This window comes from Oxyura jamaicensis, chromosome 23 (assembly GCF_011077185.1).
Source record: "Oxyura jamaicensis isolate SHBP4307 breed ruddy duck chromosome 23, BPBGC_Ojam_1.0, whole genome shotgun sequence".
Lineage (NCBI taxonomy): Eukaryota > Metazoa > Chordata > Aves > Anseriformes > Anatidae > Oxyura > Oxyura jamaicensis.
Window position 1 is genome coordinate 2,004,460 of NC_048915.1, and position 143,242 is coordinate 2,147,701.

General features: G+C 47.3%; 3 long non-coding RNA genes across 3 annotated transcripts; all 3 read left to right on the forward strand.

Annotated features, from left to right (window-relative positions):
* Positions 1–13,464: 13,464 nt before the first annotated feature.
* On the forward strand, positions 13,465–19,300 carry LOC118177718. The gene is made up of 3 exons (XR_004755901.1): positions 13,465–13,621; positions 17,017–17,124; positions 18,881–19,300. It is a non-coding gene; the product is annotated as an uncharacterized LOC118177718 (long non-coding RNA).
* A 14,387-nt stretch (positions 19,301–33,687) lies between these two features.
* LOC118177719 lies at positions 33,688–42,494 on the forward strand. Its single transcript, XR_004755902.1, has 3 exons — positions 33,688–34,183; positions 34,285–34,376; positions 42,429–42,494. It is a non-coding gene; the product is annotated as an uncharacterized LOC118177719 (long non-coding RNA).
* A 297-nt stretch (positions 42,495–42,791) lies between these two features.
* On the forward strand, positions 42,792–84,586 carry LOC118177717. Its single transcript, XR_004755900.1, has 4 exons — positions 42,792–42,928; positions 43,907–44,041; positions 48,898–49,009; positions 82,001–84,586. It is a non-coding gene; the product is annotated as an uncharacterized LOC118177717 (long non-coding RNA).
* Positions 84,587–143,242: the final 58,656 nt, after the last annotated feature.

Below are 143,242 nucleotides of genomic sequence, written 5' to 3' on the forward strand. Positions count from 1 at the left end.
CTGGCTCCAGGTGAAGTCCTCCCAGTATCTACGGGAGGGAACAGGAAGGGAATCAGGATCATCTTTTCTACATTTTGTCTACTAATCCATGCAGAATAGGGTTGCACTGACCCTTCCTTGCTGACCTTCCCCACTTCTGGGAGCATTGGATCCTTTTCTGCTCCGACCACAGTTGTGCCCAGGAAAGGGCTGAGCACGCTGCAGCTCGCGAGCACCATCACCCAGAGCACAGCCTGCAAAACAGCTCCATTAAAAAATAACCTGACTGATTCATCAGGAGGAAGCAGGGCAAAGTAGAGACCCCGCACGAGCCTTCCTCAGCTCGGTTTCACCCCCCATCCCGAGCCCAGATGGGTCCTGTTCGTTCCACCTCCCCGAGCTGGGAGCTCAGCTTGTGTTTCACGCAGCTCTTTCCCTCTCGACTACCGTGTTCCCAGGCACTCAGGTTTCTCCCTAACACACCGTGGGCAGTTTCTGTCTCCAGCCAGCCTCCTACCACCCATCGCCTTTTTTACCGTGGGCTACAGACTGCATGGGGGAGAAATACCCTTTGATGTGAGGAAGGGGTAGGACACCGTGGGCCAGGTGGAGCTTGCCCCAAATCCCCCCCTCCTCGGCAGTCCCGCCGTTGTTCTTGGTGCTGCTTTGAAGCTCAGTACCGGAGGCTTTTTTATCTGCCTCTGCTTTACCTTTCTTTGCTAATTCTTCAGGAAATGTTTTGCAGTTTTCTTGGATTTAACTCCGAGCGGTCTGGCAGGAAGTGATATGAAAGACAAATAGGAAGCCAGGTCACTGGGGATAAAAATGAAGCTCGTCCCCAGTTTGCTGTAGCTGCAGGTAGCTGGGGGAGTTTGCCGCCCCGGGCTGCCTCAAAGGTCAAGGGGAAGAAGGTGATGACTCCAGGGGGTTACTCAGGACACTTGCAGTGACATCCTCCTCTGAACTGCCTTCAGGAGAAGGGGCTGAGCTGGAGTGGGAAGTGCCTGCAGCGGGCTGAAGACCTGCGCAGATGCTGTGCTGCCCAGCAGGCTGCAAGGAGAAGCTGCTGTAAAATGTCTTGTGCTTGTGCTCATAGCTCTCGTGTCAAAGCAAGAGCTCCAAAACCCTCCATCTTTCCCCAGAAATGCAGGGACACCACCCTTGCTGCATCCCAGGTGTGCCCTGCGGTGGCAAAGATCTCAGGCTCAAACAAAATGCCTTTGGAGAGAAGCTCTTTTATTAACTGGCACACCTATTAAGTTACCTTTTCTTGAAGAACCCAAATCTGGGAATTCAGCTGAGGCTAATGAGACAGGAGGTGCCAGAAGAGGTGAGGGGGGGAGGGATGTGCCACCTCTGAGACAGCCCTCACCAGAGCCAGCGGGACCTGGCGGTGTCCAGTGCTGCCTCCCACCTCTTAATGCCCAATTTGGGTGGCAGGTGGGGTCTCGTCTGGCCTTCATCTGTGCTCTGCCTTCCTCACACCTGTCCAAGCCACACTGCATGCTGATGGGATGAAGACATTAGCCTTTCCTGCTGCTCTCCACGGGAGGCACAGCAGAAGCGTATGTTACGGTACCAAAGCAGCTCTGCGTGTGCGCTGGGGAGCTCGCACGTTTCTTCCCGGACGAGGCATCTGACAGCAGGGCAAGATGTTGTGGCGACGTGGAGCTGTCAGAAGAACTTATTGCAATATTGTGCACACACAGCCGGAGTGGCGGGAGCCATGCTGACCCGTTTAGTTTGCGGCGGTGCTGTGGCTCGGAGACAAGGGGCATCTTGCTGTTCCCAGGCTTTTCCAGCACGTCAGTCCTGAGAACCGGGCCAGCACATTGTTCAGAGGGACAGTTAATGTAGCTCTGCATAGGACTTCCCTGGCCCTACATGCTGCTGTCACCGTCTGCAGCCACGTTTGACTTTGTCACCTGAAGGGGATGAAGGGGATGAAGAAGATCCCTGCTCTGCTGCTGCTGGAACTGGGAGCAGGGGCATCGACAGCAAGCCCTGAGGACCAAGCATGAGGAAAGGAGAAAGCTGTGAGAAAAGGGGGGCTGAGAAAACAGTAGGCAAGGGAGGAAGAGCAGGGAAGACAAGCAGCAGCTACCAAGTCCACCAACCAAAATGTCAGGAGCTGAAGGCCACAGGCATCCAGCAAAGCCACACTAATCCTGCCCCAGTGAGGCAGCAGCGTGCAAGAGCTGTGCAGTACCCGCTGTTCTGCAACAGATGTTTTCTCCTTCAGAACCAGCAGATCACTTATGCAAACATGGTTTAATCCCTGCAATGCCCCACTGAGGCACTGTGAGATGATTTTAAGAGACAGTGGCCCAGTTGCCCCAGAATCAGGAATCCCACCAGTGCTGCACATCTGCTGTCGCACAGGGCTTGCTTGGCAGCTCCTGTCCACTATCAACATCAGCAGGCTGCTGTACTGCCCCATGGCTCATGATTTATTCATGCCCACAAGCTCCGTTGGTAAGAAGGGCTTTTCTGTCCTTTAGAGCCAACAGCACAATAGATTAGAGTGACAGGGAGGTTTCCGGGACCCCACACGCTCAAGGAGCAGTCAGAGGTATTTGCTTGTTGGCTCTGTGCTTGTGAGGGAAGTCATCTCCTCTAGAGCAACTTGACAGGTCACGTTCCAGCGTGCTTGGCACTAAGGTGAGCTCCCACCTTGGCTTGCTCCTAAAGCACAATAGGAAGAGCCACTTGTCTTACACCTTTCCCCTGTAGTTTAAAAATGAGCTGTTAGTAAAAGGGAGCTCTAACGGACTGTTGGAAGAGATCTGTAAATTGAAGGAGCATCTGCTTAGGAAATTGTTGGATCAGAGTCAGGCTCAGAAGCAGCCCTTCAGCACAGAGGCTGGGTTCACTGGATGAACCAGAACATGTGATTATAGGACAGCTGCCAATAATTACTTACCTGAACAAAGGGTCGAGGGACAGAAGAGTTCCCCATACACACACCCCAAAGATTTTTTATTTTTATTTATTTTCATAGAGAAAATCAAGCATTGCGAAGTGATCAGTCACAATTTGGAAGTATTTCCATTTTGAAAAAATGCTCAGCCACTTTCACAGAATTCAAAGACTGCTTGCCATAGTCCATCTTGGGTGTCCTGCCATGTTCTTTAAGGCTGAGTAGAGTACATGCCATTTAACTTCAGCTATCTAAAACCTGGATGTTCACGCTGCTCAATCCAGGCTGCCCTAGAGCTGAAGGAAAGAAAGAAACCAGAAGCAGCCACAGATGTTTTAATGCCTCTGCCTCGGTCAGCACAACAGCTGGGCCCCACACCCTTAAGTAAAAGTCCGTTCAGCCATCTCATAGCCTATTCAACGGGAAAGATGGAGTAGTAAATTCAGAAGTGTGTCAATTCATATATTTGGTGGATATAAGCAGTAGGTGAATGTGATATAGCTGATCTTAGAAGGGGCTAGATTCTGGTTAGAAATGCTTGCCCTTGAGTCTTCTGCTAGTAACAAAGTCATAAGCCTCTGTACCTTTTTAAACGCTGTAGGACTCAAAGACACATGCTGGCTTAACACGATTACCCCAACTTCCATTCCTCTTCTTTAATCGCTAGACTTCACTCCCAGGGGCTATTTGTAATTCGCAGTTGGAGTTTATGCACTTCCTTTTGAACAAAATTTGATTTTTTTTTTCTTTTAGTTTCCTCTTAAATTCTGACAGGTTAAAAAAAATGTTTTTCACGAGAAGCTGAAATTTCTCATGGACAAGGAGATGTTCGTGCCAAGCTGAACAGAATGACTATATGAAAACGGAAGGGAAAAAATGTTTGCTGTTCCTGTAATTATTGTTAATTCACTTTTGTTATTATCATCACTGTCCAAGACAGTGCTTCATTGCAGCAGACACTGTACAAATACAGAACATCGGCAAAAGTAAAATAATTCAGTGCAGCGTACTGCATTCAGAAGTAAAATTAGAAAAATATTTTTTTAACTGAAGCTCTTGAGCACGTAGCCACATTTCTATTTCAAGTCAAAAAACATTCAAAACTCAAAAAAAAAAATGTGTAAGACATCAGAAAAAAAGTCCTTTCTGCTTCTCCAAAGCTGCCAATTAAGTGTACTGAGTTGAAGTTAACTGTTTCTGAAGGCATTTAGTGAAAAATTCCTACCTCAGAATTAAAACTGTGACACAACCCAAATCACGAGGCTGGTTTTGCCAAAAAGTGCTCACCGCACTTTCCAAAGTACCGGTTCTGCTCTGGCCGAATTTCAGGCTCAGCTGGGTGACATTTCCGAAAAGTTAAAACGCTGTTGTCAAACAGGGCACATTTTTCAAGCTGCATTCCTTGTTTATTCCAGATTTGGATTTAATTCCACTTTGATTACACTGCTGATTTAAGGTGCTGGGAGGAAATTTCAGCTTTATTTCACCCAGAAGCGCCGAGTGAAGCATCTGGCCTACCTAAAGTACCTGTCCTAAGAGGAGATGGATTGCCCTCGGAGCCTCCCGATTCTCTGCATTGCTTGTATAGGTAGCCTAACTCCAACTTGGATTTAGATGACCAAATTAGAGCCAGTAAATCTCACCTTTAGCGATGCCAAGCCTACCCTTTGGCTGACGACCATTCTGCTCCACTTAGCCTTGCTACCAGGCTGGTGGGTGCCCTCGGGAAGCTCATTGCTTTTCCCTTCTGCTGCTCGTCTGCTCTGTCCCGGCCGCCTGCACCTCTGGGGGCCTTTGTTGGGTCTCATACTGCAGCCAGTTACAGCAAAAAATGTAAAAAAGACCCAGCTTGTTTGTTGTCAGTGTTCTCATCCTTAAGGACATAAAACTATTAGGGATTGTCCAAAGGAAGGCAACAAAGATGGTAAAGGGTCTGGAGGGAAAGATGTATGAGGAGTGGCTGAGGTCCCTTGGTTTGCTCAGCCCCGAGCAGAGCAGGCCGAGGGGAGGCCTCATGGCGGCCTGCAGCTCCCTCACCAGGGGAGCAGAGGGGCAGGCGCTGAGCTCTGCTCCCTGGGGACAGCGACAGGACCCGAGGGGACGGCATGGAGCTGGGACAGGGGAGGGTCAGGCTGGGGGTTAGGGAAAGGTTCTGCGCCCAGGGGTGGTCGGGCACTGGGACAGGCTGCCCAGGGACATTGGCACGGCCCTGAGCCTGCCAGAGCTCAAGGAGCGTTCGGACACCGCCGTCAGACATCGGGGCTGGCTTTGGGGTGGTGCTGTGTGGGGCCAGGATCTGGACTTGGTGACCCTTGTGGGTCCCTTCCAACCTGGGCTATTCTGTGATTCTGTAAAGGCTGTTGCAGAGCAGAAGTTCACACGTATGATGTGTTACTACCAAGGTTGTTTGCAATCCAGAGAGGAGGCTGGTGTTGTCTCACGGTGAGGCGAGGCCCCGCACGGCGCAGTACCACAGCCTCTGAATGAAATCTGGGTCGGGTGCAGTTTCAAAGCTGGTCTTGGAGTCTTGTTGGAGCATTGAGGTTAAGTTCTCTGCTCCTACAGGGAAAAATACTTTTAATTGCCATGTGGGATGAGGCTGCTTGGCCTTTGATGGCTTCTCTGAAAGATAAATTTCAGTGGCTCCAGTTACAGCAAAGAAAAACATATCTAAATACAAATGATACATTTCAATTTGTAATCGTGCATTAATTAAGGTAGCCAAGCAATGCCCACATTTTATCAGTGAGTAGAACATATAACAAGCCTCTCAGGTAATGAGTTTCACTCACATATACAGCAGTTCTCTGAAATAATGAGCTTTGGAAACAATCTGTAGGTCTGACTAGATATTGATGTTATGAACTCGATGACCCTGTTCCAGCACGTTGTGTTTTTCACACAGCATCTTCCCTTCAGGTACATGCTTCCTCTCATCAGGGTAGTAATTCAAACAGTGCAGTACACTGACACGATCGGAGACATCCTGCTTCGCTGCCATGCCGTACAGCCAGAACCAGAACCTCTCCCCAAGTCTTTAGCCTTTTGGGTGTTTTGCAGGAGAAATTACAACCTGGTTTTTAACCTGTGGGTTTTCATTGCTCAGATTAGACTCAATCACTTGTGCAGAGTCAGAATTTAGGGAGACCCCAGTTACATTGCAAGGTGGGATCATACTTCGGCACTTCTTTTGGTCAGTCAGATGTTGGTGGTTTATGTAAAAGGGAATCCAGCTCTCTGTAGCTCCTCTTCTCTCAGACTCATCCAATGCAGTGTGTGCCTGTTATGGAGGGATTTGTGCTTCATGTGTTGGTTCCTCAGTATCATCAGATCCTAAGGCTATATCACACCGAAGTCTTTTTCCTGCTTAACGGCATGCTGTCCAGGGGAAAGGCTGGAAAAGTCTCTTTTGCCCATATACCACCACATTTCAACAAGAGCAACTCTTCAGAGCCACCGCCAGAAACCTTTAGGAGGTGAAAACGTCCACTGGAATCACCAAGAGTGGTTTGATATTTTCCCCTGTGAGGAAATTCAGATCAAGATGCTTTAGAGTCAGACACATCACCTGCCTCACAGCTAAAATAGAATCAGCTGAAGAGCTTAGTAACCTGTGGGATCTGCGCCTGATTTGCTTTGATTTACTGCAAGTAGCTCCTGGCAGAAACGCAGGCTTTGCTACCATCTTCCCTGGAGTGAGCTGATGCATCTGTACACGTGCAAGAGAAAAAAAGCATTTAAGCACTGGCTTGCTTGACCTTGGGAGGATGGATGGCTCTTTGATCATTTCTGAGCCCAGTTTCACCCAGTGTCCTCCCTTCTCCCAGCAGACAGAGGGAGCATTTGAATGTGCTCAGTGTGGCTCAGTAAGCATAAAGCAAAGGAAAAGGTTGGAATGGGCAAGCAGAAGCTCCCCGGCATGGCGCTCAGCCTTGGCAAGCAAGAGGGGGCAATGAAAAATGTCAGAACAGCCAGCAGCAGGGCTCAAACCCAGGAATTCCTGTAAAGGGATTACACAAGGCAGATGGACTCTCCTGAAAAACAAAACCAAGCGACCAATGCTGCGTGTATGCGTGCTCCTGCAGAGAGGAGATGTGAGCAGAGGAGAGAGCAAGGGCTCTAATCTGATGTATCGAGGCGGTTGGAAAAAATTCAGGGCTCCTGACCCAGAGCCCAGCAGTGCACAAGCAATATTTTTAGAGGGGCCTCTCTAACTTGTTCCCACTCTGTGTGCACCAGAGATAAGAGGGAGAGAGACAGGGATCTGTTTATTTAGCTATGTAAACAACTCAGCTGACAGCTAAAATTACAAGCTGCTAGTGAAAGCGCTGGCTTATGTGTTGATCCACCATATACCCATCCCTATCTTGTTTCCTACTGTGCACATAGCAAAATTAAATAAAGCAAGAGCTAGAGTCCAGCCATCCTGAGTTACAAAGGCTTGTCTACACTACAGAGACAGGGCTTGATTATGAATACTCTGAAAAGATAACATATACTTTAATTAAAATGTTTTTTTTTTTTTATCTTTTCTGCACCACTCCTTAATCCACAGAGGTATCCTTTGCTTGAATAAGCTGCCTGTTGCTGTGTCTCTGTAGCACTCTCTTTTTTGCTCTCTCAGTAAGAAAAATCAGCCTTTTCCAGCAACATTGCAGAGGATAACATTAATATGGAGACGTGGGGACTGTATTCCCAGCTAGTGTAAGCAGAAATAACGCTGCTGCCATCAGTGTGGCAGAGGCAGTGTTGACCAGTTGAAGTCCCAGTTTGCAGGGCTGTGCAAGGCCAGCCTGCCAGGAACCCCCAGCCTCTGGTACGTCCAGCAGCTGGTGCTGCCCTGTCCGCTGGGCTTCACAGGAGCCTTTCCTGCCCCACAGGGCTCCCGTCAGGTGCACAGGAATAGATTAAGGTCTTTCGTGGTGAGAATCAGTTGTTCTGGTGTCTTTGTGGGTGTTTTTTTTTTTAGAGTATTCTTCTTGCACAGTGAAAAAACAAGCCCTTAAAAAGACACAGGGAATCACTCAGGTTAGGCAACATTACAGCTGAAAATGCAACACTTCCTTTGATTCCCCCCCAGTTTCCAGGTATATACTTATTTTTTTCAGCTTCTGTTGGTCTTTCCCAACCCTGCTATTCCGTGAAAATCTGCTTAAGACTTAGTCCACACCTTATCCCAGAGTAGTAACAGGTACATACGTTGCCACTTGCAACACAGAATTTCTTAACGTCTCTGTAAAGCCCATCAGGGATGGAAATTTTACCTTCCCCAGACTGCCTGCTCTGGTACCTTCATGTCCCTGCCGTTAACAAGTTGTTCATTTCTATCATGAATTTCAATCCACTTTTGTTTGTTTTGTCAAAGACAGACAAAGCAATTGTTTCCTCCTTCTGCAGAAGCCTATTTAGATGAAGCCAATCAAATTCAACTAATTCTGAATTTACATTTTTTGCCGGGGAGGGGTAGTCCCTTCTGTATTTGGATTCTTTAGAAAAAAAAAAAAAAAAAAAAAGAGATAATGCTTTTTGCCTAAACAATGAACTTTTTTGTCAGTTAGCGAGCATTTCCAAAAGGAAAACAAGGCACTTTCTGACAATGTCCCTGTCTTCATTCATCACAGTTGCCAATCTGAACGCTCTCAAAGAGCAGAACGCTTACTGGAGAACAAAAGGAGAGCCCTGTTTTACACAACACCGACCACAAGTTCCGATTCTCAAGCAGCGGGACTTCTGTTTGCATAAAGGTGGAAAATGAATGCGAGGCTTGTGGCACTGCCTGTGGTCTGGGCTGGGAGGCAGCCCTGACAGAAGCCCATTCTCCTCCTCCTGTGAACGGAGCTAACTAGGTCATGCCTCCAGCAGCCAGAAGTTCATCACCCAACAATGAAAGCAGCAAGCTGAAAGAGGGAACATAATGAGGAGAGAAGAAGGGTGGAAGGAGTTCAGATGAGCGAAGACAGACAGGAGCAGCTGGTGGGTTACAGATGTTTAAGAAAGTGCGTTTGCTATCTAAAAAAACTCAAAAGCCACGGATAGCTTTTGGACTGCAGTTTTATTTTTTGCAAAACTTAAAGTAAGCCAAAAAAAGATATATATATATTTTTTTAAAAAGCCTTCTTTTTCCGATTGGGCTCAAGCCAAGCAAGAGGGAGGAAAAAATGAGAAGGATATGCAAAGAACCAAAATGTTCAGTGATCAAAATTGGAGATATTTTAACCCAAACAACATCTTTCTGCTAAAATTCTCACTTCAGTTAAAAAGCTGCTCCAGGCTTAAATATACACAGAGTAGGAGAGAGAGAGGGATTTTAACTTAAACTATTTTAACTGGTTTGCTATGTTTTCTTTTCCTGGTGTCTTCCACTCTTCAAGAATATGGAGAAAGATAAAAAAAAAAGTGTGACTCCAGTGAAATGTGAAAGTCACATGAATTGGATATATCTGTCATGATATGCTTTTCTTGTGAAACATCAAGAAAAAATCCAGACTGAAAACCACCTGCACATATAACGATGCAAGGAGCTGACAGAGTATGGAGAGTCCTATTTATCTGTCTGTAATCCTAGTTAAAATCATTAGCGAGGTTTTAACTTGCCCTGCCACAGCTTGAAGTCTCCTAATCACATCAACCCCTGAGCTTTGCTAGCCATTTTGGAAAGATGATTTATCTTGGGATTAAACCGTTGTCGTCCTCCTTCTACTCTAATTTTTAAAAAGCACCTCCTATGAACTAATAACAAGAAGCCATTCTTACGGTTCAATTTCCCAGCCATTATTATATTAAGAAATATCATCTCAGTTCAAATGGCTTCAATTTTCTAATCCTGAATAACCTAAAGGATGAGGAGTGACCTTGCTTTATATCAAATAAAATGTAATGCAGTGGCAGAGTTTAAATCCCAGGCAGTTCATCAGCAAACTCCAACATCACCACGTTTCTTAGTGAAATGAATGTCTGAAGTTGTCCAGAATTCAGCAGAGGGGTGATGAAGAGAGTGTTACGCCTCTGTCGGCGGGGGCCTGGTGGCAGTACGGACGTGTCTGTTAGACATCGGTGTGTGCTGGCTGGAGTCCCCATGGAGCATCTGTCTGGTGCAGAGGGCACGGGGCAGGGTCCTTTGGCTGCTGTCAGACCCGGTGCTGGGGCAGGAAGGCATGCAGAGCGTTGTCACAGCTGCTTTTGCAAAGAGATTGTCTTCATCGTGGCACCCACTTCCACAGGGACGAGGACATGCTGTCTCTCTCAACCTTCTCAGGCCTATCGTTACCCGCATGTGACGTGCTGGAGAGCAGAGATATTCGCTGTAGGATTGAGCTCCGTAGCCACGAATCAATCCCGTAGGACTCAGTCCATGCACAGGGTTCAGCTCTGGGCCCTTCATTTAACAGTCACACCTCGGACTTCTCCCAGCCACTTTTTCCCAATGTGGCCATCTGCCCCAGAGCCAGCCTTACCTCTTCCCTTTGTCCAAAATGCCTTGCGGCACAAAAAGCACTTTTCTAAGAGTAGATTTATCAAAACATTCCCGCTTTTAAAACTTCTCTTCCTATCATAGGAAAAAATTGTTTCCCCAACAATTCCCTGCAAGCTCCACCTCGTTTCTTCCTAGATGCCCCTCCTGCCCCGTCCCACGACACCCAAGTTAGCTATGCATAGCCACTCTCTTATATTTTCCTTTCCAATTCTGATGAGAGCTATTTCAGCTAAAAAATAAAAAGAAAACCCAAACGTTTTTCCATCAAAAATATTGTATTTTGTTCAGGGCATTGCATTAGCCAGAAAAGGAGCAGAAATGGCAAAACACTATTATCAGCCTACAAAGAGTGATGAACTACCTATATTTGCTAGATGCTTGCTCAAATATGCCGGGGGTCTCAGACATTTGCTAGGTGTTTGTTCTCTCCGTATGCATTTCAGGCATCGTGCAGTGTTGTGCACACGTGAAGTGAGAGGCAAGGGCAAGACCTTACGGCTTACCGTAAAAATCATTTGGCTGGGAATTTGATTTCCTTCAATTTTCAGAATTCTTTTCCACTAGGGAGCAACAACCATATTGTAACTGAACTGACAATCACAGTGTCTTACTTAAAATGAAATTGTCAAAATATTGTGTCAGGAATCCTGTATAAAGTGATTTCTTAGGCTGTCACTCACAAGTGCCATCCTAAAGAGTCTGGTTACTATTAACAAAGATACTCCACACATAAATAATCTTAAAAAATAAATAAAGCTAAAGTTAGGAACACCCAGCAATGCTAACAGCAGCAGTCATCTAACCTTTGGGAAGATATTTAAGAAAAAAAAAAATAGCAAGAAAATCTAAATTTAAAAACAACTCCTTTGAAACATACAAAGTTTAATATTAACAGAGCTAGCAAATGCCATTAGCTCTGTCTTCCCATACCGTCTAATTATATGTTTGCACTGTGCCAATAACGATACCGATTCAATGGGCTCCACTTTATGCCCACTTCTATGGCGCTTAATATCCTCGCAGGAGTGGTGGCGTTTTAGCAAACGGAGATCTTCCATATCTGCTTAGAAACTGAGGAGCTGGAGCAATACCCATAACGCAGAACCGCAGTGAAGGAGATCCTCTGGTTTCTCATGGAAAAGTTCTCCATTTCTCAAGTTCTCCAGAACCTCTCTCTCAAAGCCTTAATCCCAGCAACAAGGAAGTTATGAGAAGGGATTTTGTGCATAAAGGTGCAAGCCCAGGAGCCCAGAGCCTTGGGCCGCGGTTTTGTTTTTGTAAGATACAACCTTGTGTGCCAAAGGCTTTGTTAAAAACCATCAGCAGCAGACGTTGCTCCATGCTGGGTGTTACTACACTGACTTGTGCCACTGCCAGTCTGGGTGGTGTAGGGGTGAAAACCCTGATCAGGGTGGAATTAGCCAATGCTCGGACATGTATAACTCCCTGGGACTGCTCTGAGCTGTGCGCTCCATGTCTGAAGGAGAAGCTTGGTTTTCTAGATGCAGCTATTGCAGCTAATGCTTCCAGGGCTTGCAGTCCCAGGATGGTGCCCCCCGTAGCTGCCAGGATGAGCCTTCACCCCCTGTACAGCAACAAAAAAAGATGTCAAAAGGCACGGAGAGGGGAGCCTCCACCCTCCCTGCATGCCAGGCCTTCCCAATTACTGTAACTACAACGTTGTCCTACAAACCGACAAGGTTTCCCCGTCAGCTGCCAAGCTGACCTTTTCTCGGTCACCTTTCACCTTGGCGGCCAGCGCGATTTTGCTGCCTTCCAGCCAAAGTGGTGTAATAATCGGGCAATGTGATTTAAGTAATAAAGAAATTGCTGTACATGCTGTTTGGTTTCTGGAGAGCTGGGAATAGCAAAGGCTCAAGTTGCAGACAAGTGCATTAATCTTTTCAGCTTTCCTGGAATGAAACATCAGAGGCTTTAACCTATTCTTTATTGCTATTCCAATGCCCAGGATGGTACTTTTAAAAATAAACTCCTGAAGAAGGCAGGAGGGGAAAGGAGGAAGGATCTTGAAAGCTGTTCATTAACATACTGTACAGCAAATCCTCAACCTCTGAAAAAATGGAGCTAATAAAAAATCAGTAATGCTATTTCTGATTATTTGATTAAGAGGCTGGCAATATTCAATATTCTTCTGGAAGCTCTGGCTCCCAGGGGTAAAAGAGATTTCAGCTTCTTATTTTAAAGAAAAGATAATGTTTTGGACTTGCGAGATTCAAGTCTGAAACCACGAAAGCAGTTCCTGAAGACCAAGGAACCCACTGGAAAGGCAGAAGTGAACCTCACTATTGATTTGTATTTACGTAATCTCACTATTTTTAAAGCACATTGCCCTTGTGAGCTGGGGCCTGCCCGAAGGTTTTTGAAGACTGGTGGTTCTGACAGTCCTTCCAGGACAGGAACCTCATACTGAATTTTCTCATTATTTTAGCTGTGTTTACCACTATTGCTCACCTTCTAGTACCAATGCAGATCATATAAAATATATTTCTAGGTGCATGAAGGGAAAAAGGATTTATCTATACAACTTAATGAACTTTGTGAGCTCCTGTCAATGGTCTGGTCACTAGTGGGACTAGAATTTAAGACTTTCTGCTATAAAATCCTTGGCCTGAGCCACGGCGTTAAAGGAGGGCGCCCAGCAGCCACGCGAATGTTGGTCCCTGAGATCCGTGGATTCAGCACGAGCCAGGGAAAGCAGCAGTTCAGTTCCTTGGGGTGGGCCACAAGGTCCATTCAGGTTATTTCTGGGGATTATAGGCATTTTTTTACCGTCTAAAAAGAAGGGCTTGCTCTTCTTTGGAGGTGGTGCCAAGCAGGTGAACGTTCAGAAGCTCGATTTGTTCTGCTTGCATTCACGTGCTGCTGCTGCGAGACCAGCAAAGCCTCGGGAAACGTGCTCAGGCAGGAGGGTTTTCGGAGACAGCCGACCTATCGCAGAAGTTGCAGCATCTCATTTTTTAGCAGAAAAGATGAAATTATGTGTGTTGGAGGGTAGCGAGGATGAATATTCCCGAGCTTGTTAAAATTCCAGCCCTCATCTTTCAAAGGCCTCCGTTACTGTTTCAGACATCCATCAGTTGCTCAGAATCGGGAGCTGTCGTAGCTGGCTGTAATTGCAGAGACGAGCTGCGGCAATTACGGCACCTGCTGCACCCTCATCCAAGCAGGTGGAAGAATTGATGAGGAGCGTTTTTGGTTTTCCAGCCTCCCGCAGGGGTTTCGCAGAGGTATGTTTCCAACAGGTCTACGGAACTGTGCTCTGTTGTGCCACACTGATATCTGAGAAGATCCTCAGTGGGATTATCTGCTCAGATCTGAATAAAATACTGCCTGGAGCTAAGTCCTTGTCTCAGGGGAGCATGGCAAGGATGGAAAGGGAGTTTGCAATAGAACTGGAGAGCAAAGCCCAGGTTTTCATCTGCTGTCCTCAGTAAAGGAAGCCAAGAGCAGAGAAACAAAGGGATGGATGGCACCATGAAATTTGTATTCCAGCTCTCCGCTGGAAGTTATTTCTCCATGGCTGAGATGGAGTAGCTGCCAGTGTTTGCTCCAAATCCATGGAAAGGCAAAGTAATCTCAGCATCCCATCCTCAGTGTACCCTCAGTCGCTTGAAGCCCGCAGGCTGTACCCTTCTGGAGGCTCACGAGGACAATCGAGTGTTGGGGAACCCCGCTCTTCTTGGCTCATCTCGGCAATAGGAGCCCAGAGAGCAGCCTGGGATCTGAGCTGAAGAAGCGCAGGAGACACAGTGTAGGAGGGCTGTGATAGTGTCAGAGACCTCCTCTGGCTCCTTCCCACACCATTGAAGTGAGAGGGCTTGGTTTACAGAAGGTGGCTTACCTGGTAAAGAGTGGGAGTCTGCCCTGAACAAGCCATAGTCCTTGTATGGCTCCTCCAGAGGTACAGAGAGCACCTTACCCTGTCCTAAATACAGCTTTTGAGTTAAGCAGGATAAACTACCTACCTTCTGGAGCCACCCCTTTCTCTACTGGACATTATAAAGTTTAGACAGCAAAGTCAGAGAGATTTAATTTTGAGGAGAGATGACTGTTTCCTTGTAGATCTGTCAGCAGCTCGTGCCCATGGGTGCAGCTCCTGCTGACTTCTTACAACAAAGCAAGAACTTTGAGTCTTTCTGCATTGGGCTGGAAAGAGTTTAATGAGTTAAATCTTTGCTTTCCCCATCTCCTATGCAAAGCCAAAGGTACCTTCGATGCCCGTTGTAATGGAGAGTGATTATGGGAAGTAAAATTTGCAATGGAATTACGGTAATTGTATCTTCTCTTCCAACAGGTATTTTGAGGAAGCCAGCATTTTAGATAATTAGTGTTATTTTGTGTAAATAGCGGAAAGAATACAGGAGGAAGCGAGGTGATTCTCTGCCAGGCATGTGGTAGCTAACAGTGTGGGTTTGACTGAACCTGCTGAAACGTTCCCCGCAAGAAGAAAGTGAACAAGCACATGGGAGCCTCTGCCAGGCAGGCAAGTGGAGGGTGTCTCCAGCACTTCAGGTGTTTGATTTAACCAACAGCTACTGCAGTGCACTTTTTTCTCCCCAAATTCGAAGCTTCTTGGTCTGACATTTTAGCTGCCTCAGGCCTTCTCCATCCCAGGCTCTTGTTCGTGTGTCAGCTGGAACAATTAAATACAATAGGAATGGCATTTCTACTGGTGTTTCTGCCCTGCCAGTGTCGAGAATAAATGAGACAGACAGAAAATAAAGGCAAAATAAAAGTAAAGTGTGATTTTCACCCTGAATCTCTAGTGAGGTTTGAATTGTGTTTTCAATAAGATTCCAGTCTGAACAATTCCTGCTCTTTCTGCTTGATGCCGACTGTCTCTGTAATATCATTTCACACTTCAATTCTGTAACCTTGATGTTGCAGAGGGTAAAAGTACCCATGTGAGCCACGTGGGTCAGGTAAGCCAATGGAAGCAAAGATGCAGCTTATCCAGGACAATTCATATGCAAAAAAAAGACCAAATTCAGCTTCATACAGAGAATAAATGAACTTTCGATAGACTCAAGCTGACACATCCCTGAAAACTGATGAGCCGTGACAGGTCAAGGCATTGCCTCTCACCAGCCGAGCTGCACAGGAGCTCTACCCCACCCTGAAAACTCTGGCTTAGCAACATTTCATGGAGCTAGCACTTTTTATTTGCAAGGGGAAAGAACAGCCAAACAGCTGCTCACCACATCAGCCAATGCCTTCCCGTACAGAGCGGGGAAAAAACAGTCCAGGAGCCATCCTTTGATAACTGCTGGAACTTCCCGTTGGGCAACACGAAGGTTTCTACAAACAGGAAAATGACGCAGTGACTACCTTCAGTGCAGGTAGAAGATAAATAAACGAGCAGGATGCACGTGGGAGACCCTGAACCATGCAATGTTTGGCATCAGAACAAGGCTTGCCGAGTTGAAGTCCTGTCATGTCTTTTTCACACACACATAGAAAAACAAAAAAGTCTCTCCCTCCAGTCTTCCAGATTTTGGAAGAATCCTGTTCCCAAGCATTGCTTTAATCTGGTGCAGGGAACCCGACCCTCTTGTGTAAGCACAGGGGAGCCCTGGAGCTACAGAACTGCCCTGCAGCTGGGAACCTGCCTCCTGTGTGCTCAGGCATAGCGGTGTGGCCCAGGAGCCCTCCTAGGGATGGTGGTTGCAGAATTTTCCCTTTTAAAATAATGTTTCCGAGCTTTCTGAGCAGCTTGGTCATTGAAGTCCTCCGGGGTGTCCATCTCCAGGGGTTCCATCATGCCCAGATGCAGGCATTTGAGTTTTCCTAAACCTGGGCTCTTTAGAAAAAACGAGCCTCCAGCCTCTGGAGGTAATCTCTCCACGTGCTCCTGGTGAGAAAGCCTCCTTTGCACACCTTGTTTCGATCTTGTAGCTAAATGTCTGAGGTTACATGGCGCAAATCTGGGCAGAACCCCAGCCCCTGAGAAGGAAGTCCTACCAATTTAAGAGAATTTCTTCATACTGTCCTGGAGAGAAGCCAGTTGAAAATGCCTGAAAATCCTGAGGACACGTGATGTCCTTGTGCTCTCTCGTCCTGCGTGCAGACAAAAGCAATAGGGGGTGAGCAGAGAGAAACCACAAGTATCTTAAAAATAAAGTGAAGACCTTAATTTCCCATGACAGCTTTTCATTCCCTGGCATGTACCGCTGCAGGTAACGGCACACCGATGGGCTGGAGCTCGCCAGAAGAGAAGTACATCTTTTAAGTCAAATATTTGTCATGCCTGTGAGAAATTAATTGCTAGTTTTGCATAATTAACTTCCTAGCAGGCTGCTTCTCTAAAAACAAAATGACCTGAGGGACAGTAGAAAATTCTAAAAAATTTAAGTAAGTAAGTGATTTCAGTTAAAGAGATCAATGAGATTAAATGATTCATTACGGGCCTCTTGCAGATTTTGAGGAACGCTTGCTGGAAAAACCTGAGCAATTAGTTGTGGGTTTGTGCGTGCGCATGTTTGGGGGTTTGGTTTTTTTGTTTGTTTTGTTTCATTCTGTTCAAATTTGGGAACCTCTCCCCATCGCTCCCCAGCAGACATGGGCCAAGGGGAAGAGGTTGGGGATCAGGAGAGACAACCAAGGTCTTTCGTACTCGCTGTAGGTGGCCTGGGGCATGCTACAAAGGGAAGGCTGAGCTACTGGGGGAAAAAGGCTCGGTCATGACAACGGCAGAGCTCTCCAACTGGCAAGTGAACTTCTCTCTCACAGTGTGAGTGTTGTAATCTTGTATGCCAGGGCGTCAGCAGAGGCTGGGGATTTATTATTTTAGACCATGGGAGTTCGAGGAGTAACTCCATTACCTGGCAGCGGCAGCGATGTCCTTGCGAGCCAGACGCGGCACAAGGCAGGGCACAGGGCTGTGTTTTGCAGCATCAGTAATACGAATCATTTGATGTGCTAAAATGTATTTGTAGAAGTATAACTGGAGCTTGTATGAAGCCGCTTTTACAGTCATAGAACCAGTTTCAGTAGACAGGAAAGCTTCAGATATGCTCATACAGTTTTCATGCTGATAAATGTGATTAATACTTCTCTAATTATCAATCCATGATAATTTGCTGTGCATGCACCGAGTAGCAACTCCCTGCCACTAATGCAGGCACACACCCATATATACGTATTTGCTCCTGTTTGCACACAAAGAGCTTGAAACATTCTGGCAGAGATCCCGACAGTGCGTACACATCGCATGGGAACGTTGTATTGCTGTCACCTCCCGCTGCACATCCTCCAGATGCAGCCATAGCTCTGCAAAGAAGCGCCGCGGCCGTGACGTGTCCATTCCCAGCAGGTCTTCTCCCTCTCTAGCTTTAAACCCCATCGCCTGACTTTAAAGGCAGTGTGGAGCCGAACCTAGCAGAGAGCTACTGCGTGGACATCCCACGGTGCTGCTGCCTAAATGCTGTGTGTCAAAGGAACTGTCGGAACCGGCCCAGTGACTTACGAACTAGGAATGTGAAATATTTTGGAAGTCTTACTTGCAGGACGCTGCCTGCTGGCAACGAAATCTAAGGTTTAAAAACAGAGCTTGGATTTTTTAGATCTCGTGACAGAGAATTTGTGGTCCTAGAAATTGGGGGAAAAAATATTCTGAGCTTAAAAAGGAGTGCTCAGCTCTGAAAACATGGGGAGTAAATTAATAGAGAACCCTGGGATGCCAAGTTTACGGTCACTTTTTGGCTGTGCGCCTAAATGTGAAAAAGATACGTTCTGTGAATATCTTCTAAGTAATTGCCTAAAGAGCTCAAAGCTACAAACAAAGGGAAAATCATTTTCTCGAAGCTTTGTAGCCATTCCTTTTATGGGTCCTGTTAAACAGCAACATCTGTTTGCAGAGCTGCAAGGCTTCCTCCCTCTCCCCAGCCATGGTCCCTTCTTCCTTTTCTCCCTCTTTTCTCGGGCAGTCCCTATTTCCAGCTAAGCTCCACCTGAACTCTGCCTCCTGTTTCCTGTGATCAGCTGGTAAAAGCGTGCTCCCAGGTGTAGTCTGGCCACAGAGCAAGTGGATTAATAACTGGGATGGAGATGTATCTCTGCTGCTTATGTAGTAAAGAAGGAAACAAAAACTAATGGTTATTTTCAGATAGCCTGACAGTGACTAATTGCTGTTCCAGCAGATGCTCCAAATAAAAAATGGTGTAGCTCCCTGATTTATACTGGGTGCAGAGCAATGAAGAGGAAAACACATTGCGAAGATGGGGAGGGGGGCAGTGCCTACCCCAGCCAACGTGCCAGGGGGATACCCCCCAGTATTGACATCAAAAACAAAGAGCCCACGGTGCCTCCCTGCTCTGTCACCCTCCGGGGAGGGGCAGAGGAGATGGCAAGAGGCTGCAGAAGAGGTAGAAAGCCTCAGTCCGATTGATGGCAACGTAAAAATGAAAGGGAGAGGTGAGGAAGGCGTGGGGAGCAGTTTATGATGGCATCACTTGTGTAATAACACTGTGGGATTTTTATGTTTGCAGATGGGAAGAGATAATGCCCTGGTTTATGAACGGGGAGAATCAGTCAGACATTGCCACGGTCGTACCAAGAATGCGGACCGTTTGTTTGATATAGTGTATGATTAAGGGACACGACAGGGATATCTAGAAACCATCATGTAGGCAGCTAACCATCCATCTTGCTGACTTGTGTGCGCAGCAAATTACAGAGCCCAGCTTGCGTGTGTTTGTGCGCTCACAGAAGCCTCGGAGCTGGGCGCATTCGGTTCTGAGGGCTGGTCTGAAAAGGTGCAGAAGGGGAGAACAACCCTGTGGGCAAGCTGTGCCAGAGCAGAATGTTCCTGGGGAAGTGGTGCCTCAGGGTCTTACACAGGGACATGCCCACGGGGCCCTTGATGTCCCCGGAGGAGCTGGTCTCAGCTGGCCAAGGGTGCCATCTGGAAGTGGACCCGATCCCACACTGGTGAGAGGTTTTCCAGGGGCCGCAGTCATCTCTGCGTGGATTCCTGCTAGACCAGAGAGAGACATGGAACAAATTTCCTGCTTTCCCCAAGGCATGTTTGCTTTTCTAACAGTCTGCTTTAAAATAAAGTCATCCAGATTGTCCTTTGCCTCCACTGCAGGTTTCTCATCATGGCAGGAGATAAACTACGGAGAACAAAATCCCTATTTGATCATAGGAGCATTCCTCGGCTCTTTCATGCACAAGTCTTTTTAAAAAATCTTTCTACCTTCAGAGCTATTCTCTGAGACTTGAAGAGAAAAATCCAAACCCTATAAATGTCTCACAAGCACGCTCAAGGTCCCTATTAACTTTTCTGCTTTTCCTACAATAATTGTTTCTGTCTGTTTTAATTTCGCCTTGGTGGAGACGAACTCGGAGGCTGCTTCAGATGGAGGCAGGTGTTGCCCCAGGCGCTCACGCAGACCGAAACGCGGAGCCCTTGCTGCTGTGGCTGCACCAGCCCGTAGGGGTGCCAGGGATGGAGCGTGCACAGTGCGACTCCCCCAGCATCATCCTAAAAGTTTATTTTAAAGGCTGAAAAGTCACTGGCAGAGCCTGGCTCTGAATCCAGCTGCCAAGGGTTCAGATGTTGGCTCCGTCATGACTTAACTGCGTTTGTAGCAATTTATTTTAGCAGTCAGTCTGTATGCACAGGGATTCTTGGGGAATCCAAAAACCCAGCCCCATTTATCCATCTGCACTCTAGGGCCTCGTCCTTGAGCAGTGGGACGCTGACCCAGCTGGGACACGCACCCCCTGCAGCACCCGTCATTATTCTTCTGGAGGTGCCCCAGCAAAACCTGCCAAGTGCTGACGTTGTGCAGAACTGAAAATTGCGCCGGTGCTGAGGGGGCTGCCTAATTACAGCACTATAATTAGACAGGCGGGTGGGCAGATTTCCTCTGGCCGCTGCCTGGCGGGTTGGGACCTTGCAGCCTTACACGTTCTCCCCTCCGGAGCCGGCTCGAGGCTGGCTGTGCTGCACGTGCCGGAGCTGCCACGAAGGAGGTCACCGTTTCTGTGCCCTCCCATGCTCTGCAGTCTGCGAGCGGGGCACGAAGCTCCCCTGCTGCCCCAAGGCTTGGCTCTGAGCTCCCTACTAACAATGCAAGGGTTTTTCCACCTCCTGCAGCCCATCTGTGCTGTAGGTAGGATCAGAAATCAACCGGAGGAAGTGCCAAGCTAAGAGGGCAATAAGCAGGGTTGTTCAGGGGATGGATGCCACCATGGAAAGGGGCAGGGAGGCCGGCAGCTTGGAAATGTAGGAGCGTGAGGCTGTGCCTGTGCTCCCTTGGCCTCGCTGCCCCTACTCCGTGTCAACAGGACAGAGGAGGTTGGGGCTCAGCTGGAGGACACCACAGCCTGTCTCTGGAACTTGGTGGCACTCTCAAAAGCCCAGGGACGGTGAGCCCTAGTGCAGAGATGTGTCTACAGACCCGACCTCAGCCTCCACGTCTGCCTTGAAATAATTTCTTCATTTACTGAAAACACAGAAGGGAGGAAAAAGTGCAGCTTCTCGGAGCTCTCTGCTGGAAGAGCCACAAACTATTCCTGTTCCATCTGCTTTAATGTCAGGTGCTCGCGCAGCAGCGGGTACTTCGCCGGCTCCTCTCTGATCACTCTCAGGCAGGGCAGGCTTCCATCAGAAGCTATTTGACAATTTGTCTTTAATGAAAGACCTGGCACATTACATTGCTATTTTGCTGTGAGCCTGTTATGTGGCAGCCTCAAATTCTAATTGCTCTGGCTCTTTTTAATGTAGACTCACAATGTAGGGCTTGTTCGTAGTACTAAAAAGGGACTCCCCTTTCCTGTAACTTGTGCTCTAGTTCTGTTTCAGGTTTCTCTTGTTGTCAGGATCTGGCATTTCTACCTTTTTTAAGGTCTACCTCTTTTAACTCTGATCTCTCCACTCCCCCCTCCAATGTACTTGCTGTTTTGAAAACAAAACAAAACAAAACAGAAAAAAAAAAAAAAAAAAAAGACAAAGACAGAAGTGATAAATTTAGTCGGGCGAATACATCCCTAAGTAGTTCACTCCTCTTCCCAAAATAGACCCTGTCCCGCACAGGCTGTCTGCTGCTCCCTGCCCAAGGGACGGTGCTTTCCTGCACCTGCAGTCCCTTCCTTGCACCTCCAGCAAAGTCACTGAGGTGCTAACTCCTTGATTCCTTCTTTCTATCTACTTGGTATCAAATGGCATGACAGTGGCAATAGAGAGCCAGAGCCCTCTGCCTGAGGGCAGGATTTCTGCTCCGCCGTGCTCGGTGCTGTACAAACAAACCCAGGGCAGGAAGATGCGCCCTGCTTCAGGCTCTGATTCGGCTCCCAGGGAAGCCCATTGCTGGCTCCAGCGTGGGCAAGAAAAACTTTGTGATAGGAAATTTCTTGAGGACTTCAGTGTGAGCTGACCTTCTTGTCTAGAAGTTTTCTAAACTGCGTTTTTTTAGTAGTGGGCATGAAAGGAAGGATGAAAGCAGGAAAGGTTAGATGAAAAATAGCAGTGCCCGCTATGTTATTTTATGATTGCAAGAGGCTCTTCTGTCTTCAGAAGAAATGGAAGGAAAAAAAGAAGGAAATAATAGCATGCCTTCGATGGCAGCCCAGCACAAAGGATGACGTTAGCCACAGTTCGGGTGCAGTGGACATAAGTCACGTTGGCCACCGCATGGCTGCTGGTGCCAAGCGCACACATGTGGGGAAGGTGCCAGACCTGGGCTCGGGGCTCCTGTGCCAAAAAAGCAACGTTTGCAAGAACTATTCACCTGTGCTTTGCCAGGAGACGAAGGAGAAAGGTTCCTCTTGCCTATGGTAGCACCGGCTGGGGTGACTTGTATTCGTGGGGCATGCAGTGGGGCTGCATGTCTTGGAGCCCTCGGCTGAGATCCTGGCATTTCTCTCCCGTGGTACCTAAGGAAAGAGAGCCAGAAGGGCAATAAACCAAGATCCATCAACCAATATGGGTTTTCCTGCCAGCAGCATCATGAAGGATTTTTTGTAACACTGAATTTCTGACGTCATGGAAGACATTTTTACTCCATGGTGAAAAATTGCATCAATCTTTTCCTCTCATCCTGCCAGCTCGGTAGGGGCACAGCAACCCCAACCATAATTAGAGGTGTGAGCACCGTGCACTCTTGGTTTCCATCCACAGACCAACAAAGCCAGCTGCTGACTGTCTGGTGCTAAAAAAAAGCAAAACACATTCAGGCTTTTATTTTCCAGCAACACTTTTGTTTTCCATCTGAAAAAGACAAAACAGAAAGGGTCCGTTTTATTAAGATACCATTCGCTGTTGAGAAAAGATATTAGGCAAATAAGCAAGCGGTGCCCAGCTTATGACCTTGTTGGCCACACGAAGACGGATGACCCAAACCTGCTCAATCCCTGATTATGCACCAGCTTCCACTGGAGAAATGTGTTTGTTCGCTTTCACTGGGTGGACGCAGAAAGGCAGATCACGAGACAGGCCAGCAGAGAGAGAGATGAAAAAGCGAGAGCAGCCCGCTTCCAGTAAATGCTCTCAGACTCACATTTTCATTAGTCCTAAATTCAATCACAGTTTAAAGGAAGCAAAAGATAAAGAGCAAGGGAACATTTAAAGGATTCTTCAGAGGGAGAGAGGCTTGCTTCACCATTAAAAACCTGACTAGAAGTTATTGTTATTATTCTCAGTGCCGCTGTGCCCAGAGGCCTCAGTCGAGATGAGCTTCCCATTGTGCATGCGTTCGAGGGGGGGCTGCACGCGTTGGCTGCTGCGTGGCACCACTGGAAGTGGGTGCTAGGAGAGCTGCTGCAGTCCTGCCGGGAGCTCAGCACCCAGCGAGGGGCTCTGCTCCCCAGTTTCTGCAAATTAAGTAGGTACAAGTGACAGAGGGGTTAAGTCAGTACAGTAATGGCATCAGCAATAGCGATGGCAACAATGCATTAATTATTATTATCATCGCTGTCTTTGCAAGAGAAAGATGCTGAGGAGATGCTGAGGAGTCTGGAGCATCCAGCTTCCCAGCACGGCTCTGCCAGGGGCCTCTGTGGGGATAGGGACGGGGCAGGTTGCTGCCTCTGTGGGGATGGGGATGGGCTGAAAAATCAACCAAAGAGCCCTGCCGAAGTCACTATAGCAGCTCTCAACTGCTTTCAAGTTTAGCCCCCAGGATTAAAAATGCAGCCCCTGAAACCTTTATCAGCATCAGACAGGAAATCGGTGGCAGAAAACAAACCCTGAGCTCCTTGTGTCCGGCTGCTTTGTCAGCCTTGGGCTTCAGAAGACATTTGATGAACCCTCCCAGTCTTTGGTCCCACCCCAGCACCAGTCTCAGGTGCACGTCGCCAGCATCGCAGCGGCTCAGCCACACTCCGAGGTGTCTTCACCAGCCCATACCTTACACATCCTCCATCATTCAGATTGTTAGAGAGTTAGTCTTGGAGTCCTAGCAACAGAGGGACATCCTAAAGCTTTCGGCATGTCCTGACAGCCCTACAAACCAACATGACCCTTGAGGTTGCAATGTAGCTGTCTGTTAGATCCAACTGACCACCAAAAGCTCTGGGATGGTCAAGCCCGTGCCCAATAGAGCAGTCCCACTGCCTGTTGGCATTTCTGTAGTTTCCAAGGAAACCTGGTGCTTGTGAGAGAGGACAGACAGATGGGTAGTGTTTGACAAAGGAATTCTGTGATGCTTAGCTTTTAAACGACTGTTGCTGCTACCTCCTCGGCCTTTGCCCCTTTGAATGTGAGCTGTTGCTGCTTTGCACAGATGCGGCTTTAATGGGAAAGAGTGGGAAAATCCCAAAGCTCTCACGTGCCCGTTGCCCTTCCTTCCCTGCTTTCCACAGATGAAACAAACAAAACAAAACAAAGAAGCCATGGTGGCTGGGGCTGCTTCTAATTTTAACGAGGTTTCACCTTCAAAGGAGCATCCGTCGCTGAGCAGCAAAGAGCAGCGTGCACCGTTCAGAAGCAGTTTTGCAGGGACGCACAAAGAATCCTGCCTCTGAACCTCTGACAGCTTTCACTGCACACAGCAGAGATCAGCTGGAAAGATTTATTAGCCAACTTCAAAGCCCGAATTGCTCAGGAAGCTTTTGCTCTTGCCTTATTACTGGAGAACTCTCCAGGTCAGAAACCTTTATTGGGGGAGAAGGGGTTTTTCTTTGGCTGTTTTGTTCTACTGCTTCTGGATGTGTGAATCTAATGACATGACTAATGTCTTCCAGCTTGATAGACATCAGTAAAAACAGATGGGAGAGGACTCAGGGATGTCTAGACTGAGATTTGTCTTGAAAATGAAGGCTGGACCTGGTCCCTAGATAGCAGAGTGCAGACCACACTGCGCTGGGCACAGAGTGCATTCCCCTCTCATTTCCTGCACAGAGAAGCGCAGGTCAGTCCCAGCAGCCGGCTTGCTGACTGCCAGCAAGGTGCTGATGATTCATTGCAGAGCAACAAGTTGCCAAGACGGAGGAAGTATCTGCAGTGACACCAGGAAAAAAGATAAATGGAATAGCATGGAATGACAAAGGTCCCTCAAACACATCCCAGTGGCTGCCGCAGAGCACAGGTCTGTCTGAGATGGCCTGCGGTCCAAGCAGGCTGGTGGTCAGTGCAGTACCCTGCCAGCTTGACCTTGTTTTCCTCAGAAAGGAAATGACATGAATATGAATCACACTTCAGCTTCCAATTTTCTGGTTTTTCTTTGTTCCTATTTTTCTTAAAATCAACGTTTTTCTGAAGTGACTTAGAAGCCCCTCTTCTGCCCATTTTCAGGGGAGTTGGGAAGATCAATGGCAAAGGAAAAGTTGCACATGACACCAGTTGCCTGCTTCTGTGGTCACAGAGATAATTGTGGTGTCAAGACCTTGGGAATCCAACCTTTGGACTCCCTTTGAGATGGGGACTTTGGCTCTTCAGTCATTTTGGACTTTCAACACCCTAAGTCTGTAAAGAGAAATATTCCATCGGAGTGTAAGCCGGCATCGTTAGGGTTTTATCTTTGTGCTTAGCATTTGTGACTGGACTCTGGCAGCATTTATTGGTCCCTCTTCGCATCCTCACTCTTTCTCATTGAGTAACATGGACAATAGTAAATGGAAATTCTTTCTGTAATCACTGTCCTGTTAGGCCTGAAGCCTTGGGGATCAGAGCAGGCTGTAATTACGGCTTTTAGGTGTGAATTACCACATGCTGAATTAGCAGATAACTGTAACAAGGTGGTGAGCAGGTCCTTAATGTCAGGGATCTGAGGAAAGCTGGTCCTCTTATCACAACAGCCCATTCAAGAGAGAGGCACTGCCCATCTCTTGCTTATCTGTTCCCTTTGGAGCTGGGGAGGATTAGAGAATGCCTCTCTGGAGATAGGTTTTTGTCAGATGGCTCTTGTAAATCAGCTAGGACTGATGGGCTTGCAATAAAAGCCTGATTGTGGGCATCACCACAGGAATCACCACTCCACCTAAGCCACTGCAGTATCTGATGCAGCCAAGGCCACGGGTCTCATAAGAGAGTGCAGAATCCCTTGAGCAGGCTCCGTTTGTGGGGCTCTCTGTCCGGTCCTGCTAGGTTTAGGGCTCTCTTTGCTCTGATAAGGAACAATCAATAGCTCCTTAATCCTTAAGGAGCCTTAATCCTTTCCGGGGCAGTGTGGATTTCCTTACCTATACAATGGGGAGGCTGCTATCCAACCCCACTCTCAGTGAAGGACCCTGGCAGGGAGTTCCACCCCTTACATTTCAGCTGCTTAAAATCCTTGCCCTATAAAACGGGGTAAAAGGGAAAGACAGAAGTGTGATCTGAACTCCAAAAGCTAGAAATGAACAAATTAATCTCCAGCGTCAAAGGAAGCCACAGAGTGCAGCTGATCAAAATCCATCACCAGCTTCACAGGCTTTTCTCCTTTCAAAACAACAAGGCCAGTTCCAAGTGCCTTGACCCTCAGACTAACTCTTAGGTCCCTGACCCTCCATGGATGTTGTGGCCACCCATGCTTCACTGTAACAGATTGCTCAACGTTTCCTTTTCCAAGGAGTTCTGTGGTGCTGCGTTGTTCTCCACAAGGTGCTGAGGTAACCTCCTTCCCCTCAGGAGAAGGTCTTCTTCCCAGCCCGCTTTTCATCCGCCAGAACAGGAGAACTGACACTTATTTCACTGTGGTTTGTGCTTCAGCCACCGTGGGCCTTCTGGCAGTTCCTCCATCTTCTCGCCAGTGTTGCTTTAGGGCCTGGAGGATGCAGCTCACCGAACGTGAGATGTGGCACCTCAGGGTGGCTTCCCAGCAGGCCAGGCCCTGTGACAGACATCGAGATGAGGCCTTTTGACTCCAGCAGCCTCCTGGTGACGTGTAATCCACCCCTGCCGTGTCCGCCAGCAGCTGCTGCGAGTTTCGCCAGCCAACATTAAGGAAATTTTGCCTCTTTACCTCCGTCCACATGGGATGTCGTAGCTCTGGAGGTCCCCTGTCAGCCCCCACAGGGCCAGCTAACGCTGCCTCGGTAGCAGCCTTTCCCTAGGACTGGAAATGTTGATTCAGTTCCACAGAGCGTGTGCATCTCTTGGGGGAGAGAGGCAGACACACACACCATGTCCTGACTTTAAATGCATGAGTAACTTATCAGAGGTGATAAATGGGGATTTGAATTCCGAGATGTAACTTATCTCTAAATACATATCTTCCTATTTAGCTGCGTTTACATCCGCCCGTATCTCACTGACTGCAATGTGCCTTATTATATAGCAGTGCTTCCTTTGATGTTCTGAAAGGCTGTTTGTGCTAGTGATGAGAAAAGCAAGGTAGAAGCAGGCTTTCCAGTGCTGGAGTTTTCTGTTGCATTCTCCTTTTGACTGTCTTTCATTTAATGCGTCTAATAAATGGTAGTTTACCGGAATCAAAGAATTCAAAGCTTCTGTTCTTGGTGATGAATACAAGGAATAAGAGGCTGTTATACCCTGTGAAATCTACAGACAGACTGAGATATGGGGACAGCTTTCCTATACATGTCTCGTAAGTGAGTGCTTATCCTGAGATAGATGCAGTGATCTCTGCAAGAAAATCAACATTTCCAAGCAAGCACGGTGCTGGCGCTAATGCTGAGAGGAAGTGGAATCTCAGCATCTCAGAGCCCATTGTGTGCTGACCTGAAAAGCTTTTCAGCGCAGTCAGGATGGGATTTTTCAGGTGTAATACAGATCCGACTGCTGTTTTTCATTGGTTATAGATGAGCGTTTAATTTAATGGGGTCTTGAAAGTCCACAGACATTCCCCCTTCACCCCCAGCCCTTGGCACGAACCCTGTTGAAGTGAGATATCTGAAGCTGAGGAGGAAAGGATCATCAGAGCTGCCTTGGGGAGCGTGGAGATCTGGAGTCTGAACCACCCTAGCATGGTGCAAGCTGTCCCAAGAAACAGCCACTAGTTCCAGTGCAGCGCTTCAGGGATTCAGCATCTATCTCCCCTAAGGCAGGGGGGGAGAAGTGGGTTCGGTCACCTCGTGTGGTTGTTTTGGAGTTTTCTGATTTCGTCCTGAAGGGTCTCAGGGGCTGGAACAGAGAGTGCCTGACCATGCGTGGTTAAAACCCACTGGAACCTCCCCGAGGCGGACGGAAGTTTGTGGCATCCCTGTATTTCTCATTCCTTACATAATTAACTTGGTTCATTTATCCTAAGTTTAATTTTACAACAGGAAAATAGTTGGGTTTCTCTATAGATAGATGAACGGCTGGATGGTGTTTTTTATGAACCTTCTCGGTGAAACATGCCTTATAAATTATTTCCTGGAGCAAGAGAATTTGCACATTTAAAACAAAAAGAAAGAGCTGAAGAATTAGTATTGGCTCCTTTGCAGCTCTTGTTTGTGTTCATGCGCTGAGGGCTTTGTCTCTCTGCCGTACTTTCCACTGACTCCAGATTACCGCCTCAAAGCACAAAAGCATTAACACGGCAAGACTCCTTCTTAATAACTCTGCAGAATTGTTCTGCAAATGAACAAAGATAATGTTGGCCTGACAGGTTGAGATTGGGTGGCTGATGAAGGCTGGGGCTGGGAAGAGAGATTTCTCCGATAAGCTCCAGCATCAATCGGAGAGAGCAGCTGGAAAAAAGAGTAATAAATATATTTTCTCCTTTTACATGTCACAAGTTATGAATATGAAGCTTCAGCCTCTTTCCATTACAGCATGAAGCGAGTCACTTATCCTGAAGCTATCTTGTTTCAAGCTTCCGCCTGCTGTAGTTATTCAGCGCAGGAGCATCACACCGCATTGCAAATGTCAGCCAGAGCCGACTCTTACAGCTCTCCGCCTTTCCCTGGGAAAGTTGCTACCCAGAGACTGCGAACACTCGGCTGAACCGCTCGTGGTGTTTTTGGTGGCCAGGATTCAAGGCGAGTTTTGACTTGGACAAACAGACTGTGCCACAAACTAAATGATCAAAACGGAAGGAACGGGAAGAGAAAACACACGCTTTTGAAGTACCTGGAGCAGCGGTCTGTTTTCTCAAGCCTAATGCTTTTCTTTACACTGGCAAAGAATCAGGGAAAAGGTTTGCTTGGCGTTACAGCAAAAACAGTGGCCAAACTCTCCATCCCCCAGCAGTGCAGACACAAGAGCTGCCTGAAACTCCAGGACATTCTTAAATATATACTTATATATATATATATATATTTGGTACACATCAAGAGCAGCAAGTTTTCACCGAGAGATGGCTGTAACAGAGGACAGCTGGTCTACTAAATCCCTCCATTTATTGAAAACTTCTCTATTCCCAGCTCACCTATGCCTGTAAGCATTTGCTGACCTGAAGAAAGAGATGAAAGGCATCTTCTACTGGGGCTGCGTGGCCCAGGGGAGCTGGCCAGGACCATGCAGATGGACCTTGTGAAACCTTTTCCTCCCCTCCCAGCAGGAAAACAGAGAAGGACCCTGGAATAATGCCTGCCAAAATGTGTTTGTTTTTTTTTAAACAGTGGAGTTCTGAGGATGTAAGGATCAGTGGAGAAAGTGCCCAGTTTTTTTCTTTAAAAATAGAAAAGAAAGCTCAAGACAAATTTTCTGACAGGAAGCAAGAAATCTACCAAAATAGTGACCGATGTGTTTTCTGTTTTATCAGATATTTGGTCTGAAGTCAGAGGTGCTGGGGATCTGTAATTCCCTCCACATCTGTGGGACGCTGGGTGAAATGCTCCTCAGCGTACTCTGCGTTACCCCATGGTCACAGCGAGTGCCTTGGTTTCCCCAGCTGGTCTGTGGCTGCCTTGTGGAGGAACGCATTTGTATCTTGTATTAGGTGAAGGTCATCAAAGAAGTAAGAAAGAAAAGAAGAAAAGAAAAAAAAAAAAAAAAGAAAAACTCTCTTGGAAGAGCGTAGGGGAGGCAGAGAAAACAAGCAGCGCTTCAGCCAAGTTCTGAAGGAAAAAATGATCATGCCTGAAAGATCCTCTTCACTCTGGAATGGGTATTTTATCCTGGAGAAAAGGAAATTAAAATATCAACTGGTTCTGGTGGTGGTCTGTGCCAGGCCCACACCTCTCTAGGAGGGAGACGTGAAAGCACAAGCTGTGGGGCGTGGAGAACCCAGCTGCTGGCTGCGGCTTTCTGCTAAATCTCACAATTGGTTTTTAAGTCTCATAGCATAAAGCCCTCGTTCCTGAAGGCGCCTGATTACAGGAGAATTTCTTCTCTCATTACACGGAAAAAAAAAAGCAATAAACTCAAAGCTTTCATGTATGGGTGTAGAAAAAAAGCTTGGCTACTTCATTCAAGTAGACTTATAAGGGTTTAGAAACCAAAGAAAACACAGAGAGCAGACAATATGTATTGTTCTAAAAACTTCATGATTTTCTGAAGTCCAATTCTTTCTTTTGGGCAATTCTCTGTTCTGCGAAACGGAGTCCATTTTGCTTGATTTCAGCCAATTAACCCCAACATACCTCTTGCATTTGGCCTGACTGCCCAGCACAAGTCCGTCCCTGGAGACTCGAGGCAAAGCAAAAGCGGTTTTGTTGCTTTTACCTTTTCTGTATAAAACAGAAGGTTTGAGCAACAGTTAAGACCAAGTAATTACAGACAGATATATAGCATTACAATTCAAACCTGCACTGTAATGGCTCCATAAAGTCACCTAGGTTTAGATATACATCAAACCATTTTTCACAGTGCAAATGAATGCTTTTTAAGAGCAATAACTTTCTGGGAGTTCATGAATTTCCTGGATTCATAGCGCTCTACTAGATGGAGGAAGGCACAAGAGAAACTGCAGTGCAGAAAGAAAAAGGAAGGAGAGCGGCAAAGGGAGCTGAAGCAGAGAAAAAAATAAATCCTCAGAGATGAGATTTCGAAAAGCTGCTTGAAAAAAAGCTGGATAATGTATGACATACCCTATAAATACCACTTCACGTTATCACCCCTCCTCTTTCCTAGCCCTGCCCAAAGATTCTGGGAGCCTGATCTGAAATATGAAGCCTTTAATGGCCAAGATCACACAGCTGTGTCCTCCACCGGTGCTGGAGTCCTTGTTGGGGATGTGAGTCGCTGGGTTTGCAGTTCCCAGGCTGTGCCCACACCTACGTGTGTTGGCCACGCTCTGTCTTGACCCTGAAACAAGGCAGGTGCTGAGCACCTGCACACTGACCTGAAGCATTTCATGGATCCTCCAGATCCAGATCGGCTGAGACAAGCGCCACAGTCCTTACATTATTTTTAAGAGTTTGAGGGACTGCAGAAGGGACGGCTAAATTAAAACATGGGTAATTTCCTCCTCCCTCCCTCTAGACCAGCTCTCGGTCTGTGCCACCCACCACATCCTCGTGTCCCTGTGACGTGGTGGCAGCAGAGCATGGTGCTGCTGAGCAGAGGGCCAACATTTCTTCCCTTCAGACCAGATGGGGAATGAAAGCAGGCTATTATTTCTGCATTTTTAAAGTGAAAGGGCACGGATACGCGTTGTCCATGCTGCAATCTCCTATCCCAAAAAGCATTTTCAACCAGGACAATTTCGGCAATTAGGGGAAACCTCAGAGAAGGACAAAACAGACATCTCCGTGCCCGAGGAAGCGCAGGGTGTGTGACTCATGTCGTACCGTCCCGCTGGAGTTGAGTCATTGTGTTGGCAATACTGCACAAGAGCAGCAAACTGTCTCAAAACTGAGCATGCTGTGTGCTACATATCAGTGGAAGTGCTTTTACTCCTTTCTAACATTCCCTTAAATTCTCCTCCACCCTGTTGGCTAAACCAGCAAATCCATCTTTTTCATGGAGCTAAATCAAGATTAAGGGGGCTTGATAGGTAATTATTTTTAATTATGATGTGCTTTTTTTTTTTTTCTTTCTGAGTTACAGACATTGGCTTGCTATTCTCACACAAGGCTGGGAACTGATTTCCTGCTGATCTCAGTGAGGAGCACAAGCCTTCGTGTCTGTAGGGAACAGAATCGTCTTCTCTTTACAGATACAGCTTGAACCATACCTGCTTTATGAAACCAGGACCTGGGGAAAACACATGCCTGGGAACCCTCGTGGGTGCTGCAGGGAGCCAGCAAGGGCTTTCATCTGCTGCTGCGAATTTTGATTTCTCTAAATTCTAATTTGCTTAACTGAGAAGAAAGTCTTTTACCTTCTTCTAGGGCCATAATTCGCTTCCTGGGGTTGGTAGTACTTTTTCGAACATAATGTGGGCTATTTCCTGTTGTCAATTGACAAACTAAGGAGACAGGCAGAGAAAAAGAATCCCGCAGAGGCATAAAACTAAGATAAACAGGTGTGAACAGGTAATGTATGCTGATATGGTGAATGCACTCGAATCTGTACATTTAACAGACCGTGGCAATAGGCATCTATCTTTCCCCCTACAGCTTTTTCTAAATGTGCCCCAGTGTCCCTGGAAGAACATTGCTTTTCATGGGAGGGCGTGTAATGAAATGCCCTCATCCTGTTTTAATCAGTTTTGAATGTGGAAAAGACAATCATGATCTGAGAACGGCAGTGTTTCCCTTGCATGTGAATTATGTGATACTGTAGCTTCATTAACATGCTTTACAGTCTTATCTTTATTCATACTGGCAAATTAAATTAGCACTGTCTTTCAAATCTCTGTCTATTTTTCCCCCTAGGCAACCACCAGCAGCACAAAATAAATGGCAGTAACGGGAGTGGATTGCTGTGCTCTTGACGCTAGTCCCTGGATTTTAAGCAAGCATCCCTCCAAGAAATCGCATTTGTTCTTGTTCCAAGAGTCGAGCTGCATTACGGCACACTTGGTGCAACTGCAGAGCTCCACATACTGGCACGGGACCTGGGCCAGCACACGGGGCACCAGGCTGGCCACGTGGAGCCCTGATGGTCCTTCCCTCTTCCATCTCCCCAAATTCAGGCTGTATTTTGAGATTTGGGCAGGTGCCCCCTTCGTGTGCCTGTCCCTCTGTTGGATCCTTTGAGGTCTTGATAGGAAAGCACAAAGCATGGTTATGGTAAGGATGGGAAGTCAGAAGCAGAGAAATTCTGGCAGCACAGGCTGGTTTTGCTGGGTGGGAGGTTTTTCTTCTGCTGATGCTGAAACGTGGATAGGAAGGTGTAGAAAGCCTGTTGCTAACCTAACCCCAGCTGTTTTGGGGGCTGTTTAGAGGAAGCGTCTTAGTGGGAAAGTGTAAAAGGTGGGAGGAGATGGAAAAGACTTTCCCCACCTCTGTCTTCAGCATGCAGCTACCTGAGCTGAGGCCTGGAGTGGATTTGTCAGCTCTGCAGTCAGGCATAAATGGAGCTTCATAACTTTGCAAGTGCAAAGCATTAGGAGTAAGTGATTTTACATTAAACACTAAATATTGCAGCTATTAAAGAACATTCATCATCCACACAAGGTGCCTGAACAGAAATGAGCTGTAGCATCTCCTGCAACATTGACTGTAAACGCATTAAAAACCATCCCGGTGCTGTCAGTCACTTGAGTTTCAGAGGGGAGACCTGGCTCTCCGGGGAACGGCAGCTCACCAGCGGTGTGAGGTGACCTCAGAGCCACGGTACTACCAAACCCTCTGCTCTTTAGCTCTGTCCCTGGCTGTGGTGTCCCAGAATGGAGCATCCCGTGATGCTGCCATCCCCACGGGAGCACGCGGTGGTGAAAGAGGAGGCTCCGAGATGCCACACGGTGCTTTGATCGCAGTAAATGACCACCTCGCTGTTGCTCCTAGCTGGCTTGTACCAAAAAGATATAAACCCCGGGCAATGCTGTGCAGTTCCTAGCGATGCAGATTATGGGGACACCGCAGCTTCCTCCTCCAGTCTCATGTGAATAAATCCAGGAGACTTTGCAATAATACCTCTGGGCCGTACGTTGTTAGCACCCATCCCGAGAGACAGCCCGAGCCTCCGAATTAACAAAGTTTTCATTTCCTTCTGCTTTCTGACCCCAGGTCAGCCAAGACCAGCCATGCATTGTGCTGGGGAGATTGCTCAGTCCAAGATTGTGCTTCAGATAAGAGTTTGGATGATTATGATTAATACGACTGCTGTATTTGTCTGACAGGTGGACTGATAAATAGATATTGTTGCTAGGACTACATTCCTTCCTGATATGATAAACACTACAGACAGCCTGAAACGCTGCTGTTTCTTGGAGATCCGTGAAACCAGAGGTCAGGGCAGCGTGTACCTTGCCCTTTGATTGTACTTGGATAAAGGACTTCAGTCCTTTAAGTGAACAGTGATGATTTCATCACGGCCTGACATGTCCCTAGTTTCCAGTAAGGAAAACAAACAAAACCTCACAGTTTGAGAACACAGCCCAGACATGCTGAATGCTCATAAAAGGGCAGAATCCACAGATCCAATAGAAAAAGTAGCTTAAAATGTCACCAGAAACCGTTATGATCTTTGGCGAGATTCTTTCCCCCCTTTATCTGATCTGCATTCATTGTTCTTTCTGTCTTTACCTTACAGGAACAGAAGAATTTTTGGACCTTCTCCGCAAGCACATACTGTGCCTGAAGCTGCCTGAACTCCCCCTGGCTGCTGCGCTTCCCATGCACCAGGTGAGCACGTTTCCTTGCTCTTCTGATCCTTCCGCAGCTCCCTTGGCCATCCCACAGCCAAGGGGACACCCACGGGCTCAGAGCAGGGAGCACACCACCAAGCTTCAGCCCTGAAAACCCTCTTGCTGCTCTCCGCATCCCTGCTCCATGCCACACATCCCTGCGTTACCAGGACTCGCCACCCTCCTCCCTGAAGCCCTGGCCGCTATTTTAGCCAGCCTCCCCCTTGCAAGGTTTATAAACCCTTTGCCAGCCCTGCTGCCTGTTCGCTGCTGGGCTGGCTGTGCATGGGGACCAGACGTTGGGAAGGTCTTTTTGCAGCTTCCTTCAGGAATACACGTAAGGGAATCTCACAGTGATTTCTAGAGCCTGCTAATCTGTGTAACTCAGACTTCAGAGAAGATGAGTGATGCTCATTATAGCTTGCCTATCTTATTGGAGCAGCTCATTCACTACAGGCTCCTGCAAAAGTGTCTGGGAGCCTCCCATTTCTTAATGAATTTTTCCTCCTGGTAGTGGAGGGAATGCTGATATTTCATTGCGCTGAGCAGGGGTTCCTGGAGATGGAGATGGATGGAGCTCTGTCTAAGGAGACAACTGAGCGAGGGAAACCTGGAAGTCTGTGGCAGAGCTTGGGAATCTAGCAAGACTAATGCGCCAACACAGGCACCGTTCTCCACTCAGGCCATGCATCATTGCCCGTTGTCAAAATGTGAGCTGATTTAGGTACTCTGTATGATGAGGAATAGGTCTTCTCAGCCATAATTAAGTTTTTTATTTATTTTTTTTCCTAAGGTTGATAGCATCAAGATGAGATCAGCTTTCACCTATTGTGTGTTCCTCTCTGTTGACCTCTAAAACTATCTAGGTGGCTGGGTCAGCTGTACAAACTGAGACTGGGATAAATTGGTGCCAGATGAAAACCCCCAGAGCACAGGTGGGATTTTTTTGGTCTGATGTGCATCTTACTCCATGCCTTGGGGCCAGCAGGAGTCTGAACAAGCTGCAGGCTTTTAGCTAAGTAGCTTTAGCCAAGTTCAGGCTCTTCAGTGCTGTCTGGCCACTAGAGACAAGAGACAGGTCCTCTCCTTTCTCTGATTAGTTAAGGGTGATAGTAACTTTGCTCTGAGGTTAAATAGCTTTTCAGCAGATGTTGGAAGAATGAAAGGTTCCTCTTTTTCTAGGAGCTCTGTTGAATACCGAGCACTCTCCAAAGGTGCTGCTTCTGCTTTTAAGAAAAGGAGAAAAAAAAATAATAAAATAAAAAATCTCAGGCACTGATGATTGCCCAAAGAACAAATTACTGTGCTTTTTGGGGTTAGACAAAGCTTGCCAGGGTCTGGCCTTTCTGGCCTGCCCACACCACCAGTTAGGCTTCCTGGAAGGGGTTGGGTGATGGGGAGAGGTGGGCAGGTTAACACCCTGTTACCGGCCTTGTTACCACCAGGTTTAGGATGAGCTTAGTTGCTTTTTGCTCTTTGAACAGCTGAATCTCCCCCTGTGATTTGGCTTTAAGGAGAGATTTTAGTGTTCAAAAGCATTATTTACATTTCAAAAACTGATCAGGACCTGATGTGAGATCAAAGTGGAAGTGGGGTTTAGATGTATTGATCAGATGCCCAGGATGCTGGGGCTTTCTGCCTTCCTGTACCTTGCAAAGGATCAAACAAGAGGTTGGAAATATAAGAACTGTCAGCATGAGTTTTCTTCTGTAGGTAGAAAGAGCTTGTAATCCCAGGTGTTTCAGTGCTTACCTCAAAAAGAAATAATTGAGCTAATTCCCAGGTTAATTAGCAACTGAACCTGACAGGGCCCTCATCCCTTCCTGCCCAAACCTCCTTGTTGAAATGCCGGTCATCTACCAGTCCTGGCAAGCAAATCTGGTTCACGGTGGGGTTCTCTTGTTCTGAGCTCACCTTTTACACCAGCACTGCCCTTAGGTTTAACTGGAGCTCAAGGCAGTGTCCTTCCCTAGCCCCAGGAGGCCAGCCTCCTAAATTTGGATGGGTAGGAGGCTGATGGCCAGGTGACTGCACTAAAATGAAGCCTCTCTGAGTGACCTGCAAGAGAGGGAGGTGTCCAGCAGTACACGAGCAGCCAGTTTTGAAAGTGTGCTTTCATCCTGGGCTTCATCCACCGTGCTGATACAGAGGAGAAAGACCAGGGCTCCTTTGGTGCCTATCAGACTGCTGATTTTGTGGCCCGAAAGCTTGGCAATGAGATACTGATGGGTGGCAGGTGACAACACCTGCATGGCCACCGACAGCAGGCAGCTTTCTGCCTTAGCCAGCCGTGCTGGAAGAAGCCAGCAAAGAGCCTTGCATTCCCTTCTGTTGTGGTAAGCAATAATGCACGTTTACTGGCGCGCTGCTGTTTCTCACGGATAAGCTGATGGCACCCAGGCTTCAGCCCCTGGGCTTAAAACAGCCACCAGTGCATGCTCCAGCCTTGCTTTGCAGCGTGCTGCCTTCCCTTTGCAGCGTGCTCAAACAGCAGCCGCGGGCATCTGGCAGCGGGAGGACTGCAGGAAAAGTCAGACAAAGCATTCAAGTCCTGCTCAGGAAACTGTTGGACTGAACGAGTGTGACTATTTTCCTCCCATGGTGAAATGACAAAGTCTTTTTCCTTTGTGCCAGGCTCCTTGTGGCTGTAACAAATTCCCATGCAGAAGCAGAGCGTGGCAGGGCAGCACCAGGGCGGGCTCAGCACCTCTCCCCAGGGCAGGAGATCTGTTGTGAGCTGTGTTAGCAGAGTCGCTTGGAGCACACGCATGGAGAGAATAGCAAAGGTAATTGCTTAAAATCCTGCAAAATAACGTGAACCTGAAAGCTGCTTTCTCTCCTGCTTGGCAATGAGTCAAAAGGCCTGTGTTACGGTGTGCGAGGAGAAGTTTTCTGGGTATAAAGCAGAAAATACAACTGCACAGACGCTGCTGTGATGCTGGGTGGGTGGCAAATGGTGGCAGCAATGCAGAGTGAAGGAGGGGATGGAGAATTTGGTATTACCTCTAAACAACAGCCACCAGAGGATGTTCTGGGAGAGAGGTACACCAGAGAAGCTCTCGATGCCATGCAGAAACAACACTGGTCAAAACTGGGATGGCTGCTACTCGTTAATGTGCTTTTACAGGAAGGTGTGAGAAAAGCGAGTACAAGGACTGACAAGCTTCAATCCTCCTAAAAAGCAGGAAGGTGTATCTGGTGTGGGGCTGGCTTGATTTGTTTTGGAGATGCTGGGAGGATGGCTCCTATTAGCTGTGCCCTGGGGGTTAATGCTCCCCGGGTCAGAGTCTCAGGTTGAGAGCCACAGTGGTCCGGTCTGCCTCGAAGAAAAGGCTGCCAATGTCACAGATAAATACAGCACTGCTGTGCTTGGGAAAAAAAAATATTTACTTCGAAAGGCAGCAGCAGAGAGTTTACCTCCTTCTGCAGAGTTTTCATTGTGGGAGTCCCCCCAGGGGATGTGAAATTAAACTGCTGCCTCCGTCTCTTGCTGGACGAGCATTGCCAGCGAGGCACGGAGGAGGACATCAGCTGTGCAGCGAAGGGCTCGCTCGCCGCTGCTCTCGTCTCCTGGGCTGCTTTCCTGCTGTGCAGCCGCTTCCACCAGCCATGGGCAAATGCTCCCATAAACCACAAGCTCAGAGCTGCAGCACCGTGGCTGTGATGGGCACAGGGACCGAGCAGTACAGGGACATGGGGCGGATGGCAGGGTCACAGCCAGCTCATCCCAGTATGCTGGCAGCATCATTTCTGCTGCTGGAGCCTGTTTAATTAAAGACCCATCAGTTCACACCGGGGGAGATCCCACCTCCCCAGTGGTGACTTATGAATGCCTCCTTATAAATAAGGAGCTTTATCCCCTTCTGCAAGACCCTGGTGTGTTTCAGGGGGTCTCATACTTGGAGGCTCTGGTGCTATGGGGTTAAGCAAGCACCAAGCCCTCGTCCTCCCCCTGCAACCACCCTGCCTCTGGTTTTGTGGTGGCCACCCGTGCCAGCCTGAGCTGTCCGCTGGGCTTGTGCTGCTTCCCGGAGGTGGTAAAGGGTTCCCAGCTCTCAGCTGTCTCCTGCGGAGCTGCTGAGTAACGCTCAGGCTTGTGGAATGGGCTCCTTGTATGACTGGTCACCTAATCGCATGGCACGGTTTGCTCCCTGGCTGGGTGATTGCCCAACAGCTACTCAGAACGCCAGGCACTCGCACTGCATAATCTCAAACCCTTGAGACGTGGGGATTTGCAAAAATAAATCTTTAGCTCTTGGAATGGTTTCTGTAACAATCACAGCATCGCAAAGCCTAAAACCAGCCTGGCCCTTCAGCCTCTAATTGCACGGATTTTGTCCCTGCTGTAACAGCCAGTAGGCAAGGACTTGCTGGTCACAGAAACAGGTAGGTGCCGTCTCACAACCACAATGAAATCAATCAAGCCATGCTGCAGGCAGCAAGCAAAGGTTTCAGTGTTTGAGCCCTGGAGCCTGAGCAGACACCTGCCCGGTGCTGAGCCTGCTCCCCTCGTGCTGCGCTCACCCTACAGAGCTGCTCCCCCAGCCCCCTGCCTTCCCCTGCAAGTGGCTTGTTTTTATGTAGATTATCGGGGACTTTGGGCTGTGGTTAAATAATTGATCAAACACATCCAGGCTTCGCAGATTTGAACACAACATTTTGCAAAGTTTCGTTCCCACACCGCACTTCAAAGTCGAGAGCCGTGCCGCACCCAGGCGTTTGGTGTCTGATCTTGCTGAGTCCTTAAGCTGTGCATCATTTTGTCAAATCTTGTTACGCTGGGCATGTTGCAATGACATGAATGCATTCAACAAGAGGTTTTCCCTTCTAAAAAAGGACTGCGTGCTTTAGTCCCTTTTCAAATGGGGAGGTATAGATGGGTCACGTATGTAGATGCATGTAATTGTTGAGGTCAGATATCTATAAATAATGCCTCCTGTAAAGCAAAGAAACACTAGGAAACCTAGGCGTGAGCAACCAGTGTATTTTGTGTGCATCACTGCATATGGCTATGTATTTAGGAGCCACAGATTTGCACACTTGGAGGCTTTTATACCTGCTGTGTAATTCAGGCAGGGTCAGGAGTTTCATCCGGGTTCTGCAATGGAGGAGCCTGTAGTGGGAAATTGAAAGTTGCCTTTATTCCCCGCGTCATCCTGGCGCCGTCCTGCAGCAGGCCAAAGTTGCTTGTCCTCCATGCCTGGATACAGGCAGGCATAAAGTGGCCGTGTGGTCAGTGAAGGACAGGTGATGTTCCCCTGGCTGCTGCCTGGGAGGCACACTGTAAAGGAGAAGAAACATCCTGGTTTTCCTTCTTACCTCCTACCCATCTTGCTTTTCCCCACCTACAGCCCCTGGTTAAGCGTTAGGCTTGGATCAGTGGTGACTTGTTGTTGCTCTTTAATTCATGCAAATGTTCTTTTTAACTAGCTTGGAGTCTTAAACAGCTCTCTGGGGAACCTTTTGTGTTTATGATTATTGAAACAAAAGTTTATTTCCTTTAAGCACAGAACAACTGGGGAATAAAGGGAAAGAACCTGTTCTTTTTTCCTGCCTATACTGTAAGTGTAAAGGTCCGGAACCAGCTGACATAGCAGTGGGCATCACTGCACTCTGAAGTCCCCAGAACAAAATAAAGAAATAAAACTATAAATGATTTTAAAATATATAATTAATATAATATAATGATGTATAATGTTATTATTACTATAAGACTTGGCTTCCCAGCCCTGCAGCAGCACAAGGTTTTGCCTGTCTGTATCTGGGGCTGTAAAGGGCTCATGGACCCGGTCCTGATTTTGTGTGTAGTCCCAGTCCTGCCACGTCGCTGCCTTCAGAGCATCTCCTGCTGCCTGCATGAAGCAGCCCTGCAGCACAGCGGTGTGCTGGGTCCCGAACAAGGATAACTCTTGTACCTGGCTACCTGGTGGTGTGACAGCTGGGAATGCTTGATCTTAAGGTACCGATGCTGGAGGGCCACACAAATACACCGTGTGAGGATCGTTCACCTTGAGAAATGGATCTGAATCCTTTACACCAAAGGTCTCAGTGGTTAAAAAGCCAACTTTCTTCCCCTTGCACACAGGAGTTGATGTGTTTGTGGGCTGACTGCCTGATCTCGGCTCCCATGGGGGCTCTGGGGAAGGCTGAGGGTTTTGGGGTCGCTCGTGTGGTGGCAGCATAGGCATTGCTGCTCGGTGAACTACCTCCGCTGGCCAGGTTAAATGTGCTTTCGGCCTCTGGATTTTTGCTTTAACTCAGCTAAGGTCAGTTTGGGCTGGCTCCGGCTCTCCTCCACCCGCCAGTGGCCAATAGATGGGAAATGCACAGTGCTGCCTGCCCTGAACATCCCCATGGCTACTAAACCACCACGACCTCTTGCTAAGGCCCACTCCAGGGGCTGCCATCTCCCGTTAGCTTTTCTAGGCCTGCAGCCGTGCAAATCTCCGGCTCCTACGCAGAGCTCCACATCGTAGTTTCATGAGAACAGCTTCCACTTGCTTTCAACCCTGCTGCCTGCTAATTTTAATTAGTGTCCCGTAATTCTCTTCTTACAGGCAGCAAATAACTCTTTGTCTTTACAGTCCGTGCCCGTTGGGTTTTCACAGATGACTTTTATTCCACCTCCCCACTTGTCTCCTCTCTAAGCTTCTGCCAGCACCAGAAGAAGCTGCATGGAGCCAATGTCTGAAACTTCCCAAGACAGCCACTGATAGGGTTGACAATCTTATTTTGCACCGAATTGACTGGGCTCAGCATCTTTCCCCGTCTTCTCAGTATGCCAAAGTCAAAGACAGAGGCCCTTTGCTCACAGACCATCTGTGTAATAGATCACTCTGACACCAATTCACTTGTTCTTTGTGTAATACGTTATAATCTAGCCATTCAGACAGACATGTAAAAAAGAAAACTAACATGGCCTCTAAAATCAATGAGCCAGTAAATAGAGGGCTATAAATAATCAGGAGAGAGGATTTAATTAGCAGCAAAACTCACTTGCAGCACACTGGATGCGGATGGCAGCCTCTAGTCTGAAACCGCTTCATGTGCTCTGACTTCTGGCAGTTGCTGGCGTGGGCTCAGCCGATGTCCATAAAGACATGCCCTAAATTGTGATTTGGGAGCGTTTTGCTCCCCAGCACTGCGCTGCCTGACAGCTGTCCTGCAGCTCTCCGTGCTGCTGCTGCTGAGAGCAGCGCCAGGCTGTGGGCAGGGAGGGACCGCGTGAGCTCTGCAGAGCTTCAGAGCCCTGCTGAGCAGAACTGCTGGCTTCCACGCCTGGGCTTCCCGACGTGCGACAGGGGCAGGAGGAAGGGGGCTGCGTTCCTGACCGTGCTCGGTTACGGAGCAGTTTCATCACTCAGCCCACCGTCACAGCTTGTTGGTGGCGCAGTAGATGAGGATATTTCAGTAGAGAACCCAAAAGGAGGTTAAATTGTAACCGAAGTGTAGGGTTTGATGCGTCTCTGGCTTGAAACAAAGGCAAGGTCTGATAGATCCCAAGTGCATTCTGGCAGGACCATGGAGCCTGCATCTCAGAGATCGTTTCAGGAAAGAAGCTTTCCACAAAGCCCTCCCTTCTGGTTATTTTGTGCCTGCTTCTTTTCTTACTTGTAAGTCAGTTTTTTCATCAATGGTTTCTACTTGGAAACTCACATCAGATTTTTCAAACGAAAGAAAATGTGCGATTGAGCAGCATCACCCCTAAACTTCTAAATCCTGAATTCACTGATCTGAGGTGTGCTGCATCATGTAAAGAGTAATTTTATTATTGAAAGAATTATTCCATTAGGTCAAAGCAGATTGTAAAGATCCCTCTCCTGTGTTTTACTGCCATTACTGAGTATCCAGCCATATGCCTTTTTAGTATCCACGTGCTATTTGGTTTCATTAATGCTTGCATCTGCTGGTGATTTGAGCAAGGGCCAAAGGTTGAAAATTGCAACTCAAGGATCCCATACTACTAAAAGATTTTATTAGCCATAAATCTATTATAAAGTGCCTGTGTTGACAATAGGGAATAATATAATCAAACCTCTCTCCCCACCAGTGACAGCCCTACACTGCTGCAAGGATCCACATGAATTAATCTGCCTTGTTAGCTGTCCCAGAGTAAGTGCCTTTCAGGAGAAGAAAATACTTGAGAAAAATACAAAGAAACATCTGTGCTCTTACGAATACACCCTGCTTTCTGGAGGGGCACTTGTATAAATAGAGGATGCTCCATTCCTGCACGATTCTCCTGGGCCGTGTACTTTGTGTCGTTGCTCTCTCTTGTGCAAAGCGAACTGCAAGATGCTTCAGAGCGAGAACAGAGCTGTGCACTCGCTGCGTGGTGATTCAAGGAGAACTTGCAGGGCAGGTGAGCTCCCATACTTCAGGCCTTACCAAAGTTTTTGGCTTTTGCTTTTTCCCTTATGAAAACTTGGACTGATTTCAGTCACAGCTTGCTTGAGCAAAGTCAGGTAAAAAACATAAACTTCCAGAACTTCCATCAGGTGACTCTGCACATGGAAGAAGGGACTGTCCTGCGTGCTACTGCTCCTGGAAGTATTTGCAAGGGATTGGGGCTGGGAGGAGATGAGTTTTGTGCTGATTTCCAAGACTGACCTGCCTTGTTTCCACCTCTGCCACAAGCTTTTTGGGTGACTTTTGCTCCATTTCAGACTTGCACGTTCCGTTGTTGGTGAAAGGACACTGATCCCTACTACAAAAGGGGTGCATGAAACTAAACTGGCTAATGTTTGTGGCTCTTTGAGATCTCCACGAGATATAAGCTAACCAAGTAATTGCACCTGGAGGCCGGTACTTCCCTTTTTTAAAAGATGTGGCATTGTTCCTACGATGAAAGCTACACCAGCTTGGACGCTTCCTCCTCTTTCCCGTAAATGTCATAGGAAAATGTTACATTGCAGCCTGCCTGACAGCCCTTCGCAGTCACCGTTCAGTGTGAGCAAACCTCTTTTGTCTCCCATGCCCCTTCCCTTTGCAGTCTCTATAATCATAATCCCAAACTGGAGCACAAAGCTGCATGGTATTTCAGGTGCACGCTGAAATAAAAGTCTAATTGCCATCAAAATGAGGGGAAGGCAGCTCTTCCTGAGTAACAAAAGGAGCAATGACGAGAGGACTAAATGCTGCTCTCAGTTACTCTGAACGCAGAGAATCTGGAAATTTGAACAGCACTGTCTGAGATGTAAACCAGCACAGCATTTTAAAAGCTTGCTTAAAGAAATAACATGAATGTGATTCTCGGACAGAAGGCTAAAAAACAGAACAAACACACACACACACACACAAAAAAAAAAAAAAACTTGTAAAAACCTGTTACTAATTAGTCCTGAAGTGCTATGGGGCCGGGCTGTAATTGCTTAAGAGCAGAGGCTGAGCAGCCCTGTAGGTGCAACAAGCTGCCCCTCATGCTCTGCATGGGGCTGTCTGTCCCAGGACCACCATGCTCAGTTTGCATTGAACAAGAACTGTGTTTTCAACTCTTCCCAGTCCTAAAATTCAGCTTTTTATTTCCAGAATAGCTCTGGAAACTCCATGCAGCACGAAAGCAAATGGTGGAAGCTTGCATTACTTTTATAACTCAGAAACATTGGCTTGTGCAACCTCCTGCCGGCAGTGCAGCTGGTCACTCTGATGGAGCATATGGAAGCAGTAAGTTCGTATCCTTTCTTCTTCTACCTGTCACGCTGTGATTGCGCCCAAGAGAAGAATATTTCATTGTCCAGTAGCAAAGGCTGCCATTATTGCCCAGCCTCCATCTGTCCATTAGCTCCCCCAAAATTACGTGAGACGGAAAACAACACCGCGAGTCCATGGCAAATGATGGGTAGAAAGTACACAGGTACCTCCCAGGAAATTTTCTGCAAAGACAGAAGTGCTGGCACTCTGCCTCCACCCGTTTGTGAGCATGCACAATTAAATGCAAAAGTTCGTCATGTGGCTGACCACTCCTGCTCTTACAGAACCTGAGAGCTCTGTATTTCTGGCATGAAACTGAGACTCTGGTCTTGAAATGTCATGAGCAATGTACCAAGACCTGTTTCTTCCTGCCTGCTAGCACTGCCAGCATCTCCTGGCCGATCCACTCTTTATCTTAACTCTTGAAGACAAAGCAGCAATGAAAAAAAAAAAATCGTAGTTTGTGTTTTGTTTTCTCTCTGCATCATTTGTATTTCTCCTATATCAAATTTTGTTGGGGCCATTTCATGCATAAACTTTATTCTTCTTTTGTGCAAGAGAGAATCTGAGGAATGATTTAATGCAACCCCCTTTATAAATCTCATTGTGACAGCAGCCTGTCATCGCTGCTTCTGCAGGGACAATGCGAGGGAGCGAGGGGAGTGCGAAACGTGTCAATCAAAAGGGAAAGGTAGGCTTGGGCTTTCATAACGTTTGACTGGGCTTCGGAAGATTCACAGACTTGGCGATTTGGAGGCAGACAGGGTGTGTGCATTTGCTCCTGGTACTTGCTCCCCGTTGATGGAGGCGGGTGTGCAAAATTCAAAGCAAGGCTGCCCGGTGGTGGGTGTTTGGGATCCGTGAGGCCATGCCAGAGCCGGGGGAAGAAGTCCTCGGGCTTTTGGGGACAAGGGGAGAAGTAGATGGGGCTGGATGGGATTAGGATATTGGCAACACATTCTGTACTGGATGCAGAGGCCGTGGATGTTAAGCTGTGCCTTATGTTTCAATTATTCTATAAGCTTTCAGCCACCCACAAGCTCATGCTTTAAGTACCCTTTTGAGAAGGCCTGAGTGAAACAAGTCCATTGTATTTTAGAGTCACTTACTGCTGGGTTTCTCATGCTGGTGTTATGGTTGGAAAATAAATGGTTTCTCTCTTCCTTTTGCAGAAAGTTGCAAGCACTTTCAGCAGTCTTAAATGGAAGAATAATTTTCAGACTCACCGTAACTTCTCTTTCTAAACCCTTCTTCCCCAGAATTACTCTGGACGTGCATCTGAAAGGATAACTAAAAATAAAATATTGTCAGTTGTGTCGGGATTATCTTAAAGGTGTTCAGAAACCAATGAACTGAGCTTAAAAGTGAGATTGTTGCTGCTATTGTCGGTGGACAGCAATTCAGTGCACTTCTCAGCAAGACCTAAAAGCTAATGCCTCTTGTCTGCGACTCCCACATACTGCTGTGTGCTGTAGCTGGGGGTTAAGCACTTAAACTTTATTTAACAAAGGCTCACTTCAACCATAGATTCAGACTAAGGGAGGAGAGGAGGAATACCTAACTTTCTGCTCCAGAAACTCTTGAAGCTTGGCTTGTTTCTGTACCAAAGAGGAGGCTGTAGACAGGAGGAGCTGGAGCATTTAGAGCTGGAAAGGTAGGAACAGCAGACAAACAGGTACGAACTAAATAGGCAGATTTATTAGGCATGTTCGTGCTATCCAAAGTGTCTTAATCTCGCTACTTCTATCATCAGCAATTCCCCAGGCACTCTGGAGCAGTCTCTGCTTCTTAGGGAAATTTCACATTTTAAAAACTGCTTATGCAGAGAAAGAAAAAGACCCTTAATTTTAACTTCCCCCAAAACAAAGTAAAAGTTGCAAAGAATCTAGCAAGTTCTGCTTTTAGAAGTGCTTCAGTTTTAACTCTTAATATCAATTGTGTTAAATTCTGTATAAGTGACATTTTTAGAGATGATGTGTACACTGTTTTGACAGCACCAATATGAACATTTTAGGGTTTTTCCCCTCAAAACCACAAGTTTCCATGCAGAACCTTTACCCTCATTGTTTTTCTTGGGAAAAAAACTTCGATCTAATTCAGTAGCCATTTACTCGGGAAAGCGTTCCTAATTCTAAGGTGTGGAAGAAGGAGGCGGTCCATTCTGGTGGTTCTTGAGACGATACCACTTTTACATTTGCTTCTTCTTTGCTCTGCTGGCATTGTCCGCTCGGTCAGAGGTACGTGAGAACACAACAGTTTGCTGTGCTTGGAAGCAGCTCTTGGTTTTAGCACCTTGCTGAACCTTGCTCTCGTGTCACACGAAGATCTCTTGTCTGCGGGAAGTCTGTGCTCCAGCTCCTCCGCCGATCCTTCGTGTGACCTCCGGGGTCTCTCCACGTCACCCCTCCTCCTGAGCGCACACCTTCCGCGTAAAGCAGGCCAACATCTCCAGCCCCTCTCTTTTCTGCAAAAGTGCCCTGAGATCTCTGGATGAAAAATGCTTTATAAAATTGTTGTTCTCTGGAGAGCAATAGAATTGAGTGAGAGCCTTTCTGTGGAATTTGTAAAGCCAACTACAGCTTTTAATGGCAAATTAAGTCTTTACTACAGGACTCCATAGGTTGGTGTATTACCATTCCCAAAATACCTGGAATAATCCATTTCTCTAAAAGCCTTAGGACACTAAGTGAACTGAATGAAGTCCCTACGAATATAAAAATAGTCTAGACTGTGCTCCTTTCACTTCTTTTCCAGCAACACAAGGCTTATTTTCTCCCTGGTTCTGCTCCTCAGGTGGGTCCACAGTAGCAGGAATCCGCTCTGGCTGTAAGACAGTTGCCAGATTCATTCCTCCTCCGCAGTGCGCAGAGCCCCGCGTCCCTGCGGCCACTATCTCGAATCCTGGCAGCTGGCTCGGGGTGTTGGGCTGAGCTCCAAGAATAAACACTTTCTAAGGCATTAATCTTTATAGTGATTATCTACGGCAACTACTTCATCTGGCTTTTGGAAATCAATCTGGGGGGGATTTTTGTGTGTGTGTTAATGTAATTTGATATAAAACTCGTGGCTGCCCTTTCGAAGGACCAGTCCTACTCCGTGTGCGGGTGGGATGAGTGGGGAGGTGGCAGTCACTCGAGCTGAAGATACTCAGAGGCATGAAGATACTCCTCTTGTTGCAGTGGGTCGAGCCCAGGACACCCTGTTCCAAGCAGCCCCCAGGGCTCTCCTGGCTCTTCCCTCCCCAGCAGTAGCTGAACCCACAACCCCGAATGCACACTGAGTTCACAGCCCACCCATGCCTCTTCTGTGCAGAAAGAGCTTCTAGCAACTGGTCCCACCTGAGATACCCACTGCAGTTGGCCTAAATCAACTTCTTGGCAGAAAACATAGTTTGTGCAGGATGACAACTCAGAGGGCAGTGCTTGGTAAAACACATCGCCCTGTCTTCAGGGCACCTTTACCTCTCCCACCTGGTGGCTTCAGCCTATGCTGAGGGGCTCCCCGATGTGACTGTCCTCACCACCCATCCCTTCTGGTCCCGTGTCTAGGCTGGAGCTGGAAGGCACAGGGTGGTTTTTCAGCACCTGCAGCACTGAACCAGGCCCTTCAGCAATTTTTCTTTCCTCCCTCCGGCCCAGGAAAGGGAAGGGATCAGAGAAGTGGGAGGAGGATCGGAATTTAAGTGCAAACGTTCAAGCTGCGTTTAGCACCTGTCTAATTTTTAATATGTGCTTAGCTGCGACATGATATTAGGCACTGAGGTAAGTGACAATTTATGCAGCATTTCTAGATTAGCTGTAGCACAGAGAGTAACTGACTTTCTTGGCTTGACGACTGCAATGGAAGCTAAAATCACTGCAGTCCCAGTCAAGAAAACTGTATACTCGGGGAAGGACGATGTCACAGGGCTTTCTGCCTTTTGTTAAAACGAAGGGAATTTCAAAGCTCGATGTTTTGAAAGGAGAAATATTTTGATCTCTGAAACATGTACGGCACTCAGTTTTGGGAAGGCCGAGAGCACAAGGAGGTGAGCCAGAGCTGCATTTTCCAATTAACAGATGCTGTCTGAGAAAAGAGTCCCAGCTTTCACCCACGCCCAGGGCAGCTGCCCCTTAGCACAGCCCCTGCACGGCCAGCCCCCGGGGCGGTTCTGAGTACATCTTGGTGCTGTTTTTCAAAGATGTAGATCTGTTCCCAGCACAAGGCACTAACTTGGACAGAAAGCCAGTGTACAGAAGTAAAAGGCCACCATTCAGGTCAGAGAGGACCAAAGATCAGCACAGTCCCACCCCAGCACTGGGATGTGCAGCTGCAAGGGGCAACAGGAGCTACACACGGCTGCTTCTGGCGTCTTATGATCTGGCTTCTTCCCTGGGGCTCAGGGTTTCTCCCTTCATTATTCCAACAGCCTGCTGTCATCTGTGACTGTGTGGGTCCCTGGGTCCTTGTAGGAGGTGCAGGGAGTGGGGTCTGGCTGGCCCCTGGAGCCTCAGGGACCGATTCTGTTATCTTCACTTCTGCACGCGGAGGGGTTTCACTGCTCCCACCGAACAGGAGCAGCGTGCAGAACGTTGCCAGGACCCAGCAGCCGTTTTCAGAAGGACATCGTTTCTCTGAGTCCTGCCTAGATCACAGAGAGGGGAAAATCATTGATCTCCTGTACATGGCAGCTTATCTCAGGGCACTGTGGGTGAAATTTCTTTCTTATCTGAAAGGGCATTGAAAGACCCATGCACTGCTTGTTTCATATAAAACTTCAGGCAGATTTTGGTCTGCACACACAGAGATTTTTTTTAAAAAATCTTTTTTTTTTTTTTTTTTTTTCCTAGCCAGCATAGAGAAAACAAGCCCCAGCCCCGGAGCAGGAGATAAGCAGCAGAATGCCCTTGCACCTTCTGATTCATACAGCTCAGGTTACATCTCAAGGGACCCAAGGCCAGGGTGAGTATAGATCTGAACTGAAAGCAATGCTGCCCTGTTAAGAACATTGATACACAATTTCCAGCTGCCTGTTAAGAGGAGAAGGGTGTTTTTCAGCTAATAGGGTGTTTTTTTTATGTAAGTGTAAGATGCCAAGTGACAGTTCCTTCGCAATGATGCACAGTGTTTGGTCTGGCACAGAAGGCTGTCTGATGATAAAATGCCATTTCCTCCTCTCCTCCCTGCCCCACTGAAATCTGTGTTTGATGAGCACCTACGGCTTGTCAGAGCTGGCTCCGCAGGCTTGAGAGCAGGGCAAAGTGCCACCTCAGCAGATGGATGTCGGTGCCAGCGCTGCTGCCCTCACCAGGGAGGGCTCCGGAGGTCTGCAGCCCCGCCGAGCCCTCAGGCTGGCAGTACCAATGCTCACTCCCGCTGTGGTGAAGCAGGTGACAACTGTTTCCTCTGAGAAATAAGTTTCAGGTCAGCATTGGAACAAGCTTCTGGCCCAGGTCTGCTCTGGGACTGGGCTGGCTTCTTGCAGCACGTGGTACCTTGTCCTGCAGCATCGCTCCGTGGGTGCCTCCTGGTGATATGTGCAATAATTCCTGCTTCCTGAAGGTCTGGCTTGATAACATTCCTGGGAAATAAAGGCATTAGGACCCCCTAACAGCCCCTCCTTTGTAGCTAAGCTATAAGGGGACACACTCTGCCCCAGGCCATCCAAGTGAAGGTGGTCACTTTCTTTGGTTTCCATCTAAATCACCCCAGCCCTTATGCACCATGCAGACAGATGCCCAGCCACCTTTCACATGCTGTCCTGCCAAAAAGCCATCTGAGAGATCTTTGCTGCTCCTGGGTGCAGAGCTGGAGCTGCTGTTGTCCTGAACTGTGAAATCACACGTGTACCATGACTGCATCATGCTGCCTGCACGTGTGGTCTGTGCACGTGGGATTCATGTCATCGGGTCCCATAGACTTGTACCTGTGTAGATTCATCAGGTGGTCTTGAACCTGCTCTTCACTTACAGGGGGTGTGATTTTGATCCCCCAGCCTCCATCTACGAGTTCAGGGAAATGAAAGACTTGGGAAGCCCGTCGACCAGTGCAGACGGAGGCAAAGAAGTTGCTGAGTACCTCAGCCTTCTCCGTATCTGTCATTGCTAATTACTCGGATATAGAAACTCACTCCTAATATAAGAAATTAGCCACCTATCTTCACTTACACACTGCTATTTTCACCCCTCCATCTATTTTCACAGATGTTAAAGGAGCATGGTGGCCCTCAGGGACTCCTCCTGTCACCGCAGCGCAGCAGCCTGAAGGAAACTGGGTCCTCTTGTGCTCTTCCTCGAGGCTCTGCACAGAAGGGATGCCACCTCAGGAAAGAAGCCCTCACACAACCCCTGAGAATCAGCAACACATTTCTTCATTGCCGGGACATCTTGCAGGTAAGCCTGCGGGATGTCCATGGTGTTTGGTGGCCCCAGGCTAATGCCTGGGATGGAGCCTGAACGATGAGTAGGGAGCTGGCCGAGCACTCCTCCGACGCTGTTGGTTTCCTGCCAAGGAAAGGTTGGACCTGGTGCACAGGGACATGGTTTTGTGGGTGACACCGGTAGTCAGGTGGTGGTTGGACCAGATGATCTGGAAGGGCTTTTCCATCCTTAATGTTCCAATGATTCAATGATTCTGTGATCCTTTAGGACCTGGTCCTCCTTGTTGCAGTTGTGGCTGGCAGAGTACTTTTTGTACCTGTCCTACTCTAGATCAATACTGAGGTTGGGAGTGGGGCTGGACACGAACTCTGGTGTTATTTTGGGTCGTTTTGCCCTGTAATCACTGCAGCACAGCGTGGCAGCGGCACAGAGAACGACTCCCCCTTCTCTCCCTGCCACCTCACTTACATAGGCTCAATCATGTTCTCACTAGAGGCAGTCGAGCCACATTCATTGCACAGTTTGTTTGTGAGCTTGGCATTTTTCATCATTTAATAATATGCAGCAAACGGTTTTTCACACTCTTAGAGCAGCCCCATAAAGCACTGCAACGAGCTTTGGCGGTGATTTTACTCAGCACATTTATTGCATCAGTTGTTAAATAGAGCTGTTTGTGCATCTTAATCAGAAACCTGCCCCTTGTTTTGTTTCCACTAATAGGGGAGAGGGGAGTTGGGGACAAAAAGGGTTTTGGGGGGGGACCCCAGTTGCTTCAAATTGCCATATCACAGCTATGTTGAATCTCTGCTGGAGGTTCAGCCCCTGTGTTTTAAGGTACAGGGAGCTCTGTTGTTAATTAGGAGCAATTTTAGTCCTGTTTTAGGCAAATGACCTCATTTTGTATAATAACAGTGTATTCACACTGGTGCTATTAGCAGTGCATTCACAGGGCGTCCAGGCAGGCTGTGCCTGGATGTTACCGGGTCTGGCATGGTTTTCTGCTCTCAGTATCACAAACTTCTCAGCATTGCTGGTGTCCCAGGTGACTCAAGGCTGGCCAGATTTCGGTACAGACCTTCATGGCAGGCAATGCATATTTCTCCAGCCCCCGAACATTTCCAGCTGTCTCTGGACTGAGTGTTGGAAGGGGCTTGGTTCTTGTGTCTGGCTGGCCAACAGTGGGATCAGCAGCTGGGACCTGGGCGAGTGGTGGGAGCTGAGCAGGACGTCTTCTGCTGGGTGTTGTAGGCAGCTCTTACCCTCTTTATATAGCTCTAACCACTAGATGGAGGCACAGATTGATACTCAGGGAGTGCAAGTTCCACCATGGAAACAATTACAATCCCCCATTTTCAGAAATGTTTCCTCCTGGGGTCTCTCAGTTTACATACAGGGTCTACAAAGTTCGGTAGACAGGCAGGCTCATTATAGAGACTAATTCACCCATGTGAAATGGCAAGGAAAGAAACAACAAACACCAAAATGGCAATGCTGGTATGGGATGCTAACATGGGACCCGCTGCTCCAGCATGGTGCCGGCAGTTGTTCTGGAAGGACATCTCCCAGGACTGCAGTGACATGGCCCCTACCCCTGTTCTTGCCCTCTCAGCTGCCTCTGCACAGCCTCCCTGCCTGCTGCTCACAGCTGTTTTGGCTAAGGTTGCTTCTGCTCTCCTGCACGCTCCAGTGGGGTGGCAGTAGGACCATCTCCGTCACCTCTGCCATAGTTAGGGTTGCCCTAATTTGTGGCTTGAGCAGCCCAAACCAACCCTTCTGAGGCTTCTCTAATGGGCTTTCACAGGGAAATCCATGCAGCAGAGCATGGCCTGTTGCCTCTCCTGTTTCCTCCTTTCTGGGCAAACAGCATGGTCTGAGCCTCGTGCACAGCATTCACCACACCAGCAGGGCTCTCTGCTTGTTTGAACTAATACCTTCGTGCAACACCCACGTATCCCCTTCCAGAGTGAGCGGCTGTGGGACGGCTCCAGCGTTTTGGAGCAGAGCTGCTCAGAGCCCAAGGTGAGCTGCTGGCCAAGCTGGTCCTCTCCTGTCCTCTGTGAGCTACAACAGTTTGATGCATATCATGAGCCTAGAGCAGCACATATTGGTAGGGGAGCCACAAAAATGATGAAAAGGTTTTGAGAATTGGGCCTGTGAGAGAAAGGCAGGCTCAGGCTGGAGGAAAGATGACTGTTTGGAGGCAGGAGTGCTGTTTGCAACCAGAGAAGAAGCTGTTGTGGGGCAAATGGGGAGAAATTATCATCATTAGTCACTGACAACACTAACGGGCTGGGCTGCAGCAGGGAAACTGCTGGTTAAGTGCTAGGAGAAACATTATAGCTCTGAGCAAAACCGGTGCATTTCAAGCAGGTGGAAAGAGTCCATGGCATCCCTGCTCCCAAAGATGGCCAGCACTGGGCAGACCTCTCTCTTGGAGAGAAGAAAATGCCAGGCAAAGCTCCTCTCTCAGGTGCAGAAGACACTGTTGAAGCAGGAGCAATGTTCCCCTTCCCTACCCTCAGTAGCCAGCAATGCAGGCACCAGCACCTGTCCTGAGCTGCTGCCACCAGCACAGCTCACACGAGGAGGGGGGACCACCACAGCTGGTCCTGCTCTGAGGCAAAGGGTCTCCTCACTCGGGCTTTGCAGCTGACTTCCTTCTGCCACATTTCATCCATGTTGCTTCGCTGCTTGTGGCATGGTGCCTGCTATTTTTGCTACAGAGCAAACCTCATTTAGAAGAAAATCCTGCTGCTGGAGTGCTGGCACAAGATTCTAGAAGGAGAAAGCACCATGGGTAGTCAGCATAACCCCTTCCCCGGTCAAGAGCACTTTCCTTTCCATGCATAAGCCTTTTGGCATCACTGAAATAACTGGGACTGAGATCCAGCTGTTCGACATGTCTACCCTAACCGAGCTGCATCTGCAGCATCAGCCATGAGTCTTTTTTGGAGGATTTTCTGGCCAACAGCTGAAAAAGCTGCAATGCAAATGCCAGCCAGCCAGCCAGCAGCTCCCACGATCCAGCCCAACAAAGCTGACAAACTTCATTTTTAGCTCTCATCTCAGGACTGCACGCTGCAAAGCACAGGGAAATTAGCGTCATTAGCGAGGAAACACAGCAGGAGGACTCAGGCCAGTTGGGACATAAACTTCTGGCTCTGAGGTTCAGCTCTGTGGCAGTGTCCAGGGGCAGAGCTGCATTCAAACTATGTCCTAAAGGGACATTTTATGCCTGTCTCCAAATCAAAGCTACACCTATGCTAGCAGAGATGAAGCAGCAGAGTCTTGCAGAGCATCTCTGTTTCCCCTGGAATAAAGAATTACGCCAGTATAAAGTATTTCTGTAAGGGAATGTGCTACTTGCATAGTTATTAATTCATTATTGGTCATGGCCAAACTCACTCCTCTACTAAGTCATCTATTAAATGAGCCAAATGAAATTTATTAACACAGCGTTGATCATTTAAGTCTTTTAGCATAAAGAAACAGGCATAATGGAATGGAAGCAGAAGTAATAATTTCTTGCCTGGCTTCTGGTCCATGTCCTGTGCTCACAGAGCCCTGTGTTATGGCTTTAATTGTTCCTGGAACTTCTTCCCTAACAGGCATGGCAGAGTGGCTGGGAGGAATTTTCTGGATTTTTGTTTAAAGACAAAGCGAGTTTCCCCATGGACCCGGCCTGAAGTATGACTGAAACTGAATTGGAAAAATAGAAGCAAGCCTTGAAATATCTCTGAGGCCTGGCTAGCCAGGAGGAAGAAGTTCTTATCTGGGCAATACGTGGTGCTGCCACGTTGGCACTCAGAGGACAGTTGGGCAGCACCCGAGGGAGGACCTGAGCCCTTTGGGGTGCTCCCTAAATCCAGGGGAGCGGAGGCCTCGGGGCCCGCTGGGGTAGGCCACAGGGCAAAAAGCCGCTCGCTCCTCAGGGCCAGAGTCAGCAGCAGGCACGAGGCAGCTCCTCGCCTCCACTAGAGGTTGCCCCAGTGTCACTTTTTTTAGGAATGAAGCTGCATGTCCCCAGAGGGAAGTGTCTAATCACCGTTTTGTACAATTAGACTCAGCCTTTATGGAGCTCTGATCATTTATGTACGCAGAGCCGAGTTTGTTTCTACTGGAGATAATTTAGCCTCTAGGTAGATGGGGATTTTTTTGCGTGTGAGGTTTTCTGTTCTGAATTTGTCTGACGGGGAAGTGCTGCTCTGTTTCCATCCCACTACCCCTCAAATTAAGAAGAAATCATAAATATATCTCGAGGCGAGGCAGGTCTGGGGCAGCAGCACTGCAGACCAAAGGCCCTCACCTCTGAGAGCCCCGCAGACGCAGAGATGGCAGCTGAGTGATGTTTCAAGGATCTCAGTAGCATCTAAATCTTGCATTTTACCACGTAAAATGGCAGACAGGTCCCTGAGTGTTAGGCCATGTCAAAGATGCCCAAAGCTCTCAGCTCCTAATGAAGTTAAATAAGATTTAAGCTTCATGGGTCTAAATTACTTTAAATGGGACTTACAAGATTAAGCCGCAGAGACGCGGGGGAGCACAGCCCTTCCTTTCTTCCCATCTTTAATTCAGCATGGGGACAGACAGCGGTGACAGGAGCCTGCTCGGCGGGGGCTCCAGGAAATGTTCCTCAGTGCCATCCGTCACCCGGTGACTCAGCCGGCGATGTGACGAAAAGAGCAGCAGCAGCGCCTGGCCAGGTGGGGAGCGAGGCAGCGGCTTGGTGCAACAGAGCTATCACGGCCAGAAATCTCCGTCAGGTCCCTGCGGTGCAACGTGGTATTAAATCTAAGCTGGGGGAGAGAGGGGAGGTACCAAACACGGAGCACCTCAAGAATGAAAACAGCAATTAATCCCCTGGTTTTGCTCCTGCGTCAGCGCAGTGCCCCGGGGAGCCTCCTCCGCCCCTCACCAGCAATCAGCCTATATCAAAGCATCATTAACCATTGTCAAGTCAAAGACATTTTGATTATAAACGAGTCTTAGCACAGACTTGGAAGTGTTTTGCCATTCGCACTGCGCAGTCCTGACATGAAACGAAGCAGCACATGAATTTCTGTCCCGAAGGCTCTGTGGGATTTGCCCCATAGCTCCGTCCTTTGCTGCTACCTGCAATCCAATATTTATTTATTGATATTCAAGAGATCATAAAATGCTAGGAGAATAACTCTGGAAACACCACTAAGAAGTCATGTAGTCCACCTCTCTACCCACAGAAGGATCAATTTTAATATCCACAAGATATTTTTCCTAAACTGCTCCTACAGACCTTCAGTGATGGAGGTGGGATGTTCTCCACAGGCATCTTTTCTAGTGCTTCACCATCCTTACCGCTATTACTGCTACATGGTATTACTGTCTGAATCTGTCTCCATGCAATTCAAATAAGCTCCCTCTTGTCCAACTGATGAAGGATTTTGCATTTACTGGACAAGAGGGGTTGTCACAATTCACCATTGGCAGGTTTACATTTCACTTCAGTGGAGCTCATGAAAGTCTGCAGCCTGAAACGAACATTGATTTTTCGGAGTGTGTCTGGGTTTGCTTTTTGTTATCGGGATACGTCTTGCAAAAGTTGAACTAGAAGTTTAAATATCTCTCTTATTTATAAATCTAAGCCTTTTAGCACTTTGCTGTTGTTATTGCTAGTGGGCATAGTGATGATTTTGGTTTTTAGAACAAGATATTTTAGCAGAAATTGACTTTTTCCATGGAAAGTTTAATCATGACACAGTTTTCTATTTTTTTCAATCCAAATTTTAAGATGAAAATATTTGACTAGCAGTAATCAAAAAGGGTGTAATGGAGTGGATCTGTCTGCAGTGTCACAAGTTTTCACTAAACTTTCAAAAGTTATGGGGGAAAGGAGGTCTTTGCCCCTACATTTATCCACCAAGATAAACAACCTGATCTCTGAAGTACCAGCCATGCAGGGGCTCTCCAGATGCCTCCTGTGAGTAAGCTCTCAAGAAGATAAATGGAGGTTTCCCAGCCAGCAGCTTCTCACTTCAGAAAGCAGTGCATAGGAAAGCTGTGCTGCACTGGGCTTTTCATTACTTTTGAGTGGCACTTCTAAAAACACAGCTGTAAACAAAAAATCCCCTCACCCCTATTCCCAAGCTTTTGGAGGCAAGGGCAGAGGTTTAACAGCCTTCTCCCCATCCTTGCTCCAGTGGTTGGGACAGGAGGATGGTTTCTGCACAGGACATTATGGTCGCTTCTGGAGGAATTATGTCCTGTGTCGTGAGATACTGCCCGAGAGAAACTAGGCATGGGTGAGGCTAAGCTATTGAGCTATGTCCCTGACAAAGCCATCTGCATCACAGCTGCTTGTGTCCCAGAAGACCATTCTAGACTCTCCCAAACTTCAAACCAAAGACTGAACCTCTCACACTCATTTTCTGCCCCTGGCTTTCTGTTGCTACCAACAATCCTCTCCCTTTGTATCCATGCCTGTGACAGGAGAACTGCAGGGAAACATTTTCTTGAAAATGTTATTAAAAAAAAAAAAATCAGTTATTTGAAGTGCCTGGATTCTGGAGTGTAGGAGCTTGTTTGTTATTTATTTGGATGAAAAAAAAGCACAATTCATATTGTTCACAGCAGTGAGGTGACAGTATTGGTCCAACATATGCAAAACATATGCTTTCTCATCCGACTGCTGAAAACAGACCTTATATTTTTATTCCAAGGTCAAGAATTTACCAGTGTGTGCAGATAAGCTTGTGTTCATCCTTAGTGAGGAAAGACTGGATGTGAACAATTTCAGAAGCATCCCCTGAGTCTTACGCAGGCAGATTTCCCCAAAGAACAGCTTCTCCGAGCTGCCATGCACCAGGCATCTTCTGACAGTGAACCAGGATGCACGTGATCGTGTGCCCTCCTGGATGCATTCACGTAACTCATATTCCAAAACTGGGTGCTGTGAAAAACAGGCAGAGCTGGGATAACGTAGGAGGGACAGCAGTTTATCCTCAGACAGCCGCAGTTGAGATCATTTGGGGGCTGTAATTACCATGGCTGGAAGAAGGGCTGTGAAGCATCTGGTCTCTGTTCTGCTGATCTTCAAGGGGTTCAAACCATGCCCAGGCTGTGCACTGACCAGATGAAATCGGTTTTGGCTGGGCGCTGGGGTGGCTGGAGCAAGAGTCTGGGCTAACAGGTACAGATGGTCCATGGAGGTCTTCATGGTTCAGGGCAGACCATTGTGCCTTGCTGCTCAGCAGTGGGGGAATTAACGTCGCTTTACTGCTGATGCTGACCCTGAAAAGGGTTTAATATGTCTCAACAGTGTTTACTACAGAATAAGAGGAGGTTATTCCCCTCTTCTGCAAGGAGGAAGGAAAGTATGTCCCTTCCCCACCAGGTGCTGGAATCATGACTCCCACAGGTTTCACCAGAGGAGACCCATGACTGCCTCTGTCAGTCCTGCATCAGGAGCACAGTAATTTATGGTCCTACAAGTTTGGACATCTTCAGACGTCAGTGATTTCCTTGTGACCAGGAAGATCTCAGAGCTCACCGGGCAGCTCCAAAATCCAGAAAGCCAGCAGGAGGCCCAGGCCCCACTCCCAAATTGAAATGAAATTTGCCTGGGATGCTGCGGTACATAGGGAAGTTTGGGACTGCCAGACAAACTACAGCAGTGGAGATGTAGGAAAGGGTCCTTCCTTCTGACAGGTCCCCTCTCCAAGTTAAATTCTCCCATTAAACTATTGCGGTTTGCTTTTCTCTTCACTTGGATGCTGAGTAGAACAGTTTCCATCACGTCTGTGTGAGTGCATGTATCTTTTTTCCCATTTGTGAATGTCTGCTGCCTGATCCTTTTTTTTTTCCGTTTCAAGAATGGATTAAAAGAGTCCTTTTAAGAAGCTGGAGCATGTTTCCTAGGCTAATGCAGCCCCAGCCAAGCTGTGCTTTCATCAAGGTAGTTCAGTCTTCACCGCAACATCTCTTAGGCTTATTAAATCAACCTGGTCTCCTGAGGGATATTTTAAATGAGGGTAAAATACCACATTAAGCAGTCCAGGAACTCATTTGATTTAATTTCATTTTTATTTAGTTTCTTTCTCTGTCTCCTCTAAGACATAAAAAAAAGGTTTGGAGATGTTCTAAAGATGCTCTTTTAAAGCATCATTGAATATAATAATTCAATGAAGCCTTAAGAATCTGCCTTTCTTAACAGTCAAAAAAACAGTGATCTAGCCTTTCTTTCTACCTTTTCTCTTTCCTTCTTTTACCGCATAGACATGATGGCACAGAACTGTGACAATGTCTCTTGTTACTAAACTTCCATTAACTTTTGCAAAGTGCATAGTGGAGCACATTTGCAGGAATGCTGTCAAACATTAGACTAAATAGTAAACATAAATTATACTTGTCAAGTAAATGAGCAAAAGACACTGTTTGATACATCACCCAGCTTTTTGCGGAGGGAATTCATGTATGTGCGGTACAGATTAACTTGCCAAACTGTTGGATTCAAGGTTTTGTTTTTCCCCAGCAAACTTCTTGATTGTTAGTGCAAATGGATTGAACTGTGGAGAAGGAGACACATCATGCTGTGTGTGTGTGCCTGTGCTCGTGCCTGTGTCAGTGTGGTGTGCACATCTGTCTCCAAGCAAGTTAGATAAAGGCAAGTGATAACACTTAGGGTGTGACATGAGCCAAAGTTAGACTTAGGAATAAGTCCAGGAATCCAGTCCAGGAATGGATCTACAGGAAATCATGTTTTAGCTCTGCTCTTCCCAGAGTGACCTGCAGACACTGCTCTGTCCCTGGCCCAGTCAGGCGTGAGCCTGCCCTTCTGGAAATTGTGCTGCTGCTGCAGGTGTGAATGCTGCAGTCGGACCTGGCTCTGCCTCCCCTACACCTTCTTCCTGCCTCGGGATGAGGTTCTCAACTGCTTTCTCAACTCACTTTCCCCCACCAGGCACAGTGGGTCTCTCTGCAGGAAAATGTGCTGGTAGTGATCAGTACCCTCTCGATGGGCTGGAAATGACAAGACAGGGACAAACCCGTTGTTTTCCACGGGTCAGCTGGCCTGGAACAGCCTGAAAGGTGGAAGAATAGGAAGGATGGGGTCACTGACATCAGCCCGTGGGGACATTTTGCTTTATCTTTTCTCTGGAGCCCCTGAATTGCCATTCAGTAGCTCAAGCACCTCATCTGAATTCAGCGGCTGATGGTCCTTATCTACATTTCATGCAAATCAGCCCAAAGACTGGATTCTGGCTGCTTTCCAGTTGAGGTTAAAAGTGTCTCTGTCTCTTGCATGCCCACACCACTCCTCTGGTGGACTTGAGAAACAGTTAAACACACGCATGTCTTAGCACGAGTGACTTCTGAACCTTGGCTCGGGGAGCAAGGTTCAAAACAAGACTGCGCTGAACTGCGCTGCTGCGTCCTGGGCCTGAGCTACCTCCTCTGAAGGACCAGAAAGTGATGCTTGGGGGCTAGTTTGGCCTGGATGAGCCGTTTGTCCTCAATTCCATGTCTCAACAGCTCTCTGCTCCCAGCCCTGACCTGTGTTGCTGTGAGACCCCATGGATGCGCCTCGTCCTGCAGGGGTCCTGTGTCCTCCCCAAGCCTTGGCATCTTCACAAGGAGATGGTATATGTTTCAGCTGCTCCAAAGAGCAGCACAAACAAATGCATAAGGCATTGGCAGGAAAAAAGATGTGCTGCTCCTAATTCATTCAGCAAATCACCTGCTGCTCTGTGCCTCAGTTTTCCCACTTTTTGCCTGTTTAAGCTCTTTGTTTAGTCTCTCTCTTTGCATGTTTGTACAGTGCCAAGTACAGAAGGTGCCTGGTTTTGCTTTGAGTTCTGAAATGCTTCCATAAGGCAGACAGTAACTCTTCAGTGTCAGTGTTTTAATTGCCAGGATCCCTGAGGTTTCTCTGCATACCCCTAGCAGAAGCCAGTGCACGGGGCTGACCTCTCCTGGCTCGCTCGTTGTGCCTGGCAGACTCTTTTCAATTATTTTCTCCCCATGTTGCTGTTTACATTTTGTGCTCGCATCCTTTGCAGCATTTCCAGTTACCTTCCAGCAGCCTGAATGCCTTCTAATCTGAAGTATATTTCAGCCTTATCTCTATCAAAGCAGAAGGGCAGGGGAGGTATCCTCATTCCGGCTGCTCCTCAGCGACCTGCTCCATAAGGAGGCTGAAGCCATCAGCTGCTCATCTCGGCTTTCACCGGAGTTTGAGTAAGTTGCAGACGATTCTTCTGTCAAGAGCACTGAGGACAAAATGAAACTTTCTTTTTTTCAGGGCTGCACGTTAATCTCTTCTCAACGTGCTTGGAAATGATTGCATGTCATGTTTCATTTCAGGCTGTCAGTGAGTTTACTCGGTCCCCTTGCAAAGAGTCCTCCTGCAGCAATCCGATAGCCGCGGTGTGCGATCGCATGGGGGGCAGGTCAAGAGCCTGGTGCTTTGCTGAAGCAATTGGGTTGGTCTCCATCTACACCAGTGTAAACTGGGATTGGAACTGGGATTCACTCTCTCTGTAGAGCATTATCTCGGTTGCCTCCTGTGGTTCCCCTTGTTCTTCTCTTACTTTCTCCACTTGTAAGTGGGGATTAGGACCCCATTCTGCTCCTCTCTTCCCCTTCCATCAGAGTCTCAGTGGCTTTATCCTGGGCACAGCCTGGCTGGGGTCTGCTGGTAGAAGAGGACCGTGCCTGGCACTGGTTACAGAAGAGCCATTTCTTTTGAAAGCAGAGGGAGGCTTCGTGTCCTTATTTTCCATCTTCACGTTTTCCGATTTTTACCCAAATCCACCAGGTTCTGTTTATTGTCACCTGGAACATTTGCTGATTTTTTTTTTTACATTAATCAGCCTCTGAGTTACAGCCAGCCACTGCAAACAAAGCCCCACTGTCACACTGACAGTGAGAACTCACTTCTCTAAGGCAGCAATAAAGAAGAGGTGACGGAGAGCTGAGCACATGGAACAGGCACCCCTATATACACACATAACTGTGTAATTACCAGTATCACTGAAATGATAGGTATAAAGACCTAGTTAGCAACGGAGCCGGCTCATTAGCATAAAAACTATAAGCACAAAAATGCACTGAAATGACAAATACAAGGAAGCCATATGAGATTTGCATTAAATTAGTGACTGCGTGCGAGATGCTATTTAAATGGCAGGTGACTAGAAAATTTCTTTCCCTTTTAGTGTAAGAGGCTGAAATGTTCATTTTCATGGTAAACAGTAACTACACATTGATTTCCAGCTTTAAAGCATCTCTACAAAAAGCACTCACAGTAAGTGGGGTTGGAGTCACTGAAATCAGAGGACTAGCTTGCCCTACATGTCTCTGGAGCTAAGCAGCACAGCTTGAATTTCTTTCTTAGACTTGTTAAAAAAACTGCGATGACAACAACAACAAAAAACCTTGTGTCTGGAGGTGGTAAATCAATTCACATACAATTATTTGCGAAAGCGATCCGATGAATTATTTCAAGCCAGAAAGAAGCACGTGTGAGGACGATCGTCAGGAGCTTGCAGCGAGCTGAACGTGCCCAGCGGCTGCTCCTCCTCGCCTGGCAGCACTCTGCCTTTTTACAGCACGGAGGATTGGGGTCACATCGGACAACTGGTGGATCGAGATTGCTCCTGCAGCTTGCAGAGCTTGTTTGTGACAGGCAGCCAAGTAAGATCCTAAATTTGGGTTAGAGAATAAGGCCCCCCATTGTGCATCTGTCCCCTGACTGCAGGAGGAGTCCTGCAGCCTGCTGGGGCTCTCAGTGCCCCAGAAACTCAGCACAGAGTCAGGGCAGCCCCTGGATCTGGCACAAAGAGGGCTTCCCAGCGCCTCCAAGCTCTCACCTCTGCAGCTGATAAGACGGAAAACCAATGGCCCCTGTGTTGCTGCACCCCTGGGAACCCTAGGGCCAGCACCAACAACCACCATCACACCAGGAGCAGGTTTCTGATAGGAGAAAGACTCAATGCTGAAAACGCAACTGAAGAATCCTTTTTCTCCTGGCACCAGGGCATTGGCTGAGGTCCTGGAATGGGGCTGGGGATGCTGGGGGGCTGCACGAGGGAATCGCTGCTGAGCGTGGCCACCCTCTGTCCATTGCAGAGGCAAGCTCCAAGCTGAGGACTTACCCCTTATACCTGAGAACACACGAAAACTGCAGGTTAGGGCATCAGTTGGAAGTTAATTTGCAGTTAATGGCACAGGCATGAGCTCAGTGTAAAGGCAGGTAAATCAGTGTAACCGTGTAAATCCCAGCTAGGTTTCTCCCCGGCGTGTACCGACAGAGCAGCACGTGCACAACAGGGCTCGTAAGCATCGAGCTGTGCTGCTAGAATTAACTACCACAACTTCCTGACACAGGAGGGCTTTAAGTAAGAGCTTTTGAAAAGGTTATCCTTTGATTGAATGAAGTCGTACCCTAGCACATCACTAAATGGTAGCTATTTTTGGAATGAAAAATGTCACTTCTTCCTCAAAACGCACCCGTCTGGAACTGGTCACTAGACAGTGACATGTTAGGAGACCTTTTTCTCCCCAGGTTTAGCTGGTGGTCGCTGGTTGATGAGTTGCTCAGGTTGAGTTCAACCATGTAATTTGCAGGGAATTGTTTGAGTGGCTTAATATGTTGTGAATCAAAAGAAGGAATTCTACTCTCAGTAATTAAGATGGAATGGGTAATTATTTTTCTCTGTCTGGAAGTTCACTTTCTAAAGAAGGAAGGAGGAGACGGAGCTTTCAGATGCTTTTATTCATTTCGCTGCAGAAGTAGTCCTTATTTGTACCCACAAATGTTTGCACACACTCGTTTGTGTCTTCGCTAGCAGGCGCAGGGTGCCTTTGAAAACTGAGCCTACCTAATGAGAGGAGGCAAACACGGGCTGGTGGCGAGCAGCAAACATGCAGCTGCTGTGCTCTATCATTCTTCTACAGGTTCTCCAAGCGCTCGACAAATTTTAAGATCAACCACAAGAAATGCTAGCGGGCAGGGAAGCATTGTAAACCATTTTTAAATGAGGAACTTAAAATCTGCGCTGCAAGGCACAATTACTCAAGTCGCTTGGCTGATGAGCAGAGGGTACAAATGGGGAGCCTCAAATTCCCAGCCCATACAAAGCAGCTCTTCCAGCTAGTTATTCTAGACGTGTCAGCAACACGTTTGACCGCTCCGGTGTCTCTATTTATTTGCTCATTCTCTGTAACCTCAGCCTGCCAAGCCGTGCATCTGTTTGGGCTGCTGTCAATCACACGTCAATTTTTATTTGCCTTGGCTCAAATCAGAGCTGGTGTTTTGACAAAAGGCGGAGGGAAGAGTGGCTGTCAAAGCTCCGAAGGCAAGAGAGAAAGGCAGAGATGTAAGACGTGGAGGGGAGGAATGGGGTATTTATTATCACAAAATGATGCATCCTTGTACAGGAGATGCAATGAGCAGGGAGTCGCAGTGAGCGCGGAGCTGTGAGTTTTGCGGGCGGCTTGTTTGTGCCGTTTGAGGCGGCGCAGCAGAGTTGGTGGGCTTCAGTCTACAGCAACGCAAGGAGATCTAAGCAGGACTCCAAGGAAAATCCCCCATTGCATTCCCCTTGGCAAGCCATTGCTTTGCCCGTTCAGTCTGGGGACCTGCAGAGGGTTGCGCCCTTGCAGCTGGAGCTGCTGCACCCCGGTCGCCTCCAGCTGCGGCTTCCTGCCTCGTGCCTGGGGGACCCCCTAAGCCCAGCCCGATTTGGGGGCTGACAGAGGAGTGGTTGGGTGCTGGCATAACGATGCTTTTCCGCTAGTAGGCGTTTTTAAACCTGTGTTTGAATTAATTTGAGAGTCTTCACAATTTCTCCTTTTTTATTTTTTTCATTCTGAAAGGGACTGTTCCCCCCCAGAATTTCACATAAAATTCGAAGGAAATGCAAAAGCTTTGGGGACCACTCCTATCTTTTGGTCTTAATGACTGAAATGTCTCCTTCCTCTTTCACTTTTTAAAACTGAATGTCATTATAATATCAATAGGGGGAAAAAAAAGCTAAAATGAAAAATCACTTCAAGATGGAAAATCAAAACAATTCTGCTCTGTTTTTATTTTTTTTTTTTTTTCAAATAAAGTGTGATTGAAGTTGACATGTTCCTGAGCAACATCTCACTCATCATAAAGTGGCATTTTCTGTCAGAACAACATTTTTTCACAACATGAGCACTCAGTCTGGGATTCCTGTATAATGACATTAAATGTGAATACGTGGATCCGAACGTAGAGAGGAGACACAAATTATAGCTAACATGGACCAATGATTATTCTTTTTTCCTACAGTAAAACAAAATAACCTATAATCAGCCAGAGTAGCCAGAGACTTCTGCTCAATATCTGCATGAGCACAGCAGATACAATTAGAAAGCTGTAGCTCTCTCTTGAAAATAGGGGCAATGAACCAAAACAATTGAACAAAAATGGGTGCCAATAAGAGCTAAAAGACTACATATTTTTGGTTCAGTGGCCAAATGGAAAAAAAAAAATACATTTTGAGTTAACCTGAATTGAAAAAATTTCAATTTTTCCAGTGAAGCAAAAAGTTAAAAAAATTAATAGCAGAGTGCTTTTTTTTTTAAAAAAAAAAAAAAAAAAAAAGCTTTTTTATTTTCTGTTCAATTTCTTTTTCATCCAATTCTAGCGGACATTTCAATGTCTACAGGATCAATCCCAATCTACAGTTCTGAAGTAGAGCAACACCAGCCTTGACTGAAAGTTTTTTGTCTGCTGCCGGGCGGGGTGAGGAAGGCCAGGCTGCAGAGATGTGGAAGGTGTGAGCCCCCCTGCAATATAAAGGGTTGATTCATCTCACCTGAGGATCAGCTCCCCTGTCCTTGGTGGGACCACGTTATTTTGTGCTGGCAATCCACCACCAGCAGCGCTGGGGACACGGCGTGGCCTCGCAGAGCAGGAGGTTGAGGACAGACCTCTTCCTTCTGGTTATTGGAGGCTCAGGGAGGTGCTTGTGTTTGGGAACATCTCACAGTGGAAATAACCGGACCAGATGCCAGGCTAGTCAACAGGGAATTCTTTAACACTGATTTTTATTATTTTTTTTTTTTTTCCTGCAAAACAAGCGGATTTAGTCACAGCAAATTTTCTGCTGAATCCATATGGATGTTCCCGAATCTCCCATTTTAGAATGTTCTGAAACATTTAGAAAGCTCAGATTCAACATTTAGCAGAAGTTTGCTTCTTCAAGTTTCCTTTTAGAAATTGTTTTACATTTACCTAATCTGTCATCAAAAGACTGGGAAGCAAAATAGAACATCTCTTTCCTAGATCACCATAAAATGTATTTAATTCAGAATTCGGTGTGAAAAAGAAGTAGATAAAATGCGTAGTTCTTATGAGTGCTTTCTGTAAACTTACATAACATCTGGCCAGCCAAAAGCAAAACCCCTTTGCCACCCAGAGCTGGCCAGGGGAGCTGACAGGCTGGACTGGGTTTTGCTTGCTCCCTGTACTGCCGGTGCCTCCATCTCCCTGCAGCCCAAGCACGAGGAGCACAAGGGATTAAATTCCAAGGAGCCCCAGGGAGCGAGCTGATCTCCTCCAAGACTGGCTTAAGCCTTGTGGTTTTCCAGCACGGGCACATTTTTAGCATGTTAGGTAGCAGTTATAAGAATAGATTTTCTTGCTGTCTGAAAAAATGCTCAAGCTTTCTGCAAATCCTGCCCAGCCTAGGTCTCAAGGGGCTCTGTCTCCTTGTGGGGCCTCCAAGGCCATGGTGCATGTCCCTCACCCCACAGTGATGCTCTGCAGTGAGCCCGGAGCAGCTGGAAGGATGAACAGTGCTGATTTTCACATGGCAATGTCTTTCTCCAACTGAAAGGCATTTGCCCAGATCCTCCTTCTCACCCTGCTCTCCTTTCCACCTGCAGCACTCCCCCGCAGCAGTCCTCTGTTTCCCAGCAGATGACTCCGTAGCTGGGTAATTCTCCTAATACCCAACTTACGCCAGAGTTTTATATCAGATGCTGTGTGCGGCAGGGAACACAATAGCAGCTGACTCTGTTGTAATAAGAAGGAAAAAAGCTAACCTCCTTGAATTGGATCTGATGTGCTTTCTTTTCAGTAAATCAAGCTGTTATCTTTCCAAACTTCTTCGTAGCACCCTCCCTCCCTAAATCCTCCAAGCCTTTGTGTTTCTGAATATGATATTCCTTAGGGTACGCAATTACCAAGAAGTTGCATGCATAATTTAAACAGAGACCTTCTGGTTCTGTGCCTGGATGGGCTACTGACATTTCTAAAGAAAATTTAGCTAAGCACTGGGGTAAAGCTCCCACTGTTCTTTGACAAATTCAAGATCTTCGTTGTTTGCAAAATAGTCCGACCTTAGCTTTACCCTTACCACCTAGGGGAAGGGGAAGAGAGAGCTGAATTATATAAACTCCATGAAGTAAAACCAAAAAATAAATAAATAAATAAGCCAAAACCCTTTAAGAGAATCTGTGAGATAGAAGCCCAAGGACTTGGTGGTGACTTCCTGAGACACTAGGAGTAGGGCAGGGTCTGACCATGGCTCCGGGCTCCTCTGCTAGGCTGGGAATCACCTGCACTAATTCAGGTGTTTAAAGCTGAGCCACACAGCTGTTCCCTCTGGCATCTCCTGTTGTGGGTATGGAGGAACTGAGACCCCCAGGGGCTCTCATCTCCCCTTATATTTGTCCAAGCACCACCCAGAGTACCTGGGACTGTGACGAAATGAAGATAAATGCTGTGTGGAATTGTAATCCAGTGTTTGCTCAGGAAGCTGGGCTGAAGCTCCTTTAAGAAATGAGGTGCAGGATCCATTAGAAATGAAGGCCTGGGTTTCCTTTGGAATAGGCATGCATTAAAATCAGGGTCTGGATGAGGGCTGGGGTCCAATGTCAGTGCTGTAAGGCTCAGTGAGGCCTAGACTTGCTTGACAGTTGCACCTAATAAAGATTAAATCACTCAGCTGGTAAGTAATTAGGGACTGGGACCCAGCATGTCTTGAAACTTCTTCCAGAGTCCCAGTCTGAGCTCTGAAACCTAGTGCTGGGGACTCCAAAGGATGTAGGAGTTTTTTATGTTTTGGAATAGTTCACCCCATTGCAGGCTTTACAACCCAGTTTTGCACTTAATCCTGTCCTGTAGTGGCTTCTTCAGCCACAGCTGACGTTTGGAAGGATTTTAACTTGCTGCTTTGCAGGCTGTTTCTTGCGTGCTTGTTTTCAGAGAGTCTTTCCCTTTATAGTAGTTAGCATTTAAATGGAAAGTGGACGGGGGAGAAAAAGCAGCATTTTGGTATCTCACAGACCAGATGCCTGAAACAAATCTTTGCTTCGTGGCCAGCTATTAGCAAGCAGGGATGGATAAAGAGATGGTGCAGAACTTCTAAGTCCCTTTGCTGCTCAGAACATGTTTCTGAGGAGCTTTGCAGCCTTTGCTGGACCCACAGAGATGGGATAAAGTGACAAAAATCAACTCTTTGCCCAGCAGGAGTCCTGAGAGCAGCAGGAGGCATAGAAATGAGGAGGGATCGAAGATGTAGGCTCACAGCTCCACAAAAATAGGCAATTTTGACCAAGGTGATGTACTTGCAGAGAAGCAGAGGGGTGCCAGTCACTGGCATTTGCCGTCTTGGCTAAAGAGAGAGATGTCAGAACCGAAAGGGTGAGTGAGTCACATCTGCCTTGGGACCCCTTCCGTATCTGATGCCATCTGATGTGTTCATTAGTGGCACGGATAGCAGAACAGAGATCAGGGTTATGGAGCTTGTGAGCTATATAATGAGGGGAAGAGATCCAAATCTGCTGGAGGACGTGGTCTGTGTGCAAGGCAAAGATGACAAATTGGAGAATCGAGCTGAAAAAATGAAGATGTGATTGAATAAGGACGAGTGTCAAACCCGCACCTAGGCAGGGTGATCCATAACTGGGGGATGGAGAACAGCTGGCGTGGCAGATGTTGCGCAGGAAAGGATGGGGAACTTGGAGCTGTTTTCAAACTGTGCACGATTCAGCAATGCCAGGCATAGAAAAAAAAGGCAAATGTATGAGGAAGTTTAAATAACATCAACCCCAAGGCGCACGGGTGATCCTTCCACCAAGAAGGCCACACATGCTTCTGTTTTTTAATTCCATACTTCAGGAAGACTATGGACCAGCGGGAGGGGATTAGGAGGATGGCAGTAGGGCCTATCAGCAACCCTCAAAACATGGCCCAGAATACAGTGAAAATGATCAGCCTAAAGAAGAGATGGCGAGACAACAGTCTTCAAACACAAAAAAGAGAAAGAATAAGGGAAGAATTCACTCTTCGTGTCCCTGGTGAGCAAATGAAGAGGAAATGGGCTTAAACTGCAGCAGGAGAGGTTCAGGTCGGGCACTGGAAGGTTTGTCTTGGAAAACTGGTGGTGGCACGTGCTGGAGTCAAATGCCTGGGGAAGGTGCAGAGCAGCCACGGCTGCGAGGCTGCTGGAGGCTGCACAGGCGTCTGCCAGGAGTGCCGTGGCTGCACCGCCTGCCTTGGGCAGGAGAAGGACCCAGAGACCTCCCGAGATCCTTTCTGCCCCTGTTTTTACCCATAGCTGCAAGTTGCTGATGTTTCCCAGCTCAGCAGGACTTCTGGACAAAGCCCTGCTATCGGAAAATAAGCTCTTCCCCGCTGTTTATCGGAGTGAGCGAGAAACCATTGCATCAGAATTTCAAATGTAATTTTGCTGAGCGGTCAGCACCTGAAATATCCGAGGCTTAAATATGGATTCAAACATAGTCATTTTGGTTCTCAAAATTGCCATAAATGCAGATGTTTGCGTGTTGTAAAATGCCCAGCAGAGAGTAACAGGCTTGGTTTAATTTGCGTGCTGTGGGGCAGGGTTCGCACTACACAACGGAGTGCAGGTTAAGCCCACAGAAACAGAGGTTACCCACCCCTGCTCTGGGCACGGAGTGTAGCTGTACCTTGCTACTGAGCTTCTCAGCACTTTGCAGACGTGAGAAGGATTTTTGTTTGGGTTTTGAGATTATTTTACATCACTGTTCAACGTACAACTTCTTGCTCTGTTTCCCATTCCTAACTCAGGTACAAACCATGGGAAAAAAAAAAAAAAAAGTGACCAAAGATAGGAGCTTTCTCAGCTAAAAAAAATACTCTCAGTTTGACCTGGAAGGCTTATGAAACTGCGTGTGAGATAAGGCTCTCTCCCAGAAGTCCAACCCCCTATAGAAATGTAAAGAACAGAGAGCTGAGAGCTGTTCAGATGACCTGGAGAAGATGTGAATCTGCTCTAGGTCTTGGTTATTAGACCTTCAACTTCTACAGTGAATTATACGTATGCCTATTTTTAACCTAGGTCGTGCAGCTGCCAGTTTTATGTTAAAAAATGTCAATAAAATTCATCCCAAGAGGACTGGCTAAGCTCTGTAGAAATACTTGGGATTTAAGATTTGAGATCCATGGGAAACTCTGACATTCTGTATTAATTTATTTCCTGGCCATCCAAATAACCTAAAAATAATACAAATACTATAGAAATATGATTACAAAAATAATAAAAAGCTCAAACTAGAAGATTTCAAAAGTAATGAAAATTCTGACCCCATTCTTCCGAAGTTATTGAAGCTGCTCTCTACTCCTGTCGAGTCATTTTGTTTTGATGAAGTCAGACCTCTCCGTGTTGAGACTATAACAGAAGACTTCACATCTGAAATTCTAAGTTTCCAACAATAAAGGGATTCTAGAGAATAAAAGTTATAAAGAAAACCGAAACAAAACCAGAAGTTGCGATGAGCCATTCTTCTCTTATTGAAGTCCTTTGACATCTCTGAAACTAAATGAGGAAATGGAAACAAACGGTTTCAAAATTTTGCACGTAACCGTGAGTGATGTGTCCCCATGAAATGTTTAGGTGGTGGCAAAACTGTGTTTTCTGGTTAAAACTGTTCACCTCAAGTGTCTCTACCAACACAGACGCTGAGCTGCATCGACAAACTGGCACTTGAGGGCTGACCTGAGTCCAGAGTAACCGGGGGAATGACGCACCCTGTTTTCATTTTGTGCCGCAGGGACCCATGTACAGGAGATAACGTGGGCCAGCAGACGTCAGTGGCAGAGCTGGAGGACAAGAAAGGGAAGGTGAGCGCTGGCAAACATCACGAAGGGACCGGGCTGGGCAAAGATCCCTGATCTCCATCATCTCGCAGGGGAGGTTCTTGGAGTGATGCACGTTGGTTGTCACCACCACATCTGCGTCCTGCGGTAAGGAGCCCGTTACTGTTCAAAAATCTCCTAGGAAGGCATTTTTGTCTGCACATTGGAAGATTGAGCTAAATGCTTGGAGCTATTAGCAGACAATTAAAGCTAATGTTGCAGCCAGCAGAAAGATCCGGGTTAGGCACTTTTCTCAATTTAAATCTTTGAGAATTTTCACAGTTCTAATCAAGAAATAAAAGAGAAAAAACATATAGATGCATATATATATCAGAGCATTAACTTTGATTGTCAAATCAAGTCAAAAATTGCTGAATGAAGTAAATATGAGGAGAAATATAATAGGCTATTACCACAATATGGCTTGTGGCTTTTGTTGTCAAAAGATATTCACGCAGCCCTCGCCCCCACACAACACGCTTTGGGATGTTTAAGGGAAGAAAACAGTGATATTTGAGATTGGTAAAATAATCAAGTAAAAGGCATAAAAAATCTGCAAAGAAGCAGTTCGTAGGGGGCTAGGTTTTAGACTGGGCGTTTGTTGGGGATTGATTTGTTGGAAGTCCTTTTTCTGGAGACAAAATAGAAGAGTAAGGCATTCATCTTAAGGAAGAAAGAGACTAAACTAATAAAAATGGGTGGATACGTGGATCATAGGTAAGGAGAACATGCACATTGCATGTAAGGAAGAAAAAAGTGGCTAAGGGAATAACAAAGAAAGCGAAATGCAGAGCAGTGCACCAAAATACAGTGAGCTGTTTCATTAGACGAGTGGTTAGACAAAGTAATGACTGTGAGAAAAAAGAGATGTTCCACGAGGAGCTCGTAGGTAGGCAGACACAAAATAGCATGCTGCACAGTTTAAAGTTTGCTTTTTCCTGTGAGTTGCCAAAGAAACAACCTCACAGCCTGTTCCCAATGGGAAGGTTTGGGTTGTGGAGGACATTATATTTTTTCACTAGATGCTGACCGCAGCCCTGTTTTGGGGTGCTTTGGCTCTCTGGTGTGATGTTGCCAGCAGGAGGGGAGATGCCCATGTAGAGGTTCTAGGAAAAGGAGGGCCACAGTAAGACAATGAGGCAAACAAACCTTATCTTTGGAGACTCATTGTCTGAGCAAGGAAGAGAAGGATTTGTTGCCTGGGGTCTCCTGGGAGCTTTCTTCAAGGCAAATCAAAGCTCCAGAATTATCTGATGTTGTCTAGGAGACAAAGTATTGTCAAACTTGGCTCCTTTTCCTGAACAAAACAATTCTGTTCCGGATAGCCTTGAGCAAGAGGCTTTGCCAGCTTGTTTGTATCAATAGTTCTTAACCATGTATCTGTCCAGCACAAGCACACCGGGGTCCCAGTGCTATCTGGAGACTCATAATTGAAAGTTCGCTCATCATTGATCGTGGTTTCTTGCATGGCAAGTATTTTTTCTGCCAGGAGGGAAGGCAGACCAGCCTAGTAGGGGCACCTGTATGCTAAGACATCTCCGGCAAGCCCCCGATGTCAGAGCAGACAGCAAGGGAGCAGGCACGGGGCAGCACCCTTAGGTGCAGCCTGGGCTGCCTCTCTCCAGCTGCCCGTGCTGCACAGTGAGCTCGTGAGGCTGTGATGTCCATGCAGAGCCTCCTTCCATGCAAGTGAAATTCCTGATGATGGCTTTGTCTTTGCACCTGGGAAGAAAGCAGGCGGTGTCTGCTTGACAATCCGGTGCGCCTGGCTCTCCGGATGTCTGCGTGCCAGGCGTTACGGCGCCAAATCCCAGCTCAAGGCAGCAGAGGTTTCAGTGCTGAATGTCATTCCCACAGCTGGCTGCTCCAAGAACCTGAAAGTGGGCAGCAAGATGCCCTTCCTGTTCAGCACGTTGCCCAGACACTGTTGGCTGTGGCTTAGGCCAGGTTTTCCATCTGTACATCATGCCTGGATTAAACTTTAGAAGCTTCTGCAGAAGCTGGAAGTCAGGATCGGAGCTACAGCAAGCAGCAGCGTCAGGGTCAGTGATTTTGTGAGGCACAGGGGAGCAGAGTAGAAAACACAAGAATGAACAATTTTATCACATCTTCAGAAAACACCATCTATGCTTGGAATAAACAGGCGTGAGCACCGGAGACAGCCCTGCAGTCCGAGTGGGGGCACGAGAAGCTTCTTGGCAAGTCTCCAGGCTTCGTGGGAGAGATGCAGTCCTTAGCAGCTCTCCTAAGGAGCCGTGGGAGATGCGGTTTCATTGTATCAGCACATTTCAAAATGTCAGCAACAATCGGAATCAAATGCTACAGTGCTGTAACTGGCACAGTAGTAGTGTAATAATAACAGTAATATTATTATGGAGTTAAGTGGCTACGTTAAGACACTGCACTCACAGGGCACACGTGCTTGAGAAGCTTGCCCTGCTGCTTGCTGAATGCCTTTCTTTGAGACATTAATGGTGATGTACTGTGCATGGCCCTCAGGGTGGCGTGGTCAGTGCTTGGGAAGTGCTAACTATCATTGTGTTTGTTGCCTATCACCATCCAGCCCAATTAACCTGACTTCTCTAGCCTCAGCTTTGCTTCCCTGCCACCACCAGCTTCTCTGCCTCTGCGAACGTACTCCCTGCCCTATGGAGGTGGTTCCCCCTAGCTCTGGGTAAAGTGGCCCACCCTTTCTGCATCCTCCACAACTTAAATTCACTGAAATAGGATATCTGTGGCCAGAGTGCACCACCCCTCCTCCTCCTTTGCACCCACTTGCAGCAGCAGTGCACCAACCATCCCTCAGCAGGTGCTTCCTCACTGCGGCCCAGCTCAGCCCATGCCTGGTGTAGGATAGAAGAGAAAAACCACGCAGCAGGCTGGGGCCATCTCAGCTGTGAAAAAAGCATGGGGAGTGGGCTGGTGGCTGGTTTGACATTCCCAGTAGTTCCCAGGTGTTCTGGCAAAGCAACAGAGGTAGAGCTAAAGGAACAACAAAAGCAACAAAATGTAAATAGAAATGCGACTTGCAGAAGGTGCCGAGACTGTAGCAGTTCTGCCATGTCCTGGTCTGCGAGAAATGGGACAAACGTGGTCCGTCCTGCAGTCCCTGCCTTTCAGACCACACAGGCAGGAGGTCTGAATCTTCTGTCTTCCCCAGGTGGAGGAGGTACACAAAAGGAAGGGTTGAATCCTGCATGAGCAGCTGCAGAGGCGTCTTTGCACTGTTGGTGCTGGGAGCTGGAGCGGAGGCATGGGCTGGGTTTGAGAAGCTGGCCTGCGTTCAGTGCACAACACTTCCCCGCCTGGCAAACTCACAATTCACTTGAGAGGATGCCAAGGAAGAAAATGATATTCTTTGGTTTGGATATCATACTAAAAGGGCTGACGTCTTTGAAGGGAACATACAGGAGTAATGCGTATGGATATGTCTCACAGAGGTAAGCTGCAAAACCACACAACTCTTCACCAGGCAGAAAAAAGCGCACAGGGCTTCGTAGTGAAAAGGGAGATGGAGCATCCTGCTGACCCATGGAAAGACCATGCTCAAATGTTAACAAGAAGGCTGACTTCTCTGCTGCCAGCCAGGCACTTGAAGGGCAGGCTGCATCTATCCCGCATCCATTCTGCAGGTCGGCGACCTGCTGTTACATGCAAATGTGCCAGGGAAAAGGTCAGCAAAGGAGTAAGTACCAAAGGGCTGCAAGAGAAGGGAGAAGGGATCCAGCTGAATGTCAAGGGCTGAAATGAACCTCGTGTCTTCCAGGCAGAAAGGCTGGCAGCCTGAGAAATGATTCTTATTTACACCTACAAGAACCGGTGCCAGACACACAGATGATGGGATGGCTGGGCACAAAGGAGTGAAGTATCGACCGGTGGATTCTTCAAAGATGGGAATAGCAGAGAGCTATCAATCCAAGTCACCAAGGGAAGGAGAGTTAACTGTCTTGCACGCACTCTCACTCACACACACACACAGAGACCTGCAATTGCTTTGCCAGTTTGGCTCCAGTCTTCCACTGACTCGTAATCCGGCTACTCGATCATTTCTAAGTAAAGGGCTGTCAGCGCATCCCACCAGCTTGATCAAACAAGTGCTTCAGCCCCAGAAAATCCCACCAAACCTTTCTGTTCGTGCAATGCCAAGATCAGGTTTTCATGTTCCCTTTGTGGTCAGTGCAGCAAGAGGTGAGTTTACCAGGAGGTGACCGATCCTTTCCTAACAAAGGTTTTGAAGGGGTTGTGGCTGAACTGCCCCCGATACCTCTGGGTTCCTCTACAGAGCCTGCCTGGCCAGCTTTGACATGGGTTTGCATTACAGCAGCCGATGTTGCTTTCCAAGTCCTATCAGTAGTCTTCATTCAAGAAAATTTCTTCTGCCAGTTCTTTGCATTTCAGGGTGGCTGCAGGAAATAATAGAAATGTTTTGGGGCTACTGCGTTGGCTGTCACAGAAGCCATGGATTCCCTTGGTATGTCTTCCATCGCCTTCTCCTCTGCATCTCCAGACCTTGCCATAAAACAGCATGATCAACTCTCCCTTTCTCCCATCCTTTCTTAGTTTCCTCCATTTAGATGACATGAATGTAAGGCGTACCCAAGTAACTGCAAAGTTAGAGGCTCTTTTCTACCATTTTGAATGTCGCAGGTTTGCTAGGATCTGTGATTTTTAGAGAAGGTAGCTGTGCCCTGTCCAAGCACAGCAGCGTCCAGGTACCTGCAGCAGCACCACTGCTCCCAGCCTGGGGTCATTCTGGGCAAGAAGTCCCACTTAAGCAGCATTTTTCCCCTGCTATAATCACAGGTGTTATTCCCATGGGATCAGCATAGGCATATCCTGAAGGGACGTTATCCTCAGGAAATATCTCTGAACTAAAGTCATGGGAGCAGGACCAGAGAGATGTAGCAGACTGCCCCAATGAGGTTTTGTTTGGATATTAGGAAAAATTTCTTCACTGGAAGGGCTGTGAACCACACCGAGAGCAGCCAAACCCACGAGCCACCTAATTTCGTTGAGCTATGGCAACGCTTTCACTAGCAGAGACCTGCAAGCTGTACCAATATGACAATGAGCTAAGAGAGTCCCAAAGTGCTACCACCTATGCGATGCCTCCATCGGCTCCCAGTCAGCAAAGGTCTTCTGTACTTGTTCAGTCCCCTAGAAGCACAGCGGTGCCTGACCCCTGAAGGATCCTGCCCTCGGACAAATCCTCCCTTGGCCTGGCAGTTCAGCGAGGTAGCCTCACCCCCCTGCCTGGGGAACACGCTGCCGTTTAAGACTTGCTGAGCAAGCCCTATGAAAATTAACACGTCGTGCCAGGGAGACAGTAAGGGATGATTAATGAACACAACCAGTGGAAGGGGGGAGGAAGGAATCGGGGGAATAGATTTGCTAAATCGACGGTATATAAAATGTTTGTTCCTGCCTGAAACAGCAAGGTTGGCAAACCCCACCATGGGCCAGTAGCTTGGGTTAAGTGAGAAGGCCACGGACCCGTAAATTGTACATCATCTATATTCAGATGTACAGGCTTGTAGCCTCTCTGGTCCAGTGAGCCCAGTAATGAAAGACTTTAGAGCTGCCCACGACGTAAGATCAAGTGCCCTGGTTGTTCTAGCTCTGTTAAGGTTTTAGATTAGAATTAATTTTGTTAATGGCATTTTCAGTGCATACGTCTCCTTCTCATTCAAGGGTTATTGCGTGTGCTTTCTGCAGAAGTCAGAACCTTGAGGGATGTGCAGGAGAGACTTTTATCCCATGAGTAAAAACAGAATAACTAAACAAAGCAAGGAAGTATTTGGTATCAAAAGATTTGTCCCAAAGAAAAACACAGGGTTGTGCAAAACTTACCCAAAACATTTCTAGTGCTATTTTTATCACATGATTTTTTTGCTCAGGAAAGTTGAAACAGAATCTGCCAATACACCTTTTTTTCCCCTCTACTGTGTATAACTCAAGTGGCTGAAAACTTTATATTGAAGCTTTTTTTTTCTCCCAGGTTTAGGAACAGGTATCTTCTTGGCAGCAAGCGTGAGCAGATCTGTATTGCTGATGAGCAAGGGGGGGGTTCAGCTGCTAATTTGTTACTGCAGAGGGGTTCAAGAGCAGGAGCACAATGTTGTCAGAACTCAGAGGCCTCATAATGGTGCTGCTCGCTCGCTCCTAGAAGCAGTACAGTTCCCCCAGGGACAAAAAGTTCAACAAGTAAAAACCCCCTGATGTTACCGTGTCCTGCACGAAGCAGAGCCTTCCCCTGCTCCTGCAGGATGGGCACTGCTGTCCCGTCCCCTGCCACCTCCCCCCACGCCATCAGCCTTCCCCAGGTGATCGGAGGTTGGACAGAGATTCACATCCACAGAAAAATGCCTCCGGGAAGTCAAAACTCAGGGGCTGGAGGACTCCTCCTTTGCATGTCTTATTGGCAATGACTTTCCTCGTTCATTAAGGCTGACATCTGCTATTGATATCAATTATGATAATTAATGAAACATTTCACTGGCTGGGGCTGGCATTCTGTCAGCAGTTTCCCGCTGCAGGCTGGTTGATGGTATTAGCGGCAGCACAGAGGAGTTATGCAGGTAGCTGTATTGGATTTGGAGAGCAGTGAGATCAAAAGATCCCATCACCATTGGTGCTAGAACCCCCCGTGGAAAGGCAGATGGGAAGGAGAAGGAACCTGTAGAGACATGATGGATGGGCCACCTGCACTAAGGCAGCAATGGGAGGAGCTCCAAGAAAATTGTTTAAAGTCTTCCCCCTCCCTGTTCTGCCTGTTGATGAACTGTCTTGCAAAAATCACAGAGCCCCAAGGCATGGATTTTCAAACAAGACCGAGTGCAGGGCTCGGCTTTCTCTCTGTGTTGGACACCTGGATTGCTCAGATGCCTTTGAAGTTCCCTCAAGGTGCCTGCCTGCATCTTGCTGCCCAGAAGCATCCTGACAATGTAGCTTTGTAAGATCAAGATGCCCAGCTCTGTCTGCAGAGCAATAAACGCTGGATGTGCACAGGGGCCCTTCAAGGCTGTCCTACATCAATCATCAGGTGGGCTAAGGACAGAGCGTTGCATTTCTGCAGTGGAGCTTATCTCAAAGACCCTGGGGTGCTTTTGAAAACACTCCCTGCCATTCCTTCAGCTCTCCCAGCATAGAGAGCTTCTCCACAGAGAAGCTTCCAGAGGAGGCGTCCCTCGCCAGCACAACAATTACTTGTTCCAGGAGCTCAGTGGGCAGCCAGGCCCCAAGCTGTCCCACTGCTGCTCTTTGTGTGGCAAACACAATGGACAGGCTTTATAGTCCTCGCAGAGGCTTAACACATCCCTTGCATCTCAGCAGAGCTCCCTTGTGGAAAAAAAAAAGTTTCAAAAGCATGCATCATTCCTTTGGACTCATCCCAGTTATTCAAACCAGGTTTGGTGATAATCCCTCCCTCTCTGCATTGTGGCCGGTGGCCAGGAGCAGCCACTTCTGCTGTCAATTGTGGGAGCAAACCAAATCCCACACCTGGAGAGAGGTTGTCCCAAGGGACTTGGGTGCAGAGCACTGGGAGCAGCAAGGCACTGCAGGGCTGTACCTGAGCACTGGGAGGACGTGGTTCATTTATTCTTGCATGGCTTAGGTGTACAGACCAAGGTGCTTTGGTTCCTCTCAAGATGCTCAGCAGAGTGTGCTGCTGTGTAGAAACAGGGAGATTAGGAAGGAGGTCCCAGGACAGTGAGGGCTTATAAAGCTCCTTCCATGTCCAGTCAAGGCACTTGTGGGGTTCTCAGTTACAGTCTCCTTCTCACCATATGAATGTCTGACATTTCATAAGATGTTTTCTCTTGACAGGCTAAGGGAGATAATTCTGAGTAATTTCCCAGGAGAAGTGAGGGTCGAGCAGGGAATCACAGGGGCTTCTGCTTTTTTGGAAATGTCTTGGAACATCCTAAAAAAAAATGTCTGTAATTTCAAGCTTGTAAGTTCCTTTAAAACTCTCCTGTCCTCTTGACTTTACTGTTGTTTTAAAGTTCTTCTGACCTTTATTTTCTCTCTTTAGTTTCCTGAGTAATAAGACTGTAAGGAGCAATATGGGATTTGGGCGGCTTTTTTTTTTCCCCGCTTGAGACAGAATGGTATTTGAAGTCACAAGGTGAACGAAGCAAGCTTTAAGCTGGAGAGACGCTGTAGCAGTCCTGGAGCTGACTGATAGCAAAACAAGCAGTCAGTTATTAGAAGACACAAATCACTCTAAAAGATTAAGTACTGAAAATAATAGCCATGCAAACCTTGAAGGAAGGGGGATGTCGGAGGCAAAGGTCGTTAATTGAGTGGTGAAATTTTGGCTACAAGTTAGTGGGGAATTGTCTTCTTTAAGCAAAGAAAAAAATGTATCTGCTTCTATTCTCAGTGGCAGTGGTAGCGTATGGCGATTGCTGTTGTTGAATGTTTCTAGGCTTGGTGTTAATTCACTACTCCAGCGGATCCAAAGTAATCATTCTTCCTTGCACTTTTTCTGCTTTATTTTATTTACATATTTGACATTTCTGTAGCACTCTTGCTGTCTATCTGAACATGAAGCAAGATTAAAAATGCTCAGCAATTAAGAGCTCTGGAGATAAATGCAGCATGTTTAATCTCATAAATTGCTTGTATGGGCTCATCAGGGGAGGTGCACGAAGGAATCAGGTGTCCGTGTGGAAGCAGCATCCTTCCCTGCCCTGCCAACACGCCGCAAAGCCCTGCACTTGGCCACATCACAGAAAAAGCCAAGATCCAGCCAAAGCTAGAAAATGCTTTGGGAGCCAGGGCTGAAAGAAGCTAGTGATAAACTCATTATTAATGTTTGTTTTATGTTGGTTTTTTTAAGTGTACCTAAAGGCTTGGAAACTGCTCGGGAGTCACAGCAGCACTGATGCCTGAGGAATCTCTCCATTCATGCAGTGCTGTGAATCACACTGACCCTATTTTGCTAAAAAAATGCAAAATCTCTTTTTGCTAAAGAAATGCAGGCCAAAGTCATGGGACTTCACAAAGCTTTGCTTATTTTCTTACTATTTTCTTGACTGCAGAAATGTGCATCCTAGAAACTCTTCAGAGTTCTCTTCTTTCATGGTGTATTTCTTTGAGACTTGCATCATTTGCCCAAATAGAGATGTTCCTTTTGATCCTTGAACAAGAAATCCTGCTCTACACTATGCTATGGGCTCCGTTTTTCAGAAGAAAATAGAAATATTATACTAGTACCACTGCCCATCAAGGTGAGCACCTTGTGCCACACAGCTAGCAGCATCCGAAACTGCAGCTCTTTAGGTAAAAAAGACCTAGAGGAAAAAAAAGACCTGGAGGAAAATGACTACATTACCTGCCAAATACACTAGTTAAATTGTTTTAAACTCTTCTGGCTCAACCCTTTTATTCAGAACTGAAGTGGTGCGAATCAGTGCAGTCTACTTTGGTTCCAGAGGTTTTCTTTTTACTGTGAAATTGCAGCAAATGGCATGAATTTCTAGGGCATTACCTGCTCTGTAGGGACTCTCCAGAGTACCGCCAAGTTTTGTGCTTTAAAGTAGAGTAAGCAGCAGAAAGTTATTCTAAAACACACCAAAAATAGCCACATGGAAAGGAAGTTATAAATTCTCCTCTTCCTCTTCTTTGCATACTAGCAAGTCCAAGGACAAGTGAGCGAACTTTGGGTGACTCTGCTCCTAACTAAAGGTGTTTACACAGTGGTTTAATGCAGTTGAATTAACCCACTTTAAATCCCCAGCATTAATTAACTGCGATTATTAACCAGCAGATTAAATTTCTGAGCACCCCCTGCAGGGATGAGCCTTAAATAAAAAATCCTTCAGAGGTGTCGGGTTTGTTCCACAACAGGCAAAACAGGAATTTGTGGGGGGCGTTGACCAAAAGAAGTCTTCCCAAACCTACTTCAAATGTTGGGTAGGGGAGCATACCTGGAGGTCTGGACAGCCTCTCAGGCTCCTGCAATTTGTTCATACTCTACTCGTTGGGACTTTGCTCCTCTTTCAATTCTCTATTGCAAAGCAAATCCATGTCAATCTAAATCTATTTTCTTTCTGTTTGTATTGAAACTGAGACTAACCCAGACACTTTTATGAAATATTGAAACACATGGATTACTACAAATATTTTTTCTTCTAAAAATGCACATACTGTTTGTAATTCTATTTTTCATTGGCAAATCCTTCAAATAAAAGAAACTTGCCAGCTCCAGAGAGGCAAGTGTATGGTAGTTACATATTCATTTATCATTTCATGCTGTTCAAACATGTGCTAAATACTTTATAGAACAAATAAAAGACAGGCAGAAATCTTTGCCCCAGTGAAAACAGGAAAAACCCAGGGATTTAAACCAGAATCTCATTCTGTCCATTTCAAAATATTTCCAAACTAAGGCTTCTATCCGTGTGCACACATTGAATACAAGCAAATTCCCATCAAGGAGATAAGACCAAATTGCAATACGAGGGCCCATATACTAGACAGTTATTAGCTCTTAGTCTGAAACATAAACTGTTTTCTACCCTTGCTAATACTGGTAAAGTTGGTGATATGTTTATTCAAATTTCCCTCCCAAAGTATATTTATAGCTGTATATATAAGTATATCGGGGTTGACTGGAGTGATTCCCTTAATCAAGTAGAACTAATTGAGTTGTTTTCCCTGGGAAATGCGAAAATGCTTTTGAAAAAGTAAAAAAATGGTGTGCTTTGAATTCATTAAATGGCCCAGGAATGACTTTATTATCAATTTAATTATGAAAAAATGGAGAATAAAAAAAATGAAGTGAGGTCATCTTTTTCTGTCTTCTTCAATGGTCTTTGAAGATCAGTTCTGGAAAGTGTTGCTGGTACAGACTTAGGAGAAATGGAAATGCTCCACTGTGGTTGCACTTCAGATTGCAACCTAAGATGCTTTTTTTCTTTCTCACCCCAAGGATACAGCAGCAATCATTACCTTTATATATATATATATATATATGATATTCCTTCCCACTCATCTTTTTGTTTGAACGTCTGCATGAAAAAATGTAAAACATTTGAAAATGTTGTTAAGGGAGGAAAAGAAATCAATGTATGTGACCTTCACTTGGCAGCCTTCAAAAGTGGTAAAAGCCATCAGAACCAGAAGGCCTTTAGTGTGTTTAGCTGTGATTTGTAGCTGATCTCCTCGACTCCCAACAACTCCATGAGTTTCATGCATAATGCAGCAGCAGTTTTGATTGAAGTCAAAAAATCTGCTGACAGAATGTAGTGTCAGGCATCTGGGGAGATGTCTAATTAATTATTATAATTGACATCCACACCAGATGTCTGATATATGACGGTCTCTTTGTTGATAAAAGGTTTTGGTAATTCTGTTTGAACAGCACTTTCAGAACAATATGTTTTCCATTTAGGTCACAAGGAAAAAAATATGATTTATTTTTTTCAGGAAATTGAATTCTGTCGGATAGCAGCATTCTTTCGTCTTGCCTTCCAACCTCTAACCAGCCTTGAAAATGCATGGGATGAAGGATGCGATGGAAAAACATTCATCACCGTGTTGACCACTGATCAAAAGCACTTAGCTGGGAAGTGCAGGATCTGCCATCATCTTTTATTTTCTATAGACACAAAGCAGAGTAGCTGATCTGACATCTGTAAAAAAATAATAATAATAAAAAAGTGAAAACCTCAATCAAAGAGCAATTCTCAAATGGAAAGCCACTGTGTTAGGTTATCAAGGAGGGTCAACAGCTTTTGAGTTCTTTCAAGTCATTATAATACTTCTAGGGCTCCTTGTATTGAAAAGGGACAAAGTACACAGTAACCTGAACCTTTTGGCCCCAAATTCAAACCAAGTCTCATCCCAGAAACTTTTAGTAGTATGAAATAGCTTGTCTGGCTTTCTGCCTTACTAATTCACATTCTTCTGCATATTCTTTTTTTTCTTTTTGGCTTGGGACTGCTGAGAAAAGTTCTTCTTATGGCATGTTCACTCTGGATAAAAGTACAAATCACTTGGAAAATCCAGTTTTATGAGCTTTCCAGAGTACTTGATGGATCACAGAGGCTTCATTTCAGGCAGCCTGTTATACCAGCAGGGCTCAGATGATGCTCACTTCATTCTCTTGCTTCATGAACTGGTAGGACCATCTTCGGCCATCTGCAGAAGCTGTCTTAGCTCTGACCGGAGGTAACTACAGAGAGCAGAGAGGGCACCTGCTTCTTCCCACCACTTTAAACTGCTTCTTTTTCTTCAGCTTTACAGTAAGTCTATGTGACTTCTGAAAAAAAAAAAAAATACAGAAAAGTTCTGCCCATGCTTACAGCAGATGAGAGTCAGCTCTGAAGCAGAACATGCCGATTCTCAGGACCACATGGACCTGCACTCAGGCCAATAAGCACTACTCAGTTTTTAACCCATATTAATGAAAGTGGCAATCTGGATGCCTACTTCAGTGTAACACCTCTTTAAAGTAAAATAAAGCTGTTTGCAACCGCACTGGTTATTCTGTGCCCAATTGTGGGCACACCGTGAAATTTTCCAAACCATCTGGTGGACTTCACCTAAGCTTGATGTAAGAGTAGGGCATTGTCAGATGAGTGCTTGCAATATATTTTGAGCCATTTAAGAAGCTACCTGCTCTCAGCTCTAAATTGCGGCTGCCTTAGCTGGGACATTGTCTCTGACATCCATTTTGGTGCAAAGTATGACAGATTGACTTAAATTGCCTGTTAAAATTCCCTGTCTAGAAGTAACCAAATACACTGCAGATATTTCAAGGTATTTTGATGCCAAAAGAAGCAGATAGGCACTAGTCAGCATTTCAAAGTCTGGAAGTACTAATTTGCATCCTAGATATCCAATTTCCTTTCCAGATGTGGCTTGCAGATGCAGGGGTATGCAGGCATCTGACCTTACATAGACACCTAAACACAAAATGATTTTAATGGGAATTCAGGCACTTGGTATGGGGCTTCGTTTTACATTTCTTCAATCATCTGAAATTTAAATGTCTTTTCTTAGCTATTTCTGAAGAGACTCTTTACAGTTACTGAAGAGATTTATAGTTATTATGCTGTATAGTTATATATGATATCCCCCATGCTGTGTAGGAGTTAAGTGCCTTGATACCTTTGCACGTGTGTCCCTAAAGGTTTGCATCTCTTCTGGAAATAGGACATAGGCATCTATGTTACCTAACCTTATGTATGTGTTTTCTGAGGGTGGCAAACTAAAGCAAAGCTTAACATGAGAACAAAGCCCTAGCATGAAACCGTAAGAAGAATTATCATCCCCCCCAGCATGAAGGTGCTGAATTTCCAGTTGAAACAGCAGCTTTATGCTGAGTTACTAGCATTGTCTTTTTGTTTTATGGATAGCCTTACTTGCTTAACAGAATCAAAGAAGATAAAGTACTTGCATGGATATGTATTCACTGCTGTTCTGTTGGTAGTGATTTGAAACCTTTCACTCCTGTGATGTTAATGTCACTTTTAATATTGCAAATTCGCTAAGATGCCAAGCGAACAGCATTTAAATAATATCTTTACAGGACTGATGTGTTTTTGGGTGAGAATGGTTGTGGCTTTTTTACTAGCATCCTTGCAAAGTATGTAGTCTGCAGCCTCCTGCTTTAATTTCTGATATAAATGTAAATGGTAATTTTAACATTTTAGATACTAACTTGATTTCATCTGATTTTGGCAAGACACGTGCCATGTATTTTACAATTTAAAAATCAGGTTTGAAAATGTCAGCTTTCATGAGCAGGCGGGCTGTGTCATTTACAGCACACCGAAGGCACGTGGCAGATAAGGTAAAGTGGGGCTAAGGAGGCATTTAGACATGATTTGCATAAGAGAAGGGTGCTGGGGGGGAAAGGCTAAACTATTGGGAAACTGGTTGCCTCAATATGAATATCTAAATGAAACGCTGTTGGACGGCTTCTGACACTACAACTGCATTGCACCTTGGCTACTCGTTGTGCTGGACATTTCATAGTTGGATGCAGCAGCTAGCTTTAAGCCTGCAGGCCCTGCTCCTGTCTTCACGCTCTGGGTGCAGAACCGTTCCCTAACCCCCAGCCTGACCCTCCCCTGTCCCAGCTCCATGCTGTCCCCTCGGGTCCTGTCGCTGTCCCCAGGAAGCAGAGCTCAGCGCCTGCCCCTCTGCTCCCCTGGTGAGGGAGCTGCAGGCCGCCATGAGGCCTCCCCTCGGCCTGCTCTGCTCGGGGCTGAGCAAACCCAGGGACCTCAGCCACTCCTCATACATCTTTCCCTCCAGACCCTTTGGCATCTTTGTTGCCTTCCTTTGGACAATCCCTAATAATTTTATGTTCTCTTTATACTGCCATTCCCAAACCTGCACACAGTACTTGAGGTGGGGCTGCACCGGTGCAGAGAAGAGTGAGAATATGTAATATTTTGCGTCCCTGCACTATATAGTTTAACACTTGGTCGTGTTAAACTTCATGCGGTAGGTGACATCCCATCCCTCTTATTTGCCTAGAAATCTCTGCAAGGCTTCTCCACCCTTGAGGGAGTCAGCAGCTCCTCCCAATTTGTGTCATCTGCAAACTTTGTATACATTTGAGTCCTGCATCCAGGTCATTTATGAAAACATGAAAGAAAACGTCCTAAAATGGAGCCCTGGGAACCCCACAAGTGACTGCCACCAGCCTGAAGTAACCCCATTCACTATAACCCTTTGACCCAACCCGTCAGCCAATTGTTCATCCATCACATTATGTATTTATTTATGGATGGGGAGGACAGTGTCATGGTGAGAGTTTAAAGAGCTCTAACAGCTCTAGTTTAATGGTTTGTGTTTCAAAGGAGTGGGAGAGCATCCCTAAGGCCTGGGTGGAGTGGGACCAGGAAGCACGGGTGGTACCAGGGTACCTGTCACCTCCTCCTCACATCCCACTGATGCGGAACAGGTCGCACAGTGAGTAATTAACACCAAGCAAAGGACAAGGAAAGTTTCCAAGGGATGCAGAAAGGCACAGAGAGCTCTTTTCTGAGTACAAGTGTGAAGTCTCCCTGTCAGACAGCCACTCCTGTGGACTTTTGGTGCACAGGCTTCTAATTAAGAAACTAGAGGCCTGAAATCACTTGCTTTTATCCTGCAGTTTTTCTCTTGTAAGGATCTCCTGGGGTTCGGTTAGTCAGCACATTGAGGGGATTAGAGAGCCCTGGGAGATACCTTCAGAAATACTAGGGAGCTAATTAAAGCAGGCAAGGGGAGTTGGCCGGAGAAACAGTTTCACAAATACACAGACATTTAAAGGCACCAGCAGAAAATGCAAGACAAGGAGAAAGATGGAGCTTTAAAGAGAGGCAAACGGAAGAGACAGAGACAGAGACCACCTGCAAGCAGCAAGAATTATTAGCAAATTTCTTCTTCACCAGCAGCCGCGTTTTCCCTCTAGATTTTGCCCACAGGGACAGCACTATGGCCATTATGGAAATATTTCCTAAAACAACAGGAATCTGTTGCTCACTTCCAGTCATTAGCAGCTCCATTTCTCACATTCAGCTTCTGTGTGAGCATGCAAGGCAGTGGATGCTGCTAACACTGCCTTTCTCTTTGGTTGCTGAATGTTTCTCATTAAGAGATCCCGCTTTGCATAACTTGTTAGAGCACCAGAAAATCTGAAACATTTGGGCTCATGTTCTCCTTGATATTTGTTTGCACGGGGAAACAAATTGGAGTAAAAGTACAAAGTAACATTGGCTACCTCTAAGAAAGGATTCAGGGGAAAACAAACTGGCTTGCTGCTTTATAGAAATACCTACCATGATTCATTGAATAGCTCTTGCTATTCGGATAAGGAACCTGCAATTTGGAGGCAAAGTCTCCTTTGTACTAAAGATTTGGCTTTGCCATCCACGCAGCTTCCACTGAGCTGTAAGCCAAAAAGAAATCCCAGTTCGCATGGCCATTGTACGGGCTGTATCTGCTGGAGCCTCTCTGTCCTCTGTAGTGATATGGAACAGCCAGGCTTAAATCCAAGGAAGTAAGGGGCTTAGGAATCCTTGGAGGTTTCTAAGACCTTCTCAAGTTGGCAAGAGTCCCATAGGCTGGACAGGAGGTCTCCAGACATCCCTTCCCACCACTGCCTCTAACATTTTATTTATCAAATAGCCGAGTCCCACTATTGTCTCTTCTCTCCAGGGGCCAGTCTGCCAAAAAGATAAACGGCCTGGCAGTGCTGCAAGCTGCTGCATTTGCCCACACACCAAAACATGATGGAACTGCTCGAGGCTTTAAAATTCCTGTTTAAAAAAGGTTATGGGGGTTGAGGACGAATGAATGCCTGTTGAGAGCTATCTAAAAGCAAATTGTTTGTGCAAACAAACAAAAAAACAGAAGCAACAAGGGTGCTATCCTCTTCTTTGCGTGCTGGAACATTGCACAGCTCGTAAGTGGGTCTTGAAGTGGTCTCCAGCCCAGTGCCGACAGCGCCTACAGATGGAACTCAGCCCCAGGGAGTTGTTGGCTTGATGTGCTTGCCAAAAATCCAGCCATGACTCAGAAGTGCTAGGGAGAGTGCACACCGTGCTGAGAGGGTCCTGGGCAGCAGGGATGATGGAGAGCCAGTAGCAGCAGAAGGTCAGTGAAGCAAACCAAATTTGAGAGGAAGGGTTCACTCTCGAGAGGCTGAGAGAAAACAGCAATCACGGCAGTTAGCAAAATAATAAATAAGCCCTCCGTTTTTTTGTGAGAGAAATGGTCACAGCTGAGCAAATGCCTAGCAATGGGCTGTCTGGTGTGAATGATGGATAGAGAGAAGAACAAGGCTCGATGAGGTTTCATGAGCAAAGTAAATACATAAAAGCAACCGCTTGGCAGGAGAGCTGCAATGAGTGGGATATTTGGAGGTGGTTCTCTGAACGCATGCCCCTTAGCAGGGAGAGGCTCTCTGCTCAGAGCAAACTCATGGAATTGCACAGATTCAGGGAAGATGAAACCTTCTGGGTCAACTTTTGCAAATGATTTTGGCCAGAAAAAGAGATTTATTTTTTTATTTATTTGTTTATTTTTAAAAGGGAAAGCTTTTTCATCCTCTTGTTTTCAAACTGGAACATTTTGACTGTTTCAAAGCACTGTTTTCACTTCAAAATGGACTTAGATATTTGAAGAGGAAAAATAATCACACAATTCACACTGAAATGAAGAGGTTTTGTTTTGGGCCAGGCAGACATTGACAGCTTTAACCTTCTGGAGGTTTGGAGAGTGGCTGAAGGCTGTAGGAGGTGCTGATTCATAGACAGAAAACATCCATTGTAATAAGACCCAGAATTAACTATTTTTGCTCCCTTGAATTTTGTCACAAAATATTGTGGGTTTCAAAAGCAAGTGGGCAGATGAATGGGGAATGAATTCATGAAGGGCTATTAAGTACAAAAACATTGATAGGCAACTTCAAGCTTAAAATGTTCGGGAAAATAACAAAAATAACAAAACAAAGTGCTCACTGTTATTCTATCCATCTCTTCATGTCATTAACCACTTTGAAGAAAGAATCATGGGTTACCTGTACCTTTGGTCTGACCTGTAACAGCTGCTCTTGGATATTATGAGCTAAAACCAAAAAATGCTCTTGTTTTATTCCTTTATTTCCAAGCCCAAATTACATCATGAACTGAGTCATTTCTGCTGATATTCTAGCTCCTGCCAGGATCAGACCTAGTTCACACTGACCTCACTCGTTAGCCTCACTGTTGCATCAAGTTTTCATCTCTTACGGTAAAACTTATACAAATAAATGAGTTTTTCTCCCCTGCTTCTTCTCTCTTGCACCACTGCCACCATCATAAACGATGGGCTGTCACTGGTAGCTGCATCACCTGGGACAGTCCCACAGCTCAGCAGCATTTGGGGAGAAGAACCGTACTACAGGTATTGGTGGAGGAGAGGAGCAATCTTCGTACAGGGAGCTCAGATTTCACAACTAATGAATTTTGATCCGACCAGGGCTGTTTCCCAAATCCCACCATTAGTTTTTGCCCCAAACTCTCCCTGTCTGTCATCGTCAGCTCCTAAAGGAATGGTGAATTCTTTGGTGCAGCAGCCAAACAAAGCATGCAGAAAAACAAATACATTTCAGAGGAAATTAAATGTATTTTCAAGGGTTATTAGCAAAAATACACAAAAACCTATTTTGCATCAAGATAAGCATGCTGTTTGACCCAAAATGTCATGCTTTGCTGCATTGGTAGCTTACTTAGCCCTTTTGTTTAAACTCTCCCTTTTCACTTGCAAGACATTTTTTCAACAAATACTGCCTTTTTCCTCAGAGCAGCCCACTTAAGGCTTTCTTCCACAAACCCCAGGTGCAGCAGAGCACCACAGTGCTGTCTGCACCCTGCCTGCACCCTGTCTGCACCCTGCCTGCACCTTGCCTCCCAGCATCTCGCTCTGCTTGCTGGGGTATGCAGATAGACAAACCGCCTGTTGCAATGCAGCACGTTATCTAAAATTGTTATCTCCCCGTCTTCCTAGTCCCCAGGACCTCATTTGCTGATGACAATACGTTAATGAAAAGCTGTACTCGTCCCTTCTGTTGCGATTAAAGAAATGTCAAACCGTATTGTATTCTGCAGCAGCGCATAGCTGGTGTGGTCAGGTGGAAAAGGGGGTGGCAAATCCAGGGGGTTTCTTATTCTCCTGCCCTTGTATCAGACCGCAGTGAAACTTTAGAAGGGAGTTTTGGTAAGCTCTTGTGGCCACAGCAGAGGACAGATGTCCCAGGGTGTTTTATGTTACAGGGATCTGTCTGGAAGGAATTTGATGAGGCAATTCCAGTCCTCCAAGGAAGCTGTAATTCATGAACCAAAACTTACTATTGTTTAGGCATCCGTTATTCTGAGCAAAGTTTTGATCACTACCTTCATGGCATTGTAATTTCAGCAAAAGCATGGTCAATATATGGCTGTACAACAAAATACCATAGCATTACAAGTAATGGGATTGTAAATAGTCTACTCAACACCCTAACCTTAATACACAGCCACAGTACGTTCAGTTGTTACAGTACCCATCACAGCAGCATGGTAGCAGGCCAAATTGCTAGCATTTGGTAAGCGTTACCAAGAGACTCACAAGCAGTAGGAAAGTGCTGTGTTTTTCCATGCACAGAATGAAACAGATGTCTTCAGCAGTGAAATCCTCCCCGTGCTGAGGACAACACAAGCTGGCACTGAGTGCCGGGCTGGACGGCAATGGCGAGAGCTTAAAATCTTCTGTATCAGGTCAGACTAAAATCAGCCCAGGTCTCCCCGAAGTCAGTGCAGGGGCCTAAAGAGAGCATCAAAACAGGGTCCGTATGACGTGGTGCTTCCCCAGAGTATTATTTGTGTATCTAGTAACTCATCCCACAAGGACATCACAAGCCAGATGTAAGGTCATTGTTTTTCATAAACCTCGATCACGTTTTCAGTTCCATGAGTTTGCCCAGTAGCTCTTTGAACCTATATTTGTCTGCATCCACAGCTTCTTGCTTCTACTTCCCTAGCAGGGCAAAGCCAGCCTTTCAGCAAGGGACTTACAGCCCCCAGAGAGGGGTCAGCTAGGAAGAACATTTAATTCAACTGTGAGATGAATGAGCCTACAGGTAGATGTAAAAGTAATAGGTAGAGAACCTCTCCTTCATGATGGTGGTTGTTAAAATGTCCCCAGGGGCCGGCTTTAAAAGGAGACCCTTCAAAGGGTTAGAAGGGCAAAATGCATCAAGGGAAGCTGATAGGACATGGAATAGTCAAATTCTTTTTTGAGTCACGCAGGGGAACACAGTTTGATAACAATCAGAGCATTTGCAATCTCTCAAAAGGATTAGAAACGTCAGTCAAACTCAGGGCAGGGAGGTGTTAGTGAAAATAAAATTAGGAAAAAAAAGTAAAATAAAATAGTAGGGAATGAAAGTAGATAGGGACTGCGCTAGAGGAGTTTGCTAAGTGCTTTCATTGACTTCCACTTTGAATCGTGAACTGAGTCCAAAGTCTATATGGTTTTGAGAAGCCATTTCCTTATAGAAAGCACAAATAGCAACTTAGAGATGCTATTCTAAGAAGCACTTGTCACTGTATTCATTCAAAGTTGCAACAGTGAGTTGTGCCAGGATTTTTTTTTCAGCCCTGCTAATTCTCTGTCAGCTCTATCCTTCTAGGTATCTAGCTCAATCTCAGACTGTGAAACCGTTTAAGAAATTGAAAAGCTTTTGATTCTTAAAAAAGGCAGTAATGCAAGTATGAAAAATATAATTTGGGAGTGGATGTAATAACATTCCTACAGGCATTCAAGCAAAGAAAAACCCTTCTGGTGAAATCTACCCCTTTCTAGAGCAGTTCAGGCTTAAATGGGATATAATTAGGTAGAGCAATTGTGCTGCCTTTGGTCTAAAAAATGGACTTCACCCTTAATAGGACAAAAGATCAGTCAAAACTACATTTTGAAGGAAAATTCATGTTTTCAACAGAACTGGGTTTTTAATGACCAACCACCTCTAGCAGAAAATGTTACTATTTCAACAGAAATCCCAGCTATTTTTTGCCAGGAGCACAAATATTATTACTCAGAAGAGTGAGCATTGGCTTGTGTGGCCTGCAGAGCTGGTGCTTGGGAACTCACCCCCCCAGGGCTCCTCCGGTGCTCCTCTGGGCCCCACGGGGAGGTGACATGTCTTGGACTACCGTGACCACCAGCATGGGAAGGAGAACAGCCACCTGCAGCAGCACCTGCAATGCCCACTGCAAACTGATTGTTTTTCCCTGTGGAATACTCACACCTACATTCAGATGTTTGAACACAACATCACATTTCTCTCAAAAGCTAAAAAAATAAAGGGGAGCATTTGGGAGTAGCCATAAGGAGAACTTTGAGGAAAGAACCATAAAAAACACTGTATTTAACAGTGCAAACACAGATATTGTGTGCATAAAAAGATATAAACTATTTCATACTATACATGAAACAATATCCATATTTCATATAAATATCAACATTGTGCATACCATAATATGCATCTATTTTTGTAAATAACCATATATACAGTAATATAAACGCATGTATTTTGGTATGCAGTAGGCAGCCCAGACGTCTCGGACACCCAGAGCAGGGATGACGACAGCACCCGGCCGTGTCGGCTGAGCCCCGGGTTGGGTTTGTTCTCAGGCCCTGCAGCCCGTTAGAAGGCAGACACGCTGCCACGTGTGCACACACACATGCACACACTGTGATCTCTTCTGGGGATTTGACTTTGATTTTTACCTGTTTGCTTTAATATGAAGTAAAAGGTCATCTTAGAGTAACATTCCACAGTATTCACTGTTTATTCTCGGTTGGAGATGCAGCATCTCTCTTATCTGACATTTCCACGACAAATTAAGTTCCTCAGACACCTTTTAAGGACGCAAAATGATTAATATCTAACACAACTCTGAGATATAATAAACTCTGCCTATCACTCCTGTATTTCTGCTGGTGTGGTTTTAATGCATTTCTCTTCAGGGCAGCTCTGTGGTAGGGCAGCCCCTCTTACCCTTATTTTACATGTCAGGAGGGGATGCACAGACTTCAGAAGTTATGAGGCTTACCTCCTTCATTTTAAACAGCCCTCACCTTTAGGAACATCCTGCTCTCCAGCACCTGGTTACAGGTAGGACTAGAGCAACAGTGTGCATTAAAAACCTCCTGCACTTCATTTCCTCCCACCATGTTCCCTACATCCTCTAGTTCTGACAAACTTCTCTGAGCATGGCCAGAAGACTGAAAAGACAAGGAGACACCCAAAAAAAGGGTGATCCCACGTGACTCAGCTTCCTTAGGAAGCCAGCCTGAAAACAGCAAGAAGCATTTCCAGGCTCCAAGCACAGAGAAGAAAAGATCAACAGCAGCACAAGCAAACAGCCCAAGAGGCAGCAGCCCCCCACGCCTTGCAGCTAGGAGCTGGAAGAAATTGCCAATCCGTTTTTGCAGAAACTCAGCAGCTTTGAACGCACTTCAGAAATGCTGAAAACAATCTGGTTGAAACAATAGATGAAGTGGCAAAGGGAGCAGCTCTCCCACCCTGCATCCAGGATGAGGTGCGGCAGGATGTGCTGCTGAGGATGCATCTGCCCTTTCTTTGGGCTCGCATCCAGCCTGGATCCAGGTACTGGAATGAGGAGTCATGGGTAGGGCAGTTGTGTGATGGAGGTTGAATCGGGAAGTTCAGCACTGTGTTTCTCACCTCATTTCAGGGAGTTTCTGGCATTAGTGGTTCATTGCTGCATCTCCACAGCATGTTGAAGCCAGATACATCACCCATGGCATCGTGGCTCATTAGTGTTGGCTTGGTGGTGGCTTCTAGACTAGAAACACTTTGCTTCCAGGTTGGAGGACACACAGACACATCATTATCTTCTCTTCTCTTCTCTTCTTTTTTTTTTTTTTTGTTTTGTTTTTGAGGGAATTGGAGGCTTTCTAGTAAACAAATGAGGGTCTGCCTAGTTAGGAGAGATTTCGAAAAGCTCATCAAGACTAACTCTTAAAATGGATAAATGAAAGCATATTAAACAACCTATGTAGACACACTCATTTGGAATTAAAGGGTCTGTAATTAAGTTTTACTTAATTCACTTTTGAAGTGACTTGAGCCAAATTGAATTAAGGCCACTTTAATTTTAAATGAAAGTATCCAGACCTGGATTTAATGTAATTTAACTAATCCACTTGCAATTCACACCACTAGTTAATTTTGGATTAATTTCCCCTTGTAAGCAAGCTCTTAAACAGACCACAAGAAAGCAACTTTATTTTTTTTCCCTCTTCCATCTAGAGAGGGAGCCACAGAACTTCTTTTTAAAAAAAAAAAAAAAAAAAAGGAAAAAAAGCACCTCTGCTCTGTGAAGTTTAACCCCTTTTCATTCTTTTTCATCATGCTTGGGGTGAGCCTCATGAAGGGTCTGGAAGAAGCCTCCAGTGACACCCTCAGCCGAAAGGAGACAGAGATGTTCCTCTGATGCTGCTCCTCAACAGCCATCAGTGATGTCCCCTCATGTAGGACTTTCAAGCCCACCTTCAGGAGAAGGTTTCATATGGGGAAAATAAAATCTGGCAAATGGCTCTGGGAAGGCAGCACTGAGGTTTGTTGGCCTGGCCTGAGTGGGGGTCAGAATCCAGGCAGACTTTTTGGTCAACTGAAGAAGGGCAGATCCCAAAGAGCTTTGGCAAGGCTTGGGAGTGGTGCTGTGTGCTGCATGGTGGGACTGGAAAGAGTCCAGCCAACAAGCTCTGTTAATTAATACCATTTAAAAAGCTGCATTGGTCACTTTTAGGAGCCCTGAGCTGCGGCAGCAGCATGAGGCGATGATGTTGCCCCAGGGCAATTAAAATGAGGGATCTCTTTGAAGCTTCTGACAACAACAAGCCATTAATAGAGCAACCAGCATGTGAACAAGCAATTGTGGGGCTGGAAGGGATGTCAGGAATTAGAGGAGAAAAAACATTTGCAATAGAGGGTCAGCACAGCTAATGCAGATGGCAGATACCCAAGATTTGCTGCCTCTGATTTGAAGTGCAGAGTTTCAAATGCAGCTCAGTTCATCCCAAGGCACTTAAGGGTTTAGGTAACCCTACAGCAGGGCACAGGAACCCCTGACAGCTTGGGTTTCATGCAGAGAAGTGCTGTGCTCCCATCGGTAATAAGAGCAGTGATAATTTTCATTACTGCAGCATGCAGTGGGCATTGTCTGTTCACGCAGACTTTGATAAAAAGATGTTCTCAAATCAAGAGAAAACAGCAGGCTTCCAAAAGGATTTAGGGAGTCAGAGAGCTCATCCTCCTCTTAATCCTCAAGGGACTGATAGATCCACGCATCCCTTGCGTCATCTCCCCATAAACCCACCTCAAGTAACACCTTGCACCTACCTAAAGCACTAGTGAGATCCTCTGGCATCTGTGCATCGTGGTGGCGTGGGGAGGAATGAATATTTCATGCAGGCATTGCATTTCTGGAGTAAGGAGTAAGGTTCAGGAGATTTCACCAGGAATAGAGCCGGCAACTAAGCTCATCTGTTTTTCATCAAAACCAGAGCTTTTATGGGTTCGAATTCAGAAGCTGCTTTTCTTCTCAGCCACAAGCCAGAGCAGTTTAACTGAGAAATCCTGCCTGGGAGGTGCAGCTTGGCTCCAGGGTGCCAACACCCTTCCCTACAGCACCTTTCATTTCCTAAATCAAACTACACTTCCCAGAAGGCCCCTTCCCCGGCAGCGCCTCTAGGCAGGCCCATGGCTAGGGCTAGTTAGAGTTTAGTTTTTCAGGTATTTGACTTTTTCCAGCAAGACAAGGGAAAAGACACGTTTCATTTAATCAAAAGAAAATCGATTCTTATGGGGAAAAAAAAAAAAAAAAACTCAGTTGAGATGGAATATTTTCAACCAGCCTAATGATAACTATCCCACAGCTCCCCAAATCTGGCTCCCTGCCTTCCACATAAGCAATGACTGGGTAGGAACTCCTGCTGTCAGCATTTTACTTCATTTGTGACCCACCACCTCTTTTCAAATAAATTCCCATTGAATTATCTGAAGTGAACAGAGAGCAAGGGGGGAAAGGAATTCAGGCTTGGAGGATAATACAGAAGTTATTTCAGCTGGAAGATCGAGTGCATTGCATCCATTTAAAAATCATTTAAAATGGTGAAAGAGGTGTTTTGAACTCAGTGGGAAGCTGATGACTGATTTGAATTCGCATTTGCACACCCTTTTACTTTGAAAGACTCTGGAAAATAAAAGCCCCCAGCAAGATCTCCCGGGATGCCGTGGAGGTTAGAAATCAAAGCAACCTGGAGGTGCGACGCAGCTCTGGCACCTGCACTCCAGAGCCAGCAGAGGTGCAGCCGTCCCGCTGTCTGTCCTGCAGGATGCATGTCCTGCACCCAGCCCACCGTCGCTGGAGACACCACCACAGAAACCTGCACGGCCCCAGGGTGATGGCCAGAGGGAGTGTGGTGGGGTGCCCAACAGAGCAGGCTTCGATGCATTGACCACCTTGGTTCAGCGTCCCAGAGGAATGCATTGGGAAGTTAATGCCAGAGAAGGTCCTGCTCTCCTCTTGGCCACTCACTGCTGGCATCAGCCCTTATTTCTGCCTTAGTTTTCCTATCTGTGAAACCACCACGGTGATATAGACCCACTTTTTGTGATTAGTTTGAGCTCTCTGGATACAAATTGCTAATAATGGCGAATAGTCATGAAGGTAGTTTGAAGAAACGTAGATAATTCAGTTTGTTTTGTACTGTCGCTTACTCATACTGCTTATATATACATCTATATATGTTTCTGTTTCTTCTTAAGATTCATTTCATTTTTAAGTGCATGGGAGAAGAGCCCAGAGTTCAGCTATACATCACTTGTTATTGATGGTTTTTAAAAGTAAATAAGTGTATGCTATTATGATTTCATCTTCTGTGCAAGAAAGCGGTGTTCTGAGTGCGCATTACTCAGGGAGACCTGCCGTGTTTATATCCCTTGCGCGATACGTCTTTGTTTTCCGAGGCACAGAGTGTCTTCTCCGTTTCACAGCACACTAAGGATTAACACCCAAACTGCAATATGCATTGTACTTCCACTGTTAATCTGTCACATTAAAAAAAAAAAAAAAAGAAAGAAAAAGGAAGGAAGGAAAAAGAACAACAAAAAAGTTTCACTCGCTTTCACTGCCTTTCCACATCAGTGATTTTTTTTTTTAGCATTTTGGAAGGCATTTGAATATTTCAGCTGGGCACAAAACAGGTGACAACATGGGCCAGGAAATGGGTGATGTCCTCGTGGGCCTCCAAGCTGTAGCAGGGGTGATGCAAACTGTCTGTAACCTGTTTTTCATGCTGTACCATGAAAGACAAATTCCTGGTAGCAGAAGACAGCCTTTGACTGTCAAAGCCAAACCTGAAGTCTCTGTTCTTCCTGTATAAGCTTAAATAAATGAGTTTGTGCTGCAGTTCCCATGTGCAAGATGGGTATCGTGGACACCTCCAGCCTCACCAGGGTTTTCTGTGGGGCTTGGATGTTAGGAAAAGATGGGGTATGTAAATGGATAATATGAGGAGAAAATGCAAGCTCCGGCTGGTTTTTTTTGTTTGTTTGTTTTTTGAAAGAAAATAATGCCTCCATCTTAGGAACGAGCAAAAAGTTCATAGCATTTTCTATGAGCCTGGATTCCCACACTGGGGTTTGGAGTGAATTTTACATAAAGTTTGTCTGGAAATATTCCAGCCTGCAGTGGAAAATGAAACTCTGCAAAGGTACCGATGCTCAGCGACTCAAATCCGAAGCTGGGCTGGGGTTTGCAAAGCTGCAGAGGGAAGCTGGACAGCAGAGTTCACATTAATTTTAATAAGAGTCGGGCACTCAGATCCTGCAAATGATAGCAGGGACTATCAACCTCGAAACCTCTACAAGCTCCAGCCAAGCAGTGCCACGCTTCTGCAGAACTCCAACAATTCTAAATACCTGTCGGAGCCAGCGGAGACCGAGCGCGGTGCACAGCCGGCCACGCACGCACCTGCTCCCACAGCATCGCTGCAGCCATACAAACAGTATGGGAGTATTTCTTAGCCTGCACATTTAGAGGTGCTTTTCTGCCTACCAGGAAGTGTGGATTATCTACAAAGTGTGTTCATATGGCTAAGTAAGGGCTATTAACATGCAAATTCCACTTCAGCAAGTTTTTATGCTGATTGCTAGACCTCTTTTTTTTTTTTTTTCGCAGATCCTAGCAGCATATAGCTTGATGCGTAGTTTCTTAATGAGCAAGCTTCAGCACAGTATTTGTGGTAATGCTGAGAGGTGCTGTATTTATCAGTGGCTGAAACTCAGGTTCAGAGGCTCAGCCCATTTCTGAATTCAGGCTTTAACTCAGACTTGTGCAAGCAGTTAAAGCACTGGCTAAACTTCTGTAAAAAAATCTCATGTTGCCGCAGTCTCTCAGTGTGAGATTCCCTACTGAAATACCACAAAAACCGTGAGTTTTTTCTCTATTTTGGTTGTCCTCCATGAAGAACTGGGTGTACATCACCGACTGAAGTCTGTAGTAAGGCCGCATCCATGGGTTCAAGAGACCTCCTTAGCCACATCCCCCGGTGTCCAGGTTCAACACCAGTAATGAGGGCGATGGCTATTAGCTTGTCACTTGTGGATAAAAAGGCAAAAGGGAGATGGTAGCGAGTATGCCTGTGAGTAAAGATCACTGTAGGTTTTCAAACTCATCAGTGCTCAGGACCCAAGAGGCACCTGAACATTTAATGAAGTTCCTGGTCATTTCTTAAATCCGCATCAGTCCAGGCCTCCTTAGGATTAACTCTCCACTTTTCTCTGATGATTTATACGAATATTAGTAAGAGAAAAAGCAGTGAGACATCCTCCTGGACAGTGAGACAGCAGACACATGAGGGTGAGCTGAAAGGCGAGGTCTGCCCTTGGCGCTCCCCCCCTCAGCAGGCCCTGATGTCTCGGGGGGAACAGCCACGGGTTGTGGGGCGATTAGGGCTTTGGTGCCAGTCTTGCCCTGTGTATCTCCTGTAATTGGGACACGTCTCTTGGGTATTATATCCTCATCATTTAACTGAGTCATCTATGTGAGGCTCGTATCTCAGTCAAGGTCTCCAAGCGATGTTTTCATTCAGGTGGGAACCCCCTGAGTCCCCAAGGCCTGTTGGAGCTCTCTGGAGTATTGCAACCGAGTGATGCAGGCCAGGCTCCACCTGGTTTCTCACCACCCTTTGCCGTGTGGGCCACAGCTTGGGTTCCCCTTGCTGGCAGCAGGCCTGAGCATCTCCCAGCTTCCAGTGGGAGCAAGGAGAAGGCACCAAGACCTGGAGGGGCTCAGTCCCCAAAGTCATCCATTCCTGGTCGGGGCGACCCGCCCAAGGTCAGACAGGGAGCTGTGGCCAAGAAAAGAGCTGAACTGTGTTTTTCAAATCCTGGGCGAACACCATAACAAACAGAGCATCTGCCCTTCTTGCTGGCACTTGCTAAGGACAGGTTATGTGGTACAAACAGCTCCAGCAGTTCTTCTGATACAGCACTTACTGGAAAGCCACTTTCCTTGCCAAAATTGCCTCTGCTTGGATGTCAGCACTCATTTACCAAGTAGTGTTGCCTTTAGATGTTGTTCATATACTTATCAAAGTCATTTTCCCCCGAGCTTTCAATCAGATAGCCCTGTGCTGAGCAAACAGGAGGAGACACTCCTTAAGTCCTCAATTACATTTCTTTTCTCCTCTTCAATTCCAGCACAGACAAGAGGTGATAATACCGAATCTTTCAAATATTTGATATACAAAGAGAAGAGCTTGTTAAAACGAGACCAATTAATGCATTTTTAATCCATATTTAAACACATGCAAAGATCCTGAATACTAATGCTGTCATTTAAATTCCAGGCGGGGAGGGCTGGCGCACGAGGCTGCATATCTTTCAATCTCTGCTATCCTGCCTTGTTTGAATCAGGCAAGGTCGACTAGGCACTGCTGCTTATAATAAAAAGGTGTGTTTAGGCTCCCTCCGATTTTTCTAATCACCTGATGATGTTCTTGCAGCTACTGATCATGTTGTTATTATTTTTTCCCTTCTTCCTCCTTTTAGTCCCGAAGTTGAAGGACGTTTTGAATCCCCCTGGGTGTGCCTGCTGCTGGGAGAAAACAACCACACAAATCGGTTGAGCTTCTAATGTTTCCCTTAATAGTACAACACGTTTGCTTCCCACTGCTCCTCATGCAAATTGATCAAAACCTTGATTTTGCATCTTTTTATCACCACTGTTGACACCGCAGTGTTCAGGTGGGCCACATACGTAGGCAAAGGTTATTTATTTGAGGCATCGCTTGGGTTTCTGTCAGACCTCGTGGCCCCTGCAGCCTAACTTCTGCATATATTACATCTTTGGCCCAAAGAGCTTACAGTATGCATGGAAAAGAAAAAGAGAAGAGAGAAAACAAAGTTAATGCAGTCACCAGTAATGACTGTATCATCGCGTAGGAAGTTACCACCTGCCAGCTGAACTGCAGCAGCAAATCACATGTGCTCCTGTATGGATGGCGATGCCAAGTCGGATGTTAATTAAAGAGACCAAATATCTGCTTTAAAGAAATGCAGTTTGGTGTGTGTGCATGGCCAGTGACTGAGAGGCAGCTGATAACTTGTCATTCCAGGGTCTCGATTGCTTCTGTCCATGGGAATAGACCCAAAGTTTGTGACAGGTATCACAGAAAATGGGTAACAAAAGAAGGAGCAGCAGTGACATCCGTTAAATTTGAGCCAGTCCTGTAGCCCATATTGCCTCCTGCTGCGGTATGGTATATTAACGTCAGAAATGAGTGTACCTAGAAGCCATTTGCCAAAAAAAAAAATCATCATAACATGTTGATTCATCAAAGCCAGAATATTTCAAAGTGAAGGACCAATTTCAGTAGATTTTACATTTGGAGAAAAATGGAGAAAAGTTTTTAAAATTATCAGTAGGTCACCGTGACTCCCAGAAATGGAACTATTATATTTTGCTTCAAATTTGCTTTTCACTTTGAAATGTAAGTTCAGCTACAGGACGAAAAGAAAGATTGAAATGGAAATGAAACCTTTGGAAATTACCAAACTGAGACATTTCTGTGAAACCAGACAGGGCTTTTTTTTTAATTACTTTGTTAGAGCCTTCTGGGTTTTGTTTTTTTGGTGGTTTTTTTTGAGCCTTACTTTAGATTTTCAGCCTTTTCAGGACAAAATAGGGAAGAAAAACTTCTAAAATCTGGAAAACTCTTGAGTGCAACATTGCTAGCGAGTGCAGAAGGGGCTGTTGTCTGGAAACCCTCCAAATGGGTCTAACTGCGAGGCCACCTCTTTTAATCGGTTACCCCCTGCTTCCTTGAGATGAGTGATTATCCTGTATTTAAAGCTTTGGCCTTGAACTTGCAGTAGGGGATGGTGTCTCTCAGGTTTTTACCCTTTCCTTAATTAAGAAGCTGTATTAAATATTCAGAAATTCTGCTCTGCGACTTTCCCGGGAAGCACAAGGGCATCCTGGAGAGACAAATCACTTTCTCATTAACACCTAGCCAGGCCACTGCTTTCCTTTCCTTTTTCTCAGCTCTGGCTCTGCTCCTCCAGGACCACAAAACTGCCGGAGAGCAGCAGGGAGTCTCTCCTGAGCTGCTGAAAATGCAGCAAGGACTTTTGCTGCTGCCAGCAGAGGGGGGCCAGTTTGCACCAGTTTGAAGATGGGCTCATCAGGTACAGGAGCAAAGGATGCAGCAGCAAAGCTAATGGGGAGATGATGTTTTTCCAGGCACTTCCAAATGCTGCTGACTCTTTTCATGAAACCCAGGGTGGTTTTATGCAGGGAGGGGCTTGTGAAGAACAGGAGGAACTCGGCTCCTATGGAAAACCCTCATCAGCATGGCAGACATCCCACCAACACCACCAGTCTGCTGAGATAACCACCACATCCCTTTTTGCGTGCTGCTTGTCACCAGGATCCTAACAAGATCCTATTGATGAGGACCGCCAGCATCGCTACAGCATCTGCAAGCGGAGGCTGCATCTGCGCGGGGAGCCAACAGCACGCTCACTGCAGCAGCCTCCGGCACCGCGCCTGGCCAGGGTGATTTATTTGCTGCTGGTGGCTGGATTAAACTGTTCTTTCCCTTTTGTTTTCCATCGTGGCCTGTCAGGTCTGCAATACCAAAGAAACAGTTTGGAATCGAGCAGGGTTCCTGACCTTTTGCATTTAATTACCAATGAGAACGGCGCGGGCCATCAGTAAAGGTGCTGAAAGGCAGGTCTTTATTGGCTGTTGGCTCCTTTTTCCAAAGAAGTGTTGGGTTCTGGAGGTGATAGGTGTTAAAAGTTGCTCTCATGTGGCAAATGTTTTTTTTTCATTAAAAAGAACAAAGAAAGAACCTCACAAGGCTTTTTTTTTTTTTTTTTTCCTGAAGGGAAATGTAGCAACCGTAGACCCAAATTCTTGTTCTCCTTCTAGCAGTCCTCAGGCAAGGGGCAGCCCAGGGATTACACCCCCACAAGCTCACACCCCTGAGCTTTGTCCAGAATTTTTAGCACTGTGGTGCCCAGGGCAGGCAGCCAGGATGGTCTGGCTTCTCCAGCCCCTTTCGTGTTCCTGCTGCAGAGCTGCATCCCGTGGGAGCCCCGTGGAGCACTGCAGCGTGTCCTTCCCGGGGCCAGGAGGACAGAGAGCAGCCAGCCCTGTGCCATTAGCAAGCCCACGCCATCTGTGCCCTGTTAGTCTTTCTTAACGAGACTAAATAAAGGGTTGCTGGTCTCTATAATGAGGTTGGCTGGAGGCAGTGGCAGCTGGTGATGGAGAAGGGGAGCATCCAGGCTCGGCAGGGAGGTGTTGAGGCTGCTTCTGTGGCTTACGTGTCCTGGTAAGAAGGATGGGAAATGGGGTAGTGCTGTGTCATGAGGTGCTGTGTCATTTGGCTTTGGAGAATAAATGCTCCTGGCTATGTTTGACCTTGTTTGCTTGGAGGAACCTGGGTGTTTCTTGCTTAGGAAGAGTGGTCTGCAAAGGGTTCGCTGCAGCTTGCTTGAAAGTAGCAGATACATAAGGAGGTTAATGGTGCATCGAGGGAACTTCATTTTAGGTTCTTTAGACACGCAGATTTAAGTGATGAATGCGACAGCAATAGGTCTGAGGCAGGTGTGTATTTGGTGTGAAAGACTGATGACTGAAGCATTTGCTTCTGCAAAAATAAAATTAATAAAAGCTGTTCCTGAATCCTTCTATGTTATGGGCGGGGTGCAAAGGGGCTGTATTGCCACCTGCCAGCCCAAGGGTAGGACCTCCAGCAGAGCAGCCCCACTGCTTTGGGTCCCTCATGCCTTTTACCCCAGGCTTTGAGGAGATTTCCCATTCCTCTGTGTGAGCTGCTAAGAAATAAGGTAGGGGGGCGGCTGGCCTGATGGTGTATTAGAGCTGAACCAAGAGCCAGCTCTGACTTTGCAGAAAGCAATATTTGGGTTGTAGTGCTCCAACTTTGTTGTAAATACCCTGTGGGACATCTCTTAAATATAGCATGGAAACTTGTTCAACGCCAACGGCAGCTTTATGCACACAACTGGAATAGCCACAGGGCGTGGAGGCATTTGGCATAAGGCTTTTGACTGTCCTGAGAAGAAGCAGATGGGGAAACACTGCGAGAAGTGACTGGTGCTCTGAAAATGTCAGCAGCTGCTCAGAGGCTTTCTCTCACCGTGTTTGCACAGTGCTGAGGCCTGCGGGACCTTGGTCTCTGCTGGGGCTTACGGTGCCACCACTGCACCTGGGCACAGCTTCTGGAGCCACAAGTTTCATGGGGATGAGCACAGACCATGCGAGGGCAGAGTGAGCATCTGGATGGGTAAAAACATGGTGCGTGAGGTTTGGGACCAGCTTTCAGATCCAGTGGGGCTGCAAGCTGACATCTGCCTGCTCTTGGTGGTTTGGTTATTTTTCTTCTCCATACCCAAGGTGTGAGGTGAAATGTCCTTTTTGCTTTGCCAAAGCTGGGGCCCAGCCCCTGTAGGCTGTAACTTCTCCTTTTACTGGGAGCTGCACACTGCTTGGGGCACCTCAGTCATTTTGTTCAGATCCAGCTGCTTGTGGTCTCCAATTAGCTGCAAGTCCAGAATGCCAATACCCTTTTTCTTTGCTGCTAGAGATAAAAGAAAATCCTCCTGGCCCTTCCTACAGGAGGGCAGAGGGTCTAGGACACCCGATGTGAGTTTCATCCTCAGCAATAGAGGACAGAGGCTCGCAGCTTTGTTATCTCGGTCCTGGAGCCAGCCTGCTATCGGGGCTGGTAGTCCCAGAGCTGCCAGTGACATCTCCTCCCCGTCACTTCGGTTTCTTCCAACAAGAATCACGTTTGGGATTTGAAGCCGGGAGCTGCGCTCACAGCCCTGGTGTGCGTGTGATGTGACAGCCCCGTCCTGCTGCCAGCAGTGGCCTCGGCCACCCGGGGGGGGGTCCTGCAGCCCCCTCCCCATGCTCCCCCCAGGCAAGCAGCGGAGCTCCTGAACTGCTTCGTGCTGCGGTGGGAGGGAGCGGGCGTGCGCAGAGGCAGCGATAGCATCTGCTTTGTACCAGGCAGCAAGCAGCGGGGTTATTGTTTGTTAATAGATTGCTTTTGAAAAGCTGCTCATATGGGACCAGGCGAGTTTCAGAGGTAATTAAAACTCTGCCTATGCAAAAGGCAAGATCTGATTGTTTCCTTTCCAGAGCAGGCAGATGAAACCAGGAAAGTTTTTCACCACTTCTAAGAGTGCGGGCTTGCTTTGAATGGAGTTCATCATATAGCATATAATAAATAAAACTCTTCAGCTTTTTCTCTTACATTAAAAAAAAAAAAAAAACTCTCTTTTTTGCCATCTTCTTCCTTGGATTGAAACAGCAGGGCACATGTGCCCCCATGAGCACAGTTGCTCCAAAGCTCATTTCTTAGCTAATAGCTTTCACACCTGTTTGGTCTCCTCTTGGAAGACTTTTCTGTACCAAGGCTCCATCCTACCTGAAACAAAAGCAACAGCGGATGGGTGAAGAGGATGAGAAATAGCAGAAAAGTCTCCTTTTTCTATAAAAACAAAATAAAATGTCTTGATTACCTTTAATGTAGTTTATAACCAGCTCAGCATCTAATCTCACAGGCTGGCTGTGGGGTTGTGGTGGTGCACCTGGGATTCAGTCTCTGCACCACTCTTGGCTTTAGGCTCTGCCTGCTCCCCATATTTCAAAGAACTGACCTTTGTGGAGCTCTAAGGAAGAAGTTTGGGTAGAGATTGATAAATCCACCAAAGAGAAGGGGGGAAAAAAAAAGGATGACTGTATGATCTGAGCTGTGCTGGCGTTCTCACAGCTTCTACATCTGAAGCCTGGCTGAAACCCTGAAGGATTTACCTTGGCTGGGGGATGTGGGTGGTGGAACCAGCCAGAGGGGTGAGTGGTGGCTTGTGGCTGGAAAGAAATGTGTCCAACGTGCCTGTGGAGCAGCAACGAGGCACAGAGGAGACTCGCTTGTGCCTGGGAGAGGCTCCCCAGTGCCCCTGAGATGGAGACAAACACATGCAGACTGACCAAGGCTTCCTTGTCCTGCCCTGAGAGAGGAAACCCACACATATTTGAGAGGAGTCAGGCCTCCGAACACCACACTTCAGAGCTTTTGGGGTGGCAAAAGCCTTTGGCAAGGTCTGTGTGGACAAACTGCCCTGGACACAGCAGCTGGGTCTTGCGGCTTGTCTGTGGGAATAGTGGTGAAAGAGTCCTGGGGTGTGCTGGGCTCTGGGGGGACAGCTGTGGAGAGCTGGGAGGGCTGAAAGACTTGGAGGAACATGGTCAGTGGGAGAGGAAAATAAACCCTTAGGGAAGGGGGGGGGATAAAATAAAATCAGTTGCTTAGGCTGTTTTTCCTGGCCACGTTCTGCAGCTCTGAGAGCAGGAGAGTTTGCCTGCAAATCCTACCCAGGTTTGCCAGCTGAAGCTGTGCCCAAGCAGCCCAGCTGACTGCAGTGGATGTGCAGGGCTGGAGTGGAGGTCTGGGTGCAGCCCACCACCTCCTGGAGGCTGAATCCTGCCAGCAGTGGTGGATTTTTAGCTGAAAATCAATGTGGAAAGAGAGGCTGGTTTAGGCAGCGCAGCAGCAGCATTGAGGCTGCTGTCCCTGCTTCCATGCCAAGGTCACTTTGTGCAGCTGAGATGTTGGCTCTCACCTACTCCTGGGTGTATGGCAGCAGTCTATGGGTCAAATGAGTTCCTGAGCTCTCAATCCTATTCCTAGTGAAAACATCTCAGTCTCAAAGCTGGGAGCAGCTCTGTGAGCAGTGCTGCAAGAGGAGGACCAAAGTATGGATTGACCATAATGGGATCCCAAACCTTTCCGCCCCTTCACCCATGCATACCCAAGTTGCATGCTGCAGATTCCAAATCCCAAATTAGAAGTCCCCCCGTGAAAATCCTGCCCACTGGTCAGGTGAGGGTATGCTCCTCTGTGCCAGTCTCCTCCAGGGCTGGGCATTTTACTGGAAGGGGTGACTTGATGCAGAAATTACAGGGTGAAATGGCATGGCTCTTGTTTCGGAATAGGTTGAGCTGGCTGATCGTAACAGTCCTTTCTGGCTGCAAAGTCTGTCTAGCATGTGTAATATTCTCTCATATTTTATGAGATCATGGGTCTCTGTGTGTGTACTTAAACTGAGCACACGTATGCATGCATACACACTTTATTGCTGATAGGAAATGAAACCTCAGATTAAAAGACATTAACAAAGATAAAAAGAAACAGAATCTAATTTCAATTGTCTGTGGCAGGAACCCAATTTTCAAATGATAATTACAATAATTAAAAATTCCCTTATCAACTGAGACAAAAATGCTGCACATTGGCAGGCAGAGACGATGAACGAGGCAAGCACAGACTCCTCAATGCTAAAATCAATTTTCAGAAGTTCATACAAGCCCCAGAAGAATTCCAGTTTTGTTGTGCTTTTTCCTCCTGGGGGAGAAAGAGACTTGCCTCATGCATGTGCTCACAAACTTCCACCGCTTCTTTTTTGTCTCCTCTACCCACAAGGTCACATTAGCTGGAACAAATTGGAAAATCTCATGTAAACGGAACTGTTTTCCTGTAGAAGTGGAGTAGGGGAAAAGTTCAAATCTGTCAGACCTTCCCAGTTTGGGCTTTACTTCTAACTATGGAGTATCTTGTTTAGAATTAAGAAATGTATGTGCTCTGCTTTGGGGGAATTTGCCAAGGAAGGTTCTCAAAGCTTTCTGTGCAGAGTGCTGCTGCACTTACTTGCTGATGCTTTCCTCTGTCACTGTCCCCACTGTGCAAGTGAACATGAGGTTGAATTCTAAGTAAAATAACAAAAATCCAAGTACACATCTGGAAAAACTTTTTTTTGCCTAAAGAAATCTCAAGTTTCTGTGCATACGCTTTGCAAAGGTAATAGCAAAATTTGGGTCTCTGGGTATTTTTTTCCTGCAGAATAGAAATATATTGCATGCTTTGTTTTTTTTTAAACTGTGTTGTGGTGTGCACAAACTAACAGGCACCCAGACCCAGCTGATCAAGGACACTGACACCCTTGGAAAGAGAGATGGGACTTCAGAGAGATCCTGGTCTTCCTCCTTTGCGTTTGAAAGGGGGCAGAAGAGGGGAGAATTGCCTTTGGCAGAGCTTTGCTCTCTGCAGGCTGCTCACTCCGGGTCTTCAGGGAAGTTCTCACTTCAGCCTGATGGAGTTAGTCCTCCCCTTGCCACAAACGCTGGGTCCAACATGACGTATTTATGAGCAGATGACAATTCTCAGTGCGTGGCAAATGCATTAGCGCTCTTTAAGCTGTTGTAATTGTACCTAATTAGTCCAGAGAGTCCCCGAGCAGAAACTTTGGCTCTGGAAGTCTATCCAAACATCTTCATCGTTGCGTGAGCATTTGACTTTGGGATTTAGGGCAGGCTGTGACTCCACTTTAAGTTCTTCTATTTGTGGGTGCTGGCTTTTATCATGTTTTTTCTCGTGATTCTGCAAAGTCGTCCTTTCCCCTGAGTAGATGTTTGCACTATCAGTTCCTCATTCTGTGGGCTGGAACATCACAGAGCCCTCTGTACAGCTCAGGAAAATCCTACAGAAAGGATCTCATTCAGTATTGAATTGGGTGGGTTATTGGCGTAACTTCTCTAAAGCCACACTAGTTTTTTTTGTGGCTGGATTCTCTAAGAGCAAGTTTTTTACTCCTGCGATAAGCTGGTTTTTAATGTAACAGTCAATGAGAATTTCATTTATCAGTGTGTGTACAGGAACGTGAAGGCAGAAAACTGTGCTACCCGAGTTGCTTCCTTCCTGATTGTGAGAAAAGTTGTGAGGTTGAAGGGGAACAGAAGGGAAAAATCACTGCTAGATTGAAGGTGGGCTGGCTCCAGGACTTGTTCTGCCGGGGGGGGTTCTTGATGGCTTTCTCTTCCCCCGTGCATAACCAACGTGAAGACAGGCAGACATGTTTCAGCCCTAACTTTCCACCCACTTGAAATCAACCTGGAGCAAATACTTCCACAAGTATGTGATTGAGAGCAACCAGCTGAGGGCACAGCAATAAAGAGAAACCAGCAGGAGTGGAGAGGGCTTGAAGCAACTCGAGTTCTAGATGCATCGCTGTTAGTAACTAATGTTTTTATTATTTTCCAAACTTCCCCAGATCTGACCTGAGTGGTGGGCAAAACCAATCTGGGGGATAAGAGCAGGGTTTGTGCACTGCAGGAAGAAGACTTTAATTTGGAAATGAGCGTGGCTTCCAGTAGCAAGGACGAACTTCCTTACCACTTAATGTTTTTGGTGATCCTTTCCCCAGAAGGAGGGCTTTTACACCACTATACCCGAAAGAGTTTGCATTTCCCTTCCAGTAGGGAAGAAAAAAAGACGTGCAGTGCTGGCCCCATGCAGCAGCAGATCCCTGTTGGGTGATGCAGCCAAATCCATCGAGTTTCAGCTTCTCTTTTCCCTTGAGAGAGAGTCTCAAGTCACTACAGCCTTAATGCCAGCTTTGGGATCTTCCTGCTGAGCAGCCCAAGGTGAGAGGATGAACGCTGCTGAGCTGCAAGGCTCCAGGAACTGCCCTGCTTCACCAACCCCACGCAGGATTGCTGCCTTGGTGGGAGCAGCTTTGTCAAAGGGGGCAGAGCTGAGGGTGACCTCAATTTCCCAGCTCCAATATTCAATTATTTCTGCAAGGAGAAGATCCGTTATTATTTAATAATGGCTGAAGCACTCCAAATTATTCATCAGCAGAGGAAGTGAGTTGCTGCAATGTGTGGAAGGGATGCGGTTGGTGTTGGGGGCTGAGGCACTCAGGGCCCTGCTGAAGGAAGAACTTTGCTTCACCTAATGCCCGTTCCCAGCACAGACCAAGCAGCCCCTTTCTGGGGTCTCATGCAGGCATGCAGCTTGGAGAAAGGCTTTTTGTTTGTTTCTGCAGGTATCTTGGGTTTGAGCTGGTGCATCAGTTACCAGGAGGAGCCCAGGTGATAGCTGAACCTGACCCTGTTGATGGGTTATGTTCACCATGTGTTCTCCTGGGTGCTATAGGGTTGGGATCCATGCCAGGTTAGGCTATGAGGTTCTTCTCTTTGAGCACATATAACCCATATCCAGACCATCAGTACCTCAGCTGGTGTTCCTCTTGTTCATTTAAGGATGCTGGAGGAAGCTTTTTCTGCAGCGAAGGTCTCCCTGCTGGGCTGCACAAACAGCTCTGAACCCACAGTCTTTTCCCCAGTTGTCAAGAGCAAACATCCCCATTCTCAAAGAGCAAGAAATGGGGTTTCCACCTGGAGCTCCCCGAGTGGTATTTGCATGGCAGATCTGGGGTGTGCTGTGAGATGCTGCTGAGCTGGTGTGGACTGGTGCTGCTGCAAGCGTCCCCCACCCACACACTGCAAATAATATTTTTCCACTCCAGTCAGAAGGTGAACCTGTGAAATGCTGGAAGCTGTTTTGTGAAAGTGCCATACCTGCATGTTTGAAAAGGAAAAGCATCCTTGCTTGCATATTTAATTGCCAAATTATCATATAAATGTCACATTACTTAGGATGGCAGAACTCACTGATATTTTAAATGTTTCCATGTTTTAATTCCTTGCAAGTCAACCTTTGCAAACCTCATTACAAGGGGGAAAATCACTGATGGCATCTTCTTCACCATGTTTGGAGCCAAAGGGAGTTTCCTGAGACTTCCATGGAGATTTTTTTCAACTGCCTTTTTAATTTTTCCTTTGTAGTGACAGGAGCTCTTCCTGCTGCTCCTCACCGGAATAAAATGGATTACTGATAGCAAAAACCACAGAGTGGCAGTGCCAGAACATGCTCACACATTTGGGTTAGTTTTGCAAAATTATTTCTGCAAAATATCCCCAAAATAAACCGAAAAACCCATGCAGAGCTGAAAACCTTGGGGAGGCTTCATGTGAAGGAGCCTTCCATTTCAACACTCCCTTCAATTTTGTTTTAAAAACAGCTGTCTAAAAAGGATCAAAATGAAATATTTTTGAGGCAGCATAGGGCATTTTTTGACACTTCCAGTGCCTTGGGAACTGCATGCTTTCAAGTCAGTCTGATGCTTATGTTTATATTAATACTTACAAATGTACACTTGCTGCTGCCCCTCCATTCACTTCTGCACATGCCAGACCCCCAGGTTGGTGGTTCCCAGCACCTTGTAGCACCCTTCCCCGAGCTGTGCATTCAGCATCTATGGAAATCCTTTGATAACTGTCCTCAAGCGGGATGGAAACGGCTGTGCTCCTGTAACTCCCCATTCCCAAGGCCCTGCAACATCTCTGGGTGCTCACTTCCACCTCTGTAGTAAGAGCAAATGGCTCAGATGGCTGCAAAAGAGATAGGAAATCCCCAGGAGGTTCTGCCAAGCCCTGTTCTGTGCAGGTCTGGTGGATGGGACAGCCCTTCCTTAGCCACCTTAATGCTCCATTTGAGAGGGAAGAGCTGGGGCTGGTCTGTCCTACATCCCCTGCCTCCAGTGCTGCTTTAGCAGCTGTGTTTCAGAGCTGGGCTGCCTGCAGAGCAGCGGGTAGTTGTTGTTTCTGCAGAATTGTCTGAGCACGTTCCCATCTTCTGCTTGCAAGGGGATGAAGAACAGGAGAGCGGAGGGTGCTGTCCCAAAATCCTGCAGTGAAGCAGAGGAAGGGCTGGAAATCTGCTCCTGGTGCTCCGATGCAGGAGAAATGGCCATGGGCAGTGCCCAGGGAATTCCCAGGCTGCTGCAGGGCTTTGCCCTGCACTTGGATCTCAATCTTAATCCCTTTCCCCATTGACAGCAGGGTCTTGGTTTTGTGCTGCTCTTACAGACAGCCATTCCCCATGGCAGCATTAGGGCTGGAATGCCAGATCCCCAACCTCTTGATGCAGCAGAGCTCCTGCTGATAGCCCTGCTCCTTTTGCCTTCTGGGTGCAAGGTGCTAGTGGACAGCTGGCTTTTCTAACCTCTTTATCTTGCCATTTTTGCCCGATTTTCTTTTCTAGCCTGAAATGGAGGAAACAAACTCATATCCACTAATCCAGACATTTAAGACTACACAGCCAAGGTTAATAATCCAGTGACATCTGAATTGCACATACTGTAAATAATCAGCATCCTTCTGAAGAGCTGCTGAAGGGTTTAAAACAGGCTAATTACAGAAATATGAAAGGGAAATAGCTTTGTTGATTCAGCACGTTGCTAAACAGAAAGACAATTCCATGAAAGACTGGGGGCGACTGCTGTGCAAAACCGTGCGCATAACACGAATATATATGTATGCAATACAAAGTTTAGGAAAAAAAGATCACATTTCTGCTTTGATATTTTTACCTTCCTAGCAATGACTGTGTCTGCCACCTTCTTGAAGAGCAGAACGAGTTCAGGGTGCTGACAATTCTGGTCTCTTAGGTCTTTTCTAAGGTCTATCCAACTGGCTTGGATGTGCAGAGCAGAGCCTTTGACTGCCTGGGGCTTGATCCCAGATCCCTTGGGCCTTTTGGACACCTTAATCAAGGCTCTTAGTTTGTTTGCTTCTTCTCCTACCTCGTGGTTTCAGCTGGATCTCTTCTGCCTTGATATTATGACACTGGCCCAGGCTGCCCAGAGAAGCTGTTAAAGAAGATGTTAAAAGAATTGATGGCACAGGGAAGTGAGGGATCCAGCCATGCTCAAACTAAAACACGGGGCTTTCCTGAGGGTTGAGCCACTGTCACCCCAATGTCCCCAGCTTCTGGCTTCAGTTTGCGCAGCCCTTACGCTGGCTTTCTGCCTTGGCCACGCTGAGCGATGCCGGCTGTGTGGGATGGTGCAGCTGTGGTTCTGCGTGATCAGGCTTCCTGAGGCAGCGTCCGTAAATGTGGTTAATTATTGCCTAATGAATAATACATCTTTGTGGGAACCTCGCTTATAAAAATGCTGTGTTATTCCTTCATGGCTGCTGCTTCTCTCCCAGGCAGACGGTGTGATGTTCCTCCAAAGGAAGGTGCAGGGAGCTTGAGCTCACTTGTTCTGGCCAGGGAGCTTTATGCAACCCTTTGAGGACAGGTTGAGGTCCATCCCTCTGTGGTGCTGGGGTCTGCTCCCTCTCGGGCAGAGCAGAGAAGCAGCTCCTAAGGGGGGGCTGCCTTTGCAGCCCATCCCTTTAGGACAAGGCCAACAGGAGGCATGCGGTTGCCCTCAGGTTTTATATTGGATTATGGACGTAATGGAGCCCTGACATTTCAACCAAGAGCTGAGACATTTTCAGCTGTGTGCAGGGGAAATTAAGGTCTCTGCACTCTCCAGCAGTGATATCGCAAAGACCAGGAAGCCAGGGGAGGTTCGTTATGCCCCAAAAGCTATGTGCAGGACTTCACGTTACCATTTGCCATTTCCATTTCTGGCTGTCACTCTGAAACGTTTGTATGAAGTAGAAAAAAGCAAAAAACCGGTTAGCTTGGAAAAAAAAAAAAAAAAAAAAACACAATGCAAACATAGACACCTTTTTTGGCCCCATTTATTCCTTTGCAGCTCCACCAGCTCCAGTGAAGGCACATCTGAGTACACGGATCTGGGTGAGAGCACGTGGCAAGTCCTTACAGCCCAGCATGAGAGCTCCGAGGGAAACAAAGAAAATGGCCAAGCAAGCCACAGAAGTTCATTAAGGCCACAATGAAGCCAGACAGGGCGTAAGAGCAGTATTTTTGATCGTGCCTATTTTTATTCACAGTGTTACTGTAAAAGCCTCTTAATTACTGGAAAGTAACTTTTAAGAGGCCTTTTCGTGGGATGCAGCATTTGTAGGGAGCTACAATATAAAATCTATTGTATGTAGGCTGCTATTCTTTGGACTAAAGGGAGAGGGAGGTGGGGACAGCCAGGGCTTTGTGCCTCTGTCTGCTACTGGATGAACTAATGCCATCAGGGACTTTGGTGCTATTGTTCAGGATGTATTTTTTAGCTTTGCTTCATGGTCTAAGTTCTGATGGGTGCTTTGTTCCTGCTGGTGGTCTCTGACTTGTGCTTCTGCCAATGTCACCGTGCCCATTGCACTGCATTTCTCTGGCCTGGTGCTTCCACGGGAAGCTGCGCGTGGTCAGGGATGGACCTCCCCAGGGACCAGGGATCAACCAAGGCCTTAGGAAGAAATTTGTCTTCCAACAGGGTTGTCTTGTAACTGCCAGCCCCGAGCATTTCATGTAGCACCAATCGCTTGGTGAGGATGTGTAGAGACAAAGCAAAGCAATCCTTGTCTTTTTCCAGAGGTTTTACCACCGCTGACTCATGAGGGAGCTCAGGGAAGAGCAGGACCCTATGGCCACAGCACCATGCACCCCATTTTGGCCAAGAAGTGCCTGGCCCAAAGCTGAAAGGCGAGGAATACCCCAGCTGGGAGGGGATGGCAGCCTCCTGGCAGGCCCAGCCACCTCCCATCCCCTCTCCCGGGAGGCCCTGCCACCATCCTGCAGCCCGAGCGCTTCCATGGGTCTGTGCCAGGCATGGGCCATCTTGTGTGCCTTGGTTTTTCAGCTGCACTGACGTAGGTCAGGCTTTCATCTCGCATCAGAAAGGCGAAATGACCCTCTGGGAGCCCTCACATGCTGCTTTCAGAGAGCCTCTGCTGCACCTCCAGCTTCACAGGCTCAGCAGCAGGCTGTCGTCTTGCTTCTGTATGAAATCATCTCTGTGTGGAGGGATGTTTTTGTGGGACAGGGCCGTGTCTAAGGGAAGATACCTGTGTAAAATCAGAGGCGCCCAGGTAGGCAGAACACGTGCTATATCGTGTGAAAGTCGGGGTGGGCGCCCGCTCCAGCCAGGAGGCCAGGGCAGTCCAGATATGAATTGCAAAGAGAATGAAACTTTGATTTTCCTGTCAGCTGGTGTGCTCTGCGCTCCTGGCACCCTGCTGATAAGCTTGTCTTAATGGTGATGGGCTACAAAGCTATATTGACCGCGTCTCCGGGCTGCCTGTCTCAAAGGGAAAGCTGTGCCTTCCCCAAGTTTTATGACTTGAAGCTGTCAGGGGACGAGGGGGAAAGCCGTGATGGATTCATTCTTCTGCCTTATCCAGTGTCTACACTGCACCTTCTGCAAATATCAGCATCTTGAAAGGCTTCAGAGAAAGAGCGAGCCCCAGATAAATCTCCAAGGCTTGCAAGGCTTTATTGCAGGTGACAATGGCACATGAAAGGGCCTTTATTTTTCTGCCCCTGCTTGATGCTGCTGTTACTTTCTGCTCTCCTTCCTTCTGTCCTCTTCCTACTCTCACTCGTTTGTTATTAACCATTAGTAGTTTTGAATTCAGAAACTTAATTTTGCATAGGAATTCGCTTGAGCTGGGTGCTGCAGAAATTCAGAGCATTTTATCCTTACATTTCCTCCTCCCTTCTCCTATATTGCCATCTCCCTTCCCCAGAGCATCTCTCAGGACCCTGCCCCAGCTCAAGGTGCCTTTGGCTGTACACAAGCTGCTGGTCACTGCCCAGCTGTGGGAGATGTCCCAGCTTGGGGACACGGCGTGGGCACAGCTTGGGACCAGGGCTGGGCAGCAGGATTGAGCTCCCCAAGTCACAAACCAGGCCAGCTCAGCACTCAGGTTTAGAAAATGGGCTTGAGTTCATCCTGTCCCTTTTTGAGTCTTAAAAACTTGCAAGCAGCCACAGGACTGTGGGACAAAAGGCTTTAACAAAAATAGGAATAAAAGCTGTGATGGCAGGAGCCTTTCAGCCCTGCTGTGAACTGGGGCAGGAATACAGCACGTGGTGCTGCTGCTGGGGATGAACACTCCTGGATGAAGCAGGCTGTCCCTCTAGGCACTGATCCCTCAGCCAGAAGTTTTCAGGTGCAGACCCGGCCAGAAATCCTAACTGAAATGATTTGCTTTGAAGTCCTTGTTTTGCACGTATCTGATGTATGGTGCTGTGTTTGGGAAGGGTTGCATGGCCTGGGTGGCTCCTGTACTGCAGATTGCCTGCAAATTTTGTTGTTTCATTACTGGAGGAGGATCATATGCAGGTTAAATGGATCAGGGCTCAGTGTCTAATACCTGCAGGAAAGTGGAAAGGACCCAATTCTGCAAAGGGTCCTTTCAGGGCACCAAGCCCTTACTGGCATTATGGTTTATGCTACAGAGAGAAGCCCTGATGAAGAAGCCATCTTGCTCTGTTTTTTTTGTTCAAATGCTATCCCTGTCTAAAAGGAGAGGTGATTTCTATTCCTGGACCCCAGTAGAAATGGAGAAAACCCAGAAGCAGAAGGATGTTGTGTTTTTTTGTTTTGTTTTGTTTTTCTATTCCTGAAAGCAGCTGGCATACAGCAAGCCTGAGGCTGGCCCTGCAAAGAGGTTTGGGGCATTTGGTTCCTGTGAAGCCTCAGGGGCCTGTTTGGCAGTGACAGGGTCACAAATCCCAGGTCCACATCTGTTTATGGCTGGTCCAGGTCCATCTTTTTGATTGCCTGGATTTGTTCTTTAAAAATCCGTGAGGCTTTAAAGCAGTTTCAGATCCTATAAGGAGGATTTGTGAGTGGGAAGTGCTTTTAATTTGGATAGATTAGCATGAACTGTGGGTCTTTTCATTGGATGTGTCCTGTAAATCTCTTGCCTCTTGCTTTTTTTTTTCTAATTGAGGGGAAAAAAGTGGAATATAGCCCCAGCACATCTACTTTAACACATGCAAATCCATCTCTGCCATCTACTTGAGAATAAAACCAAACCTCAAATTAGGGCAGCTTCAAAATCGAACCTTTTCCTTTCTTCCTCTTACACTCGGTTTCCTGGCAGGTTTTTATTCACCGGCGCAGGGGCCGTGCCTCCTGCTGTAACACAAACACCATAAATCCAGCTCGCAGGAGCCGGGCTCGCTCCCTCTGCAGCCCAGCCTCGTGCTCCTGCGCGCAGCAGCGATCGCTCCCGGCAGCACAGACGTCAGCGCGGCGCTGGCGGAGGCGATGCGAGAGCTCCTTGTAAAGCCGGGTACACGAGCCCTTGGAGAGGAAGGCAGGTGGATGTAACGCCACCAGGATTCATCCAAGGCAATGGAGCTGTCCGGTTTTACACCAACAGAGCGTACGGCCCTCGGTGCTTGATACCAGATGGTATTTTATAAGCGCTGGAATTATATAGGAGCATGGCTATTACCCCTGCACTAATGAATTACAAAAAAACTCCTCCAGGAAAGACCCTTTGCTGACTAAGAAACATGTCTCTCAGATAAACTAACTGTTGAGGTTTAAAGGGTCAGCAATTTTTTAAAAATATGTTTTATTCCTAGTAAGTTAAAGGGGCCCCGGAATATCCCACTTGCCTCATTAGCGAATATTACCCAATTTTTCTTTCATAGTGTAGCAGGGGGGAAGAAAAGCATATAAAATAAACACCTGGCAGGAGTGCATAATCTGCATAAATTCAAGCAGTTACACTCTTGACAGGAAACCAAACCAAAATGAGACTTTTGAAGCAGGCAACGAGGCCTCAGCAAGGATTAATTTTCATGCAGAGAGTGCACGGCTGGGATTTTAAAGAGCGGCCTCGCAGATCCTGGCACTCAGTTCCTTCTGGATGCACTCAGCCTGGTGCAGCTCCCCCAGCTTTTCCAGCTGCAAGTCACCAGCAAAGCAAGGGCAGCCCTTCCCTTGGTGGGTTGTGGCTCCCGGAGCTGTGTGGCATTGTCACAGCTTAGCCGTTTGTCCCCAGCTGGTGTCACTTCTCCATCAGCATCGAGTACTGCAGTGACCAAGCGAGCACACCTGCACGCTGCAATGCTTTGCAAGCTGTGGTTGGCTCTGCTAGCTGAGTGTCACAGAAGGACCAATGCAGGAGGGACAGGATGCCATGATTTATCCTACAAGGTTTCTATCTTTTCCTTCTGCACAGGAACCTTGTAGCTTCCAAGGAAAAAAAAAATGCTTTGCCAAACTCTTTGTGCAAATTCTCACCCAACCTCTTCAGAATGTGGCATAATGCAGCGTCTGCCCATTTCCAAGCTTTGTTTTGTCTGGCAGATGCTGTGGATTAGGAGATAACCCAGATCATCGCACCTGATCCCATGCTCTGGATTGAGCAATGCTTAGTGTCATCCTGTATAACGCCACGCTGGAGACCGTGCTGAGGGCTTTCTGGGCCCTTTCAGTTCCTTTTCTTGGCAGGGATGCTCTCTTCATTTGCATATATTCCCTTACCTTTCCAACTGAAGAGGGAGGAAAAAGGAGGGGGAGAGCTGGAGGTAGATATATGATCTATGGGAGGTGGCAGGAAGGAAAAGAGATTGATTTTAAAGGCATGTGTCCATTAGGCAGGAGAAAAGCTGAGGGGCACGGGCCCAGAGCAGGCTCAGAGGAGCCCTCACCTTACCAGGAGTACTCACAGCTTTTCTCCAGGTTTTCTCCCATGCTCAATTACCTGAAAATTGGGCCTGCTCTAAGATACTTCAACAGTATGAGCAGAGGGGGGGGAAGCACAGATTGTCTTTAAAAGGGAAAATAAAAAGAGTAAATTTTTAATGCTCAATTAATTTCAGGTGCCAAACAACGTATTTGTAACAGAGCTGGTCTCATCAGAATAATGGAAAATCCATGTTCCGAGACATCAATTATTGATAAGGGTTAACAGGGCCATATCCATTCAGCATGGTGGGCAGTGTTGTTGCTTTTCCCTGCACATTTAGCTTTCTGCTTCTCTCATTCCCTCTCCTCACCTTCTAACCCCACCGTTACAAGCCATCCCCTCCCCAGACCCGCTGTTCTGCTGGCAATTTTACCCTGGGAGAGACTGATTTATCCCCCCTAAAAGGTGCAGTTCGAGGTGTTAGAGTGCAAACCAACACATTAATAATCTAAAACATAACAAATCCAGCAGCCTGATGCGTTTGAGCCCAAGTCAGGAGACTGAATTTAAGCTCATGCATTGAGGTGGAGTTATATATGCCTGAGAAACCCAAGGCAAATAGATTGCTTTTTTATTATTATTATCTTTTGTCTCCGACCAAGAAAGCTAGAAACCAGCAAGAAAAGAAAAAGGAGTGCTGAGATTTTGTCACAACTGCAGACTCAGCTTTGAATTATAGAAACTCATGAAAAAATATGCAGTAATTGTTTTGCAGCAGAATTAGGAATGATCACTCTGAGATCCAGCCCCACAGGATCTTGACACTTGCTGGGCTTTGAAAGCCAGCAAAGAGGGAACAGCTCTGGAAGACCCTAGCTCTGGGATTACATATTTCTCTGCAAATGCCCTGTAGGATGAGGTCCTTGGGGTCTGCCATCACCTCCAGGCCAACCTCCAGCCAAGCTGAATGTGTAATAACACTTCTAGGTCTTCAATTTTGCAGCTCTAAGCCTAATGTTTTCATTCACCTTTGAATAGTTTCCCATCTGCAAATATCAGGGGAAAGGCAGGGCACAATGACAACTAAATGGCAATTTCTGCCAAGAATCTCCTCTTCTTTACTGGGTGAAGTGATTCAGCAGGAGCAAAGCAGTTATTCCTCCTTCAAAGGACCAGGAAAGGTTGGAGCCAGGGTGCAGAGGAATGGAGCTGGCTGGTGTTTGGGGCACCTAGGTGAAGGGAGGTAGGAACATGCTCCAGTGATGTTCCCAGGCTTGGACCATCTGGGAGACAGGATGACAAAGGAATGTTTCCCAAATAACACCACAAAACAACAAAAGTCATAAATCCAGCAGTCAGCAGCACCTCCCTGCTACACCAGGCACCTCTGCTCGCCCAGCCCCATTTGTTCCGATTGTTTCACGTTTCTTTTCCCAGGCAGAAAAACTCTCCCAGTTGTGGCTTCTTCAAGGCAGGGAAGGAAAGTTTTTTTTTCTCTCCATATCCAAAAATCCACATTTGAACAAAGACGAGGACAGATTCATATACAGAAATACCTTCTTGCAATTAATCATAAAAACCAGCATAATGCAGTAATGATTACTTAGCAAGACTGAACACCCACTCTGTTCTATCTTCTTTTTGTCATGAGTTGGACAATTTTCAACCGTTAATAGGTAAAGCCTAGTTTTCAATAGCTCCGACTTCCTTTTTTTTTTATTTTTGTTATTAAAAAAAAAAAAAAATTGAAAAATTGTTCTTTTCTCAATTATTACGTGTCCCTGTTGGTTTTAGGCATTGATGGCTGCTCTCACATCACTTGCTGGGTACATGTTTGACAACCAAAGCAGGTAGCTGGTAGGAAATTTTGAATGCCCTTGACCTCCGTGTTAGATGTAAAACTCAGAAAGTTTACAGTGCCACTGAGTGATTACGTGTCTGGATCAACAGCAGCAGACCCAAAATAGTCATAGGGGACTTCTTTGTGTTTGGTGAGGGAGAGAGAAGGCAGAAGTGGGGAAACAATGGGGATTTTTTTTTGCCAGATCGTGAAATTCAGGGCTGTGATATTGCTGTGGCCCTCAGTGGTTCCTCTCTTCTGTGCTGCTCTGTCATTCTGCAAGCTGGGTTTCCTGGATTTTATTCATCACTTGTAAACCGTCCAAGAATAAAAGCCATTATTCTGGACAGAAAGCGCTTTGGCTGAAAGGCTGCATTTTTTATTATTTGTGTCTGTGCAGTCCACAAATAATAAATAAAGCCTTGGGTAATTTAGCTTTAATTATGCTCCCTGCTTTCATTGCTTTGCCATGTCCCAGGTGTGCCAGATCCATCCCCCTCCTTGGCATCTTCATCATTTCCAGAGGAGCGCACACCTCACGATGCACCCTCTGATGCACCCCGCTCTTGCCTTGCCCCAGCCTGGAGGTAACGGGTTTGGCTTTGGGAGCACGGAGCAGAGCTGCTCAGGGTTGTTGCTGACCTTTCCCTTCCCTTCCTGCAGAATTTGCTTGGTTTTCAACATCAGAACCGTTCACGGCAAAGAGTCAATCTCGGCTTATCTTCCCCTCCAAAAATAAGGGAGCGTGCAAAACGTTTGAAATTACCCTTTTGGACCTGTTTGAAATGAAAATATTTTCTCTGAGGGTCAACGTTAATTTCCATTTAGAAGTTTAGCTTAAAAAATACGAGGAAGAAAACAGAAAGGCTGACATCAAAAGAACCTCTCTAACGCAGGGATGCGCTCTGCGCTGACCCAGCTGGGAGGGAGGGGGTTTGGTGGCTCCATTTTTTGGTTTCTCCATTGGTGGGGCTTTTCCTCTGCAGCAACAGCGTATGCAGATCCAGGAGAGCTAATCCAGCTGGCAAAGCTCTGTGCCGAACTGGAGATGGTACAAACATCCCCTTCTTTAGGGGATGCCCTGGGGACAATTGGTGGTTTTCCCTTCCCTCAAGTCCGTGGCTGTAATACTGGGGAGGGGGCTGAATGCATCGGGTACAGCACCTGGAGTGCAGAGTGCAGGTCCTGGGTACCGAGCTCACATTTTCCAAGAGAAATGCTTTGCGGTTTTCCCTCTTGCAGTCAGCCATTTGGCTCGCCCCACGTTTTGGGAAAGCTTCCAGGTCCCCTCAACAGAGTGCTCCCTGTCCCCAGCTCTGTCACCTTCCCTGCCTGGCTTTGTGAGCGGCTTTGTCCCAGAGGAGCGCAGCTGTCGTGGTCGCTCGCAGATCAAAATCCTCTCTTTGATGTGAGCTGGAGTCCGAGCCATGAACTGCATTGGAAATGAGGACTGTGACCTGAAACTGGCACAAGCAACCGCCCAGGACTCAGTCCTGGAATCCGAGCCCAAATCCGATGTCCTTGCAGCAGCCTGAACCGAGGATGGGCACGCGGCCACTGCAGCAGTGGCGGTTTGTGCATCAGCTAAATAATTGTGAATTTGTATTTATGCCATCTCTGAAAAGTATCTCAAAATAGATCCCAAAATGATGCCTGAGAGATGCTTCCGTCACTTAAATATGAAGTCTGAGCAGTGCCTTGGGCTGTCCCGTGTGGATGGAGTCACGGGATGAGAGGGGGACCCTGGTGCCGTTTGTCACAGGGTTCGTTTGCTGCCTTTGTGCACAGCGGGGTGCTCACGAGGTGGCACTTGGTGGCTGTAATGCTCAGACAATGATCCAGCTGAGGCTGGGGTGGCCCAGCTGGGTGGCACAACCATGGCCACAGGCACCAGCCTCCGGCTGGGGTTTGTGCCTCACCTCTTGCTCGTGCTGGAGGGGGCAAGCAGAGGTTACCCGGCTCAGCGGTGCTGTGCTCAACTGTTTAAAGGCTCCCAATTCATCTGAGAGGAGAGGGTTAATTTCACATAAAGGTTCCTAGGTAGATTTTGCATGCGATGGAGAGATCTTGGTGCGCAGCAAGCTGCACCCTGTCGAACATCACGTGGGAATGCCCCAGCTCCAGCCCCACTCCCAGCTACTTCACCCACAGACTCAGAGCAAACATCTGGAAAGCACCTGTCTACCTTCTGGACCTCAAGCTCACCTCACAAAGCTCACTTTGCACGGCTGGGACGTTTTCATGTCCATGCCCTTGGTGGGCAAGCACCAGGACACAGCACCGCACACGGTCAGCCTGGATCTGGGCTCCCCCAGGGAACCCTCAGCCTCGCCTTGCCCATGGCCCAGGGGAGCAGAGAGGTTGTATCGGTCAGGTTGTGAGTGCTGAGGGGTAGGGCCTGTCTCCTGCTGTGCTTCAGTGGTATCAGGCCCAAACCCACCCTACCTCTGACATTTTAATGAGCAGGAACTGTTCAATGAACAGGACTGGGCTTGCAATAGGATGCTCGTGAGCTGCTTCTTGGGAGCTGGTGCCCTCCACGTCAGCCCTGTTACTGGTTATTTCAAGGTAATATTATTCCAGCACCTCCATCTAAACAAAATGAGCCTTGAATAAACATAATAGTAAACTTCATTCTTCGGCAGTGCTATGCCATGCCTTTAGCAGTCAATTCCCCTAAGGAGGCATCTCTTCCCCAGCATGCTTTATATAAACCTTAAATTTACATCTCTAGTTAAATAGCAGCTTCCAAGACTAAAGCTTCAGTCTCTAGTGACAATGAATAGAAACATCTCCCCCATTAAAATTTTCATCTTTTTTTTTTATATATATCTGATGAGAAACTGTGCTGTGCGGGCAGTTTTATAGGTTCCCCGAGAGGTGGTCAAGCTGCAGCATTAAATCTTTGCCGCGTCAGGCGGAACAGCCACTAGAGATGGTGCTCAAACACCACCCCCATTCCCCTGCTATTAAAAAAAAAAAAAAAAAAGCCATCCCTGCTGGATCACAAGCAGGAGACCAAAATCAGCACCTGCCTTGCATCACGAACAGATGAGGCAGGGTGCAGAACTGGGTGCTGCAAGCTCCCCCTGGGTGCTCCCTGCTGCTGTCCCCACCTGCTGCGTGTCCACCAGCCATTTGTCTTGCCTCACCTCCCAGAGCACATCTTTCTCCATTGTTTATTTAAATGATCACTGTGCCTGAGCAGGGACTGTCTTCCATTTCACGTTGACCCCCTGTGTGACGCCAGTAACACCAGTATACTGCACGTAGAGCAGCGCCTGGCCTCCCTGCTCCCCCTGCCTCTGGGCAGCATAATAATAATAATAATAAATGTTGTTAAAGTAACGTCGCTTATTGCTTAAACAGAGAAAGTGCAGCGCTGCAGAATTAAAGGCTCTTAGGCTCTTATCCCCCCTGTAACTCACCTAGCTTTATGGAGCACATATGGCAGCCCGGCCACCCACTGCTCAGCGATTTCAGCAATCCAGGAGTGCGTCAGGGCGGGGAAGTGAATTAAAGATGAAGTGGCAGCTGGAACTGTGAAGTTCCTGGCTTAATATCACTTTCGGAGGAGTTCTGTGCATTTGATAATATGTGCCGTGCACATGGTTATTTCCTTGAATTAGATAACAGTAGATAACACAATGATCCTAATCTCCCCCCGTTGCTTGAAACCTGGCATTACGCATCGGCAACAGAGTCCCTGCTTATCTGCTCCACGACGGCTTCCTCAGGAGCTCTCACCGGCAGCTCTCTTTATTTAGATATTGCCAAGATTGCTGCAGATGGAAATGAGTGTCGGCTGGCAACCCGCGCAGCCTGCAAGGTGTGAGGCTGGAGATACCAGCCCCGGCGCAGGAGACGAGCTCCTGCCTGCTGCAGAACACCCACGGGCTGAAGGGGACTGTAAGGGATCGGGGGACAAGGGGTGGTAGCCCTGGATGTGCCCCCAGCAGGTTGCACAAAGGGCTGGGGGGCTCCCGGGACATTGCCCCCCCACCACTGGCCGAGCCTGTGAGGCTCTGTCTCACGTTATCTCAGTGAGAATGGCTTGTCCTGGCCCCATTTCAAAGCACTGAGTAACCCCAGGCTCTTATGTATTTGTTTATGTATTTGTTTGCTCTTTTCCCCAGCAGCCACCCGGGATTCTGGCAGGGGAGCCGACCTGTGCCAGCACTGCACCAGGGGCAGCCCCTCCTCGGTGGCAGCCGGAGGAGACGTTTGCTTGTCCCACCTGGGGGACCACGACACCCACATCATCCCGTCCATCACAGGGAGCCTTTTGCAGTGATGTGAGCACAGACACACACACACGGTTTGCTGCTCTCCAGCTAAAGGCTACCTGAGCTCAGGCTATCGAGACCTATAATATTTGCATCTGCTCTTGGAACAGATCATGGGGCAGGAGGGCGTTAAAAGTAAAGGTAAATCCTTTACTGGGCAGGAGGGCGTTAAAAATAAAGAGAAATCCTTTACCATCACCTCCTGAATGGAAAATGCCATTCAGAAATGTAATAAATGAGTAAGTTAACAGGTTTGCAGAGAAAAAATCCAGCTGGCACCTCCTTGTCTTTTGGCAAAGCACAGGACCTCGCTGCCCATCACCAGCCCCCTCCCCATCCACAAGCAGCTCTCTTCTCCAGACGAGGGAGGGATGCACGCTCTCTCTCTCTCTCTCTGCCTCTCTCACGCACACAGGGTAGCAGAATTCTGGTATTTATGTATCGTTTTTCCCTGCTGGCATTTAATGGGCGTTTTAGTAGCACAAATAGAAAATGCTGCATATTCATCTTCCATGTCACAGGCACCGAGATGGAGAGGAGTGAAGGGAGAAGCGCCTCGGGCTCATTGTACCAATCTTGTCCTCGGCAGCAATCTCCAAGATGAAGAATAACTTAATTACCGCATATCATTTTGTCTCCTTTATTTGCTCTTTGTTGCTCTCCCCCAGTGCCCGTGCCCACTCTGCCACAGGAGCGGCAGGCAGGCGTATCGCGGTGTGATTAAAACACCGGTGGGCTGCCGGTCCCTGACCCGCCTCGAGCTCCTGTGGATCACAGCTGGATGGCAGGAGAGGGGCCAAAAAATACAGGCTCGACCTCGAAAGATAAAGGGCTGAAACCCTTTGTAGTGACAGGGGTGTTGATTTAGCAAAGCAGCAGGCAGTCAGTGATGGGCCGGCCACGCTGGAGGAGGGCAAGGGGGTTGTGTATAAGTCTGTCTTCGTCAGTTTGCTTCAGGAAGTGCGTAGGCACTGACTTCATTTGGATAGAAGAGAGGGGTTTGAAGTCAGAAAGAGTGATTTTTTCCCCACCTAAATCTCAGGGATGGAAATCAGCATTGCTCTGTATGGGCTTTCCTTTTGAGCCAGCACTTAGCAGTCCCACTGGGGACCCTGCGTGATGCACAAGGTTCAAAATCTGCCAAAAGGTGCCCTCAGGGACAAGGGGATGCTCTGGGAAAAGCACTGCTTAGGGTCTTGGAGACCCACAATGCTCAGCCCTGCAATTCCCTGTCTCCTGTAAGTCAGACAGGGACACAGATAAAGTCTGATGTCCCCTGCTTTGCCCTGAGCAAGGGCACGGCGCCCTTCTACCAAACCACCCTGACTCCGAGCACAGCAAACCTGCACAGAGATGTTGAGTTGACTTTTGCAAAATTGCCCCTTGGTGGCTCAGCGAGGTCCCAGCCGGGCAGGAGGACATGGGCAGCTGGAAGTCGGGGCGAAGCGGTCAGCAGGGAGATGCCGGGGCAGCACGGGTGAAAAACTGCATTCCCTGGCGCTCTCCAGCACTTAGGAGACACGGACATGACCCAGGAGGCTTGGCAGCTTAAACACACTTGTTTTCACAGGGTGGAGAGCACCAGAAGCAATTAGCATGTTTAAAACAGCTTCACAAAACCCTGCTGCAGGTTTGTAAGGCAGGGGAGAAGCCAAAATCCCCAGGGGATAGGGCACCCATCAGCGTGTCCACAGAGGGACGCTCATGGAGATGCTTTCATCGGTCTCGAGCACACAGCTAGAGCCAGATATCAAATCCAAATATCCGCCTTTTCTTCCACAACGTGTCATTTCCTTTCTGTCCTTAAGAATGGTCTAATTGCCAGATTGATTTCCCCAAGAAAGCGCGAGGGAGCGAGCTCTGTGCTGCCAGGTACCGGTGAGTTAAAGGAGGCAGCAAACCGAGCAGAGCTCATTTGTGCTTTTTGTCAGGGCCGTTCCCTCTGAACACCCTGCTTGTTTTAGGTAAATGTCTCATTGCATTGTGAACACGCAGGTAATGAAATTTTATCTTCATAGTTTTGTGACAGAAAAGGGAAACAGAGCTGTGCTAAATAGTGAAGTCACTGCAGTGAAGTCACTGCAGCCAGGCCCCGAAGCAATAAGCGTGGAACAGGACCAGCACGTGAGGGCCAGGGCTGCAGTAATTCGATTGGGAGCAGGAGGTCTTGGCAAAATGCTGGGCTCATTTTGTAGAGTAACGTGGAGCCACACAAAGCAAACAGGTAGAGAGAGCTGAATTTAGACACACAAAGGTGGCCTTGCGGCTTCGCAGACAGGGACCAGGGGTTGTAGGAAGAGATTAAATAAATTTGCTAGCAAGGTGCCCCTGGGGAGCTGCAAAGCCTGCCTCCAGCCACCATGCACGTGGCACCTCTGCTGCAATCATCCAGCAGGTACGGGGCACAGAAAGGCTCCAGGAGCAGCACCGGGTCGTTACATGCTCCAAGTGGATGCTGTGGTTTAAGCAGGCAGCAAAGCACCGAGCCCCCACAGTGGGATGGGGGAGAGAATCAGGAAAAGGTAACACTGGTGGGTGGAGATAGAGACAGTTAATAGGAAAGAGAAGGAAGGGGAAATTAATAATAATAATAATAATAATAATAATAATAAAGCAAGTGATGCACAATGTAATTGCTCACCACCTGTCGACTGATGCTCAGCCAGACCCCAAGCAGCAGCCAGCCCCCTCCCCAGCCAGTTTTATTGTCCCACATGATGCCACACGGCATGGGACATCCCTGTGGCATTTGGGGTCAGCTGTCCTGGTTCTGTCCCCTCCCAGCTCCTTGTGCACCCCCGGCCTCCTCGGTGGCAGGGAGGTATGAGAAGCTGGAAGGTGCTTGGCTTAGTGTAAGCACTGCTCTGCAACAACTGCAGCAGTGTGTTATCAGCATTATTTTTCTCCTAAATCCAAAATACAGCAGCACACCAGCCACTATAAAATTAACTCTGTCTCAGCTGAAGCCAGGACAATGGAAAACAAGAAAATCTTGTCCCAGCAGCTTGGTATGACACAAAAGAGATGTAGCTGGGGATGGAAAGTGTCTTCTCTTAATTGCTCGAGAGAGAATTTGGGTCCATGAGGAGTTTCACAGTTTGTTATATCTGCAGAGCTGGGAATTCATCCTAATAGCACGGTGGAAAAGAAAGAAATAAAAGTACAGAAGGGCAAGGGCAAGGGCAACGAAGTTTTGTTATTCTCTCTGAAATGTGTGAGTTGTGGGTGGGGGAGAAGAGCAGCCCACCACATCCTGCACGGTCAGATGTGGGTGTTTAATTTTGTTGAGACCTCCATAGGGGGACATGGAAGATCATTTATCCCATTCCAGGCTGCAGTTCGTGTTGCAGTTTTGCATGCATGCTTGCACAGCAGGAAGGCTCTAATGATTAATTAATGTTAGCACCATGTTTGCAAACTGTCATTGCAAAAGCTCTGGCTGTAGAAGTTGCACAATGCTATCGACATGCAGCAGATTTTTATTATGATGTTTTTTTTGCCACCCAGACTCATTTCAGCCAAACAAACCCCACAAAGCATTGTTCTGCCCTGCCCTACAGAACACAAAGACAGTGCGCTGCCTGTACGCCACATGTGACAAATGGCATGTGGATAATTTAAAACGTTCTTTGGAAGCATCTGGAAATAAATGTAAAAGCATTGTAAGAAGGGTAGTAAATGTCAGGTTGGGTTTTATGCAGGGGAAGGCATGCGACCTGTGGTCGGTGGAAGTTGCTTTCTTGAACTCGAAGTGACTGTGCTGTCCTCCAGACACCAAACCTGCCTCCGCAGCTGCCACGCTGAGGACACTGAGGACCAAGATCATCCTTGTTTAGTCCCTTCCTTTCCAGAAGCAAGCATGCCCTGGTGCTCACAGACAAGAACATAGGATTTTAGCAGTTCTTTTGGAAGAAGACACCTCGGGAGCTGCTGGGAAGCTGGCAAATGCAAGTTTTCACTGCTGAGCCCCCAGCACTCAGCATTTGGCTGGCAAACCCCTGTGGCACCCCGTGGGAATGGTACCACCAAGGAAATCACCAAACTTCTACCAGCCGAAGAGGGGCTGAATGGCAAACAGAAGGAATTTGGAGAATATTTGTCAGCTGTGGCTCAGAGCACCCAAACTCCCCACTCAGGCAATGGAGAGTGCCCATACCCTGCCCCTTCTCTGCTGCCTCCATGGCATCAGGGGCAGGTAAATAAATGTTCCTGCATCCCAAGATGCTCAGACCATCCGAGCATCTCCAGCCCGTATGTAAGAGGCTACTTAATGCGAGGCTCTCTACTGCTGCACCCCGTCCAGCGCACGTTATTAAAAGACAGCTTCCAGGAAGGCATTTAATCTTGGTCTGAAACCTTTCAGGAGATGAAGAATGCCCTGCATCCCACGCCATTTGTTCCACTCTCCCCCTTAATTCAACAGCCGCCCAACCGGGTGCCGGCAGCCTTGCAGGAGGGCGGCGTTGGAGGGAGCGCTGCCTTTAGCTCGTGCCCTGATGCCGTGGCCACATTGCTCATGCTACAAAGTGGATTTTGCAAGCAGAGCAGGCACGTTTGGACAAGTGGCCATGGCTGAGGAGGGGCCAAGGGTAGGTCCACCCGTTTGGTGCAAAACTTTGAGTTGGATACAATTTTGGCTTGCTTGAGCCAGAGACATTTTCTTGCCCCATTCCTCGTGGCCTGCACATTGCTTTTCCCTCGTTGCCCTTCCTCTCCTGCTGCTTTCCTTGCTGCTGCTAGACTGTGTGTTGAGGGGTTTTTAATCCACATAAAACAAGCAAATGTAAAATATTATGATATGATGAATATGATTTTATATTGTAGTTACCTCTGGGCATTCACATTCTTATTTCGTTGTGGTTGTTATAGTTCTTTTATTCCTTTCATAAAGCGAAAACATTTAATGTAAAAATAAAAGGAATCATGATGATTTGGGTGAATTGTAGCGCTCAAGGCTTTCCTCCACATGTGCTTAAAGCTACGTGTGTGCTTTCATGCAGGAGGTGGCAGAAGAAACACCTCATCTAAATCCTATCAAAGGCAGCGGGAGTTTGATCACAGAGCAGAAGACAGCGGCAGGGCTTCAGGTGGGGCGAGGAGGGGACGTGGCTGCCTTCGTGGGTTGGGCTGAGCTGGAAAAGGCTGCTCAGCCTGAGGTCCAGGTTGGTTTGTGGGAGCTTCTCCTCCACAACTCACTGCTGCTGCAATCAGCCCGTGATGCTGGTGTGCCCAGCGCTGTCCGAGGAGCTGCTCCCATCCAGCCTCTTCCACAGACAGCAAGCACTCTGTTAGGGTTTGGGGTGTGATTGCTGGCGTATTTTAGGCCTTTCGGATCCTGCCTGTGGATAACTTAAGGGCTTGTGCCATTTCAAGGGTCGTTTAGATGCATCTTACCCAAGGAGGGTGTATGTGCAGGGGATCCTGACAGAGCCTGCCGCAGGCTGGAAACTTCCCGGTGGGATTTTTCCCCAGATCCATGTGTGCTGTTGTGATGTCCTTGCTGAAGGTCCTCCTGCCTCTGCTCACGTGGTTTCTCTGCCCCTGAAGACTACATTACAAGTCCTCCTTTAGCTCTGCACATCCCGAAGAAGCTAACAATGAATCTAAGAAAAAAAGGAGCTTCTGCATGAAAGCACGGGGTAGGACTTGGTCTTTCTGTGGGGCTACACAAAAATCGGAGTGTGACTGCCTAGCATCATCCTCGCAACATCCCTGCTCAGCCACAGGGCAGTGATTGCTGTCTGCAGCCTGCAGCTTGCAAATCCCACCGAGCCATGTCCGCCGGGGGTCTGCACAGAGCAGAGCTCACCCACGGAGCAGGAGGGGACGGCTGAAACCTTCCCGGGGAGCAGCATCAGCTCTGACAGTGCCGTCAGCCTGCGAGGGGCTGCTGAAGAGGTGGCACCAGGAAGCAGATGAGAACAGGCTGCTAGCCTTGTGCAGATGTAAGCACGTAAGCTCACTGGCACCACGGCAGTGATACGGCAGGCAGTGGGATGGCTGTGGTGGCGGACAGGGATGCTGTCCCCTCTCCCCTTTCATAGCACCAGTAAACGGGCATCACAGAGGAGATTTGCCCCAGCAAACTGCCCTTAGACTGTTAATAGCAATGCATTATTTTACAGGCAGTGGCCTGTTCATGGGATGCTCTTGGAAGGAAAGGACCATGTGCACTTGTAGCTGCACAGCATCTCTAAGGGGTGTGAGGAGCAGCCCCTCTCCAGGAGGTGCAGGGCACCTCTGGAGGGAGCGGGGCAGAGTTGTTCCTGTAGTGAAAGCTGTTCCATGCACAGAAAGCCAGGTTTGTTTCAGAGATGAACCAGCAAGTGCCCGAACACCAGGGGACAGCACTTCCAGAGATGTTTTTAAGGAGTTTTGTTTGCACCCTGCACAGAGTGGGGCATTGCCTAGTGCTAACAGTTATCCTCTGCCGGGCTTCTGCAGCCTCGAGACACAGCGCTGTGCCTTGAGGGCATGGCTCTGGAGCACACGGACGTGCCCAGGGAGGAATCTGCAGTTTCAAAACTTCTGAGAGACCATCAGAGGCAATAATAAGCTTAATACAAAGCCAATTACCGACTATTTTTAGAAAGCCTTTGACAGCATCCCCTCCTCAAACCCGGGGATATTTATTCATTATATTCTAAATCATCTCACTTACCCTGCGGTTGATTCGCATGTCACAGGCACATAATGTTATCAGCCAGGCATCAGCAGTGGCACTTCCCATACCAGCGCTCATCACGGCCTTATTGACCGGCCTGGGTTGCAGACAGGTCACGGAGTGTCGATATTAGCAGTGCCTCCAGCGACAATTAAGCACTAAGTGTGCGCCGGGCAGGATGACACAAGTTTGGAAATATTCAGGTCACTGCGAAGTATCGATGGCAATAAATCCACATGTTCCTGATCCAGCAGGAGCCGCCTGGCTGGAAAACAACCTATCCTGTGCATGAAGGGAACGTCAAAGTGAGAAAAAGGCGGTGAGCTGGGGTGTGCTTAACAGCTGGGGGGAGAAGGGGCTGCTGCTTCATCGCTGGGCACGTGCATTCGTGTGGAGCAGTTACCAAGTGGAAGGGCCTTGTTTTATCTCTGCTTAGCAGAGGTGCAAACACGCAGGGTGGGAGCCAGAGGTGGAAAATGAGCTTGTTCAGCACCAACAGCCAGCGCTGCTGCCCCAACAGCTTGCTCAGATGTGCCTTGCTTGGGCCAGGACTCCCAAACAAAGTAGGGGAGAGGTGCACAAGACCACGTATGACCTCCTACAAACTAAAATTACTCTCTCTTTTTAAAAGCTTTGAGGCCCAGGGCCAAATTTGGAGATGCTGCTCTATGGGGCATAAAGCCAAGGCTCCCCTTCCTCTCCCTCTCCTCAGAGGCTATTTCAGGTTGGGAGTTTTTTTTAACTAGCACCTTTTTCTTGGTGCATAAATTACACTTATTTAGGTTGCTTTATGCATCAGCAGGCGTGTACGGAGTGCCCAGGGAGCCTTAGTGAAGCCGAGAGGTTCTAAATTATGCCAACTTAGCCAGCAGCGCTGAATTTGCCCCACGGCGTCCCAGGTTGTTGAAAGCATCACGACTGAAAGGACCAAGACGTGAAACGGACATGGCTATCAGCTTTCTCCCACCCATACGAGTAGTCCACGATGTCCTGGCCAGACTCAGGGATTCTCAGGGATTTTATCCCTGGGCTCGGTAGGGCTCACCTGGCAGAGGGCACCGAGGCAGCGGCCGTCCCCTTGTTGCAGCCTCCTGCCGAGGGAAGAAGGGAGATGCCACCAAGGCAGAGCCATCACACACCACCGTGGGCTTCTCCAACCACTGCTTGCACCAGCAGCTCACAAACTGGAGCAGCAGCTCAAGACCAGGAGGCAGCTCTGCAATGCTCACAAGCTGCCTACAGCAAGCATGAAAGCTGCAGCAGGGCTGGGGGATGAAGCAAGGTCCCTGCCTAAATGCACGTATGCACTGTGGTGGGAATCTGAACCAGGGGCTTGCATCGACTCCGCTCCATAAAGCCCTTAGAGCAGGCAGGGAGGGGAAGGCGGCGTTTGTAACCGCTCGCTGCGCCCCTTCGCCGCGCAGACACCACGCACCCAGCTCCCTGCCGTCCCCGGCTCGCAGCACATCAGGGTGGAAACGCTGGCGAATTAAGGGTACACCCACGTGTCACACTTTCCCGTAGTGCGGCGGCAGCACTGCAGACCTGCCTTCCCTGCGGGGCTGGCTTCTGCTACGCACTTCTCACTGAAAAGCTCTGCCGCTGCTAATGTCCCAGGGAGTTTCCCAGTCCTGGAAAAAAATCCCTTTGGTTTTTCAGGGTACAGGACTGCAGCCATCGTTTTGCTGTTAGAGCCAGACCCAAGCTACGCAGCAGAGAGGGACGAGCCTTGCTTGTGCCTGAGCTCCTGCGGGCTCTTCCCCACTGGGTCAAGAGAGGCTGAGGACCACCCTGTGCTGGAGCACTCGCCCCAGGCCTTTGCAGGCTCTCCTCTTGCCAACAAAGCTCCTCGCAGCCCTGGGTGAGCTCATTAACCTTTCCACCCCTGCCTGCAAAAAGAAAAGAGCGAGTGACACGTGATACACCTGGGTTTAAGGAGCCGTATCCCTGATTTCCCGGCCAGTGCCCAGGTTACACGCTCCATCTCTCTGTCCCAGTTAATGCTTAGTCCTTCTGGGGGGACTGTCCACAAGGAGACCTAGAAAGCCTCAGCCCCCAGTGTCAGCGAGGGGGAAGCCCTGGACACAGCCAGCTCTGGCAGTGACCCAGTAGGAGCCTAAATCCCCTCCTTGGCTCTGCAGTTTGCAGCCTGTGGAGGGATTTATGCCCATGGTCTGACCCACCAGGCTGTATGTAGGGCATTGCTGGGGTGTTGCAGGCAGCACCTCTGTGCCTGTGGCCATCTGAGAGGTTTGGTGAATCTCATATGGCTGCTCTATCACCCTCCTCAAAGCAGGCTGAGAATGTCCCTGTCCCCTCCTGCCCATGCTGGCACTGCCCGCTCGGTGGGCTGGCTGACACGGGAACAAACCGGGATGAGTCAGGGTAGATCTCAAAACATACTTGAAAAAATAAATTTAAAAAAAAAAAGGATTAAAAATCAGAGTGAAGACAAAAACAATATGGCCTTTAATGCATGACACATGGCTGTGAAGAAACTTGGAGCTGATTCCTTTAGAGCCCTGTTACTTTGTGCTTTCACTTCGATTTTGCTGCAGCTAGTTAAAATTTCGTTAGCTGAGCCCAATTAATTAATTCTCTCCCCCTCAATGAGCATCTTACCTTAAGGTGCAAATGAAGGCCAGCTCTAAAGGTACAACCCGGTCCTTTCCCAGGCTAAGCCCCTATTATTCACCCTGCTTAAAGCTCCCAGGATCTGCCCCCAGGATCTGGATTTGCAGCCTACCCCATGTCTGGGCCTGTTTAATTCAGCATGACAATTCCCAGGCACTCCAGCAGACTTTGGATTGAGCCACATTACTACCGAAAGTGCTGTATCAATTCTTTTCTAACTGTACCCAAGTTTTAATGTTTAATATTTAAACATGAAAGTTCCTTTTGAGACGTTTAAAGCGGAATTATTAACAGCCCCATGTAGAACTGACAGGTTAACAGTGTGACAATTAAAAAGAAAGGTTAAATACATTTTCTTTTCAGACCAACTGCTGTTGCTTAAGACTAATAAATCCACCAGGAGATGGTTTTTACAGAGTGTGAGGGGCTGTGTGTCAGCTTTTATAGGCTTGAGTTTTTCAGAAATCACCACACTCCTCGTTCCAGGCAGCTACAGGTTCCAGGCTATATTTAGCAGATGGGGCTTCTTCCAAAGATTTGCATGAGTCAAATCAGAAAGAATATATATATATATATATATATATATATATATATATTGGAATAGCAAAAAAGCAAAACCTACTGGCTATGAGATCTTAAAACACCCAGGCTCACAGGTTTTTTAATTTCTCATTATTCTCTGCTGTCATGAGGGCTTTGAAAACAGAGGTGCTGGAGAAGAACAGAAATTCTGGTGTGGGTCCTCTAAGGGCTGAATTTGATGCTAAGCTCCTATTTCTCCCCTGGAAAAGGGCTGTCCTCACAGGCTGGGCACAGCCCCAGGCTTCCTGGGGGCAGCTGCACCCAGCTGCAGTGTCTGGGCTGCAAAATGCCACCGCTCCCAGCGCTCGTGGCCAAATCCGGGTTCTGAGAAAGACATTTCCGTGCGCCTGTATGTGTCTAGTCGGATAAATGTTAACTTAATTGTGCTTTTCCCGTGCTCTGTGATTACAAAATGGAATGTATTGCTGCAGGGTCAGAGGCAAAATAGATGAAAGGGTGACGCTTTAATCACCTAAAGCAAGGTGGCTCTGCTTGAGTGGGGGCTGGAGCAGTCGGGCTCCAGGCTCAACCACTCTGCAATCCTGCAAAAGCAGGGGTAAGGCACCTTCACGAGGGATAAACACACCCATAACTGTTGGCCTCGAGGACCTGAATACAACCTTCAGCTCCCTACAAACACCAGCCCTGTAATTGCTGCAAGGTGGAGAGATGGAGCAGGGCGATCTGGCTGCCCTCTTTCCGATGCCCTTCCTCCCAGGCATCCTCTTCTGGCTTCTCAGACAAGACAGGACTTGAGTCTGTCTCAGTGTCACCTTTCCTGTGATTATAGCATGTTTCCAGCTCCTTCTGCAGGCCGCAGCAGTTCTTCCTCGCCTTTGATGGGCATTGATTCGGCCCCAGATTTGCAACCATGAAAGGTCACGTGGCTTACAGGTACTGAGGAATATTTACTCACCCTGTGCTTTTAGCAGGTTAAAAAAAAATACTAACGGGTGTTTTAAATGAGTTACCGACAGCAGTAGCGGATGTTACAGATTATTATAAGCACATCAGTGGAAGGTATTATAAGATGGCTATAAGCCATGGTTATAAGCAACCTGGTTTTGATTTATTGGACTCTATAGCAACCTATATAAATTGATTAGCCATTTATTAAAGCAGCTATTAATCACGGATTTTCTCTTTGTACAAATTTAGAAAACTTACCTTGGTTACAGCCGGGATTTGGAGGTGAGAGCCGTGAGTGCCTCCATCTGTGCCTGCAGCATCCCGTGCCTGCAGCATCCCATGCCACAGCTCCTGGCAGGATGGGTGCCATGCTGCTGGCTCTTCCTGCATGGTCCCGCAGCATCCAGAAGCTCTACGATGCCTGAACACCCCTCAGGATGTGCAGTCCCCCCGGTCAGCCCAGGACACCGAGGTGCTGGGAGATGAGGAGCACACAGGGCATTAAACCACCTTCGGTGCCACTCCTGCATCCAAAGCCAGGAAGGTCCCTTTTTATTGTTCTCATATATATTTTGCAAAGGTCAGTTTGATGGCGTTATAATGGACTTGGGGATATTCTGCTGTCTGCTTGCCTCTCTCCTATCTGTCAGCCACACGCTCGGGTGTCAACTTTTCCACATGCAATATATCTTAATGCACCAGTCTGTACTGATGTACCTCCCTTCCCCACATCCCCCATGAATATATAACCACCAAATGTGATAGGAAGAAATTACTATTGTAATAAAACTGGTTCATTACATCCTTCTAGTCAGAGGCGTTTAATGAGCACCAGGGCTGCCTAATGCTGTTATGTTCCCTGTGAGCCAGATGCAAATGTAATATGTTTCATCGTATCGTTTAATTCACTCTTCGGAGCCGTGGAGGAAGCAGGCAGGTCCTTCATGTGCTGGGCACTGCAGAATTAGCCAAGCCATTAGGAAAATGCCTCTATGGCAGCATTTGTGCGGTGCTGCCATGTACCCAAATGGCTCAGAGCATGAAGAGCCTGGATAGCCTGCCCTATAGGCAGCTACTGGGATGCATGGTTCAACAGCACCTCCAGGGAGAGGATGAAAATGCTGGACAAGTTCCAAAAATTACATTTATTTTGTGTTTTCAAAATGATTTTTTCACATTATGTTTTGTGATTACATTTGTCATTTAGGATTCAACCTTCCTGAAGAAAGCAAACAATTTCAAAGCAAACATTTCAAAGTGGATCAGCAACCCAACAGGAGCAGAACACTTGATGTGACAAATAAAATGTACATTGGATATGGTGTTGAAATCTGGGACTTCCTCCCCATTTTTCATATCTCTTCCAGTTTCATTCCAAGCAACTTAACCTCTGAGCACCTTGGTCCTATCCCCACCCCCTCAGGGACCCAACATGAAGAAATGTACTCTGAATTTCACTTTGGAAAGCAATGATGCTAATACATATCACATCCATGGGGTTTTGTGCCTCCATCTGAGCACCTGGTAGCTCTGGTAGGTCCTAGGATGATGGGGAGCCGCTGTCCCTGGCTTCTGCTCCCCCTCTCCTGCTGACTTCATGTGGGACCCCCACCATTGCTTTGGTATAAGCACCAGCTAAGTGAGGATACCGTGGTGTTTCCAGAGTCCTGTGCACCTGCAGAAGCTGTTTTTTGGTGTGTTTTTTTGTTCAAAAACCGCTGGAAGCTGCAGGTGTTGAGCCCATCTCCGCATATCGCCACCCCCAGCCCCAAGCCCTGGCTGTGTTGGTTTACAGCCCCGTGGAGGATTTGTTCAGCCATCTGCCCCAATTCCCTCTGGCACGTTTCAGCAGAGCAGGACTTTGTTCACAAGGATATTATTCCTCAATATTTCCTGCTGTTTTCACCCAGCTTGTTTATGGCAAGTAGACCCTTGAGATATAGTCCTTTTGTCCGGGAAAGCTTTAATGATCTCGGAGTCATTGTGTTGGCATCAGTTTAATTCCAGCTGCTATAAGCTGGCAAGCTGATGGGAAGAGATGTGTTTATGGGCTCTCGGGCTATTTTGTTAGGATGCATAGTGCTGTGCTAACACTGACTTACAGAGCCTTGCAGGGCCGTTAATTAAAGGCACTCCGTTAAGCTGTAAAGGTATCACCGATCATCTCGCAGACCTGGGAGAGATGAGCCTTGGGAAAAGAAACCCTGCCCTGCAGAGGGGCTTGTTTCTTTGGACATGCCATTGTTTCTGGGCTGGGACCTGCAGCATCTCTCCATGAATCCCCTCTGGCAGGATGCAGACATCGGGTTTTATGGCAGCTTTGTCCCCTCGGAGCGCTGGTGGCTTTGCCGGGTGGATTGGCTCACCATGCTGAGAGCGCAGCATCACTTCCCATACCCCAGCTGCTCTGGGGGTTTTGGGCAGCCAAACAACCCAGTTACCTCAGGTGGGGGCTGATGCTTTAATAGGGGCTGGACGTGAAGATGGGGAGGCTGGCAGGGATCGCATGCAGCTGTACTGTTGCTTGCCCAGCACTTAGCCAGGAGCATGCACCGTGGCATGAAAGAGGGTAAACAAAACCCCTCTTGGCCAGCTCCAACCACTTTGTCCCTGTGAGTAAATCTTGCCAAACCTCGGCTGCTGCCAGGCTTCTGAGAAGGCTTGTCCATGCAGGGACTTTGGTAAATTAATCTGAATTAAGCAAAAGCCAGAATTTCTGAAGGATTTGCAAAACTGTATTAAACTCTGATGTGAATTGTGCTGGATGGAATTAAGACTGCATTAATTATAAGAGTGCTCCCATGCATGTGTGAAGAACATGTTACTTATCATGGGTATGCCTCTTGAGACAAACCTGGGAGAGAAGCCCGGTGGCCGTGGGGTTTGGTCCTGAGCTAAGGAATTTGGAAAGGTATCACTCTGGAAAGCTCCCAGGAGCTGAGCACCCCCTGTCCGTAACCCACACTGGTGGCAGCAGCCTGGTTCCACTGCAGTCTCCAAGGAAGAGCAGCACAGAGGATTTGCAGAGTTCTGCCACAAGAACTCCCTTCTCCAGCCCTGTTCTGTGTCACTGTGAGGACCGCAGAGAACCAAATCCGGTGGCTGTTTTGGTTCGCCCCAGCTGAAGTCTCCACGTGAGGCACTCAGGGCCTTTAAGCCCTATTTATGCCCCAAAGTGGAGCAGCATTAGCTCCCTGAGTGCAGAAAGCAGCCTCGTTGACAAAAATGCACTTATTAGGGGAAGAGGAGCATGCTGTGCTGCTAGCACCGACTTTCTTCCTTCTAACCAAATCCAGGCTTTCCTTTGTGCTGGTACAGCTAATAAGCAGTTAAGATGCAGTCCCATCAGCACCAGAAATAACAAAGCCTGCTTTCCCTAAGATCTGCATTTCATGCTTGATTGCGGGCTCCGATCACATCTTTTCCTGCAGTTCGAATGGATTTTTCTAAATCCTCTCCCCTGGTGTGGAGTCTTTGATGGCTGGTAAGGCAGAAGCCCACACTGCGGCCTGTTTTTCAGGCAAGAAATGCTGAGTTGGAGCATTTACAGGCTCTCTCCCCTCCACCTGGCCAGTTTTCACAGTATGTATAAAAACTTAATTGTATCCAAGACTGCTTTCCTCCCCCATCAAATCTGCTTGAAAGCGCCAATGGGTTCAAAAATTATTAAGGTCAAAATAAACATGCAGAAACGCACACGCATTCATTACATGATCATATGAGCTTAATTTCCTCAGGCAAGCAAGCTAAAAATATCCTGCGTGCCCAGAAGAGGTAATTATACTGGTATAAAAACTGTAGGGTCGTGCTGGTTTCCTCTGCTCTCGCTGCCATTTGAAGCAGTGTCCTGACACATCCCGTGTGCCTCCACCTCCCGCAGCCAGCAAATGTCTTCCAAAAAGGGGGAAATGCTGAATTATTCACTGCCATTTGCATAGAGCGCAATCCGGCCGCGCCACGCCAGGGACGGGAACGGCCGCGGTGAGCCCCGAGGAGATGTCCTCTCAGATCATCTCCTCGCCCCCAGAACAAAACGCTTCCGTCAGGCTGGGTTTTGGAAGCAAAGCGCTCTAATGATGACGGACAGTTCCAGATCATCGCTTGCAAAGCCGCGTCCCGGAGAGCTGGCACTTCTCGCCGAGACACCGAGGGGATTTATGAGCAACTGGCACCAAGGGAACGCACGCGGAGGTCATGGGCAGCTGGGGCTTGGTCGCTGCCTTCATCCCCCAGGCCCCTGTGCTCTCACCTCAGTGGGCAGCGGGCTGAGCTCAAGCGAGGACAAGTTGCACCAAAGCACTATTGGATTTACCATCTTTTCTTTCCAGGGAGGAAAAGTCATGCAATAGTTAGACCTAGACTTGCATGGCTGCTTAGAAATATCTGCTTGTGGGATGGCCACAGAGGAAGGAGCTGCAAACATGATCTAAAATTTAGACTCACAAGCATGGTCTAAAAAGTCTTCCCAAAGCATAGTCTCCTCAGAAAGTCATATGGAGGAGAGAAAGCAATTCTAATTAGTCCTAAAACTATTTTTAACCAAAATATGATGCAAAAACTATAACTATTATTATAACTATTATTATTATATGGTGCAAAAAAAAACTATTTTAACTAAAATATGATCAACTCATGAAGTTGGGGTGACTAAGGTTTCTTGTTCAGTGGCCCCAGTGAGGTGCTTGAAACACCCCCTGTGCCTGGATGGGGTTTCTGCGCTCTCTGCAGGGGTTTGTGCTTCAGCTGAGAGCTTTCCTGGGGCACGATCCTTCTTGCCAACCCTTTTCTAGCTCCTAGAGTGACAAATTTTGCATCAGGGGCTAAAGCAAGCTTACGGGTTGTAGCTCCTGTGAGATATTAAATAGCCTGACTGTTTAATGTCATTTTCTGGTAGGCAGTCCACCAAAGAGTAATTAACCCTTTGTGGTGAGCCACCTCCCCTTAACACCTGTCTCTTCTGCACCAACATTTCAACACAGCACTTGCTGGCTCTATTTCTCCGGCTGCTTGGAGTAAAGGTGTTAGAGAGGCTTCTCTTTCAGCAGGGCAGATTCACAATTCAAATGAAGCAAATGATTTAAAAATAAAAAAAAATAAAAATCTGCAGCATAGCTGCTGAAGAGATTAAAATTGGACAGGTTGATTATAACCTGTCACAGTCACAAGCTAATGAAATTCCATCGACAGGGCACGGAGGGCCCCGAACCTCCCTGCGACAAGTTTTAAGGCCTTTCAACTGAACTCTAAACTTTGATCATCTGCTGGTGAGTTTCCGTCGAGCTCCCGTCAGTCGAAGACAGGCTCATTTCCATCTCACCGGCCGGCTGACAAGGGGACGGGAGGGAGAAGGTCGGTGCGACAGATGCGGTGGGTCGGTGCCGGGCATGCTGTTTTGGATGCGGTGCATCGATGTTCGAGATGCCATTTGGAGTTCAGTCTTAGCTGCCCTTTGCATTTTACTGAGCTGTGCAAGTTCAGTGCCTCGGAGGAACCTGTCCCCTGGCTCTCAGCAGAGGTCTGAAAACCCAGGGTGTCAGAACAGCTTCCTTGAACACCATCGGGAACTATTTAAGGAAGATAAAGCTCAAACTCCAATCTTTTTCTAGGCAACTTCCTAATCCATGTCATTTTTGAATCTCTTCTGCTACGTATAAAGCCTAGACGGGGTCTGGATTCATCTTCTGCCCTGCAAGATAGTTTTGCAAGTCACCCCTTGAGATAGCTGGATCATTTTAGGTGATCATACAAGTGCACGCAAAAAGGGATCCTCGTATCTGTGTGTATGGGGTGTGAGAAAAGTTTTGAAAACCTGCAAGCTGGGTCCATCTCAAGGAACCTTAAGACCCACCAAGCCCTGTACAGTTCAGATCCTCTTTACTTAAGGAGATCTTTCCATCCTGAAGTAAAATTAATCCCATTTATCCTATTGCTACCACATCTGTCAGCATCAACCTCAACAAGCCATTAAACACACTCAGAGGCCAACAGGCTTCCTCCAGACAGCTGTTAGTGGCCCTTACAGCATCACTCCTTCGATTTATGATTACACGCAAACCCTCTGTGGGTTTGGGACAGTTCCCTCAGTGCCTTTCCCAGCATCCCTTACTTTCTACTTTAAATGTTTGGGAGCAATAATTTATGTGCAGAATGTGAGAACTAATTAGTGTGTCTCTTGCTTTCAGAGAAGGAGCAAAAACCATAGCAAATGACATTCCAGCAAAAATGGGGTCAGCTCGGATTAAACTCCCTTCCCATTTATCTTTGGTCTTTAGCATTAAATTTACCATACATATTAGAAACAAATTTTAATTTTCCACAGCATTGGGCAATATCCTTTCCTTAAAGCCTAGAAGAACATTCATTAACATCCTCTGCCTCCAGTTCAGTGTGACTTTCTCCTCATTTGCACATAAATATGAAGTTTGCTGCCTGGGAAAGCTTGCCTGAATGACATCAAAGTTCCTGTATCAACATGCAACACACACATCTGCACAAATGAGCCCTCCACCCACCATCACACAGCTGTCCTTCACTAGTCTTGTGTCAGAACAGTGCCCAAAAACACCTGCAAGAAGAGGCCACCATGAACCTGATAGCATGAGGAGTGACCTCTAGGAAGAGAAGAACATGCGTAAGTTGAACTTCCTATCTAATTAAAGTAAACTTCCCACCTTAAAGTTAGGCCTCTAAATTAAGCTACTCTTTAACAGACAATGGTATGAAAACATATTTCCAAAGAGCAACTCATACCATCTGAGGAGGCACCAAGGTCATGAAGGACAATTGGGCATTGGGACGGGTTGCCCAGGGAGGTGGTGGAGTCACCCTCCCTGGGGTGTTCAAGGAGAGGTTGGATGTGGTGCCTGGGGACAGGGTTTAGTGGGTGATGCTGGTGGTAGGGGGACGGTTGGACCAGATGATCTTGGAGGGCTTTTCCAGCCTTAATGATTCTGGGATTCTATGGCAACCTAGCAGTGAGGGATCTACTTTCTGCAAGGCATCATCCCTGGTCAGCACCCTGCTCTAACTAAGTCACTTAGACCTAAAATCTCCAAGGAATACCTCTAATCATTACACCATATAATGTCAAAGGCATTCATCTCACCCAGCTTTAGGTATTTTTAAGGTAGGTGTCAGTCCTACCTTGATAGTAGACACAGCCCAGTATTCATGTGGCCTGTTTTGGGTAACCACAACTGGCTGAGCTGCTCCACGCCTTAGAAGTGCTCCGTTCCCTCCAGGTACACAAGGACTGACAGCCAGCACCTATGGAGACAGCTTTATGAAGGTAGGTGAGATGAATTTCATGCCCATCCAACCACAAACAATTACATTTTTAATAAATAAATATTGTTCTCGGTAACGCTGTACCTCGAAGTGAGGATCTAGGCCATAGTGAAGCATTCCCAATCTGTACAAGGAAGATAATAGCACTCACCTATCCCCAGGCTCGCTACGGGGATGAATACATCACAGGCAGTTAGATGCTCAGATACTATGGCAATCAGGTGCTATCTCAGCACACCAGAGAGATAAGAGCCTAGCAAGTACTGATGGCATTTCAGCTACAAATCCCTGGCCCAGTGGGCAAAGGCAAACTGTAAAATGAAAGCTGCCTGCTAGGTTCACATATCCTTCATTTTTGAGGAGTTTTTAGAGGGTTTTTTTCTGCTGTAATATTACTATAGGTAGCAACACCCCAGTTCAGCAGAGGGACAGCAGCTCTGACACCAAGGGTGATTTTCCCAAAAGGCTAAAACAGCTGTAGCTGTTCCAGCCAGTGCTGACATTCAACAACGCATTGGCCCTTTTAATAATGTCCAAATGTTTTCTTTTCCTGACTTCAGCAATTACTAAAGCAAACAGAATGACCGGCAGTTCCTTACCTGGAGCTACCAGGATGCAAGGAAATCTCAGCTCGCTGCCCAGGGGTGTAGGAAATTCCAGGCAAAGCTGAGGGAACTCTTTTAACCATCTTGGTCATAACCCAGCACCCAGTCTTTCCCAGTGGATTGCAGTAAATCCCACCAAGCGCGCACCCTTCTGTGCAGGAGCCATGCATTGCCAGCATCCCTTACCCTAATTTCGTTTCCAGGCCTCCTGTATGTGAGTACGTAGTGCGAAGTGGTCTCACTGCGGGATGCCAAAAGCCCTGATTCTTTCCTTGTAGAAGACCCAGAAATGATTAGAGGGCTAGATGGTGCTGCAGCTTTGGAAAGAGAAGCCTGGGAGGAGGCAGCAGATAGATGAGATAAGAACTTGTGTGCAGAGCTGATGGATAGCAAGGGACCGCGGTTTTCCTTTGCTAGCTTACTCTTTTAAATATTGATCTGGAAGCCTTCTTGGATCCGTATCAGTGAGCTCTGATTTACGCTCCCATCTTTGACTGCCTGTGTTCATCCCCCAGTGGAAAATCAAAGGGCTTGTACCTACAAATACCCATTTTCCACTTGGCCAGCTAGCTGGCAAATGCGAGCACCACTGCCTGCCAGCTGTGCACAGCTGCCCAGGGGCTGTGCCATCTGCAAGGCATCGGAGGATGCGTGCTCCTCGCATGACACAGCAGCTGGAGCGGGTGGAGGACAGGCAGGGAGCCCTTCTGACACACTTTCAGCAAGGTTTTTTTTGTATTTTCTTCCCTGCTGTCCTTTGATCTTTCACTGGCTCGCAGTTCAACCTAAGGAATGTTGTTTAACTTCCTTTACGTGCCCTTTCTGCAGGCCTATTTGAACTTGAGGAATTGGGTTTTTCTTATGACTTCAAAGTCAGGTTTAATGACTGTAAAGAGCAGCACAGCTGTGGCACTCCAGGTACAAGACGTCCTGTCTCAAGGATTGTCAGGGAATAATAAAAGCATATATGGTAGAGACATGTTGCAAGTCACCTGCACTGTAAATAAATGTGCCTGCTGCTCTCAGAATTGACTTCTCTTCATTGTACTCAGAATGATTCTCTGAATTGAAATGCTTTCATATCTGAAGGGGGGGATGGGGAGAAAAAAAAAAAATGTTCCCTGAAGATAAAAAGTGTAATAGTCTATTTTATTTTCCACTTTCCACATCAATAATGAAAAGTTATCCTCCAGGGACAGCTAGCAACATGCTCAATTCTACCTCTAACACATCAGCAGCACAAAGTATCCCTCGACGGCGAGGCTGTGATACAAAGCGCTGCGATGCACCGGGCGGATCAGAGCCAAGGGGAGGCAGGGGCAAGGCAGAGCCCGTGCCCAGCCCGGGGCCATCCCAGCTCCCACCAACAGAAGTGCTGCTGCCAAGGTCATGCCCTGAAGCCCCTACAAAAGCAAATGGAGGTAAAGAGCCTCTGTTAAGATAGCCAAATAAATAAAGAAATGCAGGGAAAAGAAAAGAAAATGGCATAAAAATCTGGGCAGAAGCTGTCAAACAAGAGAAT